The following is a 144,179-nucleotide window of genomic DNA, read 5'->3' as shown; positions in this document are numbered from 1 at the left end:
TATGAGTGAGAACAGCAGCATGGCATTTCTTTCTTTCTTTCTTTTGAGACGGAGTCTCACTCTGTCGCCCAGGCTGGAGCGCAGTGGTGCCATCTGGGCTCACTGCAACCTCCGCCTCCCGCGTTCAAGTGATTCTCCTGCCTCAGGCTCCTGAGTAGCTGGGATTACAGGTACCCGCCACCACACCAGGCTAATTTTTTCTGTTTTTAGTAGAGACGGGGTTTCTCCATATTGGCCAGGCTGGTCTCGAACTCCTGACCTCAGGTGATCCACTGGCCTCGGCCTCCCAAAGTGCTGGGATTACAGGCGTGAGCCACCACAACTGGCCGGCAGGGCATTTCTTACTGTATCTAGGATTGGTGAGATGGCCCCTGGATATGATCCTTCTGCTGAGGTAAAAAAAAAAAAGAAAAAGAAAAAAAAAAAAGTGGCTGGGCTTTGAAATAGTGGGTCTCACATAGGGTTTTAAGGTGCATAGTTACTGAATTGTGACAATTAACTCTCAGCAGGTGACACGGGTTAGATAAATCACAATGTTATATACTCTTTAACATTGTATTTTGGAATGATATATGTTTTGTACCACTACAGTGTTATAACGACATTTTATCAAACTTATTTCAAGTTTGTCAAAGGCCATCTTCAAACTTGAGCTTGACAAAACACCCTGAAGAAATTCTAAAGGGACAATCAACAGAAAATTCTGAAATTTTTTTTTTAATTTTTTGCCTTGAAATGGTAAAGTCCCATAACAACAGCTTGAATGGATTAACTTTATCCCAGTCACATATACAAGTCACTTATCTATAAATCACTTATGTAAAACATGTATACTTGGAATGACTTGAAAGAAACATGAAATCCGTCTCCATTATCTCACCTGTAAAGTGGAGATGATAACACCAGCTCTAACTCCTTCGGATGAGGAAAATGTATGTGGAAGTTAGAGCTCAGAAGAAAAAGCTGTTAGACCACGCTTGATTCAAATACTTCTCTTTAAAAAAAATTTTTTTTAAATTTATTTAGAGACAGGGTTTTGCTCTGTTAGCCAGGCTGGAGTGCAGTGGAGTGATCAAAGCTCACAGCAGCCTTAACTCTTGGGGTCATGTGAGGCTCCCACCTCAGCCTACCCAGTGGCTGGGGCTAGAGGTGTGCACCACTACACCCGGCTAGTTTTTTCTACTTTTTGTAGAGACAGGGTCTCTCTGTATTGCCCAGGCTGGTCTGGAACTCCTGGTCTGAAGCCATTCTCCCACCTTGACCTCCCAAAGTGCTGGGATTATAGGTGTGAGCCACTGCCCACAGGTGTGAGCTACAGGTGTGAACCACTGCACCCAGCCTTTTTTTTTTTTTTTTTTTTTTTTTTTTTTTTTTTGATTTGGTGAAGCTATCATCGTCAAGCTAAGCTAAGATACAGTTTCTGGAGGAATATACTGAGTAACGAGAGAGAAGGAAGAGACATATGCATAGGGTTAGGGTTAGAGCTAGGGTTAGGGTTAGGATTAGAGTTAGGGTTAGAGCCAGGGTTAGGGTTAGGGTTAGAGCTAGGGTTAGGGTTATAGCTAGGGTTAAGGTATCAACACAGAGAGTCAGCCTGAAATCAGACTGCCCTCTGCACCTCAGAGTCCTATCACTCTGAGAAACATTGAAGTATCGCACAAATTCAAAGCAGAAATTCCCATTCTGAAAACTTCAAGTTGAATCTGCAGAAGAGGGACACTTAATGCTCCACCCATTTTGGATGTCCCCCCCTTCTCTGCTGAAATGCTAACGGACCAGGGAATAGTCTCACATTCTCTCATTGTTCTCTAATCCACCAATCCAGTGGAATAAGCACATTCCTCCCTCGGGATCTTTTCTTTTTTTTTTATACTTTAACTTTTAGGGTGCATGTGCACAACGTGCAGGTTAGTTACATATGTATACATGTGCCATGTTGGTGTGCTGCACCTATTAACTTGTCATTTAACATTAAGTATATCACCTAATGCTATCTCTCCCCCCGCCCCCCACCCCACAACAGGCCTGCCTGGGGACATTTTCATTTGCTTTTTTTTTTTTTTTTTTTGAGATGAAGTCTTGCTTTGTCACCCAGGCTGGAGTTCAGTGGCAAAATCTCAGCTCACTGCAACCTCCACCTCTCGGGTTCAAGTGATTGTCATGCCTTAGCCTCCTGTGTATCTGGGATTACATGCACCCACCACATAATTTTTGTATTTGTGGTAGAGGGGGGTTTTCACCATGCTGGCCAGTCTGGTCTCAAACTGCTGACCTCAAGTGATCTGCCCACCTCAGCCTCCCAAAGTGCTGGGATTACAGGTGTAAGCCACCATGCCTTGCCACATCTTTGCTTTCTTCTGGTCTCTTCTTAGGTGAAACTACCATGGAGGCCTCTCTTGACCACTACCTTAATGTAACAGACTCCACTTTCCCCACCCTGCACAGCATGTCATGCCCACTTTCCCTGACTTCCTCAGATGCTTCTGGCTTATTTAACAACCAGCAGTCACTTATCAGATGATTCCTGTGTGCCAGGATGTGCTAAACAATTCATACACCATGATTCTAAATCCTCTCCATGGCACTAGAAGATAAATATCTCCATAGTACAGAGAATGGCACTAATTTTAGAGAGATTAAGGAACGAGCCCCAAATCACGGGGCACAACCACCAGGTAATCCACCACCAACCAACATCAATTAACTGAGCATCTACTATGTGGAAGGCATTTTGCTGAGTAAGAATACAAAATTGGCCGTGCTTCATCTCTGCTTCTGAAGGAGCTTCCAATCTTAGTTGAGAAGAAAAGCCAGAACAAAGCTTATCACTATATGTGACAAGTGAATGCAACAGACAAGAACTGCAAGAATTCAAAAGAGGGAAGAATCTGTGTAGAACAGAGGCAGGGAGACTTCACAGACAAGATGAGACTTGAACAACTGAAAAGGAAAAGTATCATCTTAATAAATGGAGGGGCAACCCAGGCAGGGGAGAGTTCACTTTTAAAAATGCATTGGTTCGTAGATAGATAGTATATTAAACAGGCTCTAGGTAAAAGTAGATTTTTTAAAAAGCAACTTAAGTAAACCAGATATCTGTATTGCTTTTTAAAGATATTCAGAATAAATCTAAAACACATATAGATGGAGGATGTTGTGAAATGATGCATCTGTGTAAACTAGAAAAAATGAATGGGTGAGATAGCACCTGTTGTAATCCTCTTTCTGTTGTCTTGGGGGAGAACTCCTGTAAAATTCCAGATTTTTGTGTAGTAAACTGGAGTTGCTGACTATGATTTGTATATGTGTACATTTCGTCTTGTCACAGAGTTCTAAGAAGAGTTTTTCCCCAGACAAGCACTGGTAAATGACATTTATTGTCTCCATGATTTGAGTTCAAAATTGGTTCAGTTTTACAAGTTAAAACACCATCCTTCTAACTGCCAACAATACACACTCAACCTGGGATTTGAAAATCCTAGTGGTGTTTTTCTGCTTCTTACCTCATTATGACCTGCAAGAAAGATCCTGTGATGAAAAGTTAGCTGACAATTCAGTTTGTTATGCCTGTAGCAAAAATATCCAGTGCCTTCTCCCATAGCTGTGCTGCTTTTGCCTTTCAAAACAAGTGTTTCACTTGTTTCAGATAGCAAAGTTGCAAAGTGTTTCTTGAGACAACCAAAGACTAGATCAGTGGTTCTCAACCTTGGCTGCTCAACAGACTGTCTGCGGGGTGAGACTTGGGTATCTACAGATTTTTAAAGCTCCCAAGGTGAATCTGACGTAGAGCTAAGGTTCAGAATCACTGTTTCCATTTTTCTGGTGGTTTCAACCCTGCATCACCTGAGAGATCTTACAAAAACATCAACATCTAGATGCCACCCGGCAGAGATACTGATTCCATTGGTCTGAGAACAGCAATATTATAAAACTCCTGATGTCTTTCTAATAGGCAACCAGTGTTAACTCTTATTGATACTAATTTCATATTGTCGTTTTCATCCTGCAGTTCTTTATTATAAAAGTGTTGGTCAATTATAGTCAGGCCCTCAGTAATATGAAAACCCAAAAGCAAAGGGCTAACGCTGGCCCCAAGGTTGGGAAGGAGAAGGGGACTCCATCTTTTGACCCTGGAGTCCTTGTCAAAATGTGTTTTTCAACCAATTAGACAAATTATAATACCTAGACCAAGGCTAACCACAGGTCAGATATTTATGGTGAACATTTGGCAAGGGTAAGTTCTTTGTTTTTCAGAACTTTCAGGTTCAGAAATATCAAGCCTGCAAAAAATTTTCCCTAAACTCTTGTTTGGGCCAGAAGAGAAGGGAGATGGGATTTTTGGATTCTCCTTATTTTGCAACCTTATTTTTAAAAATAGAAAATAAAAAACCTTTCTTTTAGGTTCTAGGGTATATGTGAAGATTCATTACATAGGCCAATTTGTGTCACCAGCGTTTGTGGTACATATTATTTCATCACCCAGGTATTAAGCCAGTACCCAACAGTTATATTTTCTGCTCCTCTCCCTCCTCCCACCCCTACCCTCAAACAGAACCCCCAGTGTCTGTGGTTCCCTTCTTTGTGTTCTTGAGTTCTCATTGTTTTGCTCCCACTTATAAATGAGAACATGGAGAACACGCAGTATTTGGATCTGTTTCTGCATTAGTTTGCTAAGGATAATGACCTCCAGCTCCATCCATGTTCCCACAAAAGACATGATCTCATGCTTTTTTTATGGCTGTAAAGCCTTCTTTTTCTCCTCTCTGCTAATGGCACCGGACTATCCAACAGCCTGCTGATACTTACATTCTGATATCAACTCCTAATACTCAGCATGTCCAAAACCAAGAGTATCTTCTACTCCCACTAGATCAAGTCCACCTTGTAATTTCATTATCCCTAGAAGTGGCACCACATGGCACCACAATATTTTTTCTGCCCAGACTCAAAGCTCGGTGCCACTTAGTGTGGCTTTTCTTGTTTTCCCGGTCAAATCAGAAAACGCATAGTGTAAGTTATTCACCTTACAGATCTAATGTCCATTTGTTCCTTTCCAGCTCTACGATCTACACCACGCTAAAGTCTCTTTCTTTTCCAAATGTGAATTATTGAACCTTATCATCTGATTTCTCCCTCACTTCCCATGTTTAGTGTCTTTCGTACGTCACCGGCACACTACACTTGCTTAAGTATACTTTTCGCCTTGTCACTTTCCTGCGTATAAACCTCCCCTGTCGGGTGCGGTGGCTCACATATGTAATCCCAGCACTTTGGGAGGCCGAGGATGTGGATCAAAAGGTCAGGAGTTCGAGACCAGCCTGACCAAGATGGTGAAACCCCATCTCCACTAAAAATACAAGAAAGAAATCACCGGGTGTGGTGGCAGATGCCTGTGATTCTAGATACTCAGGAGGCTGAGGCAGGAGAATCTCTTGAATCTGGGAGGCGGAGGTTGTGGTGAGCTGAGATCGCGCCACTGTACACCAGCCTGGGTGACAAAGCAAGACTCTGTCTCAAAAAAAAATACCTCCATTTTCCACCACTCCTAAAGGAAGCCTTCTTTTTTTCAAGATACATCATCCATGGATTTTACGATACTCTTCATATCTTATATTCCCAACCAGTCCCATAATCATTTCTTTCCTTATTTCTCCATTATCCCTAGACTGGCCTCCACACTCCCTTCTCTGCCCCCAGATCCTCTCTATGCTTACCTTCCTGAGAAGGTAAATATAAAAGCCACTGTCTCAAGGGGCATTGTCTTAAAGATCAGGGCAAGGATTTACCCAGGCTGAAGTTAATGCTTAGATGACTAACCCTATCAAGCTTATTATAAACTACATTTTACATTTGGGACAGAATCAAGAACACCCATGGGAGCCGGCTGGAGTTGACACCCGTTTCCACTGGAACCACCTACGTGTTTTCAGTTCTGCTGACCCAGATTCTGGGACTCTCATCAACTTCAAAAGCTGCTTATTCCAGGGAAATTCAGAGGAACAAGAATCAGAAGAGAGTCATGCTCCAGAACCATGGAGCCCTGAAAAGTAGGGCCTCCCAAAAATACGGTAAATAAAGATTAAAAATCAAAGGGAAGTACAGCTTGCGTCACATGAGTGGGCCTGCGATCTCAGTGAAAGACAGTCGAGACCCACGAAGCATATACAATATCATGAAGCACACGACACGAGCGTTTGTAATTTGAACATTTATAGGGGACACAGAAAGTATCCGTTGTTTGGAATTAATTTTACAGGTCACTGCTGTTACATGAAATCATTCTGGATGGCTCCTCTTAGGATGAAAAAGTTTGAGTGGCAGTTTCCATGGGGTTTCTGCGGAAAGCCAAAAGCCTCTCTGGAAAAGAAGCACTGCACAGCACATGATGGCTAGCAATGTGAAATTGCCCTGTGGCCCCGCACCTTGTGAGAAGGTCCCCAGATCATTCCTACAAGGGTTGTGTGTTTGTGTTTCCATTTTCAATTTGGACCTGTCAGGGTATGCCAGCCAGGGCCAATTTTTATCTCCCTGTGATGTCAGATCTTTGTAGGATTTGTGTTTCTTTTTGATATTGAATCACCCGGTGTTGTATATGGCTGTTCCTATTAATAAAATGTGTTCTGCTGACTTTGGGGATCTATTTCTTTTCATTATTTTCAAAAGAAACATTGAATTGCTTTTCCGGAGCACAGTTTTCAATCCCTTCTGCCTTTTTCTTGCATGTACGCTATTGTCATTGAGGTTACGGAGCTTGGGAAGAAAAGAAATTTCAAGAATAGAAGTGGAAGTCATGTTATGAATAAAATGTATGTGATGAGTTTTTTCACCGACAGAAAGCAGCTTTCCTGATGCCTCCCACAGTTGAGAACATTCTCTGGGCTCCCTTTACAGCATGCTTGGTTCAATCGGAGCACCTATTATCCTGCATAAAATTTCCCTCCTTGCCTCACTCTGTGTTTCCCACTGGGCAGGAATGTCCTTTAGGATGAGAACTGGGTCATTTATCTGCATTTTCATTGCCTGGAACAGCACTCTATAACTGTTTGTGGAATGAATCAGAGATATAATTATGTGCTTTTACACGTACAGAAATTGGAACACATATTTATATAAGGATATAATGAAAAAAGAAAAAAAATGGAACTATGGTAAAATGAAAAGGAGATGCTAGAACAGAAACCAGTCCCTGAGGTGGGTAAAATATTAGAAAAGGCTATAGGAAAATTTGAGGCAGTTGGCTTTTACTTCTCAGAAGCACGGACGAGTTCATACAAGAAAAACTAACATGACAGGGACTTTCTTCTGTAAGGCTAGCTCAGATCATACACCTAGTGCCCCTCCTGTAGTGACAAGTAAAGGGACCTGAAGTTTTTCAGTCAAGGGAGGAAACTGTCACGGGGAGTGAACCAACGAAAATAGTTGAAAAGGTTGAAAGTGAAAGGGTTAGGGTTTTTATTGGAATGTAGTATGTGCACTAAAGTTTATCTGTGGACTAACTTTGGATTTTACGAAAATCAAATAAAGCAGACTAAATCGAATGAACTTTTTGGCACCAGCTATAAATACTGTGGTGGTATTTGAAAATAGGTATCTTAGGACCTCTCCATAAGGAAGCAGAGATCTTTGCAGGAGCTCCTTTGAAATACCCCCTCAGAATGCAGGGTTTGAAGTGTTCTGAGGAGAAGTTGTACATAGTTTTTAGTGGGTGCAGACTCTGGAGTCAGACGACCTACATTCCCATCTTAGATCTGCTGCTACTGGCTGTGTGACTGCAGAAGGTTTTTAATCTCTCTGAACCCAGTTACTTCACATGAAAGATGTGGTACCCATCTCATTTGGCTTTTGTGAAGATTCAACAGATTGACATGTAGCAAGCAGTCCACAGATACTGGTTGTTTTTGTAATAATCATTCTTTCTAGTACTGTTTCAACTTATGTTCTACAGAAGACCATTAGCTGCTATTCAGTAGCTCCCTAATGAGGCTACCGATGCTGAGAGACTGCTGGTATATCTGTAGGTCTTTACTTCTGACACCAGGGGAAAAGAGTCTTGTCTTCCCAAAAATGTTCTTGCATGGTCCAAAGGTGATGGGTCAGTAAAAAAAAAAGGAAAAAAAAAAGGTGATGGGTTTGATAGAGCATGAATCAGAATTAATCTGATTAGTCTGATGATGAATTGATTTGATCAATAATTCATATTTTGATGCAAAATATAAAATATAAAATTTCAAAACAATGGAGGGAATTAAAGGGTTAAAAGACAATAAACCAAATTGTTAACTGATTTTATCTCTGGGCGAAGAAATCACATGTGATTTTTCTCTTTCTTGTTTATACTTTTTTATTTTTTGAGATGGTGTTTTGCCCTTGTCACCCAGGCATGAGTGCGATGGTACAATCTTGGCTCACAGCAACGTCCACCTCCTGGGTTCAAGAAATTCTCAGCCTCCCAAGTAGCTGGGATTACAGCCACATGCCACCATGCCTGGCTAATTTTTTTTTGTTTGTTTGTTTTGTTTTTTTAGTAGAGACAGGGTTTCACCATGTTGGTCAGGCTGATCTCGAACTCCTTACCTCAGGTGATCCACCCACCTCGGCCTCCCAAAGTGCTGGGGTTACAGGTGTGAGCCACTGCACCCCGGCTGTATTTTGTATATATTCCACACTTCAGTCAACATGAAATCCTAGGGGACAGGAGGATGAATTAATTTCAAATCATCAAGCTTATCTCAACAGAAGTTTGATTTTTTTTTCTCCATTTACTGTTTTTTTTCTTTTTTTTTTTTCCATTATCTAGTGTTTTAAGACTGTTATCACTCCAGGAATGAATCCTCATACTTTATGTGTCAGACATAAAAATTCCCCAACAATGAGATTGCCAATTTGAGAGCCCAGGCATACTTAGAACACTCCTAGGGAACGTCCCCTAACATGTTTGACTTACCTGGAAAAATCATTGACTTTCTCTATACAGGCTTAGAGCAGGCTGTGATATTCTTTGTAGTATCTAGACATGACCACAATCACATTTTGTTGGTGCCTTGCAGGAAGGAACATATCTGAGATAGGCAGTTAGAAAGAAATTCAGGCCAGGCATAGTGGCGCAGGCCTGTAATCCCAGCACTTTGCGAGGCCGAGGGGGGAAGATTGCTTGAACTCACAAGTTTGAGACCAGCCTGTACAAAAAAATAAAAAATTAGGCAGGCATGGTGGCACATGCCCATAGTACCATTTACTTTGGAGGCTGAGATGGGAGGATCAATTGAGCCAGAGGAGGACAATGCTACATTGAGCCATGATCGTGCTACTGCACTCTAGCCTGGGCAGCAGAGTGAGACCCTATTTCCCCCAAAATAAAAAATAAAATTAAAGTCCAGGTGCAGTGGCTCACGCCTGTAATCCCAGCACTTTGGGGGACCGAGGTGGGTGGATCACAAGGTCAGGAGATTGAGACCATCCTGGCTAACAGGGTGAAACCCCATCACCACTAAAAATACAAAAGAATTAGCTGGGCGTGGTGGGAGGTGCCGGTAGTCCCAGCTACTTGGGAGGCTGAGGCAGGTGATGGGCGTGAACCCAGGAGGCGGAGCTGGCAGTGAGCCGAGATCGCACCACTGCGCTCCAGCCTGGGCGACAGAACGAGACTCCGTCTCAAAAAATAAAATAAAATTAAATTAAATTAAAAATAAAAAAAGAAAGAGAGAAATTCAGATTAGAGGCTCAAAAGTATCACTGGGAAATTTTAAAAGCCTGGTAAAGCCCATCACATCCTTTAATAAAGCTATGTGTCAAGTAAGAAAGACTTCTTTCTGGCAGCATCCTTTCAGGTCCCAATAATCTAGATATTAAAGACCATTCCCATAGTCCTGATAACCATATAATTTGATCCATGTAGCTGACAACTTTACTATTAGATGACCTTGAATGTCCTCCAAGGGTCCTTAGTCTCATCCCTTAGAGGATTTGTGTTTAAAGAACATGTCTAGATTGTTTTACTGATAGGAATTCATAACACACCATCATGCTTTATTTTAAAATAAGACATATTTTGCTTATAAATCAATATCATTCATTCCATTAATTCTAGGCACATTTTCCCCATGGAAAGTACGAAACATATGGCTCCAAGATGAACTATGGTCAGAAAAAGAACCAGCATGGAGACTACTTACAGAGATAGAATCCCAATTTGAAGAGTTCATTTTTCCGTGACTGTGTGGCTCAAAAGAGCAGCAAAAGATGCACATTGTTGTCTGAGCTAACCGTGTATCTACATTATGGGCAGCAAGTACCAGCACTGACGTGGTGCATGTCTCCTCCAAGCTCTGCCATTGAAGCCTCAGGGCCCAGCCCAGCATGGAGCGGGGATCTTAGCATTTGAGGTGAGACTCATTTGCCCTCCCTTGTCTTCATCATTATGATTAACCACGTAGTCATGAAGTTTATATTTTTACTCTTGAACAATAAATACATTGAAGCATGGAAAAAACTAAACATCTAAAATACCCAGTGCTTAACTTTAGCTCACAAATCCCAGTAAAGGGATTTGTGATCCTAAAGGGAATTCCCTTTAGGATTATGGAATCTTCTGACTAGCTGACCATTTACCACGCCCCCCCACCACTGCCCCAGGTAGCTAGAGTGAAGAGCATTCCAGCATCATATTTATTAATGCCACCCGATGGCTTAGAGCAGGGAATATTATATATACAAGGCATAGTTAATAAGAGATGCAAAGGAAAGAAGGATAGGTTTGTGAATAGACCATGTTCTGTATGCCCATAAAATGACAGAAAAATGCCAAAATGGAGCCAAAGGTCAGCAAAAAGGACAAGATGAAGGGTTCAGAATTCAAAGAGAGGCACACTCAAATGAAACACGACATTTATCCAAAGGAAGCTGGGTGACAAAACACACTGAGTGTGGATGGCTACCAAAAAAGGAAAAAAATCAGTGAGGTCGGGAGTGGTGGGTCACGCCTGTAATCCCAGCACTTAGAGCGAATCACTTGAGGTCAGGAGTGGTGGGTCACGCCTGTAATCCCAGCACTTAGAGCGAATCACTTGAGGTCAGGAGTTTGAGACCATCCTGGTCAACATGGTGAAACCCCATCTCTACTAAAAATACAAAAAATAGCCAGGCGTCTGGTGCACACCTGTAATCCCAGCTACTCAGAAGGCTGAGGCAGGAGAATTGCTTAAATCTGGGAAGCAGAGGTTGCAGTGAGCCAAGATCATGCCACTGCACTCCAGCCTGGGCAACAGAGCAAGACTCCATCTCAAAAAATAAAAATAAATAAAAATCTGTGAGATCCCAGGCAATTAGGAGTGCAGGGGTAATTCAGGTACCTGGACCTGAGTCCCAGCCTGACCTTAAATGGCTGTGTCTCCTTGTCCAACTCACATAGCTCTGTTCCTACACTGTTTCATGCTATGTAGGAAGGAAAACCTCGAAGTCAGTAAGATAAGGACGACTGGGCAAGGTAGCTCATGCCTGTAATCCCAACGCTTTTGGAAGCCAAGGCAGGATGATCACTTGAGCCCAGGAATTTGAGACCAGCCTGGGCACAAGAACCAGCAAGACCCCTGTATCTACTTTAGAAATACACATATAGGAGGGAGCCCACAGGTGTTAGTGAATCTAGCAACGCCCTAATGAGTAAATCCTCTGCAATTGAAACTCCTCCACAATGGAGTTAGCCACATAAAATGAAACATCACAAGTTGCAGGAGAGACTGAACGCCAGCTCAGTGGAAATGCTCTACAATCTTTATGTACGTGCAGCTGGCCGGCAATGCGCTGCCACGAGAGGCTTCCAGGTGAAGTAGGTGAACCGACTACAGAGAAAGATGTTAAGCTGTTACCTGGCCTTTCCAGCCTCACTGCCATGGCCATGTTTTCTTCTTCTTACACTTTATATTAACTACTAATGCAATAAAAATAGGAAAAAGACACTGATCATTTCCACGTGTAATGAATTCATTCATTCATGACATTTCATCATCAATGGTGTCAAAGAACCCCCTCAGCCAGACATCTGCCTTTAATTTCTAGCCATGGAATTCAAAGATTTTAAGCTTCATTGGAGGCATTTCTGACAATAAGCAGATAGACAACAGGAGTAGGTTTGAGGAATTTTCAGTGCAATAGTAGTTATGAGCTTAACTTTTTTTTTTTTTTTTTTGACAGGGTCTCGCTCTGTCACCCAAGCTGGAATGCAGTGGTGCAATCACAGCTCACTACAGCCTCAACATTCTGGACTCAAACAGTACTCCCACCTCAGCCTCCCAATTAGCTGGGACTACAGGTGCACACCACCACACCTGGCTATTTTATTTTATTTTATGTATTTACTTTTTGAGATGGAGTCTCGCTCTGTCACCCAGGCTGGAATGCAGTGGTGTGATCTCGGCTAATTGCAAACTCCACCTCTCAGGTTCAAGTGATTCTCCTGCCTCAGCCTCCTGAGTAGCTGGGATTACAGGTGCCCACCACCATACCTGGCTAATTTTTATATTTTTCTGTAGAGACAGGGTTTTGCCATGTTGTCCAGGCTGGCCTCAAACTCCTGGACTCAAGCAATCCTTCCACCTCAGCCTCCCAAAGTGCCAGGACTGCAGGCAAGAGCCATTGCGTCTGGCACAAGCCTAGCTTTTAAGGGAACTGATTTGTTTTTTGCTGGGGAGTACAGGGGAGAAGGACACTCTGAAAGAAGATCCCACAGTGTCTTTGCTTTCTCCTTGTGAGGACACCCTGGCACCTGACTGGCTCCAGATAGCCTCATCCCAAAAATTGTTCCAAGCAGAAAGTGTGTGGTCTGGCTTGGTATCCTAGAGGGGAACACCCAGCACTCCCTCCAGAAGAGCCTTCTCAACTCTGCTCCTTTTACCATCTGCTTTCTTGACTTTTAAGCTTTTCTTTGTCATTAGCTTTCCAGAAATATATTCTATGTCTTCTAACATAACTGGCCTATTTTAGCCTATGTTAAATTGTAATTTTCACCACAATGCCCCTCTAAGAACCCTATGACATTTGTATTTTTCCCACTCCTATAATCAAAACTCTTAGGCATCACAGAGAAACATTAAAACACATCCTGTATATTATTAGAGGCATTCCCATTTTTAGCTTTGCTACCTGAGTGTCCATTGAGAAACATTTTGTCCTCATTAGTGTGGAGAATACAAATAATTATGTCATCAGCGTCTATGTTCAAGGAGCTGAAACACTAACTGACTAAGCCTTAGAATGAACCAAAACAAACAAAACACTATTCATTGCCACTCATCTCTTCCTTAGAGTTGAAACCTAAGCTAATTAATTATCGACAAGTTACAGGTCTCAAACATAGCTTATGTCATGACGTTAGCCCAATAGCCCATGTGTAAAATAATGTAACGTTCTAAGAAGAGAGTTAGGAAAATCTCCCACAGCCAAAATAGAAAATATATCAACTTTAGGCTTTGTTTTAATAAGACTTACTCAGTATTTTGTTTTGGTACTTTGTAACCATTTTCATCTAAACAACTTATTGTTATGTTTCTGTATTTATCGCAGTAATCATCAAAGGTCTGGATACATTTTTGGTTGGTTGGTTGCTTGGCTGGTTGGTTGGTTTAAAGGGGGAGAGGTCTAGGAGTAGAGGAAGTAATTATTTTAAAATTACTCTGGAAATTATTCCTTAGAATAAATATTCTTAGTAAGGTAAGTGTTACCAGTAAGGTGTTAAAACATAAAACCCAACAACTTGTACACCTTTGGTGGCTGAGCTGTTCCTCCAGAAGTGAGAGCACTGTTAAGAATACTCCAGGTGGCCGGGCACGGTGGCTCACGCCTGTAATCCCAGCACTTTGGGAGGCTGAGATGGGCAGATCACGAGGCCAGGAGATTGAGACCATCCTGGCTAACATGGTGAAACCCCATCTCTACTAAAAATACAAAAAATTAGCTGGGCATGGTGGTGGGCGTCTGTAGTCCCAGTTACTCGGGAGGCTGAGGCAGGAGAATGGCTTGAACCCAGGAGGCGGAGCTTGCAGTGAGCCGAGATTGTGCCTCTGCACTCCAGCCTGGGCGACAGAGCGAGACTCCGTCCCAAAAAATAATAATAAAATAATAAAAATTAAAAAAGAATACTCCAGGCCTCTAAGAGTCAGTCCAGATGTGTAGGTATAAAGTATCTTTTTATAGATATAGGTCTCAAGTATATTTTGGTCTGCAAGTATTGAATAAATTATAAGAAGGCTATAACAAAATCAGAGAAAATGGGATGGAAAGGGACATCCAAAATGCACTTTTTCTCTTCTGCTGCCTTGAGGAATACTGCTCTTAAACTATTTCAGAGAGCTGGGCCTCTACATTGTGCATATGCCGTCTGAGGAAGCTAAGCTGTTTCCAGTCCACCAGCAACATATGCAAGTTATTATCATCACTTCCTGCTAATATTTGGCTTTATAATTAACTTTAATTCCTCCTTCTGTAATTTAAGCAAACTTCTCTACTTGTCTTCAATAAATATAGTGGCTTTTGTCCAAAGTTCTCTATATTGCAACACTTTTTGAGTTCAGCAGAGCTAACTTACTTCTCAATAGTCTTTTCTTTTTATGTAAACAATTCCAATTCCTTTCACTTTTATTTAATAATCCTATTTCCCAACACTTGAACCATCACTGCTTCACTCCTTTATTTTTTTTTCCATCTTTGGCTTAGTGTTAAATTGAGGAGTTCAAAGTGTGACAGTTTCAGTAGAGAATTATTACAACCTTAGTTTTGATACATACCAAAATTCAATAGGCAGATTCTCGGGGTCACGTTGAAAGTCAACAATGAATATTTGGGCTCCAGATTGATTACAAAAGCCGTAGGATATTATGCTGGCCCACAAAGTCAAACATTCCCAGAAAGGAAGGTTTAAATATGTCATATAATTTCTGGTATCCACAATATTTGAGATATTTAGAGGAACATTGAATTTAAGACAAAGTCTGCGCCCTCATGAAATTTATAATCTATGCAGAAAGGATTGGCAAATAACTAATACAAGAATAAGTGCTAAGGAAAGGGATTTGCCAAGTGATTAACCAAAGATTCAGAGAAGGAATAAATAATTTTGTATGGAAAGGAGTGGCAGGAGAGGGAGTGGGTAACACTGTGTCTTACATACCACCAATCATGGCTCAGTTCCATACCGCATGGCAGGGCAGCCCAGGAGAGGCCACCACTCAGAGCTGGACACGTCACCTGGGGTGGAGCAGTCATGGTGAAACAGAGCCAGCACCAGGTGCTGGGGAAAAAAAAGTCTGGTCCAACAGGCAGAACATGATACATAGAGAGAACTGGAAATAACAATCGATGGTAATCCAGACTGCCATTCTCAGGGATAAGGAAATAGAGGAACGAGACAGCACATTAAAAGAATGCAGAGGGAGAAAAGGATTCACCAAAAGGAAAGGAGGATTCTGACTCACAGATGGAGAACAGCAGGAAGGCGAAAAGGAGAAATAACCAGGCACAGTGGCTCACGCCTATAATCCCAGCACTTTGGGAAGCCAAGGCAGGAGGATTGCTTGAGGCCAGGAGTTCCTGGCCTCAAGAGACTGAGGTGGGAAGATGAGCCCAGGAATTTGAGAATGCAGTGAGCTATGATGTGCCACTGCACTCTAGCCTGGGCTACAGAGCGAGACCCTATCTAAAAAAAAAGAAAAAAAATAGAAAAGAAAGAATTGAAAAGAGGAGAAATTATATTTGGAACTAGAAAGAAGTAGCAAAGCCATGGAGGACCACAGGTGCGACGTTGGGGCAGAAACGTAGTGGAATGATAGTTGTGCATGTTCCCCACAAGGTGTGTCTGGCACAGGGACATCACATGTATTAACTCAACCTTCACGGCAATGTCATTTAGTAGGTACTATCACTGCCGTTTTACAGGTTAGAAAGCTGAGGCACACAGAGAGGGCAAGTAACAGGCCTGAAGTTACACTGCTGGTGAGTCGCAGAGCCATGCTTCAAACCTAGCCTCCTGGCTTCCGAGCCCAGCACTTGGCCACGGCGCTGTGTAGGCTGGCTGGGGCTTGACTGCTTCCTGGATGTTTATGGAATACTTTCAAGAGAAATATTTTCCTGAGAGCCGACGCCTCCTCTGAAACCCTGCAGCCTTCTCAGCAGGAAACAATAAGGTTTTCCCTTATTCAGCCTTAGTGAAAGGCACGTCACAGGCCCAGAACTGCATTTTGTTTCCAATATTTCAGACACATATAGGAAGGATAGAAGCATAAGAAAAGGAAGGGGTTGGGAGAAACATCATCTCACTTTAAATATTTCCTTTATGAATGAGATATTTTGTCTGAATAAAAAGAAAACAGACAGAAGACAATGAAAACAATATGTGATATTGAAAGGCCAGTTTTCTAAGCCAAGCTAAAATTAAAATTTTAAAGCCAAGTTAATCCAAAGAAAGAAAAGGCAGTTAAGAGCCATAAGAATACATCCACCACCTACCCAGCACTTTAACCACTGAATTTCTTTTCAGTCCCCTTTCCTGCAGGGGAAAACTGTCAAAACCAAGAAGTTAGAGAAGGAAACAAAAAAAAGGAAAACTGAGAGGTGGTCTTTGACTAAGTGAGGTTAAAGTGGAAGGCAGTCTCGCACTGACTTCAAGAAAAGTTAGAACAAGAAAAAGATGTTAAACTGGTGATAATATTTCAAATCCACCACTTAGTCATCATTTTACTACAGAAAAACACAGTTAGGTTCAAATGTGTTGACACAAATTTCAGTTTTGCCACGCTGAGAAAAATGTAACTATTCTCTCTAAATCATGTTTACTTTTTTCTTTTTCTTATATTTTTTTCTTTCTTTTTCTTTTTTTTTTTTTTTTTTTTTTTTTTGCTGGTGAAGGTTTTACTTCCTATAAAGAAATTGGAGCTGGGCACGGTGGCTCATGCCTATAATCCTAGTACTTTGGGAGGCCCAGGCAGGAGGATTACTTGAGTCTAAGAATCCAAGACCAATCTGGGCAACAAAAAGAGACCTGGTCTCTAGAAAAAATACAAAAATTAGCTGGGTGTGGCTAGCAGTCCCAGCTACTCAGGAGGCTAAGGTGGGAGGATCACTTAAGCCCAGAAGGTCAGAGGCTGCAGTGAGACATGAGTACCCCACTGCACTCCAGCCTAGGTGACATTGCAGAGAAAGAGAGAGAGAGAAAGAGGGAAGGAAGGAAGGAAGGAAGGAAGGAAGGAAGGAAGGAACTGGGATTGACATGTGGAATGACTTTCTAATTTTTTCAGTTGCTTTCCTTTTTATTAAATTTAATTTTCCTGGTGGAAATGTAGTAAGCGTCAAATATAATTTTTTTTCAGAGACTTGAAACTCTAACTGAATTTTTAGAAATGGCTGAGGCTGTGTCCATCTGGGCCAACAATTTCAGCCATTTGGGGGATCCGTGCAGCACGACAGGTCAATTCTACAGTGGTAATCAGTGTCACTCATCAAGACAGACAAGTGATCGATTGTTATCTGGCAATCTGCCATGGAAGTGGGAGATACTAACCAGATATTGCCCAAAGAACTGTAAACTGGTTCACTCATAATTTAGAAACATGAAGCATGAAATGAAACATAGAGTTCACAAGAAAGTACAAAACATCATATTGAATCAGCCTATGGACCCATCCAACCCAGGATCCAGTGCTTGCCCCTGTTCTAAAATATGCCAGAGCAGGCCAGGCTTGGTCACTCACACCTGTAACCCCAGCACTTTGGGAGGTCAAGGTGCGTGGATCATCAGGTCAGGAGTTCGAGACCAGCCTAACTAACATGGTGAAACCCCGTCTCTACTAAAAATACAAAAAAAAAATTAGATGGGCATGGTGGTGCACACCTGTAATCCCAGCTACTCAGGAGGCTGAGGCAGAAGAATCGCTTGAATCCAGGAGGCAGAAGTTGCAGTAAGCCAATATTGCACCACTGTACTCCAGTCTGGGCGACAGAGTGAGACTCTGTTAAAAAAAAAAAAAAAAAAGAAAAAAGAAAAAGCCAAAGCAGATGTTCCTTCCTTCCAAACCCCACCTGTAATGAGATCACATCAACACCACCATCTCAGACCCAACCAGAAGAACCAAGCTCACCCCTAACCTTGGCCCCACCATTCCAGGCTTGCCTGCCAGGGTGGCGGGTTAGCACAATGCCCCTTGACTGCAGCCTGGGCTTCCACACCTCCAGTAGCTAACTGTTTTGGCTGGGAACGTAGCTGTTAGCCTTCAGCAGAGCTATTCATTTGCTGGACATAGAAAGTTAAAACTATGCTCTATGTCAAGCCTTTAATGGACATTATCCTGGACAATTGTGTGAGTCTCCTAAGGTGTCCTCAGCCTCCACTTTTCCACTCTTCCCCAAGCACCATCGGGCCATCAATCCCTGACACATAACTTCACAGTGACCTTGTGAATTTAAATCAGATTGCCTCACTTGCTCCCAATACTTGTCAGAGACCAGTTAAGTGGTATAGAGAAAAGTTAAGTCTCTAAAGGAGACAAGGTAGAATGGGAGCATTGTGACTTAAATTAGGCTGATCAGGGAAGACTTCATTAAGAGGTGAGATTGAAGCCAGGCACAGTGACTCATGCCTGTAATCCTAGCACTTTGGGAGGCCAAGGCGGGCAGATCACCTGAGGTCAGGAGTTCGAGACCAGCCTGACCAACATGGAGAAACCCCATCTGTACTAAAAATACAAAATTAGCTGGGTGTGGTGGTGCATGCCTGTAATCCCAGCTACTTGAGAGGCTGAGGCAGGAGAATCTCGTGAACCCGCGAGGCGGAAGTTGCCGTGAGCCGAGATCATGCCATTGCATTCCAGCCTGGGCAACAAAAGCGAAGCTCCATCTCAAAAAAAAAAAAAAAAAAAAAAAAAAAAAAAAAATTGTGAGATTGAGCAGAAACATGGAGCAAGTGACAGAGTGAATCGTGCAAGATGTCTGGTAAAGAACATTCAGGGCGGAGGAAACACTACGTGCAACGGCGCATCTTTCTCTGGAGGTGAGAACTCACTTGACATGAGGGCAGTGAACAGAGTGGAGTGAACAATGGAGAGATTGGCAGGAGATGAGGTGAGGAGGGAAATGGGGGTGAGGGACTGCAGATATGAGAGAGACTTGCAGAACAGACAACAGACTTTGGCTTTTGGCTTTTTTTTTTTTTTTTTGGAGTGAAATGAGAGCTTTTTGGAGTGCTTTGAGCAGAAGAGTAACATGATCAGATTTATGTAAGAGAATTACTCTATGGAGAACAGTTGGAAGAGGGGGCAACAGTGGACATGCAGTTGCCAGTTAAGAAGGAAGTTACTTCAATGCTACAGAAATGTTGTTGGCTTAAATAGAGAGAAGGGTAGCGATGATGAAAAGTGTCAGAATACAGATATGCTGATAAAGATAAAGCTGAGAGATTTTTGCTAATACAGGTTCTACTCGATTATTATAGGGTGGTTATGTCCAGATTGTCAAATCAAGTTTAGCCTAAAGCTGCCTCCTTACATATTTTAAGTTCAGCCTAAAGGTTTCTCTGTACATCATGAACTATAGCAAGCGGAGGTGTAAACAGACTGTAGCCTACTCTTGTGCCAATCGCTCAGTTTTGGCCAATCAAATGTAGCCAACTGTTCGAGCCATGTTCAAATAAGGCAAACGCAGAGCTGTAACCAATCCAGCTGTTTCTGCACCTCACTTCTGTTTTCTATTGGTCACTTTCCTTTCTCTGTCCATAAATCTTCTTCCACCACGTGGCTGCACTGGAGTCTCAGAGCTACTCTGGCTTGGGAGCCTGCCTGATTCATGAATCGTTCGTTTCTCAATTAAGCTCCTTTAAATTTAATATGGCTAAAGCTTTTCTTTTATCAAGATAAACCCATGGTAAGCTGAAAATATTGGAAGTCAAAAATGCATTTAAGACACCTAACATAGCGAGCATCATAGCATAGCTTAGCCCACCTGAAACGTGCTCAGAACACTCACATGGAGCACGTTCACCTACAAAATCATCTGGCAACACAATCCACCGTCAGTTGTTGGTAATCACGTGGCTGACTGGAAGCTGCGGTTCACTGTTGCTGCTCAGGATCATGACAGGTTATTGTACCACATATTACTAGCCTGGGAAAATATCAAAATTCACAGTCTTGCACCACCATAAAGTCAGAAAATTATAAGTCAAATCATTGTAAGCTAGGGACCATCGGTGGATGTAGGGTGAAATAAAAGAGTAAATGACAAAACATGTGAATGTAACGAGTTACCACATGTACCCTAAAAATATGTACATCTAATTATACACCAAGTTTTAGAGTAATTAATCATTTTTTAATTTTTTTTTTTTTGAGACAGGGTCTTGCTCTGTCTCTTGGGCTGGAATGCAGTGGTGTGATCTCGGCTCACTGAAACCTTCACCTCTGGGGCTCAAGTGATCCTCCCGTCTTGGCCTCCCAAGTAGTTGGGACTACAGGCATGTGCCACCATGCCCAGCTCATTTTTTTTTTAAATTTTTTATAGAGACAGGGTCTCATTATGTTGTCCAGGCTGGTCTCAAACTCCTAGGCTCAAGCGACCTTCCCACCTCGGCCTCCCAAAGTGCTGGGATTATATGCATGAGCCGCAATGCCTGACCTAATTAATTAATTTTTTTTTTCTTTTTTGAGACGGGTCTCGCTCTGTCGCCCAGGCTGGAGTGCAGTGGTGCAATCTCGGCTCACTGCAAGCTCCGTCTCCTGGGTTCACGCCATTCTCCTGCCTCAGCCTCCCGAGTAGCTGGGACTACAGGCGCCTGCCCCTATGCCCGGCTAATTTTTTGTATTTTTAGTAGAGACGGGGTTTCACCGTGTTAGCCAGGATAGTCTCTATCTCCTGACCTCGTGATCCGCCCACCTCGGCCTCCCGAAGTGCTGAGATTACAGGCATGAGCCACTGCACCCAGCCCTAATTAATTCATTTTAAAAAATTAGGAGTAAAGGATGACTCCAAACCTCTTTGTTAGATTAACATGGAGAATGAAGGTATCATTGACTGAAAAGAAGACTGGGAGGAGCAGGTTGAGGTGGGAGAAAGGAGAATCAGTCCATTTTTTTTGCATGACATATTTGAGGTATCTATTAGACATCCTAGTGGACATAAGGACTGGGCAGTTAGATATGAAGTCTGAAGTTTAGAAGAGAGGTCTAGTTTAGAGTTATAAAAATGAGAAGTTGTCAGGTTCTACAGGTATTTAAAGCCATAAGATTGGATGAAATCCCTCAGGGAGTGAATATACTTAAAACAGAGATCAAAGGACTGAGACCCAGGAGACTCCAATATTTAAGGGTGGGGTTAATAAAGAGAAACTGAAGGTGGTCTCATAGACCAATGTGAAGCAAATGTTTCAAGAAGAGGTTCAACTGTGTAAAATGGGCTGATAGGTTTGTTAAGTCAGGTCTCATAGACCAATGTGAAGCAAATGTTTCAAGAAGAGGTTCAACTGTGTAAAATGGGCTGATAGGTTTGTTAAGTCAGGTCTCATAGACCAATGTGAAGCAAATGTTTCAAGAAGAGGTTCAACTGTGTAAAATGGGCTGATAGGTTTGTTAAGTCAGGTCTCATAGACCAATGTGAAGCAAATGTTTCAAGAAGAGGTTAAACTGTGTAAAATGGGCTGATAGGTTTGTTAAGTCAGGTCTCATAGACCAATGTGAAGCAAATGTTTCAAGAAGAGGTTCAACTGTGTAAAATGGGCTGATAGGTTTGTTAAGTCAGGTCTCATAGACCAATGTGAAGCAAATGTTTCAAGAAGAGGTTCAACTGTGTAAAATGGGCTGATTGATAGGTTTGTTAAGTCAGAAGAGAACAAAGAATTGACCATTGAATTTAGCAGCATGAAGGTCCTTAATAACCTTGGCAAAAGCTGTGTTTTTCTTTTCAGTGTGTCTTTTTATTTATTTATATTTTTTAAACAGTGTTAGTGTAATATAATTTACATATCATAACATTCATCCGCCTAAAGCATATAATCCAATGGTTCCTCGTATGTTCAGTGTTGTACAACTGCCACCACAATCAATTTTAGAACATTTTCATCACATTAAAAAGAGAATCCATAACCATTGATAGTCATTCTCACTCCTCTCCACTGACCCACCCATCCTCATCCCTCTAGCCCCCAGCCCCAGGCAATCACTCATCTATTGCCTCTCTCTAGATATTGGCCTATTCTGGACATATTATTTTATTCCTTCTACCTAACTGTAATTAGATATCCTTTGACCAACATCTCCCTATATTCCCTCCCCACTAACCAAACATGCTTCTGATAAGCGTCATTTTCCTCTTCACTTTTAAGAGATCTACTTTTTTAAGTTCCACATATGAGTGAGATCATGTGGTATTTGCCTTTGCGTGCCTGCCTTATTTCACTTAATGTCCTCCAGGTTCATCCACATTGTTGCAAATGACAAGATTTCATTCTTTTTTATGGCTGAATAGTATTCCATTGTATTCGTATATCACATTTTCTTTATCCATTTATCCGTAGATAGACACTTAGGTTGATTCCATATTAACTATTGTGAATAATGCTGAAATAAACATAACAGTACAGATAACTTTTCGGCATGCTGATTTCATTTCCTTTGGATGTATACCCAAGCACTTCTTGGTTGAGTAGTGGAGACAAATCCTGATAGAATTAGTTCAAGAAAAAAAATGAGATGGTAGAAAGTAAAGGCAGTGAATGTAAAAGATGCTTTCAAAGAGTTTTGCTACAAAGAAATGCAGGGAAGCGGAGTGGGGTCAATGGAAGGAATTTTTTAGACAAGAGCTATTTCAGCAGGTTTGGTAATAATGGGCATCATCCATTAGAAGGGAGAGAAACGTGCCAGTGCTGGAGAGAGGTGCGGAAGTGACATTCGTGTGCAGATCAGAGGGAATGGGACCTAGTGCACAGTGGGGATTGACCTCAGGCTGAAAGAGGAACAGGTGAGCCTTTTGTCTACACAGAGTGTACTTGTGGGAGGGTAGTAGTTTCAGGGGAGACACTGGAAAGTTCCTTTTGAATTGTTTTTATTTTCTTAATGGATTAGGAGCCGAGGTCACCAGAGCTAACGTGTTGGGTGAAAGAGGAGATACTGTAAAATAGTGGTTTAAGGCCAGGCGCGGTGGCTCACGCCTGTATTCCCAGCACTTTGGGAGGCGGAGGCCGGTGGATCACGAGGTCAGGAGATGGAAACCATCCTGGCCAACAAAGTGAAACCCCGTCTCTACTAAAAATACAAAAGTTAGCTCGGTGTGGTGGCACGTGCCTGTAATCCCAGATACTCGGGAGGCTGAGGCAGGAGAATCGCTTGAACCAGGGAGTGGAGGTTGCAGTGAGCTGAGATCATGCCACAGCACTCCAGCCTGGCGATAGAGCAAGACTCTGTTAAAAAAAAAAAAAAAAAAAAAAAAAGATAGTGGTTTAAGAGACTGGGCGAGTAGATGGACTAAAGAAATGGGGAAGGGCACCCGGGAGCGCCCCCTTGAGGTTGTGGACTTAGTGACCATTGCGCTTGGTTCGTGTTCCTGTCTCAGAGGTCACCACATTTGGTGTTCGGCTTAGGTGTCCTTCTTGTCCCCCTGACCAAATCTTAAGCTCTTCGAATAGAGATCCCTTAGTCATTTCTGAACTTCCAGTGCCTAGCAAAATGCCTGATAAAACATTTGTTGCATTACGATCTGATGAAGTCTCATCACACATCCACAAGTCACGTTTCTGCCCCTCCCATCTTGAGGCTGCATAAATCAGGCTAGGAGCCTCTCCAGGTTATGGCAGTGTTGCACAGAGGCTGGCATTTAGCAATGCTCAATAGACGCTCGGTTAGTAAATAAGGGAAGGGTGGGGGAGACACTTCTTAGGCTCTTGCTATTGCGTATTCTTGTGTATCAGGAGACTCAAGTTCCTAAGGCTTTCTCCAGCCTAGTCAGGAAAATAGCCTGTCCTCCGTCTTCAAAATAACAATAGATCTTTTCATCTTGAGATCCACAAGCACACTGACACAAGCTTCAAACAAAGAACCATTTCCCACAACCCATGATCATCCCCCACCACAGTTTGTGGACAGGTAATCTGAAGCACACAGAGGTCAAATGAGCCTAAAGGTCACAGATCCAAGCTCCTGCCCTGGAGCTGCCAAATAGAATCTATTATATGCTGATCATCAGTTTGCATTTGAACACAGGATAAATAAAGTCAGTCTATAAAATATAACATTACTATAATCAGACCTCCCCAAAATAATATTTTTTCAAGTTTTCTCTCTATGTAATATATATACTTATGTATACTCTTTTTTGTTCCACAAAGAATTTGAGGAGGCTTATAGTTTGACATTTTTCCCCAAATAGAAAGAGCAAAACAAAGAGCAAAATTTTGCAAGCATCGAAGATTCTCCCAGGATCCTGATGCCATGCCTATTTGTCCAGCTTGCTGTAGTCATTTTGTATAACTCTGTTTACAATGACCAATCCCTCTTCTTAACTTTTCTCTGCAGAAGTAAAGTTTCCACTGTAATTCTCCCTAAACAGGTGAAGAAAGGGGGGTTGGAGGAACTTCCATAGCCTTCCGATGAGGCATAATCAGAGCCAGATGCCAAACTTTCTGAATCAAGAATGGACTCACATGCGATAAAAACTAGTGATTTATTTATTATAGGGCTCTAATTAATAAAATATGCTTTTAACCTATAGCCAACAGGGTGTATTCCACTAGTATGCCCATAAAATATGGCTGGCAAATTGAAAGTAGCATAATGGCTAAATCACTGTAATTTTCACCACATTAAGAAGCCCCAACTTGAGTTTTACATTACATCTACCTAATATCAACCCTACTGGGAGCAAAAGCAAATATATAGTCAGCCCAACAAGTGATCTGTCTCAAATTTTGGCTCAAATAACCACTCTGTAAATTAATTTACCAAAATGCCTATTTTGGGGACAGACAAGATCATCCAGGGACATGCTATTCCTCAATTGCCCCTTAGGGAATCCATTTAATTATAACAAAACGAGGCCAGTTAAATGTGGCTTCAGTGCTTGTCAACAGTTCCTTAATATTATTGTCATTATATTAACACTTAATAATAATGGTGGTCAAATTTTAAAAAAGGATTTTAAAAATAAGAAGGGTGGTGATCATGATAATGACAGGCATCATAAAAGATACCTTTGCAAGGTATTTTGAGAACTGATGTATTGAGGTGCATTCAGGCTATTTAGTTTTTCACAATTGTTAGATGTATCTTTTGTAAAACCTCAGATCGAGAGAGAGAGAGAAAGATCTTAACTGACCTTGGTGATCCACCACCCCTCATATATAGCTTTAGCAGGATATCTGCGGACCTGTGCTAAGCTCTCTCCTGCTCTGTTCCTTAGGGGGGCAGCAGCTGCACCGCCTACAAGCACAGCGTCACCCTCGGCAAAAGGCTGCCTGCTTCCACCAGCCAGTGCTAAACTGTGCTAAGGGAGAATTAAAAATCATTGCCTTTTGGTGCAATGATTGCTGTGCAGAGAGCAGCCAAGATGGTCTCACTTCCCAGCACTAGAGATGCCCGCAGCCAGAGGAGAATTGAGAATGATTAACAGGCCAAGTAAAATTGTGTTTCCAGGGTTACACTTGGTTTTGAAAGCTGAAGATGCCCTGATTGTATCCCATTAACCAAATGTGAGTTTGCTATGTTTTCTCTGCTGTGAAAATACAGGTGTTACCATCCTAGGAAGTCATCAGCATCAGAAAGTTGCCCTCTGAAGCCCTGCTTTCAGGGACTGAGATCCAAAAACACTTATTTGTAGTCCCATTCCTCCAGCATCCCCTCTCACAGTCTCACAAGCCCTATGTGAAGTATAGACTTGAATAAACAAGACTTGATCCAGGAGACAATAAAGTCCTTCTTATGCATATTCATTCCTGAACTGTAATGAGCATCTTTCCTGAGTTGGACACTAAGAATGCCTGTGAAAACCCAATGTGCCTGAGAGCAAGGAGGAAGCTTTCTGATGCTAGAAGAAATAAGAGTATGATCTCTAGTAAACTGGGAAAAGGCATCCATTCAAAGCAGACAGGCAGGTGCATAAACAAGCTCATTAGGGTGTGCTAGTGCCACAGTCCTATGTGCTTAGCCACTGTCTTTGAGGTTCCAACCAACAACAAGTATCAATCAATAATCAATAGTCAACAAGTATAAATTGACCAACACTTGTTAGGTATCTATTTTGTGCCCAGAATATTACTTGGTTCTAGAAAAGGATACAAGATAAATATGAGACATTTCTCCCACCCTTTCCATATTTAAAGTGTACATAATTCACATAAAAACTTCTGAGTATATACTGTAAGCAAAACTAACATGCAGAGTCATTGGAAATAAAAGCTGTGCTCCATCTGTAGCCCAAGTTTCAGACACATTTAAATCAGCTATTGGATTAATCAAATCAGAGCCACCTTCATGGTGACCTGATGAGCTGACTCCTTAGACATCACGACCATTGTAATCTTTCTTAGTGTGTGGACCAAAGTAAATACCATCTATCCTGTGGCGCTACTGGGATCATAGAATTGTAACGTTTAAAGGGACTTCAGAGCCCAAGTCTTTACCCGACATAAGATTCCACTCTTGAACAAGCCATTCTTAAACATTTCTAGCAAGTATCACCTAACCAAAAAGTTCACTGCCTTTAAACTTCAAAACGCCTCCTTTCTGATGTGAAAGGAATTCTGTCTTCTTACAACTTTTTTTTTTTTTTTTCGAGATAGGGTCTCTCATTCTGTCACCCAGGCTGCAGCACAGGGCATGATCACAGCTCACTGCAGCTTCAAGCTCCTGGGCTCGAGCAATCCTCCTGCCTCAGTCTCCCAAGTAGCTGAGACTACACGTGCACACCACTATGCCTGGCTAACTTCTGTACTTTTTGTAAACGTGGGTTTTCCCCGTGTTGTCCAAGCTGATCTCGAACTTCTGGGCTCAAACAATCCACCAGCCTCAGCCTCCTAAAGTGCTGGTGCGTGAGCCACCATGCACAGCTTCTAACAACTTTGATCACCTTTTTCTACACAGCTTCGTCAAATAAATTTAATCTTTTTTTAAAATATGAGCACATGTAAATATCTTAAAATGATATCCACTTGTCTTTTTTTTTCCCAGGCTGAATTCCTTCAACCACTTCTTCTATGACAAGATTTTTCAATCATTCACCAATTGAATTGCCTCCTTCTAAATATTCTCCTGTTTTAAACATGTCTGTTAATGTAACATGGCTCTATGCATTCACACTATGAAACTCCATCTTACCTGTGAAATGGCAGAGTTAGGCTAGATCAATATGATCGTATCCTTCCATCACTAAAGGAACTGATTTAAACAAATTTCCTCTCCCACAGCTGTAGGCATCTAAGAGATCTCCAGGGAATATCCATAGAAAACAGTGTCTTTGGACCAAACATGTTGAAAAGAGACTAGAATTGTGTGGTAATCACTGTGAAGAATATGTTTTTTGGCAGGGCGTGGTGGCTGACTCCTGTAATCCTAGCACTTTGGGAGGCCAAGGCAGGCAGATCACTTGAGGCCAGGAGTTTGAGACCAGCCTGGCCAACATGGTGAAACCCTGTCTCTACTAAGAATACAAAAATTTGTCGTGCGTGGTGGTGTGTGCCTGTAGTACCAGCTACTCAGGAGGCTGAGGGACAAGAATCGCTTGAACCCGGGAGGTAGAGGCTGCAGTGAGCCAGGGTTGCACCACTGCCCTCCAGCCTGGGCAAGAGAGTGAGACTCCATTTCAAAAAAAAAAAAAACAGAATGTAAATAACAGATATAAAATCTTGACACCTATTACCTAGTACTTGGTAAGCAATGTCCTTGGGACTAACATCAGTGTAGCTGATCTGTATTGTTGAAATAACTTTAATTCATTTCCAATAATGAAATAAGAGTACGACAAAAAAAATTGAACTGAACATAATCTCTGCACACTGAGTCCATGATCTTAGTGGGAAGGGCAGGTAGAGTCATAATTTGGTGTTTATAGCAAAAAAAGTTATAATTTAAAGAAATTAGCCTATGTAGTCCTTTAAAACAAAATTAAATCTAGGGTTCCTGGAGAAACAAATATTCAGGACTGCACAACTAGAAATTTTATAGATTTGATTAAAAAATAACCTTGTCAACCTATTTTATACTTGAGCCTAGGTGAAATCAAGCAAAAGGTCTGAAGGAACTTGACCAAAAATAATGTGCTGGAGGTTTTTCAATCATTTTTATTAGATTTTCCGGGAATTATTTTTAGTAAGGAGAGTGAGATGGGCTATTGGTTGCAGGTAAAATATTAGCTTAGCAACCCAAGCAGATGCTGATAGCTGTGCATGGCGGTCTAAGAACAGAGGAAGAGGTTAGAAAATGAAAATGTAGTCTCTGGAGAAAATTACTATAGCCCTGACATTTTCAATGCAGAAATGCCTAGAGAGGAAGGGTTACAAAAAAAAATGAAATCCTGTTTTCCCTGTTCTGGGAAAACAGGATCCTAACAATGGAACTTATTAAAAGTTATTTTTTTAACTGATGACTGTTCCATTCTGTGCTAGAAAATTGGGTGAGGCTATTTCTGATTTAATAAGATGGATGGATATCCTTGCCCTCGAAACTCTGGCATTAAGAAGATAATATTCTGAGGAGTAGTGGTGCTTCTGGGGATAGAAAATAGAGTCCTTCAAAAGCAGCCAGATGACACAGTCCCTCTCTTAAAAGAATGGCTTGGAGTTTTCATGCATGTCTGCGCCCAGGGTAATGAGCACCAGGGACTTACCAGTGGAATTCTTAGCTGGCTACAGGGCACTTCAGTGTTCCGTCTCTCAGCTGGAGAAAGACTGAGACTATGGGGGAAAGAAAAAATCAGGAGACATAGTGTTAGTCTGTGCCCTGTTTGACTGTGAGCTTCTTATTCTCAGATTCCTCATCTGAAAATGTCCTCCTTAGGCTCAAAGACTTTTCTAGTGAAACCCGGCTCTGGGACAACTGCTCTCATGATCTGCCTTCAAGATGCCTTTCCTTATTCTTTTAGCATTAGGTTTTCTTAAATGTACAATTAGATTAGGAGCACTTGAATCTCTAAAAGGAAAATCCCTTGTAAAAGTAAATGGAGTACCTGGTAGCTGCATTCTTTGGAGAACACACAGGATCTGCAGGCAGCGGATACCCCGTGACCATGAAGGATGCCGTGGGTTTGGGCAGGTGGGCTGCCTCTGTGTGCAGTGTCATCTACCCACAGCACAGCTACCCTGGTCCTCACCCCACGGCAGGCCATGCAGGACAGCAGCCAGCTGAAGGTCTTCCTCAGGGCTGGGGCTCCCTAGGAGACTGGAGAGTTCAATCACTCCTGAAGAGGTGACTCTTCCCAACATGAAACCGCACACAAGTCCTTGGAGTTCCCAGAACAACACTGAGCTCCCGGTCAGAGAAGGAAGGGTGGTGGGAAGCTAAAGGGAGTTGGTTTGTATTATTGTGATCACTTTCATTCACGTCCAACAATAAAATAAGAGGATAACAAAGAATGGAGCTGAACATACATCTCTCCATATTGAACTGAGCTCCTGATCTTCTACTGAGCGAGAACAGAAAAATGGTTACGATGGTGTTTTCTAAAGGATGCAGAGGGTACCTTAGTGTAGCGAGGAGCGGGGTGGGAAGGAGGCAGCTGGAAAGAAAATGCATGATAGAGGGGCAGAAAATCAGGAGAGTAAAGAAGTGACACAACTCAGGGAATGAACCTAAAATATTAGAATGAGGAGAGGGAGAGGGAGACCAAAGGAGAGGTCCCAGGAGGGGCAGAGGGGAAGAACATGATAAGGACAGAGTCAGAGGGGGTGAGAGTTCTCTGGGGTCAGCTCTGTGTAAGTCACCGTCGTTTTATGGGTCAGCCTGGCTAGGCTATAATGCCTAGTTGTTTGGTCAAATACCAGCTTAGCTGTTGCTGTGAAGGTGTTTTTCAGACGTAATGAACATCTCCATCGGTGGACTTTGAGTAAAGCAGGTTGTCCTCAGGCTTTGTCCAATCACTTGAAGGTCTTAAGACTAAATATTGAGTTTCCTCCAAAAGAAGAAGTTCTGCCTCCAGAGGGCAACATGAAAACCCTTAGTTGAGTGTCCTCTTCCAGCCTGATGGCGTGCCCTGCAGATTTCAGACTTGCCAACACCCACAATTGTATAAGCCAATTCCTTAAAATCAATCTTTTTATTTTTATTTATTTTTATTTATTTTTGAGACCGAGTCTCACTCTGTCACTCATGCTGGAGTGCAGTGGCATGATCTTGGCTCACTGCAATCTCCGCCTCCTGCGTTCAAGCGATTCTCCTGAGTAGCTGGGATTACGGGCTGCCGCCACTACACCCAGCTAATTTTTTGTGTTTTTAGTAGAGATTGGGTTTTACCGTGTTAGCTAGGCTGGTCTCCAACTCCTGACCTCGTGATTCGCCCACCTCGGCCTCCCAAAATGCTGGGATTATAGGTGTGAGCCACCGCACCTAGCCCAAAATCAATCTCTTTACATATGTGTGTAAATACACACACCACACACACACAGAGCTACACAACACATCTGTTGCTTCTGCTACTCTGGAAAACCCTAATACATTATATAAAGTACTGTTCATAACTGCGCAGTGACTGCTGATCCTATCTTAGAGACAGGAAAGTTTCAGAGAGTTTCTCTCCCCAGTTAGCCCCCTGGTAACTACTCACTAATCTCTCCCCAGTCCTTTATATGGAAAGAAAGGAGCAGTTATGAAAATCTAGGTCTTTCTCACTTCCAAATCTATTGTACCCTAAGATGGGCAGGGGTTTCTACAAGTCATTTAGTCCCATTTGAGGCATTTGAGAATTTTCAGAATGTCCTTTGGCAACACTTGAGCAGACAGGCAAACAGAATTCCTTTCCATGACTTGATGGCCTCTGGCAATTACGTGGCCCCAAAGTGGCCTGGCCCATGGGGTTTGGGAGGGAGCATTGGATACCAAGGATGTCAACCACTTCTGAAATGTCAATACCTAGGAAAAAATGCAGTGGCTCACTCACACAGGCAGTACAGCACCTGGAAGCCTGAGCTCATCTTCCCATCTGCTTCATTTACTGTTCCTTACCCTGATTGGCATGAATTCCTACACTGGTTACATCTTCAGTATTTCATATGCAGGGGCAGGCCATAGTCATGTCCATAATTGAGTTCTGAAGTGTACAAGAGTGCAAGACCCACTTACAGTGAATTTTGTTTTTTCTCAACTCATCTGTGTGTCCCAGAGTGTACACACCCTATCCAACATCACTGAGCTTCAACAGGTTGGTAGCACCTAGTAGCCCCTGGTAACTACCTCACCAACTTCCCCCAAGGTCTTTTATCTGGAAAGGGAAGTGCCAGTCAGGTATCTCACAGGAACCTGAAGAAGGCAGAGGGTTAACCACCAACGGAAGCTCAATTTCAACAGCCTTTATTAACCCTGCAAGTGACTCTAACCACTACCTTCAGGACACAGCAAAGGAACCCGGTTCCCCTCACTTCTGTCATACCATAGAGCTGATATTTAACAAGGAAAAACTGTTGGTACACCTGTATACGTTTCATGTGGCTTTTGCTATCTACCAATGTAATCAATGTAATCACTTTTCTTCTTGATCTTTTTTTTCTGCCAGAGGTAAGTGATTTCTCCTACACAAAGATTTTTTTTAATGCTTTCAAGAGCCAACATTGAATCTTTTAATGATCAAATATCAACTAGCATTTTCTTAGACCTCTAGAATAAGGATTGTAGAAATTTGATAAGGCAAACCAGCCTGGTATCTTGAAAACATCATGGCCCTGGGAATCAGAAGAGGCAAAGCACTAACTCAGTCACTTAACCTCCTTAGAGTCCATTCCATTTAGTCAATATTTATTGAGCATTTCCTGTGTCCTGGGCATTTTCTTGAGCACCAGAGACATAAAGACAAATGAATCCTAGCCTTGCCTGCAGAGAGCTTATAATTTACTGTTAGAGACAGCCGTGTAAAAAAAAACAACTGCAATACTGAGTGAGCCATACCTCAACAGAAGTACACACAACGTGCTAGATGCACTAATGGAACCGAATGATTCATTCCATCCTGGATGAGCTTTAGGGCATGTTTCTCAAAGAAGGTGACACCGCAGTACAGTCTCTGTTTTTCTCATCTAAGGAATGAAGAGGCCCAAGTGAAAAATTCCTATGTCTCTCCCAGCCTTACAGCCCTGAAATTCAGTAACTGTGCAGATAAATCCAAGAAATCCTGAAAACCAGAATGCTCAGAGTCGGGCAGTCTCGGAGGGGACTGGTGGTTCATGGAATTGGATAGCTACAGATATTGGCCCCTGCTCAGAGAGCCAGGCTGCTAGGCAGAGCCCCAAGGATGGGGTGCTCTTCTACCCAGTCCTCCCAAGCCACCAGGATTCATGTCACCCTTTTGATGAGTGAACAAATCAATTCAAAAAATACTCCATTGCAAGACTCTGTGGGCTAGCAGAAGAAGACAAGTTAATGGCCGGGCGTAGTGGGTCACACTTTAATCCCAGCACTTCAGGAGGCCGAGTCAGACAGATCACTTTGAGGCCAGGAGTTTGAGGCCAGCCTGACCAGCATGGTGAAACCCTGTCTCTACTAAAAATACAAAAATTAGCCGAGTGTGGTGGCATGCACCTGTAATCCCAGCTACTCGAGAGGCTGAGGAGGGAGAACTGCTTGAACCCAGGAGGTGGAAGTTGCAGTGAGCCAAGATCACACCACTGCACTCCAGCCTGGGCAACAAAGCAAGACTCCGTCTCAAAAAAAAAAAAAAAAAAAAAAAAGACAAGTTAATATGCAATCTCTGCCATTGAGAAGCCCACAGCCTGACAAAGAATTAGGATATGGTACAGGAAGAATTAGGGAAACCCGGGGTACAAATCAAGGCCCAATATAGAGTACAAAAGGAGGTGCAGGCAAGGAGTTAATTAAAGGAAGGAAAATGTTTGTCTTCTACAGGAACCAAAGAAGGCTTCAGGACATGCCCAACTGGAAGTTCTCAAAGGGCACAGAGATAACAGGAAGAAAGGAAGAACATTCTACACAGAGCAAACTACTTGAGCAAAAGCGGAAAGATAGAGACACTTTAGGAGACTGTAAGCAGAATTAGACTGGAGCTATAGAATATAATAATAATAATTAACATTACTATTAATATTACTTACTGAGTGCCTACTGAGTGTGCCAGGAATTTCAAATGTCCTTCCTCACCCTTCACTGCCACCTGTGATATGGGTATCACCCCCATTTTTCAGATGAGCAAACTGAGGTTTCGTGGGCCAAACTGAGATTTTAACAAGATGCTCCTGATCCCAGAGTCCACACTCTTAACAATCATGTTTGTTTATTTGATGTGCTGCTGGGAAATAAATGCCTCTCTCAAAAGGCCCTGTAAAATAGTGTTTTGAAGGACAGGAATAGTAGAATACAGCAGATAAATCTGGCAGCATTATGGAAAATGGCTTGGAGCAGGAAAAGACTAGAGATAAGGAGATCTTTGACCTGCGTGTTATAGTAATGAGAGATATGCAAGAGCAATAAACACTTCTTCACTGAAGCAATAGGAGTCAAAAAACGGAGAGGAAAGCAGGGATATATGAAAAAAAACCAGGTCATGGGGTAGAATCCCTAGAACCTCCCTAGTGGTTGGATATGGTGGAAAAGGGAAGAATAGGGAGTTTGGAGAATGTGTGTTCGGTTCCTGAGGTCCCCTTCCAAGCCAGAGTCATTTCCTTCCATCCAGTCTCTTGGATCCATAGGCAGGAAGAGGGAGTTTTCTGAAATGTTTTCTTTCCTATAAAGTATGCATCTTACAAATACATATTTCTCTTGGACTTCGGTAGCTGCATAATAATCAATTGTTATCCCTGTAAGTTCCAGGAAATTTAGTTTAAGGTTTCTTATAGGAAATACAGATAGGCAAAAGTTCCTCTATAAAAACTCTGCCCAAATCACCTATTTCTGGGGCACATTGCTTATAATAGGTACTGAATGAATATGTTCTAAATGAATAAGTAGATAAACCACAAACACTTTCAACCCCTTGACCCTTGTGAGACTTTTACCCCTACCTTACTTTCAAAACAGAACTCCAGAGGCAAGAGTTAAACAAAGGCCACCAGGACACAGAATGTAGCAATGCTGGGATGTGCGGTGAGAGAACAGGGAAGAGAGACCTTAGCTGGGTCTGTCCTCTGATGTTTGGTGTGACTGCTGACACATGGCAGGACCTCAGTAAGCATTGGTTGGATGGATAGATGAATGAGTGAGTCAGATCATCTAGCTTTGAAGATCTCAGTAGTTCCTGTTTAAGTAGAGGAGTTTGGGCAGCCACCAGCCCCATTAACCTAACATGCCAATGTGATTAATGTTGCTTTTTCCAGAAGTCTTGGCCTTGCCTGCAAAACTCAACACTGAACACCTGAAGGAAAAAAAAAAAAAATCCCATTGGCAAAGCTTGCTTTTAACCGTGGGAGACACCAAGCAACGTTGCCAGTTTCCCGGGGGCCCAATACCTTTCTGACTTTGCAATAACTCCCAAGTTAAACAAATTGCCAAAGAGTTATAAGCCTCTTATTAGTTGGATGGCTTCCCCCAATTGCTCTGCTGGCTGCATTTTCCCTGCACACACATTGGTGAGTTCTGCCGACTATTCGTGTGCCTGCAAGTTGAGGAGCTCTGGCATTTCTGTGATCTACAGTCTCCAATCTCCACTCCCTCTTGCCTTCACTTTGAACTGAAGTGCTGTCTTAAGCAACCCCACTACCCACCACCTAACAAGCCAGGACGTGAGTCTTCATGACTGTTACAACACTTGAACCTTATCCCAGGCTAACCAGTAACACCAGTATTCAAACTGCAGTGTGAGGAACACCGCAACAAGCCAAAGAAATGGCCTGTACCGATTTCCTAATGGTCAGAGGATGAAGTGCGGCACAGCAACAGCTGGAAACACAGGTTACAGAAGGCTTAGACAAGAGAGGCATTGGAGAATACCGTGAAAATCTAAAATAGAGAGCTAGCATTCGTTTATGGCCTTCAGTTTACATGGCAGAAGCCAAAATGGAGAGCTGGGAGAGATCAGTTTCACCTGGGTAAAGACCAATCGGATGCTTTGGGATAAAAATCCACTTTAGAAATTAAATTATCCATTTCAGTTTACCGCCCTAATTCATAAGTCAATGTCCAACTCTATTTCATTTTGTATTGAACAAAATTTAGCTATTATACCAACTTCTGTTTCTGCATGAATTTACATATAACGTAAGATCTCTGTGGACTGGGTGTGGTGACTTGCGTCTGTAATCCCAGCATTTTGGGAGGCTGAGGTTGCAGGGTCACTTCAGCCAGGGAGTTTAAGACCAGACTAGGCAATATAGTGAGACCTCGTCTCTACAAAAAATTTAAAAAACAAACCAAAAGCAACCAAATGTGGTGGTGCACGTCTATAGTCCCAGCTACTCTGGAGGCTGAGGTGAGAGGATTGCTTGAGCCCAGGGGGTCGGAAGCTGCAGTGAGCTGGGATCACACCACTGCACACCAGCCTGGGAAACAGAGGAAGATTCTGTCAAAAAAAAAAAAAAACTGTATGATGATTATACAACGTGAAATGAAGCAATTCCTTCAAAATTTATTCCTCAATAAAAGCTCCTTGAAAAGAATTATAAGCTAAGTTTTCTGTCTTGTTTTTCTTTGAAAAGTGCAAATTTCTATAGTACACTGGTTCCACTATTTTCTTGGAGTATGATAAGGTTTATGCCAAGAGATCACATTAGTTTCTGTACACTGTTTCTATTGATTCAAGGCTCCTACCTAAGATTAGAAGAAACAATCATTTTATTAACTGCAGTCAAAGGGTTATGGAGAAAATCTGTGTCTGCCGGATATCCATAATTCCATCTTTCCTTCTTAGCACTCTTATCTTATTTCATCTAGAGATTTTCCCTAGATGAAATAAGGTGGAAAATCAACAAGATCTTCAGAGGGTGGGGAGAGGAGTGGAAGGACAGAAGAGGAGGAGAGAAAGGGGAGGGGCCAGGCTCCCACAAAAGTGTGCAAAAGCAACCAATTCCCCATGAGCTTCTCTGACGTGCAGAACCTCAATCTGAAATAGAGAGTGGAGTCAGATGGAAATTGAACACGTTCATGACTCAGATTCTTCCTGAGCACCTCTCTGTCCTTGTCCTAAAAAGCACTACAATTTGGTGAAAGAGGGCAGTTCCTCTAGGATGGCCATCTATCTTCTGAGTCCTTATTTCTGCTACTTCGAGAAGACAAAAATGAATGAATGGTCTGCTTGGAGTCTATCCATAGCAGAGAGGCCTTTTCCAGTTTGCTCTTTTCTAATTCTTTTTAGTCACTTGATTTTGTTAGGAAATCAAATCTACAGGTTCATTTCAACCTGCAGATTCAAGGTCTTCTGGAGGCTTCATGCATTTATACTTCCAAATCCAAAAAGAGATCTTGATAAAGCAGGGTTTTTTTCTTTTCTTTCTTTCTTTCTTTCTTTTTTTTTTTTTTTTAGACAGAATTTCACTCTTGTCTCCCAGGCTGGAGTGCAGTGGTGGGATCCAGCTCACTGCAACCTCTGTCTCCCGGGTTCAAGCGATTCTCCTCCCTCAGCCCCCCAAGGATTACAGGTTCGTGCCACCACGCCAGGCTAATTTTTGTATTTTTTTAGTAGAGATGGGGTTTCACCATGTTGGCCAGGCTGCCCTCGAACTCCTGAGCTCAGGTGATCCAGCCACCTCAGCCTCCCAAAGTTCTGGGATCACAGGCACCCCACACCATGCCCACCTTTATATATCTATATCTATAAATTAGTACAGATGGGGTTTCACCATGTTGGCCAGGCTGGTCTCAAACTCCTGACCTCAGGAGATCCACCTACCTCGGCCTCCCTAAGTGCTGGGATTACAGGCGTGAGCCACCGCGCCTGGCCAAAGCAGTATTATTTATAACTGCTATGTACCAGACATTACTAAAAGCCTTACTCACCTCTGACTGCTTCTTTGTCTAACACATCTTCCAAATCATTGTGTGGAAAAGAGCTCAATTAGTTCCATCCAGTGATATATTATTCTTAACCACACACATAAGGCAACCTGATATAAACTGGCCAGGTTCACACCAAAGAAAACTGCTAAAATTTTCAGATTGTGGAGATGGCCTGATCCACAAAGATTGCCCTAAATCTGAAGTAGGAGAAGTGACTTTGGTTTGGCCTAATCCCCACTTACACATGTCATGAAGAAAGTCATCTCCCTCTTGCACATCTCAATTTAAGAATAAATTTGAATACAAAGTTTTATTTCTTAAAGAATGGAACAAAGTCCAATTAAAGATTGTTAACCACTGGCAAAATACTCAGCATCTTCTTTATCCTAAGTATTACTGCTATCAGCAAGGCAATTCTATGGTTTCATCAGAAGGAAAAGAAAAAGGAACTTTTTAAATGGGGTGGGAGCTTGAAGGTAAGGTAAGACATTAACACTAGAGAAACTGGGTGTAGTGTACCAGGAGTCTGCATTCTCTTTTCAACTTTAAAATGTTTTCAAAACATAAAGTTTATTTAAAAGAAATGGGGTGAGGCTGGGAGGTGAGCAGAATAAACTCAGGGCTACAGGAGCATTGAAGAGCTGGTTTCATTTTTTAAAATCTTATTTATTTATTTATTTAAGAGACAGGGTCTCACTCTGTTGCCCAGGCTTCAGGGCAGTGATGCAATCAGAGCTCACTGCAGCCTCAAACTCCTGGGCTCAAGTGATTCTTCCACCTCAGCCTCCTGAATAGCTGGGACTACAGGCATGCACCACCACACTCAGCTAATTTTTTTTTTTTTTTTTTTTTTGTAGAGATAAGGTCTTATTGTGTTGGCCCTGTTGTTGGTCGCAAACTCCTGGGCTCAGCCTCCCAAAGCCCTGGGATTACAGGCATAAGCCACTGTGCCTAGCCTGAAGAGCTGATTTCAAAGTTGTGGTCATCTATGCCAGATAATAACCCAAGGAAGCCTGACATGAAATCCACAGAGGACCTGTCATTTTGGTAACATAGATGAAAACCTTGAGATTTTTCTTATCTCTAGAGAACAGAGATTCCCCACACCTCTGCTGGCCAAGGAAGACTTTAATGGTTTGTCTTTCCAGGCCCCTGAAGGCTGTCCTCCTCTGAGAGCTACTTCATTCATTCATCAGGTGCTTCCTTGGGCTCTTTCTCTCCATTTATACGTGGTGCTTTGATAAACCATTCTCTTCGTTCCACAGACGTAGCTTGGGTGTGGAATCAAATCCCAGAAGTTACAGTGAGCAAAGATACATGGTATCTAAGAATCTGTGTGTGTGTGTGTGTGTTTAACCTGTTATTTAAATTTTAAGGCTCAATGGGGAGATGAAAAACAGACCAGAAGAGCTTAAGGCAGTTATATCAGTTCTGTGCAAACAAAGTTGATGCGGCTTGGTACAAGCCAAGATTAAAAGTGATTGAGTGCTTCTGTATGAGCAAAGAACCCCAGACTGAAAAATAGAAAAGCCCCGTGGTTCTTTGCCAGCCTTCTTAAAATAACTACCATTGTGCTGGATTAAAAGGCATTTGCTGAAGATTTGGTGAAGAATTAAGCTTATTTGTTATTCTTTTGAAACAGAAATGTGAATAAAAGAAAAGCTGTTAGTCAACATTGTCTTAGAAGATAAAGCTTTCGAGATAGCAGAATATCTGGGTCAATGGGAGGCTTCAGCAACTCGTGCCCTGGATTGACAGTTCCCTTCACAGTTGCAGCTGAACACTTAATGCTTCCTTCCCTACCCCATCCCCATTCAGGGGCTCATGGGACATGGCCACAGAGAAGTGATGTGTCCTGGTGTCCTGTGCATAGGGTGGTTTCATCCCACCTAGAGTTCAATGGTCACCTCAACAGCATACAATTGCATAGACAGAGAGGAAAAAAACAAAGTAGAATTTGGCAGGCAGAGAGAAAGGAACTCTAGAATATCCAAGTGCTCTTGATTGCTTTGATGTTTGATCCATTGGTTCTTCTTCCATACTTCCAAGACAAAGCAAAAGGATTCCAAAACGTCTTCCCATAGAAGAGTCCCTAGACCAAAAACCCAGTGTTGGCTGTAGAGAAAGTAGCCTATTTAAACAGAAATGGGAGCTTCTGCAGCCGACGGAAGCCCTGGGAAGTCACTTTCCCAAGCAAGTCTCAGTGCTCAGCACTGAGTCCTTAACAGAGGGAGGTGGGAAGAGGAGACACAGCTACATTTCACTCAGTTCTACCCCATGATTAGGATCCAGATAGCCTGGAAGTGCTTCCTTCAACAGCCAGAAAGATTTAATCCAGACAGCAGGAATCTCTATGTTTTCTACAGGGCCACTGAGGCCATTTTCTGAAATACAGAATCTGGAAGAGAAGAAAAGCAGCTGGCTGGATGCTTCCAGCCCCCAGGTCTCCTCCCAGCAGCAGGAGATCCTTCCCATTCTTTGGTTAGGGAAAGCCTCTATCTACAGAACTGTAGAAAGCAGTCAGGTAGTTGGCTGTTTACATCAAAACGATTCCAGCATAGCTGAGCTCACTTCTGTAATCTCAGCACTTAGGAAGGTCGAGGTAGAATAGCTGGAGCCCAAGAGACCAGCCAGGTCAATACTGGGAGACCCTGTCTCTACCAAAAAATTTTAAAAATTAGCCAAGTATGGTGGTACACGCCTGTAGTCCCAGCTACTCTGGAGGCTGAAGTAGGAGGTTCTCTTGAACCCTGGAGGCAGAGGTTGCAGTAAGCCAAGATTGCGCCACTGCACTCCAGGCTGGGTGACAGAGTGAGACACTGCCTCAAAAAAAAAAAAAAAAAAAAAGACTCCAGTGTAGATACAGCTCTAGAATGGTGATTCTCAAGTGGAGTGACTTTGCCCCCCACCAGGGGACACTTGGCAATGTCTGGAGACATTTTTTGTTGTTACAACAGCTATTGTCATCTAGCGGATAGATTCTAAGGATGCTACTAAATGGACTAAATGCCTACAGTGCACAGACAGCCCTCCACAATGGGAAATTATCTCCCCAAGTGGCGATATGGCCAAGGTTGATAAACCTGATCCTAGAGGGTGGAATGAAAATTAAAGTTTCTACTTTTTCCTATAAAAACATTTTTTTTGGAAGTTTTAAAAACTCCACAGGAGAATGTCCCAGTGTTAAAACTACTCTGTTTCTGTCATCCTACCCTGCATATCAGGACCTTCTTAGCTGTTCAAACAAAAAGATGAACAAATAACAACCCATGACAGAAAACAAAGATTCTGAAAATATCCCCCAACTCGCTAATGTAGATATTAATACTTTCCTCAATAAGCCCAGTGACAAACACATTGGGTGTCCCATGTGGCTGGCCCTGAGCTTCCTACAAGAGCGAATTCAAAGAAATATAAGAAACATCAGCATCAAAATAGAAAGAGGAACACACTCGTGAAAAAATTAAAATACAATATTAGAAAACTAGCAAGAAAAATAAAGCACACATTTAGCTAAATATTAAAATTAGCAAGTTAATATTTATGTTATATGTAACCATTCTAAGGTAATTATAAGTTTAATTACAAGTAACAAGTTTAATAACTACTGATTAATTTGCTTCGGGGGGAACATTAAACTAGGGAATGCCTATCAGTATTATTTTTAATTTTCAAATTCAATAAATGGGATTCTTCTTCAAAGCCACTAGAAGGCCACTGAGAAATTAGATTGACCCAACTCTTCCTGAAAACAAAGTGAGAGTTCCAAGACGATATTCAGAAAAGGAACTTATCAAACTTGGGTTACATCAACGTAAGCAGTTCTTCACAAAATCAAAGATTTCTAATTATGCTATAACAAAACAGAAAATTAGGTGACAAAAGGAGGCTCTTTTCAAAGTAGGCACACAGACCCTCTTTTTAGCTTAATTTGGCTCAAAAATAAAAATGAAACCTTAAATCCTCTGAATGTGAAATATGAAAAAAACTCAAAACTTAACATGAGATTAAAGTAAGAAAATCCATTGAGTAAAAGAATTTTCTATGGCCCAGCAAACTTATTGAACATAGTTACTGAACATCGAGCTAGAACAGCATTGAGAGGTTTGCAGCTAACTCTTCACTCCTGGTATTGCTAAGCCTAGACCCTATAACTGGGCTACACAGGTAGATGCAAGAACTCTGCAGGAAATAGAGCCTTCCGTCAAGTGAAACAAAGCTGTTCGCTTCCCTTGGAAAAGCCCCTGACCAGGTAGAGCCAAGCTGGGCTGCTCAGATGCAAGGCAGGACCCCTGCAGGGGAGATGCCTCTGCCTGGACACTCAGTAGGTAAGCGAATGACTAGAAGCCAAATCCAGGAAGTCCTGGGATCCATGCAATGGTGTTGCATTAATGAAAGGTGAGGTTTTTGTTTGTTTCTTTTTGTTTGTTTGTTTGTTTGTTTCCCCATGACTCATGTTTCCCCATCTATCAGGCGGGAGAAAAATAAGAACTTACTGTGCCTGGCACAAACTTGTTTCTTGTTTGCATACTTATGCTTGGCTGGACAATGGGAACGACAGCCTGTTTACAACCAAACACTTGGAGTAGCCACACTAGGTGGCTGGTACCTCTCAGCTAGACTTGAGAAAGGAAAACCTACAAGAAAAGATGGACATGTAGTCTGCTGTGAGCCTTCTGAGGACTCTCCCAGACAACACCAACATCCTTCCAAGGAGCATGGATGTCGCGAGAGATCAGAACCTCAGGAATGTGTCCATTTTAACAGCCCGTATCTCATAGGAGTGAGCGACCTCGAATACAAGAGCTCTGGTTTTTTTTTTTTTTTTTTTTTGGAGACCGAGACTCGCTCTGTCACCCAGGCTGGAGTGCAGTGGCACAATCTCGGTTCACTGCAACCTCCACCCCCAGGGTTCAAGCAATTCCCCTGCCTCAGCCTCCCAAGTAGCTGGGATTACAGGCACGTACCACCACGCCTGGCTAATTTTTTCTGTTTTTAGTAGAGACAGGGTTTCACCATGTTAGCCAGGATGGTCTCGATCTCCTGAGCTCATGATCCACCAGTCTCGGCCTCCGAAAGTGCTGGGATTACAGGCATGAGTCACCACGCCCCGCAGAGCTCTGGTTTTAAAGATTATATATATATACAGAAGGCTAGAAGGCATTACTCTGACTTTAAATATATATATATATCTTTATATGTAAATATAACACACATATATAATATGTTTTATAATTTGACAATTACAAAAATAATGGCAAAAAATTAGGTGTCGATTTTTTAAAGGTATTTACAGCCAGCTGACTTCTAAGACAGCAAGAGTTTAATGGTAATAAAATAAATAATTATGACGAAAATTGAGGTTCCTTCGACTATCTGAACTCAAAGAAGAACCCAACTTTACAAAGTCATAGCCTGGGGAGATTTCGTGGAAAAAGTTGGGCTTGAGCTGAGTTTCAAACATTGACAGCAAAAAGTGCACTTCTCATTGTTTTTTTTTTACTGATTGTGATCCTCTCAAAAGTCACTAACATTTCTGCCCCAAAACAGAGAGTTTAGCAAAGTGTTTGCCCTCAGATTCCCCATATCCACCAAGTCCCCCTGCATATACCACCTCCTACCCTGAACTCTCAGCAGCCTGCCTGCCTGGATTTGCTTTTTTTTTTTTTTTTTTTTTTTTGGATATAGGAATGCATTTGTACTATTGATGCTCCTATCTGGTCCATTTTGAGACCAATATCACCCTTTTGCAAAATCACCCTTCAAGCAGAAGGGTGCAAGCCATGGCTTTAGTAACAATCCTTTTAATTACTATAACTTTCCACTTGCCAACATTTTATATTGTGTAGATCAGTTCAATGCAAAAAGAAGAAGGAGACATGTTGACCCACATAGAGAATCAGATATGTGACCTCCATCTCCCAAAGTTGAACCTCTAACCCTCAAAGCCAACGAGCTACAACCTCCAGACAACCATTACCCCTTAAGACTGATATATATCATGACATTCCTTGTAACATATCAAAACATATTGAATAGAATGTGCACTGCATTTCACCCTTGAAGAACACTAGGTGAATGATCCTATGGTCAATATTATTTCACAACCACAGAGACGTATTCAGACACTTCAACCCACATAGAAACATGGAATCTTAGAAAGGGAAGCCACTATAGAGGCCAGTGAATGCCACCCTGGTATTTGATGAATTCAATGAATATCTGAATTTCCTTCAGAGCACCCCCAAGTCAGTGGCTTGGCCATCTTCTAGAACACTTGCAAATAATGGGATCTTCACAACCTCACAGGGTAGCCTGTCTTATACTCAGACAGTCTTAATATTTGTAAAGTTATCCTATTATCAAGGTAAAATAGGCTTCCCTAATAGTTCTTCCTATTAAACATAGTTTTTTCCTCTGGAAACTCTTAGAGCTCTGGGTTTGAGACAAAAGGTCTGGCAATTAAATCCCCAGGTGCTGCTGTGGCTGTTATCAGTACATGTTCACTGAGAACAACGAATTTCTTTGGATCCCAGTCCTACCAGGGGCAAATTCTTGTTGAAACTTGCAAAGAGTCACTCTCCAAAGCAAATCAGAGTCTCCTACAACTTCTAAACAATAGTTTGTTTAGTGATAAGTACAAAGTTGCATATCAGCAACAGGGTTTTTAAAAAAGCAGAAAAAAAATACACCGATTACATATAATCACATATGTTGAACTATTTCTAGCCTAGATATAATCTTAATATAATGAGTATTGTTACAAGAGATAAAGATAATAATAACAATAATTTTATTTATAAACCATTTTCCAGCCAATGCGCTTGGGGCATTGCATGATCATAAGCAATGATTAAAACACTATTAAAAAACATCAAACAAATAAAACACAAGCTAGTCTTCAGGTAGAAAACGAAGTAGTGCTAAAACAAATCAGAGGCTGGACGGGTACAGTGGCTCACGCCTGTAATTCCAGCACTTTGGGAGGCCAAGGAGGGCAGATCACTTGAGGTCAGGAGTTCGAGACCAGCCTGGCCAATATGATAAAACCCTGTCTCTACCAGAAATACAAAAATTATCTGGGCGTGGTGGTGCACGCTTGTAATCCCAGCTACTCCAGAGGCTAAGGGGGGAGGATCGCTTGAATCTAGGAGTCAGAAGCTGCAGTGAACAGAGACTGTGCCACTGCACTACAGCCTGAACAGCAGAGTGAGATTCTGTCTCAGAAAAAAAGAAGAAAAGAAACCAGACATTACTATTAGAAGCACAGAAAAATAGCTGGGCGCAGTGGCTCACACCTGTAATCCCAGCACTTTGGGAGGCCGAGGTGGGTGGATCACGAGGTCAGGAGCTTGAGGCCAGCCTGCCCAACATAGTGAAACCCTGTCTCTACTAAAAATACAAAAATTAGCCAGGCATGGTGGCACGCGCCTGTAGTCCCAGCTACTCAGGAGGTTGAGGCAGGAGAACAACTTGAACCTTGGAAGTGGAGGTTGTGGTGAGCTGAGATTGCGCCAGCACCACTGCACTCCAGCCTAGGCAACAGAGCAAGACTCCATCTCAAAAACAAAAGCAAAAAAGTACAGAAAAATGGCACCAGGTATCAGGAGACATCACCGATACTTTTCTTTGTGTTTTTTCCACTCTAGTTACTCCAAAAAAAAAAATCTTAAATCCTCCTTGTCATGATTTCTAACACCTTTATTTCGTATGTACCAACTTCTTCTTTAGTCACTGTTCTTTAGATTAAATTTTCTCCCCTCCTTAGATCAAGATCTCATTTTTCTGTCTATTCAATCAAATTCATACCACAAATAGGTTAGTTCATAAAACCATGAAAAACAAAAAAGAAGAGTGATTAACCCATTTCTTCAATACTCGAATTTTGATGTGTTTGTTATGTATTTTGGCTCTATAACCAATGACACTTAAAAAAAGGAAAACAGTCAATGCCCAAACTATAAGCCCACATGACTGTCATTTCCAACTTTTCAGCCATCATGACATCCTTTTGTTTTGAGTTTTGCAATAACCACCAACTCCCTCCTCCCTTCAAAAAAGATGAGGATGGTGTAGAAAGCACTGTTGGTTACCTACGCCACAGCCATTTCCTCCCCCTCCCCTCCTCTCTTCCTGGCTAACAGAACACTATTTTTATTCAAGGATCAGAGGGTCATATGCTCATAGAAAGTGGGGCCCTCCCTCCCCAGCAAGAAAATGTTAAATCTGAGACATGAAGGGTAATTCCACTCCCCCTTGCTAGTAGAGTGTTGGTTCCAGATATGTAATCCAACTCCAGCCAAGGACACATGGCAGGAAGTCTGATAGAACTTCCCAGGAGAGGTCTGCCTCCCTGGCCTGCCTCAGACTGTGCAGATGTGTTCTTTAGAACCAGACTGGCTCTCTTGAAGTCATGAGATACAGAACCATAGAACGAAGTAAGCACACTGGGTTCAGTGGAGTGAAAGATGGAAAGACATGGGGTCCCTGAGGACAGTATCAAGCCAAGCCTGCAACCACCCACATTGCATTTCCTATTGGATGAGAGGATGTCTCCTCCTTGTTCCAATCAATTAAATTGAACATTCTTGACCTCACAACTAAAAACATCCTAGACCACTCAAAAGCGTTTCTTAGTGCATAAAGTGAATTACACACTTTTGGGATTCGTATTTTTAGAAAATACTTACATACAACTAAAAATACTTGAAATCTTTTAAACCAGTTTGAATGTCAGTTGGATAACTTTTCAGTGCCTAACATCTACCAAGCATGTTAGCCTACATCATATTTTTTAATTCCTATAATTACATGTAAAATGGGATTATTCCATTTTATAGAAAAGGAGAATCAGAGAAATTAAGTGATTTGCTTAATATCACATAGTTTGGAAGTGTTAGAACCCGCATTTGAAGACAATTTTCTTTGAGTCAAAGTTTATTTTTCTTTTTACTTCATCAAGGTGCATTTACTGGATTCTTATTCTGGGCTATGCTCCCAGACTTTTTTTTAAATTTTTAATATTTCAATAGTTTGGGGGGTCCAGGTGGTTTCAGGTTACATGAAAAGGTTCTTTAGTGGTGCCTTCTGAGATTTTAGGGCACCCGTCACCAGAGCAGTATACACTGGACCCAGTATAGGGTCTTGTATCCCTCACCCTCCTCCCAACCTTCCCGCTGAGTCCCCAAAGTCCATTATATCTCTCTTTTTTTTTTTAGACGGAGTTTTATTCTTGTTTCCCAGGCTGGAGTGCAAGGCATGATCTCAGCTCACTGCAACCTCCATCTCCTGGGTTCAAGCGATTCTACTGCCTCAGACTCCTGAGTAGCTGGGATTACAGGCCTGTGACACCACGCCTGGCTAATTTTGTATTTTTAGTAGAGACGGGGTTTCACCATGTTAGTCAGGCTGGTCTCTAGCTCCTGACCTCAGGTAATCCACCCGCCTCAGCCTCCCAAAGTGCTGGGATTACAGGCGTGAGCCACTGTGCCTGGCCCCCATTATATCATTCTTATGCCTTAACGTCATCATGGCTTAGCTCTCACTTATAAGTAAGAACATACAGTATTTGGTTTTCCATTCCTGAGTTGCCTCACTTAGAATAATAGCCTCCAGCTCTATCCAAGTTGCGGCAAAAGACATTATTTTGTTCTTTTTCATAACTGAGTAGTATTTCATCATGTATATAAACCATATTTTCTTTATCCATTCATTGGTGTTTGGGCACTTAAGTTGGTTTCATATTTTTGCAGCCTTTACCTCCCAGGCTCAAGTGATCCTCTTGTCTCAGCCTCCTGAGTAGCTGAGACCACAGGCATGAGCCACCATGCCCGGCCCAAAGACTTAATATTGACAATTATCTTAACCCCACAGGTTAACCCTTAAACCTCAAGGCCTGATAAGATTGTTGTCAATATTAAGTCTCCGGGCCTGGCACAGTGGCTCACACCAGTAGTGGAATATTATAGTAGGTTCCAATATGACTCCACAAATTGCCAACAGGGTCTTAAGTTTTGTATTGGAACCTCAGTTGAAATATTCCATTACTGTGAAGATTTTTACTTAGTAGGATCTCAAAAAAATCGAGTTCAAGATCATATTTGATGAACTGCATGGTCCTATAAAAACTTGGGTTCGATGTGTAATGAAAAGCTGAAAATATGCTTCCCACAGTTGACATATTTTTCATTAACCAATATGACAAAAGGACAACTTAAAAATGTGGGAGCTGTTCAATTGTTTCTCCCTTTCCTGACGGGTGACTTCCAGACACGTAACTTGGTCTTTATCTTATGGCGTAACCCTACCAAAAAGAAATCTCTGGCCGGGCGCGGTGGCTCGTGCCTGTAATCCCAGCACTTTGGGAGGCCAAGGCAGGTGGATCACTTGAGACCAGGAGTTCAAGACCGGCCCGGCCAACAGAGTGAAACCCCATCTCTACTAAAAGTACAAAAATTAGCCGGGTGCGGTGGTACGGTACCTGTAATTCCAGCTACTCGGGGGCCCGAGGCAGGAGAATTGCTTGAGCCCAGGAGGCGGAGTTGCAATGAGCCAAGGTTGCACCACTGCACTCCAGCCCGGGTGGACTCCATCTAAAAAAAAAGTACCTAATGTAGATGACAGGTTGATGGGTGCAGCAAACCACCATTGCACATGTATACCTATGTAACAAACATGCATGTTCTGCACATGTACCCCAAAACTTAGAGTAAAAGAATAATAATAATAGGCCGGGTGCGGTGGCTCATGCCTGTAATCCCAGCACTTTGGGAGGCCGAGGCGGGCGGATTACGAGGTCAAGAGATCGACACTATTCTGGCTAACACAGTGAAACCCCGTCTCTACTAAAAATATTTTTTTAAAATTAGCAGGGCGTGGTGGCGGGCGCCTGTAGTCCCAGCTACTCGGGAAGCTGAAGCAGGAGAATGGCGTGAACCCAGGAGGCAGAGCTTGCAGTGAGCCGAGATCGCGCCACTGCCCTCCAGCCTGGGTGACAGAGCGAGACTCCGTCTCAAAAAAAAAAAAAAGAAAAAAAAAGAATAGTAATAATAAAAAAAAATCCCTGGATCACCATGAAAAGCAAATGTTCAGCGCTGCTCAACAAAGAAAAACATTTTAATATTTCTTATTAGTCAAGAATTTATTGGATTTTTGCCTTTGGGGTGGCATAGATTGATGTAAATTCATTCACTCACTCAACAAAGCTGTCCTGAGTATGCAGCACTCTGCTTGGTACTGAGGATGCCCTGGTAAGCCAGGCACACACCTCCTGGCTCCCGTGAAATTGCTGTTATTCTAAGGCAAGCAGATAATAAATGAGCAAGTAAATAGATGAATAAGGTCTCAGATTGTAATGGCACAACGAAGAGAACAAAATGGGAGAAAAGAAGGGCCAACATTTGATAGAGCATGAGAAAGGCTCCTTACTTCAAAAAAGCTGACATTTCATTCATGACCACATTGGATGGAACCGAACGGCAGTGTTTGAAATGAAATAATCCAGGAACAGAAAGTTAAACACTGCTTAGTATCACTCATATGTGGAAGCTAGAAAGAAAGTTGATCTCATAGAAAAAAAAAATAGAACAGAGGATATTAGAGGTTGGGAAGGATAGGGAGAAGGGGTGGATAGGGAGAGATTCTTTAAAGGATACAAAATTACCACGAGATAGAAGGAATAAGTTCTAGTGTTCTGTAGCACTGTAGGATGATTACAGTAACAATAGCAGGTCAGGCTGTTTCTCATACCTGTAAACCCAGCACATTGGGAGGCTGAGGCAGGCAGATTGCTTGAGCCCAAGAGTTCAAGACCAAAAAATTAGTGGGGCACGGTGGCGCACACCTGAATTCCCAGCTATTTGGGAGGCTAGGGCAGGCAGATTGCTTGAGCCCAAGAGTTCAAGACCAAAAAATTAGTGGGGCACGGTGGCGCACATCTGAAGTCCCAGCTATTTGGGAGGCTAAGGCGGGAGGATTGATTGAGCCCGGGAGGTAGAGGCTGCAGTGAGCTATGATCACACCACTGCACTCCAGCCTGGGTGACAGAGAGAGACCCTGTCTCAAAAACAAAACAAAACTAAACAATAATATATTACATAGTTTCAAATAGCTAGATGGGGGATACTGAATGTTCCCAGCCAAAGAAATGATAAAAGTCATTTTCATTGAGATGATGGATATGCAAATTACCCTGATCTGATCACTGTACCTCATATGTATTGCAACATCACTATGATCCCCATGAATACGTACAATTATTATTTGTCAATTCAAAAATAAACTTTTAAACTGACTTTAGAATGGTAACATGAATGAAAGAGGTGCCTGCGAAGATGCAGAAGAAAAGTGTTGGACTCAGAGGAAACAAGAAGGGCCAATGTTCTGAGGCAGGGGTAAGAAGTGCATGTTCCAGGAGCAGCATGGCCATCATCAGTCCATAACTCCAGCCTCCCACATCTTGCTGCCCTGCAAAACTCCACTTCATGGCTAAGAATTTCCAGCTTCACATCTCAAACCCTCAGCTCCTCCCTTCCTCCCTTCAGGATCGGCTCCCTGAAGCCATCCCCATCCCAGCTGCTGGCAACTCCATTCCTGCCTGGTGTCATCTTTGTGCCTCTCTTTCTCTCTCTGCTCCCCATTGAATCTGGTGGGAAACCATGACTCCACTTTCCCAGAAAATACAGAATTTGATCTCATGTCACCACTTCCATTGCTGCTGCCCAGGGCAGACAGCTATTATCTCTAACCGAGATTATTACACAGGGATAGGACCAGGGTGAGGCAAGGTTGGCCCCCGGGGTACAAAATTGAAAGAGACGCTCCCTCTCCAGATGCTTTGCACAGCCCTGGGAGTGAGGACCTCCTCACATTTCATACCCTAGGGGCCTAAATTTACTTCACTTTAGCTCTGGCCCAACTATTGCAATCAACTGCAAACTCTCTCCTATATGAGTCCTTGCCTACAGGCTACTGTCAACGCAGCAGCCACAGAGATGCTTTTTATTATTTTTTATTTTACTTATTTATTTTTTCTTATTATACTTTAAGCTCTGGGGTACATGTGCAGAACGTGCAGGTTTGTTACATAGGTATACATGTGCCATGGTGGTTTGCTGCACCCATCAACCCATTACCTACATTAGGTATTTCTCCTAATGCTGTCCCTCCCCTAGCCCACTAACCCCCGACAGGCCCCAATGTGTGATGTTCCCCTCCCTGTGTCCATGTGTTCTTATTATTTAACTCCCACTTATGAGTGAGAATATGCAGTTTTTGGTTTTCTGTTCTTGCGTACAAATGCAAAAACATTCCGTGCTCCTTGGATAGGAAGAATCGATATTGTGAAAATGGCCATACTTCCCAAAGTAATTTATAGATTCAATGCTATCCCTATCAAGCTACCACTGACTTTCTTCACAGAATTGTGATGCTTTTTAAACATAAACAAATAATGCTCTTCCCCTGCTAAAGACCCTGAGACAGCTGCCCATCTCACAAAGAGCGAAAGCTAACATCCGTGGAGAGCCGACACTGACTCCTCGGCTGGCCTCCTCACTGAATCTTGAATGCAACAAACGTATTCCCACCTCAGGACTTTTACTCTAGACACTGTCCCTCCCAGATCACTCTCTCCCTCCTACCAGCCTTGGCTAATTCTTTTTCCTGTTTCAACTCTTTGCTCAAATTTCACCTTTGACCTGTGGCCTGCCCTGACCAGCACTGCAGCCTGCCTCAAGACCCTCCCATTGGTACCCCTGTCCCTAACCCAACTCAACTTTTTTCTGTAGCACTGACCACTTCCTAACCCACCAAGGAACTAAATTCCTCTCTCCCTGTGCTAAAAGGTAAACTCTGTGAGTGTAGGAATTTTGTGTTCTTTGTTCTCTGCTCTATCTCTGGAGCCCAGAAAAGTGCTAGGCACATAGAAAGCACTGTAATAAGGCTGGGTGCACTGGCTCATGCCTGTAATCCCAGCACTTTAGGAGAACAAGGCCAGCAGATCACTTAAGGTCAGGAGTTCGAGACCAGCCTGGCCAACATGGTGAAGCCCAATCTCTACTAAAAATACAAAACAATAGCTGGCTGTGGTGGCAGGTGCCTGTAATCCCAGCTACTTGGGAGGCTGAGACAGCAGAATCACTTGAACCAGGGAGGTAGATGTTCCAGTGAGCTGAGATTCCACCCCACTCTAGCCTGGGGGACAGAGCGAGACTCCGTCACCAAAAAAAGAAAAAAGAGAGCACTGTAATAAATAGTTGTGCAATGAGCCAATTAATGCATGAGTCTAAGAAGTGACCAGTTGTGCTGGGAAATGCAGATGAAGAAGAAGAAAAGAGCCAGATCATTGTAGGAACCTGTAGGCTACGAGAAGCGTTTGGAATTTATTCTGACCACAAGCATTGTGTTTGGAATCATTGGTGGGTTTACAACAGATTTCTGTTTTAAAGTAATCTGCTTGTTACGTGGAAATGGATGAGAGAGAAAAGCAGATGTGATGGGTTTGGGGTTGAGACAATGGCAGAAAAAATGAGAAGAAATGAATGGCTATTTCAGAAGTCGAGCCAACAGGAATTACTGATGAATTAGCAGGGTGAACTGCCTTTAGAAGAGGAATCCTGATATAGTGAAAATAGTAGAAGGTTTGTCAGGGACAGAGGTAGACAAATTTTCAAGACAGGTGGAATCAAAAGATCTGTATTTAAAGATGTTAGGCTGGGCATGATGGCTTATGCCTGTAACCCCAGCACTTTGAAAGGCCGAGGCAGGCAGATCACTTGAGGTCAGGAGTTTGAAACCAGACTATCCAACATGATGAAACCCTTTCCCTACTAAAAATACAAAAATAGCCAGGCATAGTGGTGCATGGTTGTAATCCCAACTACTTGGGAGGCTAAGTCGGGAGAATCGCTTGAACCTAGAAGGCTGAGGTTGCAGTGAGCAGAGATTGCATCACTGCACTCCAGCCTGGGTGACAGAGCAAGACTCTAAGACTCTGTCTCAAACAAACAAACAAACAAAGAAGAACAAAAAGGTGTTAGCCTGGGCAGCACAGTGAGACCAAGTCTCCACATAAATTTTTTAAAAAAATTAGCAGGGCATGGTGGTGCACTCCTGTACTCAGGAGGCTGAGTCTGGAGGATTGCTTGCACCAGGAGGTCAGGGCTGCAGTAAGCCATGATTGTGACATGGCACTCTAGCCTGGGCAACAGAGCAAGACCATGTTTTGAAAAATAAATAAATAAATAAATAAGTAAAGACGTTAATTTTGAGATGCCTGTTAGATATCCAAGTAGAAATATAAGAAGGTGATTGAAGAAGCCTGCTGTACAGGGGAGAGGTCAAAGGGGAGATAAAAATAGACTCACCAGCACATGGTTGGTGTGTACAGTCATGTGTCTAGATGAGGTCACCTAAATGTACACAACAAGGAAAAGAGAAGCAGAGGGAGCCCAGAACTGAAGACATGAAAGGGAACGACATTATCCAGAAGGCTTCCCTCCTCCCCACTCCTCAAACTCTTGGAGTTTCCCTTGTGTTCAGAAATCTGCCTTTCTCAGCCTCCTTTTGGATACTCACAGGCACTGTGCATTTCTGTCCCTCACCATTATTTCCTCCAAAGCATTTGCAGATCCTTGGCCTTGGCTTTCCAAACCTGAAGCTATTTCCAGCAGTCCTTCAACTCAGTCAATTTGTCAGTTAACTCACTGTTAAAACACATACACAAAAGCAATTATGTAAACTAAAAGAAGTTTTATTTCCAACTCTAATTTATTTTTTAATCTCCTTTTCTCTCCAAAATGCATACAATGGTCTTTGTGCAGGTGAGAGACAAGAAAAAAATCGTTCCCAGTTAACATTTTTCAGAAATGTTCTGGGTGCTTGATATTTCTCTGTCACCCTACTTTAGTCTCATTTCAGGGAGTGGGTCCAAAATCCTATCCCTAGAACAAGCAAGTAGTGTTGTGGTGACCTCCAAGTAGCTTGTTTTACATCAAGGAAAGGAAGATGAAGGTGGATGAGAAGGTAAATGACTCCAGGAGAAATATGGAATTATTAACTGAGGATACTTCTGAAGATTTTTTTTTCTAAGACAGGGTCTTGCTCTGTCACCCAGGCTGGAGAGCAGTGGTGCCACCTTGGCTCATTGCAGCCTCAACCTCACAAGCTCAAGCAATCCTCCCACCTCAGCTTCCTGAGTAGGTGGGACCAGAGGCATGTGCCATCACGCCTGGGTAATTTTTGTATTTTTTGTAGAGATGAGGGTTTCACCATGTTGGCCAGACTGGTCTCAGGCAATCCTCCCTCTTAAGCCTCCCAAAATGCTGAGATTACAAGCGTGAGCAACTGTGCCTGGCCTGAAGATACCTTATAATGACTTGACCGATGTAGCTGAGGTCATTTGATCCTAGAAAGAACATAGAAATTATGGTTTGAAACTGACTCACAAGCTAAGGCATTGCATCTCATCTTAAATGTCCATTAAACATCACACAATGGCAAACTGTAGTCAGAATCAAGCCTAGAACTCTGCTCCAAAGTTCTAAACCCAAACACCATATCCTCCCTACTGATGACAAGCCCAGGGTGGACGTCGTCAGCCTCCCACAGCTAATAGTAGGTCATCCACTTCTGAAGGGTCTTTCCACTGTTTGTTTTCTCTTGCTCTTATCACTAAGGTGGATGGTATTAGATATGTTTCTTTTTAGCAAGTATGAGGTAAGCAGAGGTCAAACTAGTGTCAAACAGAGATGTAGAAAAGCAGATATGGTTACAGTGCAAACCCACGAGCCTAAAGTAAAAACAAAAGAATTCTTTCAGCGACACTTCAAAACCAATTGAAACCAAAGTGATGATCTCGGGGCCACTTTCCAGATAGAAGTCAAGCCCCGACCTTCATGCTTAAGGGCTCTTGTGTACTGAGCTGACAGAGGTAAACATTGATCTGAAGCGACCACTTCATTTTTCCTCTCTCAAAGCCAGTTGTGGGTGCCATTCTAGTACCTCCTTCAGCAGGCAATTAAATTTGAGAGAGGTTGGAAACAAAAGCTAGAAAACCCTATGATATCCAGCCCTTAATCCTCTCTGCTGAATCTATTCCAATCCCTTAGGTGGAAGGAGGTAGCACACTTCTTCAGAGCTACTATTTACTCAAGGCAAGAGAGCAATAAACAAGGTCAGGGTATTACTATGCATTTATCTCTTCCACTGTATGTGCCAAGGGGATAATGACCACACCTTTATTTTCATCATTATTCAATTTCCAGGGTTTGGCACATAATCCAAACTCAATACCTATTTCTGGAATGGATTCTCTGTCTCTTAAATTTTCAGTGTCTCAATGTCCTCGTACCTTTCAAATCAGTTAACAAGAAGAATAGACCCAGAGGAATCTCTTATTTTATTCTCATCTTTACTTGCCACATTATTTCATTTTGGCTAAACCTAGTCTCTCTAGTTCCACTTTTCTTCCCCAACGCCATCATCTTTTTTTTTTTTCACAAGCCCTCAGTCCTTTCAGTTAGACATTTTCCCTCTTCAAGCCCCACCATGCTCTTCCCTGGTGACGCTTCCTTCTCTGCCTTGTATTTTATATCACTCTCACCTGCCTTGCCTCTTTTCACACTCCCACATCTTTGTCTTCCAAGGCGACCTGTGTAGAAATAAGGCTGTGGAGAAATAGGAATGCTTTTGCACTGTTGGTGGGAGTGTAAATTAGTTCAACCATTGTGGAAGGCAGTGTGGCGATTCCTTAGTGACCTAGAACCAGAAATACCATTCGACCCAGCAATCCCATTACTGGGTATATACCCAAGGGAATAAAAATAATTCTATTATAAAGATAAATGTACACATATGCTCATTCCAGCACTATTCACAATAGCAAAGACATGGAATCAATCCAAATGCCCATCAACGATAGACTGGGTAAAGAAAGTGTGATACATAGACACTGTGGAATACTATGCAGCCATAAAAAAGAATAAGATTGTGTCCTTTGCAGGGACATGGATGGAGCTGGAAGCCATTGTCCTCAGCAAACTAACACGGGAACAGAAAACCAAACACCACATGTTCTCATTTGTAAGAGGGGGGCTGAACAATGAGAACACACGGACACAGGGAAGGGAACAACACACACTGGGGCCTGTCAGGGGGTGGGGTCACGGGAGAGCATCAGGATAAAAAGCTAATGCATGTGGGGTTTAATACCTAGGTGATGGGTTGATAGGTGCAGCAAACCACCATGGCACAGGATTACCTGTGTAACAAACCTGCACTTTCTGCACATGCACCCCAGAACTTAAAATAAAATAAAATCTTCAATCAGCCTTTCAGTCATGATATAATGCGAAGTGCTATGTGGAGGTACGCTAAGAAGCAATGTAAACCCAACCCTGGTTCAGGGGCTTGATTCCAGTTTGTGTTAGATTTTAGCTGGTCAACAACACTTTACTATCAAAAGCACTTACTTCCTATGCTCTAATAATTTAATAAATTCAGTCTTGATAGATTGAGTTACAGCTTCAGTTTCAGTTGATGTAATCAATATGATTTATTCTTAACTCCTCCATTACAATAAACAAATAAAAATACATAAGTAAAAATATTATTTGAACTACTTCATAACTACATTTTTGTTTTGTTTTGTTTTTTGTTTTTTGTTTTTTTTTGACATGGAGTCTCACTCTGTTGCCCAGGCTGGAGTGTATTGGCATGATCTCGGCTCACTGCAACCTCCACCTCCCAGGTTCAAGTGATTCTCCTGCCTCAGCCTCCCAAGTAGCTGGGATTATAGGCACCCACCACCAAGCCTGGCTTTGTATTTTTAGTAGAGATGGGGTTTTGTCATGTTGGTCAGGCTGGTCTCAAACTCCTGATGTAAGGTGATTCGCCTGCCTCAGCTTCCCAAAGTGCTGGGATTACATGTTAGATATTTTGCTGTTTGAGTTGAGTAGCACTGGTCAATGAATAGCACATTAACCAGCTGTGCAGGCCAGATGTGGTGGCTCACACCTGGAATCCCAGCACTTTTGGGGGCCAATGCAGGAGGATCACTTGAAGACAGGAGTTCAAGACCAGCCTGAACAACATAGGGAGACCACGTCTCTACAAAAAAAAAAAAAAAAATTTAATAAAAAACTACCTGCACAACCTTGGACCCATCATTTGCTGTCCCAGATCCTAGACAGTAAATGCACAAAAATCATGATGGCAATATCTCACCAGAGACTTCTACTCATCTTCATAATTGGTCCTAAAGTGAAATCGCTTCCAAAACAAAGGCTCAGTTTGATAAGTGTCCTGCAAACACAGGCCAGTCCAGGGCACATAATGGGTGTACAATAAACCTTGACCAGATAAATGAATCTGAACATCTCGTTATTTTTGTGAAGATTAGGTGCAATAAGAAATGTAAAGACACTATGCAAACTATAAAACAACATGCAAATAGAATGCTGTTGTAACAAAAATCTAAAATGTATGTCATTGAGTCTGAGGGTGGCATAACAGATACTGCAGTTCAGAAAGCATTGTTCTGGAAGATTAAGCTTTTCTGTGAAAGAACACATGTTCTAGTCCCAGTTTTAATCATATTTGCCTCTTCTGAACTTCTATAGAACTTTTTGTTTGTTTGTTTGTTTTGCTTTTTATTATTCTTTTTTTTTTTTTTTTTTTTTTTGAGACAAAGTCTCACTCTGTCGCCCAAGCTGGAGTGCAATGGTGTGATCTTGGCTCATTACAACCTCTGCCTCCTGGGCTCAAGTAATCCTCCTACCTCAGCTTCCCCAGTAGCTGGGACTACAAATGTGTGTCTCCATGCCCAGCTACTTTTTGTTTTGTTTTTTAGGTTTTTTGGGTTTTTTGTGTGGTGGGAGTCTCACTTGTTGCCCAAGCTGGTCTCAAATTTTTGGACTCAAATGATCCTCCTTCCTCAGCCTCCCAAAATGCTGGGATTACAGGTGTGAGCCACTGTGCCTGGTCTAATTTTTGTTTGAATCTTACTTCGTCCTTTATCTGATTAGTCAGGATGTTGAAGGAGTTCTTAGTATCCCCTAATAATAATTCATGACACTTGTGTATTGTTTTTACAGACTGCATATCTGTTATACCATTCCCAGACTCAATGACATATATTTTAGATTTTTATTACAACAGCATTTTGCTTCAGGTACCAACTTTTATAACAAGAAAATAAAAGCCTTAGCTACTCTAAAAGACAACCAATAATACAGTGGCTTAAATAACAGACAGGCATATGTCCTCCTCATGTCACAGCCCAGAGCAGAGAGGCGAAGTTGTTCTACTAAATGTGATCACTAATGGTCCAAGCCCTTTTCAATCATTTGCATTCTGGAGGGTGTTGTCTTCACCTGTGTGGTCAAAGCTAGTTATCAGCTTATCAACGTTCCAGTTCACGGGAAAAAGAGCAAGAAAGGGACATGTGTAATATTTTAAGGCCTGGGCCTGAGAGTTCCGCACATCATTTCCAGTTAACTTCCACTGACTGGAACTTAGTCACATGGCCCAAACCTACCTTCAGTGGCATCTGGGACATGCACACTAGGCAGCCACAACCCCAGACACACAGCTCTATAGCTCAGCAAATGTTAGTGAACTATAAGCCAAAGAAGGCTTTGTGAAAAACGCAGGACTTCATATAGGCATTGAGGGATGTCTAAGATCAGAATAGAAAGCTAGAAAGACTCAAAAGTATAAACACTGAATTCCCGGCTTCTGCCTTGACTGCTACCAAAGATCCTACTTCTTAGTTTAATCCGTGCATTCTTTTTAAAAAAATTCTGAAGAAAAAAATGATAGAACATTGTTCCCCCCTCAAAATCATATTGTAGACCTTTAAAATAAAGATACATAGGCACAGAACAATAATTTCCCTTGGAATAATCATGGATATATGAAGGAAATTTAACAATAGTTCAAGCGCTTGTAACATAATCATTAATATATAGAAATAAATTTGTAAGACTTTTTCATTGCAACAACTTCTAAACAATGCTCTCTGTGGAGTAAATACAATTTGGGTTACAAAATTAGCAAACAAAAAATCAACAAAGCAAGTTTTTTTTAATTCTTTCATTTTTCTCAGCGCTGGGAATGACTTGGTGACACCTCTAAATATCAGGGACTGTAATGCAGAATATGAAGAGCTAACTATGAAGGACAGTTAGGAGTTTTGTCATGTGGAAAAGAGCAGAAAGATACCCTAAGGAAACATGTGCTCCGGGCTGGATGCGGTGACTCATGCCTGTAATCTCAGCACTTTCAGAGGCTGAGGGAGGCGAATTGCTTGAGGCCACAATTTCGAGATCAGCCTGGGCAACATAGCAAGACCCTGTTTCTATAAGTATTTTTTGAAAAGGAAAAAAGAAAGAAAAGACATACCTGCTCTGACAGGCACCATACGAAACAGAATACACACATTTTTGCAATTAAATCTCCATGCAAACCATGATTGTTTTTATTATTCTAAAATGGAGTTCTAGTCAAGTTGCTAGTGTAGGCAATGTGCCTTGGCATCTAAAAAGAACCAAGAGTAAATCATTTCCAATGTGTGTCCTTGTCACGCTGTTCACTGCCACTCACACTTGGCCCCACATTGATTCATTGCTCATATGAGCAGCCTGGGAGCAGGTACCCTGCCACAGCCTCCTCTGCAGCTCCTATTCTTGCTCATCTCCAATTCTTCCTCCACACAGCAGCCATGAAATGCATTTAACTTTTTTTTTTTTTTTGAGACAAGGTTTCACTCTGTGGCCCAGGCTGGAGTGCAGTGGTGCAATCACAGCTCACTGCAGCCTCAACACCCCAGGCTCAATCGATCCTCCTACCTTAGCCTCCCAAGTACCTGTGGTGCATGCTACCACACTCAGCTAATTTTTGTATTTTTTGTAGAGACACGGTCTCATTATATTGCCCAGGCTGGTCTCAAGCTCCTGGGCTCAAGCGATTGACTTGCCTCGGCTTCCCAAGGTGCTGGGATTACAGGTGTGAGCAGTGGCACCCAGCTAACATTTGAATATGAATTGTATCACATGGCTCAGAGCCCTCCACTGACTTCCCATTGTGCCCTCATTCACCTGGCTCACAGGACCCCACCTGGGTGCTCTGGTTTGCTATTCCTGCGTCATTTTGCACTACCTCCCCCCACCCCTTATTTTTGTTGGAGCTCAGAAAACGATACCCTAAAGTATGATGCTTTGGCAAGCTGAGAGCTTTGAACTAAAGAGATTGGAAGGTCTCAGGAGTAACGTCTCTCTCTGACCTTCTCCTGCCCTCCTGTCTCTCACTCCTCTTTCCTCTCCAGAGTGGGCCCCAGAAACTGGAACCCCTTTACCCCAAGCTAGCCATAAGACCTAGAAATATGAATCTAAACTTTCCTGCCTTTCAGTGTAGGAGCTGGCCGTAAAGAAAGTCTCTGACCTACCTTGTCAGATTGTGGGTCATGGGACCCTCATTCCAGAGGGGTCCTGCCCTGTACTCAGGAGGAAGGAATGCTGCTCAGAGAGGCCAGGAAGAATCTGAACAGACGGGCCTTGCTGGGTGTCCCCCTCAGTCTATGACATCAGGTCATTCCCTTTGGTCTAGTCATATTTCTATACAGCTGTTCATTCTTCATCGAATCCAAGCATAAAAATGGACAGTTTTCCCTGGGTCTTTGGGGGTCTTCATTTTTGAGGTCCCCTGTGTCTTGTAAAACTCTGATTAAATAAATCTGTTATGTTTTCTCTTGCTAACCTGTCTTTTGTTTCAGGAGTGCTGGCTGTGACCTTTATGATGGGTGAGGGAAAGGATCACACTGTTCCGCCCCTATATTTCCCACCACCCAGCCACACTTGTGCTCAGCTCCCCAAAAAGCCCAAGCCCTCTCCTCCTCCCTTGGGCCTCCTGTGCACTATGCCTGATCCTATCCTATCCCCGGGATGCCCCTTCTCCTCTCGCTGCACTCCTGGAGGCCTCAGCTGAAACGTCGCTTCCCCAGAGAATTCCTCTGGCGTCTCATCTGAACATGCTCCTTCCCTCCCCAACCCTATTCTCTTCTCTACTAACACCCTGCTCTTTTTCTTCATGGGAGATTCCACAGTTTTTAATGATATATTCAGATACAGCTTAATGCCAATTTCCGTCACTCAACTGTAGCAATATGAAGGTCAAGGGACCCATCTACCAGGTTCTCCACCAGAAACCCAGTGCCAGCCACAGAACGCAGCATGCAGCACATGCTTAAAGAAATGTTGTTGAGTAAGGTTAAAAGTCGTTTAAATTTAAAAATAAATTTTAAATAAAATATTTAATGTTTAATTATTAAGGAGTCTAGATGAGCTGTGATAAGCCCACTGAAAGGACTTACCTAAAATTGTATTATTGATTTATGCAAAAGGCATAAATAAAGTGGCTCTTGTTGTAATCCTAGCACTTTGGGAGGCCAGGGCAGAAGGATCACTTGAAACCAGGAATTCAAGACTAGCCTGGGCAGCAAAGTGAAACCCTGTCTCTTAAAAAAGGAAAAAAAAAAAAAAAAACCTTATTTTAAAAAACCGAGTACCTATCGTGGGTCTGATTCCTGTTCTCTAAAAGCTTTCATTTACTTTCTCATGAGATTCTCTTTCTGTTTTTATTTTTATTTTTGAGACAGAGTCACCCAGGCTGGAGTGCAGTGGTGCAATCTCGGCTCACTGCAACTTCTGCCTCCTGGGTTCAAGCGATTCTGTGCTTCAGCCTCCCAAGTACCTGGGATTACAGGTGTGCACAATGTCCAGCTAATTTTTTGTATTTTTAGTAGAGACGGGGTTTCACCATGTTGGCCAGGCTGGTCTGGAACCCCTGATCTCAAGTAATCCACCTGCCTCGGCCTCCCAAAGTGCTGGGATATTGCAGGCAGGAGACACCGCGCCCAGCCATGAGATTCTCTTTCAATACATATATATAACTTGAGCACACAATCCTATCCAGAAGACGTTTTTCTTTCTTTCTTGGTGTCTTTCACGCTGTAGGGGTGACATGAGCAATTTCCTAATTGAAATGAAGATTTCAAGACAGACATGAAATGAAATATTACTCCCTACTGCTCTGGTGATTGGTTGACCACTCTTATTTTGAAGAATAATTGGAATCACAGTAAGAGAATCTAGGTGTAAAGAAGAAATTTTTGAGTTCCACGATGACAGAATTCACTGAATCATATGGCCAGGGGTAACTTTCCCTACCTAGGGAAAGTCAAAACAGAAAGGCTAAGAGAAATAAAATATGACCCATGAGTATCTCTTCTGTCCCATTCTGGTTCATGTTTTACAAGCATTATTTTGATAATTGGGAAAAATAAGAAGGAAATGCTTGAGTCCTCTCAGTGATTATGGGAGGTTAAACTACTCCAAATCAACAGTGTGAATGGGCTGGGCACAGTGGCTCACACCTTTGATCTCAGCACTTAGGGATGCAAGGCAGGAGGATTCCTTGAGTCCAGGAGCTCAAGACCAGCTGGGCAACGTAGAAAGACCCCATCTCTACAAAAAAAATAAAAATTGTTATTTAATTAGCCCAATGTGGTGGCACATGCCTGTAATCCTAGCTACTTGGGAAGCTGAAGTGGGAGGATCATTTGAGCCCAGGAGTTTGAGATTACATTGCGCTATGATTGCGCCACTGCACTCCAGCCTGAGTGACAGAGTGAGACCCTGTCTCAATGAAAATAATAATAGTAATAATAATGCTAACAGAGTAGAAATGGGTCAAATGCTATGTTGAAGAGATTCTGGGCAAAATCAACCCTTCAAGACTTGGGGTTCTGGAATACCTTTTGCAAGGCTGATCTCATGCATAGGTATTCATTTATTAATCTCTTTTTGTCATCAATTCCTTTATTCATAGATTCATTCAACAACTGTTTCATTTTTTTCTAAACCCTATTTTTTTCTGAGGAATATGACAAAATATATTTGGCTTTTCTAATGGGAATGACTTTCTTAAAGTCTTGGAAAGCATGGTTTCCAAAAAAAAAAAGTCAGACTCACTGCCACTGTTCTTCAAGTAAATCTCCATTCACCCCAGCTCAGCTGTGAGTCTCTCCTTTAGGACTGTCTCTCAAAGGAGAGTAGTTGCACCCAGGCTTTGGGAAGTAGAATATTTAACTCAATTATGTCTGTTTGACCAGAGATAAGAAATCTCTGGCTTCTTGCATTAAAAGATAAACCCTGCAGGCATTAACTCCTAGGTCCCAAGGTGCTCTCAGGTGGAATTCACAGGCACCCTCCCATCATGGCTCCAGAATGCTGGTTTTGTCTTAAGGATTCTGTTTGTAAACTCCCTTGGAGGAACTCACAGTCTCTATTTACATGAGCCTTTGCCCAGCATTTATTTGCAAGACTGCAGGACAAACAAAACATCACACAGGGAAAGAAGGGGGGTTAAAAAAAAGAAAGCTCCTCATATTATCTCTCAAGGTCCTCCCCATTTTGACAAAAGGTTGCATCCTCTTACCCTGTCTCCTACAGTCAGAGGCAAACACAAGCTCTGTTCTAACACAGGGATTGGGTTTAGATAGTAGATCTAATCTGACCTGTGTCTGCCTCTAGGGCAGCTTAGAAAAAATACCTGGTGAGTTGTTAAATTTTTGACATTTTTACTACTAACTCTGCTATTGACTAAACAAGGAGTAATTACTGTGGCAACTTCCAGTATAAATTGTTAAAAATCATCCAATCAGCCAGTTGCACCTATCATAGTGAGGGGTGGAGCTGTGAGCTTTTAATTAATACATGCCATTCTGAAAATTAAAAATCACCTCAGAGAAAATAGCAAAGACTTAACAAGTCATAACCTTTCCTCCAAGTGAATGAACTGAAAATAGAGTAAATAATCTAATGCTTTGCACCAAGTCACACAGAACCCAAATCTTTGTTCTGGAAGAGAACATAGAAATTATCATTTTCAAGTGCTCATTTTATAAACAAATAAACTGATTTTCAGAGAGAAAAATAAGCTGGGCGTGGTAGCTCACGCCTGTAACCCCAGCACTTTGGGAGGCCAAGGCAGGAGGATCCCTTAAGCCCAGGAGTTTAAGACTAGACTGGGCAACACAGTGAGACCCCTACTCTACAAAAATATATTTATATATTAGCCAGGCATGGTGGCACACACCTGTAGTCCTGGCTACTTGGGAGGTTGAGATGGGAGGATCGCTTGAGCCTAGGAGTTTGAGGCTGCAGTGAGCAGTGAGCTATGGTTGTACCACTGCACTCCAGCCTGGGTGACAGAGTGACACCCCATCTAAAAAAAAAAAAAAGAAAGAAAAAGAAATGTGACATGCCATGCACAGTAGGTGAGTGGGTTTCCTGGCTCCTTCCTAGGGGTCGTGAGTGATGATGACCTTAACTTAAGATCAGAGCGTGATTCTAGTACATTCAAGAGTCCAGAGATAGTGACACACAACATTTGAAATCAGGACTGTCCCAGAAATCCTAGGTCACCAAAATTAGACCATACTCTGCTGTTGGCTAACTGGAGCCAAGCCTGGAGCAGAAATCACCTTGAGGAATCTCATTCTCTTGGCTAACTGGAGCCAAGCCTGGAGCAGAAATCACCTTGAGGAATCTCATTCTCTCACCAATCAAGGATGATGGCATCCTGGGCTAGGTTTCTCGCCCTTCAGACCACCCAACTCCTCTGCTACACAGCCATCCAAAATCTCACCTTGGTTCAGAGCCGATGAGCCTTCATGGCTTGCCTTTCTCCTGAGGTCACAGTTTTGTCCCAAACCTTTCCAGATGAAGCAGTTAGTAGTTTTCTAACTGCAGGATTACAAAGGTGCTTCCAGTGTTTCTGCGAATGTCTGTCTTATTATTGAACCCATTTTCCCCAAGAACAAGGAGAAAAAAGCTATTAGCAAGGAAGACCCTACTGCACATGTGTGTCTATAAATTCTACTTACCACATTGGATGCTTGACTCAGAGCAGACAATGGTTCCATCATTATAACTGTAATGCTTTGTAGCATTTTCACCTGATTCGTACACAGCATTCATAAAGAGGTCTACATATTTTATTAGCTCACTAGCTATCTACATACCTCTGTATCTTCTATGAAAGGCACCTCATTTCTACATTTTGCATTTTTATTTCTGGAGTACAAAATGTGGTAATAGGTTATATCAACGCACAAAAACTGGATGAGAATGAGAATTGAATATTCACTTTAGACATGTCTGGTTTGAAATAAACTACTTAATTTTACAAGGAAGAGGAGGAAAAAAGAGGTTAAAGCATTTCAGACCAATGAACACATCATATTACCAGGTGGTCTTGAATGCGTGTTCCCTTGTGTTTCTCGGGTTGACATGTTTTTGTTTAAATTATGGAATGTATCTATTACACACTTATGTCATCAATCCCTCAGAGGATCAGTGCAGATTTCTGTAACTATTGGGGGAAGTGCAGGGGGCTTAAATAGCACACTGGTTCAGCCTCCCTCCAAGTGTGTCCCAAGGAACACAGGCAAAGAGAAGAGAGGGACTCCTTAGCCAAATAACTTGGGAAATAACTAGATTAAATAACATAGATTTCGTAAGTACTCGAAGAGCCTTATTATGTTAAGGTCATTATGAATCACCACGAAGTAGCTCTATGTACACCCTTTCTCTAACTTTGTTGGTCATGGGTTTCTTTTTTAAGGAGTATCTCATGGGCCTAATGCTCTTCAGATTGAAAGTAATAATAATGATGATGATGACCACGTCTGAGCTCTTACTCTAAACCAGGCACTATACAAAGCACTTCACATTGTATCCCATTTAACCTTTCCGATGACCCTCATCCGTAGGTCCTACTATATCCTCATTTTACAGAAGAGGAAGCAGAGGCTCCGAGAGGCTAAATAGCAAGTCTAAAGTCACACAGCCAGTGAGTCACAGAATCAGAATTCAAGTCATTTTGACTCCACAATTCATATTCTTGACTCTTGGCCACCCTATTATACTATTGTATGTAGTATATATATCCTCACTAATCAAATCAGGAAAATAACCCATTCCTTTGCCAGTTCTGGCTGAGTTTGGATGAAAACAATTGCTTTGAGAGGGGGGAAAAGAGGGAAAAGCAGAGATGAAGGTAAGAAGGAGGCATTGTTTGGCTCAGATTAGAAAAAAGTGATTAAAGCAGTCGTTACTGCTATTTTGAGAGAGTAAAAGCCTGCACAGAACAATTCCCCATTGACAGGATGGGAAAAAGAATCAGTCTCTGTTTTTGACAGGTACCTAGTAGATTAGTATTTTTTCTAAGAAGGTGCAAAAGGAAAGTAAGAAGGTTGTTTATTTTGTGCAAATATTTCACATTGCCAAGGTGACCAGAGAGACTTCCCAGCCACAAAACCACAAGAAACCAAGGGAAACGAATGTAGCCCAAAAGGTAGATTTCAAAGTGAAACTAAAATGTTTAAAAAGTACACTAGAAAGGGGGAAGGCTGTAGCACAGATAAAAAAAGAATGTCATTTTTTTAAGAAAGTTTTTAACTTCAAATGAAGCCAAAGTTTCTTCTAGAATCTATATTACCTATAGGGCCAATCCCTCGACTACAAACCCAGGAATGAAATTGTCGACAAAATAGAGGAGGAAGAAAAAAAACTGCCTAGTACAATTTAATTGAGTTTCCTGGAGGGACAACCTGAAACCAACCAACTTCTCCATACCCTGTGAAGGAATCTGAATCTCACATGTCCAGTTGAGGGAAAAAAAAAAAAAATGGCAAGCAAGTCCTTCTGCTGCTGCATTTTAATATCACTGGAGTTTCTTTAAAGCTTCGGAAGTCTCTTCAGGAAGCCAGGAGCACTCAGAAATTTTAAAACAGGGAGTACTTCTCCTGTCACTCTTTTTCTTTTTTTCACCTATTTAAATTAATTCTATTGCTCACCCAAAGTTCAGGATTCCTGGCCTAGAAAGTAAATTGAGTTTGCGTGTCCTTTGAAGGATTGGGAGAGACAAGGAAAGAGGTAGCCACCCAAGGCTGAAGCCCCAGGGATCCTGGAGAGTGAGTGCGGCCCCCTCCCCACCTCCCACTCTCTGATGGAGTGCAGGTGCCTCCTGTCCTCCTGCCCCCTGCAGGCTCCTGAAGGTCTCACCAGGCCAAGGGTCATCTGTGATCTGAGCAGAAGTACTTATAAGGGATTTTTCAGCCTGCTGATTTGGTAGTAAAAAGCCCACTTTTTTTCTCATCACTGCCTTGGAGCCAGTGTTTTAGAGAAAAACCAAAGTTTTTAGCCATTCACATTCAGGAAAAAAAAAAAAAAAAAAAAAAAAACAAGGAAAGCTAACTCCAGAGTGACAGCGTCCCAGGGGCAGGCTGTCAGCTGGCAGTAACTGGTGAATTGCAGCTTGGTGCTGGCTGAATTAGACAGCCTGATGGTGGACTGGGGAGGCTGGGGAAGTGGTTGCTGGGGATTCCAGAAAAGTTTGCATGCTCTATCTGATCAAATATTTATTACAGGACCAATTTGGTGAAGCCTAAGATACCTCAGTTGAAATCAGAAATTAAACCTGTTTTCAAAGAGGCCCAAGCCTCCAGCTCTTTAAACCTTTAAGTATAGGCCTCCAAAAACTCACCTAAGCTATAACAGCATCAACAGGGCAATATCTTTTTCTAGACCTATGTCCCCAAGCCTTTGCTGGGACAGAATTAAAGAGAGAAGTTAGATAAAACTAGCTTAGGGGTTTCTGCAGCTGTGCCCACCGTGTTGGCAAACACCCCCTCAGGCATCCAACTAATATTAACTGCTACTTTAGGAAAGACAATGCTGGGTGCTAGGAGATAGAAAAGTAAAACCCCACAATTTCTGCAGCCCCTGGAGCTTACAATATAGTCAAGAAGAGAGACAGGGGCATAATGGGAAGAAAGGACCCTCGATGGAAATGTGAAATCTAGATGCAGAAACTCAGAAAAAGATTAGATCACGAACACTGGAGTTTCAGAATGATATCGATGATTTTTGAAGGGTACAGATTTTCTATTCAAGTGTTCAAGTACAAAGTAAGCCCAAAGCTGAAAACCTAAGAAGATCATAATCTGTCAAAAAAAAATGTGTCTTTTCCTTTTCTTTTCGGTGTTTCAGACATCTGATCAAAGGGACAGAAGAAGAAGATGAGAAATCATCATGAAGGTTCTAGAAATTGACTCAAAAAACTTGGGTTGCTTTCTTGAAACAGCCAAATTTCATAATCGTTTTTATAAAAACTCACTTCATCCCACGTCTAAATCCATAAAGTGATCGCAAATTACACTTGGCACCACGTCCCTCACTAGGATGTCGACAGAATTAATGAGATAGTGTCTATACAATGCTTTGAGCTGGTTGGAAGGTGTCACAGAAGCTAAGTCAGAAATACTATTATCATTGAAGCTCATCTAATCCAGTGAGCTTCAGTGGAGCTGTTAAGTACCTCCGTTCTCTCTTCAAATCTTTTTCTCCCTAACTTTTAAAGGTTGGCATGACTGATTCATCTAACATTACTGAAAGCAACCAACAAAATGGAAAAGAAAAGCTTAATGCAAATCCTTCTGTGTTTCTGCACATGAGTTTATGCTGAGCAAAGTGTACAACCTACTTCCTGCCCTCCCTGCAGCTCAGGGCCCTATCTGGTTATGTGGCTGTAACTTATCCTCACTCATACAAAAATTATTCATTTTCCACTCTGAGTCAGAACCTTTTGGTCTCCAAATGTACCGACAAAAATATATCGACTCTAGCCGTTTATGTTTGGGATGTTTTCCCCGTGAACACACGTTTATCCCTTTCGCCCTGTGTCCCTTCAGAAATGAAGCACTTCATTTGCATCTCATTGATTTCTACGTATTTGAATATTGCTTCATTAGGAATATGGATATTTTTCCCCTTGTGTAAGAGTTATACTGGATTCCCAATTAATTATAAGCTCCTTGGAAGCAGGAATTGACTTGGGACTTGCCCTTGATCCTGATTTTTTTCTCCTTTTTTCTCTGAGACAGGATCTTGCTCTGTCACCCAGGCTAGAGTGCATTGGCATAATCACAGCTCACTGCAGCCTTGATCTCCCAGTCTTAGGTGATCCTCCCACCTCAGCCTCCCAAATAGCTGGGATTACAGGCATGCACCACCATACCGGGCTAATTTTTTGTAGAGACAGGTTTCACTATGTTTCCCAGGCTGGTTTCAAACTCCTGGACTCAAGCAATCCTCCTGCCTTGGCCTCCCAAAGTGCTGGGATTACAAGCATGAGCTGCTGTGCCCTGATTTTTGGTTTATCATTTGTATCTGTCTATTTTATTGTATTCTTCTTAAAAGATTCTCTCTCTTTTTGGAGATTTAGGTCTGGGATGATGAGACTCACCAACGATGCTTTTTGGACATACATGAGCACCTGGTGTCAACCCTAGGGTTACAGTGGGCACCAGGGAGGGCACTAGGTTTGTCCTTTATGTCACCTCCCTCTGTGTTGCAAATTTGTACATTTTACACAGGAGGCGAATGCTGCTCCAAGATGGTTTTACAAGTTAAGGATGTGGAAAATACCCACATCCTATTGCAATTACTGACCAAATGAACTCTTCAACTGAGTCAACCATTCAACAGGAAAAAAATAAAAGAAAAAAACAAGAAGTCAAGCAGAAGAGAATAGGCTTAAATATTCAGTAAAGCACTTCAAAGGAATAAGTGTACCATCCTTCAAAGCAAAGACATTGCCATTCATACCCCCAGTGGTTCGTGGGCTGCTCTTCTCCCTGGAAATGGCCATGACCTGCATTAAATCATGCATGACCTCTATACCCTCCAGACTAGAGGTAAGAGTTCAACCAGACCTAGAGTCATACCAGCTCCATATCGTAAATAACAACAGCAGCGTTCGTTGATCTCACCCCACTGTTGACCTGCAACAAAAAGAAAAATCATAATTACAATGCTCCTGACCTACGTGACCCTCTTCAGGGTGTTTTCTGATTTTTATTAATCCTCCCCCTGCCCTTACTTCCAGCATAAACTCTTTCAAGCTCAGACTAGTAGATTCTCAATTTACCCACTATTTTCTAGCTCCAAGGAACATGCCCTCATTCACTCCTTTTATTTATTCTCTTTGCAAGAGCTAGCTCAAATATTCTAAGCAGCCTTCTCTGATCACTCCACAGGGACTGCTTCTGTCTTCTAGAGCATCTCTGGGAGTCATCCATCACTTGGCACTTAGCATAGACTTATTCTCCTACTAAGTATGCTATTTATTCACTCAATCCCTGTATACTGAAATGCATAGCAGGTGCCTGGCCTTGTGAGGTGCTGGCAATACAAAGACACATCAACACATACCCTGTCTTGGAGTCTGTAGACAGCATAGCTCCTCAGTCTGAAAACTCTTCGAGGGTAAAAGTCTCCCTGATGTTTTTTGTTCCCCATACTCAGGTAAGAAAGCATGCTGGTCAATAACAAGTGATTCAACTATGCAATCAGAAAATCCCAAAGAGGCTTTCCCAAGCGCTGATTCATGAAAACGCCTCGTTTTTAACTCTAAAATAATCACATATCCCATGATTTTGTTCTCTGGGTGAGATTAATACAGGTCGATTGCTTTAGGCGTTTTCTAACTACTGTTTACCTGCTCTCTAATTTAGGAATTTGGAGGGGATTCTAAGAGGTGTGTGGGGAGGTGGGGGCTGATGATGCATTTACATAACAAAATATGTTTATAGTAACAGATTCCAGTCATTCAAAATTCAGTAGAAACCAAAACAAATTTGCAAGAATGAGGGGCAGTTGTTCACCTTCCTCTTACCTCCAGCCACCGGCTGGGTCATTCGGAATGTCTTTAGACTCCGTCCTTTTTTTCCACCAGAGGGTACATTAGCTAAGTAAGTTATTTACCTCTAACCGAAGCCCTTAGGGAGCACAAAAGAGGGAAGCTGGTCATTGCCCCGAAGATGACAGAGCAGAGGGCATATGTTTTCCTGAGGAGCCAGGATGGCTCTGCAGCTGGGTAATTCATCCCAGGAACTCTGGTATTTATCTTCTCCACAGTCCCAGACAAAGGAGGTCCAGGCACAACAAAGTGACCCACCCCAAATGCCTTTGTCTCAGAGCCTCTCCTTTCCCCATTCCTGCCCACTCCCAAGCCCTTCCTATACCTTCCTGCCTAACTTCACACACCCAGCAGAACCAAACAGGGGACCCACGCTCATAGTTTTTGACCAATTTGTATTCCCACCAAGCAGATTTCCATCAGATAGTCTCATCAAGATAAACAGAATAAGAAAACAGGAATAGAAATGACGCCAGGGGTGACAGCCCGGGGGCTAGGAAGAAGGAAATAGAGAAGATGGCGAGGGTAATTTCAACTGTGGCTTAATGGCATAAAAGTCTTACAGAGAGTCAATATTTGTTCATTGGGTTTGATTCAGAGCAAAAAATGAAATAAAATAGAATACCTGGTTTGTGTTCCCATGGCGTTTATTGATGAGAGTCAGTCCATCTGTACTCAGCTTCCTGATATGAAGTCTAGCAAAATATCGATTTCTTCTGTGTAACACATCCTGCTGATGGTCGGTTCTACTATCCTACTATCTCCATTTACAGGTAAAAGGAAGAAAGAAGAAAAAAAATATCATTCCATGAAGCAGATTTTCTTTCTTTCTTTTCTTTGCTTTTTTTGATTTGTTTTTTTATTCTTGTTTTGTTTTTTGTTTTGTTTTGTTTTGTTTTGTTTGAGTCAGGGTCTCGCTCTGTTACTCAGGCTTTGGTGCCATCACAGCTCATTGCAGCCTCCACCTCCTGGGTTCAGGTGACCCTACCACCTCAGCCTTCCGAGTAGCTAGGACCACAGGGACGCATCACCACCCACACCTGGCTAATGTTTTTGATTTTTTGTAGAGATAAGATCTCATTATATTGCCCAGATTGGTCTCAAACTGCAGGCCTCAAACAATCCTCCTGCCTCAGCCTCCCAAAGTGCATGATCATATTGCCCGGCCAATTATTTTCAAGGTGGATTTTTGCAAGCAGTTTTATCTAAAACCTCATACTGGGATAGCAGTTACAAAGACTTGGGTAGAGTCAGAAGGACCTGAGTTTCAACCCAGCTCTGCAATTTACTAGCTATATGACCATGAAAACTACTTCTGTATTCTAAACCTTAATCTAAAACTTTTGCTGGGATTAAATATTTGTGATAAATATGGTTAAACAGTGTATGTACAGTAATATAATGCATATTAAGGACACACACACACACACCCTAAATCTGAAACCTACAAGGACTTCCTTGAGATTGACAGCTGAATAGACCCTGCCCTGGGTTTATCACGAGGAGCCCTAAAGGAAGTGAGTTATATCAGAATAAAGTTGAGAAACAGAATTCAGCCCAGAATGAACCCCAAGAATCCCAGAGATAACCGGACCTAAGTTCATCTAGAGTTCAGCGAGAAAGTTAAAATGTTCATTTAGTTAGAAAGTTAATTCCTTAGAACTTCAAATTCCCATCAAAAACTTGATTTTTATTCTTCTTTCTCCTACTATGTTCTGTCTTCTCACCAAAAACAAAGGAAGAATCCATGCATTTATTTCCTGCCTGGGCGGGGTCTAGACCTTCAGAAGAATTTGGGTGCTTAAGATCTAACTAGTCACAAATGATGGACTTCTTTTCCCATAGCATTTCTGAATAGGGATACCATGTAAAAAGAAATAAAATTGTGTATTAGGTTTCTTGAGCTTTCTTAATGAATAAATAATTAAATGGATGGATTACTTATTTCCAACACCATGATAAATTAGATATGGGGACTAATGCATGTGTCAACTTCATTTCTTTTAATTGACAAAGTAATTTGTTATTTATCAAATATAAAGGTCACAAAAGAAATGTATTAATTTCTAGCCAGTATCTGGAACATAGAGAATTAATTAGAATGCAGTTATCAACCAACTCCTCCACATGAAAAGACAGAGCTCATCCGTCACTTTCTCCAACATCTGTGGTTCCAGGTGTAATTACTAAAACAGCAATGATTATTTAATTCTTCCATTTCCCTTTTTGACATTGTGATGTTGTTGCTTTTCTTATTCTGTGTTGTTTCAACAAATGTTGGTAAGAGAGGTTTAATACATAATTAAGACATTATTTTATGTCAATTTCATTTTAAAAATGCATCAGACAAACTGAATTATCTTACATGGCTTCGAAGTATTTAAAGCAACTGTGGGTGTGACTCATAGTTACATGAGTTTTTACCTCTCATATAAGCACACTCTAAAAGACCATTCTAATAATAAAAAAGAAAATTTTTCAGCATGGTCTATAGCAGTGCTACCCAATGGAAATATAATGTGAGCCTTATATGCAAATTTTAATTTTCTAATAGCCACATGAAAAAAGCAAACTAGTAAAACTTATGTCAGTAATATACTTCATTTAAGCCAATACATCTAAAATATTATTTCAATCTGTAGTCCATATAAAAGATTGTCAAGATATTTTACATCCTTTTTCATACTAGTCTTCAAAATTAGATGTGTACGTTATACTTGCAGCACAAACAAATTCAGAAGCTAAATTTCCAATGGTTAAAATAAAATATAGCCCTGCCAAAACAAAAACGGTGTGTTTATCATAAAAATATTTTACACTGCTCTAGGTTTGAAATCTAAATTTAAAGTCATTAAAATCAAATGCAATGAAAAAGTTAGTTTCTCAATCACACTAGTCATTTTTCAAGTGCTCAAATGCCACATGTGGTTACTGGTACCATATTGGACAGCACAAGTCTGGAAGTTGAAGCCATTCCATCCAGTGAAGCGAAGCATAATGCTGTCAGTCTTCTCTTAGCAGTGTTTACGAGGTAGAGTCCCCAGAAGATAAGATTGTTGGTTAGGTATCTGAGATGTGTCAGGCACAGTACCTGGCCCACATCAGTTATAACTGCAGAGTGCAAACTCTCTGAGGGTAGGCACTTCATCTGCTTTGTTCCCTATTAGCGTCTTCAATGTTAGAATATTCCTGGCTCACCGTAAGCATGCAATGAATATTTGTTGATAAGCAAATTTGTTGAATTTTCTGTAATGACTTTAGCAACATTATGAGTTAAAAGGACTCAGATAAGCTAAGTACCTTACCCAGGGTTACACAGCTAATAGTGACAGAGTCACGATTCAATCTCAGAATTGTGTGACTCCAAAATCAGTGATCTCTTTATGGTTCCACACTACAATCAAATGTCAACAAAAATTTTGTCTTACTTTGGAATTCATCATATAATGTGTGGATAGTAGATGAGCCACTCTGCATATATGTAGTTATACTTGTATTGAAATCAGTTTTCATCCTCCAAATACATACCAACTTATGCAGAGAGCATGAGAGAGGCAGTTGGAATGTGTGTTGGGTGGAGCAAGAAAGTCAGTCTTGCTTTGAACGTCAGTTGAGGGCAGGATGTGTAACAGATAGTTGAAATACAGCAGATTTTGCTCAATCTCAGAGGAATCTGTTCCATGTATATGTTTTTGGAATCCGTTCATAATGCTGACAGATGTTACTTTGCCAATCAAAACTCAGCCATTCCTTTCCTGAAAAAGCAGTGGGGAAATAAGGACACAAACCACTCTCTTACTTTCTACTTCCCTTTCTCTCTCCACTCCACTCTAGCCTAAATCTCTTGCTTAAATCCCTTTACCTTTCGCATTTGTACCTACTCATCACTCACTGTGACATTTCTCCTTCTTCTTCCTTGCAAGTCAATAGATCAGAGTTCACAGTTTGTATAAATACTGGTAAGCCTGAGAGAGCCATGTAACCTCTCAAATAGCTTTTTCATCTGTAAAATGGGAATAATACCTCTCTTATCTACCTCTAGGCAGCCATCAATTAAACAATGGAAGCATAATTGTTCACTATATAAAGATTAGCTATTACTGTTATTACCAAATTCAACTTAAGCTTCAACTGGCATGTCTTGTTATTATTTTTATTAGTAGTATTATTATTTTGAGACAGAGTCTCAATCCAAGCAGGATTGCAGTGGCACAATCACGACTCACTGCAGTCTCGAACTCGGGTTCAAGCGATCCTCCTGCAACTGGCATTTCTTGAGAGCCTGTTATTTTGCAAGCATTTTCAGGGACTTTCATTCCCTTCATCCCTAACCACCCCAACCTCAGCACGGTGTCTCTTCTCCCATAAAGACATCTACATCTGCCTAGTATTTTGTTGTTGTTGTTGTTGTCATCATCCAGAGCATTGACTACCTTGACCAATGATTTTCAAATGCCAGTACACTAATGAATGTCAAGTTGTGAAAAAGTTTGCCCAGGGCCAAGACTAAATAATGATAAAACAACAATGTAGTTTTTCTTCACAAAGCCAAACTAATTAAATTTAAATAATACATTATGCTGAGATTGTCTTTCCTTGGTTTCATTTTTGTTTAAATGTCTTTTTTTTAAAAAAAATGAAAAGATGATAATGGTGTTGATGATGATAGACTTTTTTTTTGTTTTAGTTAATGCCCTTTTGTGGCAAAATGAAAAATTTGCAATATTATGTTTACCTCTTCAATTCAAAAAATTGTGTTAGGTCCATGAAGTTCACAGTTCTCTGAGCCTCAGTCAACCTCTTTGATGTCAGTGAGTTGAGAATAGGGTTGTGCTATGTTGTCATTTAGCCAGTTCCCTGCTAAAACACTTCATTGACTTCCCATTGTTATTGGGTTAAGATTAGTCTTTAAAATACCTTTCAAGCAGCTTCTGTTCTGGTTTCTGTCTCCCTTGTCTACTTCCCTCTTGCCTGGTCTCCCACCCCCAGAGCCCACCTGAGCTCTGGCCACGTGGCTGTCCTTTCCTCCCTTGACTGCTCAGAAATTCTATCTGTTCAGAGCTTTTGCCTGTGCCATGGAGTCTGTCTGGAGCACCCTCTTCTTGTCCTCATCTCTCATCCTACCCACTTCCCTTGGCTAATATTGACTCCACCTTCAGGGCCAACTTAAATGGCACTCTCTGCTTTCCAGTAACAATCTAAGGTTCCCTGATAGACTTTTTCCTACTTCTCACATGGAAGATAGTGCTGCGTACAGAGAGAAGTTTAAGGTTTCCCCAAAGTTGGTGACAGAGAGAGGACCAAAACCCGGATTTCCTGATATGGAATAGAAAGTTCTTTATAGAATCTCTATGCCCAAATAAAGTTTTTATGTTGGTGGAGGGGTTGTGGGGTGGGATGTGGTATGGGGATAAGGAAGGGTTTTAAAATGGGAATCCCCCAAGCCAGAGCTATCTGCTCCCACCTCTTCTGAACTCTAGCTCAAAGCTCAATCCCATCAGGAGACAAGGTCTTTAGCCATTTATCCTTACCATTGATGGGTGGTTACACGTAAACCTGGGTGATAAATCTTTTGTACCCTTGAAAAACAAAAATGAAAAACTATGCCTTTTTTTTTTAGTGGGGTCTCACTCACTCTGTCACCCAGGCTGGAGTGCAGTGGTGCGATCTTGGCTCACTGCAACCTCTGCCTCCTGGGTTCAAGTGATCCTCCCACCCCAGCCTCCCCAGTAGCTGGGACCACAGGCACATGTCTGGCTAATTTTTTGCATTTTTGGTAGAGATGAGATTTCACTATGTTGCCCAGGCTGGTCTCAAACTCCTGAGCTCAGGAGATCCACCTGCCTCAGCCTCCCAAAGTACTGGGATTACAGGCATGAGCCACTGCACCTGGCCATGAAAAACTATGGGTTTCTGAAAGTGAAATATATCTCCTATTTTTACAGATTACAATGCCTATAAAATGTGCATTTTCTCATTTCCTTCCACCTGCATGGAAGAATCCCTCCTTAATCAATGAAGTAGACGAGCTTCTAGGACAGCCAGAGGTCATCTCCCAGCCAACAGGTGTGAGCTGGCTCTCCCTCGTGTAGCACCAGCAGCACAACCTCTTGGACCTCCAGTCACTCTGTCTGCAGGGTCTTTGTTCAACCCCCGCTGCCTCTCAGGAATGGGGACATTGGGGAGTCACACACTCTGGGAGAAGCTTCCTAAACAACACCCCCACCCTGCCTTCCTGGCTGTTTACAGCCCTTACCTAAAGGATGGGAAGGGCCATTTTTGATAATGAATGTTGTGTTAGGAAAATCCCCCCAGCATGTAAACTAATGATCAGCTAATGATACCCCAAACCTGAAGCTTAGTGTCCTGAAGCCAAGAGGGGATTCGCTTCAGTGGTTCTCAGAAGTTTGCTATCAAAGAAGTAAAAAAGGCTCTTGGAGGCCTTTCCTTCAGACACTCTCCTCTATGAAATGATAACACCATGCCCAGCTTGTAGGGAAAACCCAAAACAAAACTCCTTCCCCAGCAACCACTCCAATCTCTGATGGGGCTTGTTCTAAAACGAACCTGAGGAGGGAAGTTGCTTGGACTCAGAAGTAAGTAGCATGACTCATTGGTTTATGAAACTGGAATAAACAGAAGGAAGCAAGTGCCTGAAGAAACAATAGGAAATATGAAGGGTCTGTCTTCTGGGGAGCTTGAGAAGGCATCCTCATTTGGCAGTTGTGGAATCCTGCTGGCCAGCAGGGCATTGTTTTCAGGGAGCTCATGCTTTCCAGGGACTTGGCATGACATCACACACCTCCAGGTTCCGCTCTACTGGGGGAGGCCCCTGCATTTCTCCATCTTTCCTCCAGTGAACCAACATAATGATAACTATGAAAATGACCAGAAGAAAGGCCAAAGAAAGACCAGGTTGGCCAGATTAGGAGTCATTTATCCAGGGTTAAAACAGAGAGAAATCTAACACCAAAATGGCATCGGCGGTGCTACCCCTGCCGTTAACTGTGCAATGCTGCCTTCACAACTGGTAACAAAATTCAATGAGGATGAGGGATTAATTGTTATGGCAGTGAGCAGAAGAAAAACAAAAACAGGAAAAAAAATGGGCGTTGTGAAAACAGGCCACTGATTGACTAATTATATAGTATTTTACTACTAGTAAAGATTAGGAATGTCAGTAGAGAGAATAAAGTAGTTTAATTAGAAGTTAAAGGTAGCCTCGCTAGTCCACCAAAAAAGAATAGCCACATTGGGGTGATAAACCCTTTGAACTGTGTCTAAGTACCAGTACTGTTTACCTTGAGGAAGGAAACTGTCAGTTGTGTTTGTTCACAATGAGCCAACCACAATGTGCCTGATGGATTTGGGACTAGTAAAAGAGGGGCACGTCAAGTGTAGGAAGCCAGAGGTTTATCACGGGATTAGATTTAGAAAGACAAAAGTCATCAGGAGACTGGTTGGCAGTCATTGTTTGCTGTGAAACTCTAGTCATGGAGTTGTTTTTCTTGAGGGTTAGCCCCACATCATAAGGGGAGCCAAATGCCCCTAAAATAATAGAAGAGTAGAATAATAATTCTATTAGCCACTATTTTTAAGAAATGTAGATTTCCCCCATCCCAATATTTTAGATGGTGATTTATTTCTCCTTGGAACAAATCTTACTTATTATTAACCAAGAGTATCATCAAAACTGCATGTTCATAGAGTTACTAGTAATCAGTGTCAAGAGAGTTCCATTTAATCCAGGAATTTCATTTAAAATGTTTTAAATGTTGATCAGAAGCAGTTTTTGAAAGCATACCCTTTTGGTTCCTGAAAGCAAATGTAAAGTAAAACAAATAAACAGGCAAGGGGATAAAACAAAGAATGCTCTCTTTGTTCTAAACATGAGTGGACTGAAAAGCTAGTACAGTTCTTTCCAGAACTTTCTATGACACAAGCATAGGCAATTTGAAAAATGAAATGTTTCATTTCAGGTTAAACACACTTGAATCACTGGTGAGTACTGCAACAAAAAATACAGAATTCAAGGAAAAGGCAGAAATGTGTTACTCATTTGAAAATTTTTTTCCCTACTGGCCTGTGGATCAAATCTCATGATTCAGAAGAGTTCCGTGGCTTCAAAGCTGTTGACAAACTGACAAAGTATGTCAGATGCAATAACTTATTTTACTTAAGAAAATGCTTGGACATAGATACTGTGATTTTCTGCATACTACAAACTGATCTGCTCCTACTTCACCTTGTTAATAAGCAAGACAAGCTGCTGTTATTTTTTAAAAAACAGATTCTTAAATATTCTGTTGGGCAACTTTGTTATGCCTTAGATCCATTTTATTCAACTCTTTTTTTTTTTTAACACTACCCTCTTTCTATAAGGATAAAAATCCCATGCTTTCATCTGCTAAGATCCCCATACAGATTCCTTTGCTCTGTTGAGATTATGTCTTTAAGGGGGAGAATCACTTATTCAGGACAAGCCAACTTTGTAAAAAATTATTTTGTGTTATTTTTACAATGAAAATAATATTTATTTATTTATTTTTGAGCCAGAGTCTTGCTCTGTCGTCCAGGCTAGAGTGCAGTGGCACAATCTTGGCTCACTGCAACCTCCGCCTTCCGAGTTCAAGTGATTCTCCTGCCTCAGCCTCCTGAGTAGCTGGGACTAAAGGCACCCACTACCATGCCTGGCTAATTTTTGTATTTTTAGTAGAGATGGGGTTTCACCATGTTGGCCAGGACGGTCTTGATCTGATATCATGATCCACCTGCCTCAGCCTCCTAAAGTGCTGGGATTACAGGTGTGAGCCACCACGCAAAATTCTTTTTTTCAAATAAGGTATTGTACATTCAGAATAGATGTTTCTCCAAAATGTAACAAGTACTGGTGAGGACATGGAGAAATCAGGATGCTTGTTCACTGATGCTGGGTATGTAAAATGATGCAGCTGCTACAGAAAATGGTATAAGGGTTCCTCAAAAAATTCAAAATAGAACTACCATATGATCCAGCAATCTCACTTCTGGGTATATATCCAAAGGAATTAAAATCACCATCTCAAAGAGATATCTGCACTCCCATGCTTACTGCAGCATTTTTCACAATAGCCAAGATGTGGAAACAACCCAAATGTCTACCAACAAATGAATGGATAAAGAACATGTGGTATGTACATGCAGTGGAATAGTATCTCGTCTCAAAAAAGAAGAAACTCCTACCTTTTGTGACAACATGGATGAACCTGGAAGATATGCTAAGTGAAATAAGCCTGATTCTGCTTGCATGAGGTCTCTAAAATAGTCAAACTCATAGAAGTACAGAATAGAATGGTGGTTGTCAGAGGCTGGGGGAAGGTGGGGAGTTATTCAATGGATATAAGTTTTAGTTATAAGAAATGAATGAGTTCTATAGAGCTGCTGTACAACACAGAGCCTATAGTTAATACAGTGCTAAGAGTTTTTTTTAAAGAGAGTAGTGCTCATATTAAACATTCCTACCACAAATAAAATAAAATAAAATAAAACAAAACACCAGGAACTTTTGGAGGTGATGGATATGTTTATTAACTTGATTGTTGGAATAGTATTCTCAGTGTATGCATATGTCCAAACTCATCAAACTGTGTATGTTAAACATGCGCTGTTTTTAAAACTATCAATGAAGATGGTTTTTAAAAAAGAGTAAACAGTTCGCTCCAATACCCAATCCAGTGCCCACTCCAATACCCAATCCAAGTTGGGAAATTCTCCTTGGGTTACTGCTATTCCAAAGACACCCATACTTGATCAGGATGATCTTGGAGACTCCAGTCATACTTCCTAAATATTCAAATTCATGGCTGGTTGCTAGGAAGCAAAAACTGTGATTTTGGTGACAATCTGCGGGAAATTGAGCTTTTTTTCTGTTGGTTGCTTTGTTAGTTTTTCCAGGCCTACACAAAAAAAGCTTTACTCAGCAACAGAAGAAAGTGGGTGAATTTTGTTCATGTCTTAGCTTTTAGTAGTTGATCTCCTTAGCAGAGCTCTTATCGCAGTAGCCTATCATCTTAAGCCTGTCCTTAACTAATGTTCTCATGATGTTCCTTTCTCTTCCAATTCCCCAAATATGCATAACTCTGCATCTTTGTTAAACCTCAAGTTCCCTAAACCCTTAAGGGCAGCTAAGAATCTGAGGATATAATCTTTGGTAATAGGAGAAAGCCTGGGGGCATTTATTTATACGTTTTAATTATGCCACAGGGAACCTCTAGCTGGGGTCTTTGAATCCCCAAATCTTAATGGGAATCTGATGACTCTCTTCAGTAGTTCAAAGAGCCTCTAAGAACTTAGTGTTGCTTTTGAAGAAGACACATGATGTAACTAAAGCCATTCACCATATTATTAAATGAATTAGTTTACTATTTCTTACTGTCATTTGCTGTTTGCCAAATGCTGTTTGGACTCATTATTGCACATTCCATTTTATTTGCTTTGAATAATAAAAATGAGGAAATGAATGATTACTTCCTGAAAATGGATTTTAAGAGCTTACATGATGATTCAGCCACTTAGATATCCTTGAACAAAGAATGGTCCTCTTGTCCCTGGGAACTTGGTTCTCTATAGCCAAGCCTTAGGGGCAATACCATTGAGGAGGTAAGGGAGGAAAGTGATTCCTCACACCCTAACCCAGTCTCCAGTCTGTCAGGTCAGATGATTCAGCTCTGGAGTTCAATGGGGCAAAAAATGTTGTCTATTTAATTGGATAATAAAATTCTTTCAAAAATTGGAGCTGTGTTGGAAGTTTGCATTAAGAGGTCAATCATCTAAACAATGCTTGTCATGAAAAGGTAGAAAAACTCGTCTGCAGCCATTTGTGATACTAATGGTGGGAACTGGCCAGGAACCGGCTAACCTTCTTTGTCTTAGTACATCCAGTACCCAGTTGCACCTTGGAGCCTGGTGAAGGCTCAAATTTGAAGGGATGACTGACCTATGGCAGGCTTATGGATGCCTCTACCCTGAAAGTGCAAGCATTTGCCCAGAAGATGAGAGTAACAGAATCCCAAGGCAGGCCACTGTTGGCCGGAGCCAAGAGAGAGCTCTCAACCTAAGGCCAAGACTATCTTCAGGATTCCAGGTCTCCCATCTGAAGGAATCAAGGGGAGCCTCAGATGGCTCCATGCTCCTGGAAACTCTCCCTTCACTCTCCCTGACCTCCACACCCACATGTCTTCCCTATCTGACTTGGGACCACCAAGGCTATCCTTACCACACCCTTGACCCCAGGTCATGTAGGAAGTTCAGCACTGCCAAGCTCTCCCTTATTCCTAGACTCTAATTCCCTTTCCACTCATGCATGGCCGCATGGCCTTCTCTAAGCCCATCCATTTCCTTTCCCCTCCCCTCCCATTTTTATTTTTTTTTATTTTTTATTTATTTATTTATTTATTTATTTATTTATTTATTTATTTTTTTATTTATTTATTTGAGACAGAGTCTCACTTTATCACTCAGGCTGGAGTGCAGTGGCATGATCTCGGCTCACTGCAACCTCCACCTCCCGGGGTCAAGCAATTCTCCTGCCTCAGCCTCCCGAGTAGCTGGGACTATAGGCATATGCCACCTTACCCAGCTAATTTTTGTATTTTTAGTAGAGATGAGGTTTCACCTTGTTGGCCAGGATGGTCTCAATCTTCTGACCTCGTGATCCACCCGCCTCGGACTCCCAAAGTGCTGGGATTACAGGCATGAGCCACCACACCCAGCCCCCTCCCCATCCTTTGAAACCCTTTCCCTGTGCCTTCTGGGATTCACATTCAACTATCTGGAAACTCCCTCATATCCCCAAGCTCCTGATCCAGTGGGAACCTGGTTCTCCTGGACATCTTGCTGAAGCTGCAGCCAACTCACTTCTTTCTAGCCCTGGGCTTGGAGATGCGGTGGGCCACATCTCCCTCCCCTCTTCAATGTTGTTTCTAGGCTATTCTCCTGCCCTCCTGCCTAAAAATCCAAGCTTCGAATCCTATATCATTGAACCTTACCACCAATTACCCCTCTTTGTTGCAAACAATACTCAATCCTGCTCCCTCTCCCCAGTCATCCCTTAATTCCTTAAAGAGTTTCCCTTCTGGTCAAAAGCCACTCTCTCCAACAAACTCCCATTATAATTCTTCATGATTTCAATATCCACTCTCAGTTCCATGACACCCTCTATGCCAGGCAGCTTGTGCTCTCACCCCTTAACCACAGGCACTCCCTAAATCACATGATAACCAATAACTGAAATCCCTTCACCAGTATTTTCATTGCAAATACCCAATTCTTTAGCCACCACTCTCTTTCTTTCCAATCTGCCCCTTCTAATAACTCAGGCTGGGCATGGTGACTCATGCCTGTAATACTAGCACTTAGGGAGGCCTAGGTGGATGGGCTCCTTGCTTGAGCTCAGGAGTTGGAGACCAACCTGAGCAATACAGAGAAACTCCATCTCTACAAAAAAATACAAAAATTTAGCCAGGCAAGGTGACCTGCACCTGTTGTCCCAGCTGCTTGGGGGACCGAAGTGGAAGAATATCTTGAGGCTAGGAAGTCAAGGCTGCAGTGAGCCAAGATCATGCCACTGCACTCTAGCCTGGGTGACAAAGTGAGGCCCTGTCTCAAAAAAAAAAAAAAAAAAAAAAAAAAAAGGCCAAGTGCGATGGCTCACACCTGTAATCCCAGCACTTTGGGAGGCCGAGGCTGGCGGATCACCTGAGGTCGGGAGTTCGAGACCAGCCTGACCAACACGGAGAAACCCCATCTCTACTACAAATCCAAAATTAGCCAGGTGTGATGGCACACGCCTGTAATCTCAGCTACTCAGGAGGCTGAGGCAGGAGAATCGCTTGAACCCCAGAGGCAGAGGTTGCAGTGAGTCGAGATCGCGCCATTGCCCTCCAGCCTGGGCAACAAGAGCGAAACTCAAAAAAAAGGGGGAAAAAAAGCCACTTTGAATCTCACAGGAACCTCCATGTTGTTGACTCTGTTTATCCCTATTTATTTATTTCGTGTATCCCCTTCTCATTCTAATTACCTTCCTTACCCATTTTAATTCTATAGACACTCACTAAAATCACTCCCTTCCATACGCCTCAACTCCCTCACCTCCGGCTCACCTGGCAAAATCCCAGCCCTAGTGAGACCCAGCTCTCTCACCACTGCACCCAGGCATTCCAGTACAGCTAGAGAAAGGCACACAGTTAAACGAACTGTTCTCTCATTGATTTAAAATCAATGATGAATAATATTGGATGCGACCTAATGCTGCCCCTGGCACAGCCTCTTGTCCTGTGTATCTATCGAGATGGGCACCTAACTCCTCTCAAATCCACCTTCTCCGCTGTGGCGAGAGCTGAACCCTCCATCCTCCTAACAAAGAAAACCCTCCACCTGGGCAGTAGATTCCAGCCCCTCACTGCTCAAGAATGTTGCTGCATCAGATCTCCCCTCTTTTCCTTGCATCATTAAAATTCCCTGCATAGGCCAGTCATGGTGGCTCACGGCTATAATCCCAGCATTTCAGGAAGCTGTGGCAGGCAGGTGGCTTGAGGCCAGGAGTTCGAGACCAGCCTGGCCAGCATGGGGAAACCCTGTCTCTACTAAAAATATTTAAAAAATTAGCCAGGTGTGGTGGCACACACCTATAGTCCCAGCTACTCAGGAGGCTGAGGCAGGAGAATTGGTTGAACCTGGGAGGTGGAGGTTGCAGTGAGCCGAGATCACACCACTGCACTCCAGCCTGGGCAACAGATTGAGACTCTGTCTCAAAAAAAAAAAAAAAAAAAAATCCCTGCATAATTAAATCAGTATTCAAACATACTATCTCTCTTGCCTTCATAAAGAAAGACAATAGCAACAACATAAAAGTGCTTCTGACCCAACTTCTACCTCCAGCCCTCTCCCCATTTTTATTTTTCCCTTTGTGAAAAAAAACTCCTTGGAATTCTGTGCTTGCTGTCTACGATTTCCCTCTACCATTTTCCTCTTGAAGCACTTCAGGTCCATCTTCACCTCATCACTCTCCACTGAGATTACTTTATCAAAGTCACCAATGACTTCCATTTTGCTAATCCTATCACCAATCTTCAGTCCTCATTCTTTTTGACTTATCAGTAGCATTTGGCACAGTTGATCACTCTCCTCTGGAACCAGTTTTCTTCACTTAGCAGCCACTGATGTGTGTTTTGCCCTTGTTTCTCAAGCTTCTTTGTCCCCCATCCCATTTTCCTAACTTCTAAATAGTGGAGGACCTCAGGGCTCAGTCCTTGGACTTTTCCTCTTGTCTATTTATATCCATTCCCCATGTGAATTTAACTTAAGTTGTATGACTTTAAATGAAATCTATATTCTGGTACCTACAACTTTATAACTCCAGTCCAGACCTCTCCTCTGAATCCAGACTCACACATCCAACTTCCTGGTTGATATTCCCACTCATAGGTCGAATAGCCTGATTTTTTGTTTCTTGCGGTTTTTTTTTGTTTTGGTTTGGTTTTTTTGACAGGGTCTCGCTCTGTTGCCCAGGCTCAAGTGATCCTCCATCATCAGCCTCCTGAGTAGCTGGGACTAGAGGTGCGTGTTACCACACCCAGCTAATTTCTGTATTTTTTTTGTAGAGATGGGAGTCTCACTATGTTGCTTAGGCTGGTCTCAAACTCCTCACCTCAAGCAATTCTCCTGCCTCAGCCTCCCAAAGTGTTGGGAATATAGGTGTGAACCACCAGGACTGGCCTTTGAATAGGCTTTTCAAACTTAACATGTTCAGAACTGAGCTCTTGACATCATCCCCTGAAACCTGTTTCTTTGACAGTCTTGCCTTCTGCAGCCCCACTCTTACAATTACTCAGACCCCAAACTTGTCATGCACATTGCCTCCTCCCTTTCTCTTCCACCTGCTTCTAATCCCTCCAAGTCCGGCCTGGCCACCTCTCACCACCTCCATGTTCCCACCCTGCTGCAAGCCACCATGGTTTTGGCCTGGATTATTAGACAGTCATTTTCCAATGGTTCCCCTGCTCTATCCTTGCCCCTTTCTCAGTCATGTTATGTTACTTCCCTGCTTAGAGGCATCTAGGGACTCCCCATGTCACTCAGAGTAAAGCCCAGAGTCCTTGCCATAATCAAGGCCCTACAGGATCTGGTTTCCAGCTGTTCCTCTGATTTCTTCTCTTCTTATTCCCTCCCTCACCCACCCCAGCTACATCGGCCTCTGTCTTCCTCCTCAGTTCATCTGAAGAGCTCTCTCTGTGGCCACTGCACTGACTGTTCCTCTGCCTGAAATGCTCTTTGCTTGGTTGCTGTGTAACTCACTCCTCACTTCCTTTGGGTCTTTACTCAAATGACTGTTAAATGAGGCTTGTCTAAGAAATCCTAATTAAATTTTTAACCACTGCAAACCTCAGCAGCTACTATCCTCTCCTGCTTTGTTAATTTCTTTAGTTGTGCTTTTCAATAATATATGTTTACTTATTTGTTAATTGTCTTTTTGTTTGTTTGTTTGTTTTTGACAGAGTCTTACTCTTTTGCCCAGGCTGGAGTGCAGTGGCACGATCTCGGCTCACTGCAACCTCTGCCTCCCGGGTTCAAGCAATTCTCCTGCTTCAGCCTCCCAAGTAGCTGGGACTACAGGTGGGTGCCACCATACCCAGCTAATTTTTATATTTTTAGTAGAGATGGGGTTTCACCCTGTTGGCCAGGCTGGTCTTGAGCGCCTGACCTCAGGTGATCAGCTCATCTCAGCCTCCCAAAGTACTCAGATTACAGGCACAAGCCACCGTGGCTGGACAACTTATTTGTTTATTGTCTTTCTTCCCATCTAGAACACCAGTGCTAAGCAAGCAGGATTTTTGTCTCTTTTGTTCACTCTTGAATTCCTAGCCCTTGGAATAATGCCTGGAATATAGTAAATGCTGAAAAGATTTGTTAAATATATGGCATTTATTAGTCACTTGCCTTATATGTTTTATTTTATTCATCATCTTTTGAAGACTAGATGTGTTGCCTTTATTTTCTAACTATACCATAAGCTCCTTGGAGGCAGGGACTGTTTATTCTTTACTTTTTGATCCTCCATAGTACTTTATGTCACATTAATAAAGAACATTAAATAAATATGTGCTGAACTAACGGATTGACAAAACCACTGATACTATTCTAGTTAAATAGGTAATAGAAACTTATGGGTAGCTTAACTGCTATAAAGTCTCATATGCCCTTCCCAAACCTGTGGAAATAAAACAGAATCATAATCTGTAAAAAGGAATATTTATAGCAATATGGTTTGGCTCTGTGTCCCCACTCAAATCTCATGTCAAATTGTAATTACCAGTTTCAGGGAAGGACCTGGTGGGAGGTGATTTGATCATGGGGTGGATTTCCACCTTGCTGTTCTCATGATGGTGAGTGAGTTCTCATGAGATCTGGTTGTTTAGAAGCATGTGACTCTTCCCCCCTCACTCTTTCTCTCCTGCTCCACCATAGTAAGATGTGCTTGCTTCCCCTTCACCTTCTGCCATGATTGTAAGTTTCCTGAGGCTTCCCAGCCATGCTTCTGGTTAAGCTTTGGAACCGAGTCAATTAAAACTCTTTTCCTCATGAGTTACCCAATCTCAGATGGTTCCTGATAGCAGTGTGAGGATGGACTAATACACATAGCTACCTCATTGAATTGTTTTGTGCATCCAAGCAGATATCGAACTTCAAAGCTCTACAGAAGTATTAATTGTTCATGTTGGGTCAACGTGTAAGATGAATCAAGTAGTTTTTATTTGGATGTTCTATTTGACTACCACAGTTCAGGTGATACGTGTGCAGAGAACTCACCTTGTGCATGGCCTCAAGCTAGATGTTGAAGAGCTTACACATTGAAGCCAATCTTAGAAGGAGCCCACACTTCCAGGATGCTCAATGAGGTGGAATCTGAGCAGATGAAGGAAGGACTTTTCCAAAATTTTGCTCCTGGCTAAAATCCTAGAATTTTATGTTCTTCTATGAGTCTCAGTGTTTGAGTAGCTCCTAACTCTGGGGTTCAAACAAAACAAAAAGCGTGGCAAAGCTTCCTACATCTCTACTCTACTCAAAACATAAAGAGGAAAGAAAAGAAAGAAAAAGGTCAAGAGTTGAGGGGTTTGTATATTTGGACATGCAAAACAAAGGAAGTCAATACAATGATGTACAAATCCAGACAGAACCCAGAGACAAAGCTCTTCCAGCTTACATAAACCATGGACTGGGCATGTTCTAAGAGAAAAGTGAAGGATTGTCTCCTGGGACTCCAGGCAGATTTTTAAGCAGTTAATAGCATTTTTTTCAATGAACTTGCATTTTTCCAGTTTAGCCATCACTCTTCTCTCAATCTCTCTTTCTCTCTTCACACACACACAAAGAATATTGCAAAAATGATGCACACTGACTTGATTTGAAATGCAAGTTTTGACAAAACACTTTTAATCCTAGTTCAGGTCTTTGGAGATCTATTCTGTCTTTTTTTTTTTCTAAGGGTGATGTTAGTTTGACTCTTCCCAGCTTTGGCTGGAAGATGCTGAAACCATCCACCTGAAGGAACCACACTCTGCTCTAAGTGTATGTCCCACTTCCTTTCTACTCAATCACTTCTGAACACAGGTCCCCTCCCTGGTTCTAAATTGGGGCTTCCGACTAAGGTAAATTCTAGAATTTGATCCAATAAACACAACATTTGCTCTTTAGTTGCCTGTACGTGTAAGGATAGAGAAGTATGATATAGAAGGTAAAAGCAAAACTCAGACGTCAGATCGTTGGGATTTTGAATCCCAACTCCAAGAGTGTGGGCGTTGTAGGACCTTGGGTAGCTTACCTGTCTATGGCTTAGAGAAAGAATGTGTATCAGGGCCGGGCACAGCAACTCACACCTGTAATCCCAACATTTTGGGAGGCCGAGGCAGGAGGATCACTTGAGGCCAGCAGTTCAAGACCAGCCTGGGCAACATAGCAAGACCCCATCTCTAAAAGCAAAGCAAAACAAAACAAAAAGAATGTATATTATACTCATACATACTAAGCTCTTAACGGAGGACCAGTATATAGCAATATGCTTATAGCATATAGTGTAAGTGTTTGCTATTCTTATTTAATCTATTAGTAATGTCAAATAACGAAGGAATTAACTAATTTTCTATATAGAAACCCAGTGATTTCATTATTCTTTCAGCCATCGTCTGCATGACAAATGCTTAAATAGATGTGTGCATATACACACATACATAAACATATATTTATATATGTGTATGTGTACACACACACACTTTTTTCTAAGTTTCAGACATCATTGTACTTCAACCTAATTTTAGCATGCATTGGCTAAGAATAAAGATAATCTTCTACTTAACAACAATAATATAATGATACCCAGGAAAATTTATAATTCCATAATATAATCTATTAAAATATACACTAGATATTTAAATGTCTCTGAAGGTACCAGAATTTTATATATCTATAAATTTATTATATAATATATTTAATATATAAATATAAAAATATATTTCATTAATATTAAACATATAATTATTATAAATTATTATAAATATATAATATATAATTATATATGAAATATACATATATAATTATGTATATAATTATATATTAATTTAATATTTATATATAAATATATGTTTATACATTAGATTTATATATTATATATATTTATATATTATATACATTATATTTTATATGTATAAAATATTTATATTTTATATGTATAAAATATTTATATTTTATATATGTGTATATTTTATATATATATATGGCTGTTATTTTCCAGACAGGATTTAGTCAAGGTTCATACAGTGAATTTGGTTATTATGACGCTGACAACAACTGCTAAGGATGCCCTCTCCAGCAAAAAATTTTTTTGCATGTACCTTCCCAAGTAGAATTCCTTATTCAGAGAAATTAGGAAACTCTGGCTCAGCTCTCCTTCTGTTTACTGCTGCTGCACTTCAGGCAGCTTGGAGGGACATCTGCTGTGGTTTCTAATGGTTGTGCTTCCATTAAATGAAACCTCAATTGAAAACAGTCATCACTGGAGAGCAGTTGTACCTTTCTCGGGGCTGAAGCTTTCCTGGGAGTTGTAGATTCCTTTGTGCCCTCGTTATTTCTGCTTTTTATTATTATTATTACTGTTATTTTAGAACTCCTTGCTGCATCCTCCTAGTCCCTGCCCTCCTTTCCAGGTTCTCTGCCTCCTTTTCCTGAGGGACTGCCCTAGCCATCTGCACAGCAACCTTCTCTTTTTTGAGGAGGGGTGGGTGCAGTGACAGTCTCACTTTGTTGCACAGGCTGGAGTGCTGTGGTACAATCTCAACTCACTGCAGCCTCTGCCTCCCAGGCTGAAGTGATTTTCCTGCCTCAGCCTCTTGAGTAGCTGGGACCACAGGCATGCACCATCACACCTGGTTAATTTTTGTATTTGTAGTGGAGACGGAGTTTCACCACGTTGCCCAAGCTGATCTCGAACTCCTGACCTGAAGTGATCCGCCCACCTAGGCCTTCCAAAGTGCTGGGATTACAGGCATGAATCACCACGCCCAGCCTACAGTTCCCTGCCTGATCAAGGCACTCCCTTGACGCTCCTGAGGACATCGGGTCCCTCGCACAGCATCCCCAGGGACAACTGAAATCTCACCAGGGCAAAAGTCCTGTGTTCCTACATTGATTCCTGACTCTTCTGAACCCGGGGCCGAGGAGACAGGGAGAGGAGGCCTTTATTTTCAGCTTCCAGGTGATTGGAAACTGTGCAGTTCAGTTATCTGACTTTTCCACTCTTCTGAATTTGAGCAGTTCCCTTTGGAGCCTCGTGTTCTCCAAGCTCTTCTGAACCATTTTGAAAGTAAATTTTGAATTTCCTCTTGTGCCTGCAAATTTTCAGCAGCACAGTGGAGGAGGACTCCCAGAGGAAAGAGTTTGGTTTGCTCCCTCCTCGGGGTCACAGTGTTATCTATTGACACATTCCAAAGCCTCATAAAAGCTGTCAGAACATCAAATACAGAGACTGTCCAAGAGAAACACCCACTAACTGTCAGGGCTTGATTTTTACAGCTACTAATAACTTCTCCCTTTGAGTTTGCCCAGAGCTCTGCACAGAATTGAAACAAACAAACAAACAAAGCTTAGTTCTGCCTTGCCTACAAGTTTGCTGTGTGACCTTAGGAAAGTTGCTTAGCCTTTCTGATCCATATTTTCTTCCCTTGTTAGTCCAAAAATATAGCAAGATCATAGAAATCACTAGAAAATAAGCCCCCCTCATAACAATTAAATTCATTTAAAAATATTTAATTCTTCACTTCAAATAGATCTTTAAAATCAGAGACAACTTACAGTTACTGCTAATGAGTAAATTTTTAAGAACTGACTTTGTAAAAAGGAATCAGTCATCTAACCATGTAAAACTTGCCTTCAGGACCAAAGATCACATGAAGGGCTTCAGCTTTTTGCAGGTGGCAAGCTAAAATAACCAAGAAGACATTTGAAAGGAAAAGGAAATTTTTCTTTTAAAAGTCCTATGCTTGCCATTTTGTGGGGTAAAAGTAAATGTTTTAATGTCTTATTGCATCAAGTATATCAATAACACTTAAGCTCTGATTTAAAAATTTCTATCATTTTCCTTCAGGGACTTCATTTTCTCAGCATGAATTTATTTATCTAGCTTTTGTCATATATATGTATATATCATATATATATCTATGTATCTCTATCTATCTATCTATCTATCTATCTATCTATCTATCTATCTATCTATCTATCAGCTAAAACGTTTTAGTCCTGGGCTTCTCACGTTGCAAAGCTCTGTCTCAACTGAGCGTGCATTTATTTCACACCCACACCCCCATTTTTCTGAGCTTTCTGGCAGATGCTTTTCTGCTTTTCTTCATTAGCAAAATATGAATTTTTTGCCTTGGTTTGCAGAGACAGAGTTCTGCCTTTCCTGTGTTCTTGGTTCAGGCGTAACAGTAAAATAGCCCAATGTCCTGTGTCATTTTGGGGGTGATACCATGGGGTAATTATACTCCTAGCTAAGCTCCTTGTCCTGTTGGTATTCCTTCCCCCACCCCCAACCTTAATCCCTATTTCTACTGTCTGAGAAAACCTGGGAGGATCCAAACAAACTCTCAGTCTAGCAAGTTTAAAAATACGAACGAGGAATATTTTCTAAATAAAGAACTGGAAACCCTAAATGCTAAGTGACTAGGTTACTTCCATCTATTTTCAAAAGCGAAGAACAATATTTTATCTTGGACTTACAGTAACATAAATAACAATGTTTAGAGAAAACTTTCTGCAAATGTCTAAAAGACAGAGGGACAGGCTGGGTCATGGCTGAGGCCTAAAAGAGAATTAGGGGAAAGTCAGAGATTTCCTGCCTTTGTAATGAGTTTACTAATTAAATCTTAATTGTAAAGCAAGCTGAGCGAAATTTAAATGAATTTCTGGTGCCAGAAGCCAGGTTATTATGGTGGGACTGTTTATAAGGACAGGAAAGTGACTTTCTAAACATCAAATTCCTGTGCGTTAGCCAAGACCCAGAGGAAGTCCCCACGTGGAGAAGCACAGAATGTAGCAGAATAAGGGGCTTGGGTCTTGAGATAATTAAATGACACCAAGATGTCCTGAGTCCCCTGAATTCAGTCATTGCCAGAGGCTGCAGTCTTCCTGTTCGGATGGGCTGGAAACAGCCACTTCTGTAATAACCAATGTGTTTTTCCCCCTTTTACAACAAACAAATGATCTAGCCGTTTCAGCTGTGATTTAACAGCGCTGGAGATGGAAATTCCTTGACTTTGTAAACCCTGCCCACTCTATTGAAAAATAAGCCTTGCAAATACACAGAAGCCCAAATACTCAAGAGAAACAAAGCCGCCATAGTGGAAGAGTGAAAAAGAAAGTGGATTTTATTTCCTCCTGGTACTACCCAGAGGGGGAAAGGCAGGCTGTAAAATAAGTAAAACCAGAACTCCTGTGGCAATATACATGGTTTAACACTATTTATTTACCATGAGATCAGGAGAGTGAATTATCTAAATGCTCCCGTTCTGTTTTGTTTGGTTGATTTTTTCACACTCACGTATTTAAAGTGGATAACTTCCTTCATAGCCTTTTCAGAGGCGTTCATCTACAGCCAGCCTTTTTCTTGCCCGTACCTATGTTTTGCCACTAAAAACCTCCATTTGTCACATTTGCCGTTGGAAATGGGTCTTTGTCCTGGGTTCCCTGCAGCATAACCTCACAAACTAGTGACATGTCACAGAGCTGGGACCATGTGGGAAATATCCCATCTGAATCCTACAAGGAATTAGGTTAATAAAGGAAGTGATGGCTGCTGCCTGTGGTCTAAAAATTGGAGAGCTAGCAGATCTGTTCCTTGGCATAATTTCTTCCTTGATCCTCCAATCCTCTCCAAGGAGATCACTCACATCAATGCTGGGAAGGATAACCCATAGAATAAGGGATTCAGATAAAAGACAGATAGGATAAGCACAATGGCTCACACTTGTAATCCCAGCACTTTGGGAGGCCAAGGTGGGTGGATCACTTGAGGCCAGGAGTTCAAGACCAGCCTGGCCAACATAGGGAAACCCCGTCTCTACTAAAAATACAAAATAAGTTAGCCGAGTATTGTGGCACATGCCTGTAATCCCAGCTACACGGGAGGCTGAGGCATGACAATCATTTGAACCCAGGAGGCGGAGATTGCAGTAAGCCGAGATCACATCACCGCACTCTAGCCCGAGCGACACAGCAAGACTCTATCTATCTAAAAAAAGATAGATACATGGATAGATAGATAGATATCATACATATATAATATACAATTTTATAGTAGATAATATATAATTATAATTTATTCCATTCAACTACGTAATTTCCAAAATGCAAAATGACTTTGCTATTTCCCTCCCCACCTTCCCCTCAAAAATGTGATTTTCCCTTCAAGCCTCCTCTTGGGCCAGAGTAAGAGAACCTGCTTTCTGGACAAATCATGGGACTACACTCTCTCTACTCAGTGAAATGTCATAGTCTACATCTTGAGTTTCCCCATCAGATATATCTGGTGGCTCTGAGGAATCATAATAGCAATAGGAGCCACATTCAACATGAACACTACATGACTCCATAGCTCACGGGGCTATTAGAAAGCTTCAAAGAAGGCGTTGAGCTATAGAATGTATTATTAGTGTTATTGTCATTTGACCTTTTAATCCAGAAGGAAAGAACCCAAGAAATGCATTCCCTGGAGAGATGTAATCAAACAATTCTTTTTCATATCTAATTTCTTTGAGTCTCTTTCTCAATTATCCCTACAGAGAATTTTGAACTGTCTAGTCTTTATTTACTCAGTAAATGCAAATCGTTTTTATGGGTCTCCTCCAAAGCTCCCAGTTGTTGTTCGTGTCATTTTGTTTTGTTGTTTTTAATAAGAGCCAGAGCTGAAATGCAGATTTACGTAAGAAAAACTCATTTCATCTTCAAAATCTTTTGAGGCTATTTTGAAAGATGGTGCAGCACATATTTCATAAATGCCACTTCGCTTAGCTTTTTCTATCTTTTGGGTAAATGCTATGCTAATCAGGAGATACAAGTGGGAGTGTTTTCAGACTGTCTGCTCTATGTGCTGGGGACCATTGCTGGTGCCCAGGGATTGGTTTGACTCGATTCCACTGACTTCCATAAGACTGCTCTGCGAAAGAGAAAAAGTACGCATCATTTTAATTTTAGTTATGGATCAGAACTTTAGGGATGTGTGATGATATTTTGGTTTGGAAGTTGTTGAGTGTCTTGTTTGTTCATCCTTTTAAACCATCAAGCAGCAAAATATTTTCCCGTGCCTCTCCACCATTACCAATGCCATGCAACCACTAAGCTGACTGACCTCAGGGAGGCTTACTGGGGATTCAGCTGGTCCACAAAACCCTTAGGACTGTAGGGTCACAGATTGTTGGTGATAAGGGCAGAAGTTAAGGGGACTTTAAAGAGCTTAGTCTCCCCATCACTTTGCAAAACATGAAAAAGGGTCTAACTATACCCTAATGGCATAATCTTACCTAGACTCCAAGCCTTGGTATTCTTCCACCAAAAGTCTAGTTTGGGGGCCTCTGCTCACTGGGTAACTTTCCCAGGCTAAAGATAACTTGGCAGGACTTATTGGTACTATGACAGCTGTCAGAAGGCCTGTGGGGCAGAATCCAATTTTGAAAGTATATAAATTATCAGCACTGAAGTACCTAGAGATATAAACATATATCCTGTCTGGCACTGGGGCCCACAGCCTGTAGTCTTAACTACATGGGAGACTGAGGCAGGGGGATCACTTGAGCCCAGGTGTTTGAGGCTACAGTGAGCTGTGATTGCATCATTGCACTCCAGCCTCAGTGACAGAGTAAGACCGTATCTCAAAAAAAAAAAAAAAAAAAAAAAAAGGTTGGGGGCAGGGGGCTTCCTTCAGTTTGGGGTTAATACAGAAATTATTGAGTTTTTAGAGAGCTTATTTATTATCTAGCTTAATGCCTCAACTTTATAGGTTAAAAAAGTAGAGGTCAAAAGAAATCACAAGTATATAGCAGAGCCCTTTTTTTACTCCTTCCACTATTCTTTATTCAATTATCTCTAGAGAACTCAAAATAGAGAAGCCATATACATTTTTTATTTCATTGAAGTGGCTTAGCCCCAGTGTTAACAGGTGAATGGGGATGGCATAGTAAAATCTGACAACTGTTTTTTTTTCTTTTTTGAAGACTTCTTTCATTAAAAATTGATTTTTCCAATTAGACTTCCATTTTACCTTAGAAATGGATTTCAGGGATGTCAAGTGATAACGCAAGCTGTGCTCAGAAGTGCTATTAGTCTAGTGGAGGTGAGATGTGAAGCAACTCCGGCTTACCTGCTAAAGGTCAGATACGTTCCAGTGACAAGTTTCACAGCTGAGTGTAACACTCCATTGCTGAATGGCAGCAAGCCACAAGATGTTGTCATCGGCCCCTACATCCCAGACCAAGCCTAGGCGTTCAGTTGGGCCAAAATGTCTAATTTGATGTCAGAGAAAATACCGAAGTTTTAGGAAGCCCAAAACTTTTCTTGCTCTCTCTTTTTATTTAAACTTTTAATAAGGAAATCTTTGCTTTGAAAAACCGGATTTGCAGCAACATGGATGGAGCTGGAGGTTATTAACCTTAGCAAACTAACGCAGGAACAGAAAACCAAATAGCACATGTTCTCACTCATAAGTGGGAGTTAAATGATGAGAACTTGTGGACACAACGAAAGGAACAGACACTGGGTCCTACTTGAGGGTGGAGGCCAGGAGGAAGGAGAGGAGCAGAAAAATATCTACTGGTTACTAGGCTTAGTACCTGGATGGTGAAATAATCTCTGCAACAAACACAACCTCCATGACATGAGTTTACCTATATAACAAACCTGCACATGTACCCCTGAACCTAAAAGGTTTTTTGAAAATGAATAAATAAAAATAAAATTATTTTAAAAAATCAGATTTGGTTAGGTTTGGGACTTTTTGTTTTTCCTAAGGACTATTGGCGCTCACATTTTCCACCAAAGACTCAGTTTTGTAGCGTGTGGATTTCAGTGCCATTCAGATAGATACGGTATCTGTGCAAGAGAGAAATGCGAGGGAACGAAGCCGCCCTGCTGTACAGCAATGAAAGGGAGGGAATGACAGAGGGTGAGTAGACCTGGAGGAACTTTCCAGGTGATATAAAAAGAGCTTCTGGAAATGACTGGTCTTCAGGTGCAGCTCCTGAGGCACTGAGCTGGCTGCCATTCAGCTGAGCCTCTGCCACCATGAGAGCGCAGGATCAGGCCAGGGCAAGCTGTACAGTTGGTCTAAAGCTGTTGAAAGATATAAAACCACTTCTCGACTAGTAAACTCTGCAAGAGCAGGAATGTTGTTTGTTTGCTGTATCTCTAGAGCCTAGAACAAAGCCTGGTCTATAGTTGATGCTTACAGTCTGTTTGTCCACAGAAAGGTTACCATATTGGGAGAAGCACCAAGCTAGAGATTTATTCAAGAAATACTCCCTGAAGATGTGGAGAAAAGGTAACCCTTGTGTACTGTTGGTGGGAATGCAAATTGGTACAGCCATTATGCAAAACAGTATAGAGGTTCCTCAAAAAATTAAAAATAGAATGACCATACGATCCAGCCATCCCATTGCTGTCTGCATATCCAAAGCAGATAAAATCAGAATCTCAAAGAGATGTCTGTTCTCCCATGGTTATTGCAGCATTATTCACAATAGCTAAGACAGGGAAATAACCTAAGTGTCCATCAGTTGAATAAGGACACTTGTGACATGAATGATTGAATAAGGAAAATGTGACATTTATATCTATAATAGAATATTATTCAGCCATAAAAAGAAGGAAATCCTGCCATTTGTGATCATGTGGATGAACCTGGAGAATATTATGCTAGATGGAATAAGCCAGGCACAGAAAAATGAACACTGCATGATCCTACTTATATGCAGAATTTAAAAAACAGTTGAACTTAGAGGAACAGATTAGAATAGTAGTTGCCAGGGGCTCAGGGGTAGGGAAAATGGGGACATATTGGTCAAGGGGTATAAAATTTCAGTTATAATATAAGTAAGTCATAGACATCTAATATACTCCTAGCTATGGTTAATCATAATATACTGCATGCTTGAAACTTGCTAAGGGAGTAGATCTTAAGTGTTCTCATGATAAAAAGAAAGATTATCTGAATATCTATTAGTGGTGAGGTACTAAAAATTGCAAGAGACACAAATACAAAAAATACCTAAATTGCAAGTAGCATGGCATGATGACAAGAGCAAGGACTTTGAAGCTAGAGCTGGTCACTTTCTCTGCCTTGACCTTTACAGGCTCTGTGACCTGACAAATCATTTCATTTCATGCAGCAGTCTTGTTTCCTTAATCTGGAAAGTGTGGATAGAAATTATCCACTTCACAAAGTTGTCATAAGGATCAATTGAGAGCAGGTGCATATACAATTCTTGGCATACAGCAGGTGCTCAGAAAACAGCATTTTTCTGTAAATTATGTGGTCCTCACTCTCCAAAGATTGGCCTCTAACTTGGGAGATGGAAGCATAAAAATAAAATATACTTGGCCGGGTGCGGTGGCTCATGCCTGTAATCCCAGCACTTTGGGAGGCTGAGATGGGCAAATCACAAGATCAGGAGATCAAGACCATCCTGGCCAACATGGTGAAACCCTGTCTCTACTAAAATTACAAGTTAGCTGGGTATGGCAATGCATGCCTGTATTCCCAGCTACTCGGGAGGCTGAGGCAGGAGAATGGCATGAACCCAGGAGGCAGAGGCTGCAGTGAGCCAAGATTGCAATACTGCACTCCAGCCTGGGCGACAGAGCGAGACTCCATCTCAAAATAAAAATAAAAATAGAAAATAAAATAAAATACATTTATATTACCTTCCTACAACTACTATTTATTCATAGAATAGCTCTGGGATGCTTCAGAGTGGTGGTCAGAAAAGTTTTTTTCTTTAGGCTTTGCTAGGCAGGTGGACTCTCTTGCAAATTCTCAACTCTGCCACTGGTTCAAAAGCAGCCATAGTATTTGACCAGATGGGGCTGTGTTCCAATGTTGTAGACTGCTTGGGCTGCCATAACAGAATGCCACCGACTGGGTGGCTTTAACAACAAAATGTATTGTTTCACAGTTCTAGTGGCTGAAGTCGAAGATCAAGGTGTTGGCACGGCTGGTTCCTCCAAGGCCTCTCTCTTTGGCTTGCAGGCGGCCACCTTCTTGCTCAGTGTCCTCACGTGGTCTTTTCTCTGTGCATAGGTGCCCCTGGTGTCGCTTTTTTTTTTTTTTTTTTTTTTAAGATGGAGTCTCACTCGTCACCCAGGCTGGAGTGCAGTGGCACAATCTCGGCTCACTGCAAGCTCTAACTCCCGGTGTCGCTTTTTGTGTTCCAACTTCCTCTTCTTATAAAGACACCAGTTATATTGGATTAGGGCTCACCCTAGGGGTCTCAATTTAACTTAATCCTCTTTTTATTTTATTTTATTTTTTTTGAGACAGAGTCTCACTCTGTCGCCCAGGCTGGAGTCCAGTGGCATGTTCTCAGCTCACTGCAGCCTCTACCTCCACTTGAACTGGGGAGCCAGTTCAAGTGATTCTCATGCTTCAGCCTCCCAGGTACCTGGGGCTATAATACTGCACCACCACTTCTGGCTAATTTTTGTATTTTCGGTAGAGACAGGATTTTGTCATGTTGGCCAGGCTGGTCTCAAATTCCTGGTCTCAGGTGACCCGTCCACTTCGGTCTCCCAAAGTGCTGGGATTACAGGTGTGAGCCACCGTGTCTGGCCTTAATCCCCTCTTTAAAAGCCCGATCTCCTGGCGTTCTTCCTTCCTCCTGGCCCCTCTTTCCCAGTTCCCCTGCCTCCTGCCCTGGCATGTGAGCCCCATGAGGTCAGGAACCTTTCCCATTGTGTTTGCCACTGTACCACCAGCACCAGCAGTGGCCCCTGACCCACTGTCAGACGCACTTAATAATTAGTTCCTCATTTCCCAGGTGGAGTCCCAAAATTCTGTTCCTGGCCCTCTTTCCTCCACTCTGTACAATGATACAGGCAATCGTGTTCCTTCTCACGGTTGTCATTGCTTCTTGGAAGCCGATCTCTATCCTAGAACTGTCTCTTGATTTCCTGTGTCCAACCACATGGATGTCCAACTCACATTCATCTCCTGTCAAATATATTCAACCACTCCCACTGCTTATGGGATAAACTGCTGTGGTATGGGTTGAGCTGTGTTCCCCCAAAAGATATGTTGACATCCTAACTGCTGGTACCTATGAAAATGACCTTATTTAGAAACAGGTCTTTGCAAATGCAATCAAGTTAAGATGAGGTCATTAGGGTGGGCCCAAATCCAATATGGCGGGTGTCCCTGTAAGAAGAATTGGACACAGACACACAGGGAGAATGTCATGTGAAGACACAACACAGAGGGAAGAAGGCCATTTGAACACAGACGTAGAGACTGGAGTGAGGCAGCCACCAGCCAAGGCACTCCTGGGTCTACCAGAAACCAGAACAGGCAAGGAAGTGTTCTCCCCTGGAGGCTTCAGAAGGAACCAACTCTGACAGTATCTCAATTTTAGTCTTTTAGGTTCAAGCACCATGAGAGAATAGGCTGGGAATAGTGGCTCACTCCTGCAATCCCAGCACTGTGGGAGGCCAAGGCAGGTGAATCACTTGAGGCCAGCAGTTCAAGACTAGCCTGGCCAACATGGTGAAACCCCATCTCCACTAAAAATAAAAATAAATAAATAAATAAATAAATAAATAAATAAATAAATAAATAAAATAGCCATGGTGGTGCGAACCTGTAATCCCAGCTACTCAGAAGGCTAAGGCACGAGAATCACTTGAACCCAGGAGGCGGGGGTTGCAGTGAGCTGAGATCATGCCACTGCACTCCAGCCTGAGCCACAGTGAGAAAATAAATTCCTGTTGTTTTAAGCCACCCAGTTCGTAGTAATTTGTTATAGCAGCCCTGGGACACTAATACACCCCTCTTCTGGAAGTTGAAGTCACTAGAAATATAACATTAAAAAGACTGCTTATCTAAACTTTATTTTTCACTATTTCCCAACTATTCATCTTCACTCCAGTCCGGTGAGAGTGTCAGTGCCCCACACACATGCCCATCTTCCACTTGCCCTTGCAGTGTTACTCACATTTGGTTCCATCAGTCAAGACCCAGTTCAAATCCCACCTACAATAATGCACTTACCAATGCATCCAGCATTTATAGAACGGACCTGCTGGGCATCCAGTTTCTCTCCATGGCGCTGCTAACTCCAGTTCCTCTGAGCTCTGCCTTCTCACTGGGTTCACCTCCCAAGGCTTCCAGTCTCCTGAAAAGCAGCGTAAGACCAAATTATTTCTCCTTTTGCATCTCCCGTGTCACATTAGACATTTAGCAAACCAGGGATATACACAGTGTGGGGATCTGAGATGTGGCAGTAGCAGTAGCTGGGTCTGCTTTTCCCCTTTGAACCACCATTTATTGAGCACGTACTGTATACCATGTATGTTAAATTTGTTATCTCAGTTAATCCTCACAACCACTGTGATGGACGGATCACTGTTATTTTTATCCCTATAGAACAGAGGAGGAAGCACTGGTTTGGGGAGATGTGCCATAGTCCAAGTAAATATCAGAAATAAGAATCAAAACCTCGACTGGCTCCGACTCCTGGGCCGTGATGATTTGCTGCTTTCCTTGGTGGTTTCTGGTCTGTCTGAGGAAAGAAGCTGAATAAAGGTTTTCCTCTTCCCCTTCCCTCACCCTCTTTAGAGGACACAAGTCAATAGCTGTTAAGGAAGTGAGGTCACTTTTAACGTGATTTTTGGCTCATGCCATCTCTGAACTATTGTTGAAAAGCATTCTCAAGAGAATGGACTTGGTTTAGTAATCAAACTGAAACGCTGGTGACTCAGAAGGCTCCTGGGAACATGAGGGGAGAAGGAGCTACAGGGGTCGCCTCACTGAACACCTGGCCCCAGGCAGGACCACACTCACCAAGGTGACCATCAATTCCATTTTCAAGATTTCCAAGCACGAGATCCCACAGCCTGCTTTGGGAGTTTTTGTTTGTTTGTTATTTTTATTTTTAGAGATGAGGTCTCACTGTGTTGCCCAGGCTAGGCTTGAACTGCTGAGCTCCAGTGATCCTCCTGCCTCAGCCTCCCAAAGTGCTGGGATTACAGACTGTGAGCCACCATGGCCAGCCCTCACAGCCTGCTTTGGGAACCATATCCAAGGCTACATTTCATTCACTGCAAGGAACTTCTTTTTATTATGCCCAGAATAATGAACATGCAGTGTGTTGCCTTTGGTAGCTGTGGTTTATATTTGGGCTAGAAGATCAGCAATGAAGGACAAATAGATGGCATTCTGACCTCCTCAAAATCAGAAATTCTGCCATTGCAACCAAGGATGCATATGCAATAGATAAAATATTGAATGTTAACTTGGGGATTTTTTTTTTTTTTTTTTTGAGATGGAGTCTCGCTCTGTCGCCCAGGCTGGAGTGCAATGGTGCGATCTCGGCTCACTGCAAGCTCCACCTCCTGGGTTCATGCCATTCTCCTGCCTCAGCCTCCCGAGTAGCTGGGACTACAGGCGCCCACTACCACACCCGGCTAATTTTTTGTATTTTTAGTAGAGACGGGGTTTCACCATGTTAGGCAGGATGGTCTCGATCTCCTGACCTCGTGATCCGCCCACCTTGGCCTCCCAAAGTGCTGGGATTACAGGCATGAGCCACCGCGCCCGGCTGGGGATTTTCTTTTTAATTTCCAAGTATGTGCTTTATGACAGACCTTGGGGTACAGACTTGAGCTCACTTTGTGTTTTTGACATAGCCCTAGGCCTATTGATTCAAACACACTTAGTAATTAGCAACTTCTCTATTCTCTATTCTATAGATTCCTTTTTAAGTGGATAACCCAATGTGAGGTAGCTTTTGAACAACAACTTTGTGATATGGTCAAAGATGGCTGGCTATCTTTAATCCCTGTTGAAGACTAAGGAGAAAAAAATAAAAAATTAGGTTGTAAACATAAAGAATGATCTCATGGTGATGTCATTTAATACAGGAGAATGATGTTTGATGGTAGAAAGGAAGAGCATTTTGCTCTAGACATCAATTGCTAGTCAAAATTCTTTTTTAAAACAATGTTTAGTGTAAGTTCGGGGGTGTACGTGCAGGTTGTGCAGGTTTGTTACACAGGTAAATGTGTGTCATGAGGGTTTGTTGTACAGATTATTTCATCACCCAGGTATTAAGCCTAGTACCCATTAGTTATTTTTCCTGATCCTCTCTCTCCTCCCACCTTCCACCTTCCAATAGGCCCTAGTGTGTGTTGTTCCCCTCTGTGTGTCCATGTGTTCTCATCATTTAGCTCCCACTTATAAGTGAGAACATGTGATGTTTGGTTTTCTGTTCCTGCAACAGTTTGCTAAAAATAATGGCTTCCAGCTCCATGCATGTCCCTGCAAAGGACATGCTCTTGTTCTTTTTTATGGCTGCATAGTATTCCATGGTATCTATGTACCACATTTTCTTTATCCAGTCTATCACTGATGGGCATTTGCATTGATTTCATGTCTTTGCTATTGTGAATAGTGCTGCAATGAACATACACATGCATGTGTCTTTACAACAGACTGATTTACATTCATTTGGGCATATACTCAGTAATGGGATTGCTGTGTTGAATGTGCTTCTGTCTTTAGGTCTGTGAAGAATTGCCACACTGTCTTACACAGTGGTTGAACTAATTTACACTCTGGCCAACAGTGTATAGTGTTCCTTTTTCTCCAATACTTCACCAGCATCTGTTATCTTTTTGACTTTGTAGCAATAGCCAATTCTGACTGGTGTGAGATGGTATCTCACTGTGGTTTTGATTTTCATTTCTCTAATCATCAGTGGTGTTGAGCTTTTTTTCATATGCTTGTTGGCCACATATATGTTTTCTTTTGAGAAGTATCTGTTCATGTTCTTTGCCCACTTTTTAATGGGGTTTTTTCTTATAAATTTGTTTAAGTTTATTATAGATCCTGGATATTAGACCTTTGTCAGAAGCATAGTTTGCAAAAATTTTCTCCCATTCTGTAGACTCTCTGTTTACTCTGGTTGATAGTTTCTTTTGCTGTGCAGAAGCTCTTTAGTTTAATCAGATCCCATTTGTCAATTTTTGCTTTTGTTGCAATTGCTTTTGGTGTCTTTGTCATGAAATCTTTGCCCATGCCTATGTCCTGAATGGTATTGCCTAGATTGTCTTCCAGGGTTTTTATAGTTTGAGGTTTTACATGTAAGTCTTTAATCCATCTCTAGTTACTTTTTGTGTATGGTGTAAGGAAGGGCCCAGTTTCAATTTTCTGCATATGGCTAGCAAAAATTCTTAAGATGGTGACGCCATTAAATTCACCTAGCTGTCTCCTCTCCTCACACTCTGTGCTTTAGTGACACTTTCTGTTTTCTCAGAAAACTTGAAAAACCAGGTCACTGATTCTCTGACAGTGAAGCTCTGGACATCCTCCAAGTACCAGCTCAAAGATCACCGCCTCCATGAAGCCTTCTCTCATTCCTCACTCTCAGCCTTCTTAACCAAGTACACCTCCTCTCACTCCCACAGCGCCTTACCTATGTTACTTTTATGACACACAATTTTCAGCCTTGTCTTCATGGTTTTGAGCAGTTTTGTTTTCTAGGCTAAGCTATGAACAGCTGGAGAGTAGATGTTGTTTTCCCACCTTGGTATCGGCAGTGACCACCACATTCCTGACGCGGAACAGATGTTCAATATTTCTACAGTGAATCACAAAATGCATTTCAGTCTCATTCCTTGGCTGCGCAGAGGAGATATCTCAGTGAATGTGGACAGATCGCGTCAATGTTACTTTCCCAACTGAGAAGAGATAAGGCCTGGCTTTCCCTTCATGGGTTAAGGAAGAAAGATTTGACCAGTTTAAACCTGGGACAAAAGTATTCAAGGGTCACAGAGGAAAGCAGTGAGCCATCCTCAAGGAATCCCACCCTCTGCTCTTTCCCAACCACACAGAAACAGGTTTCTGAAGCCTATGGCTAAATGGGTGGGCCGGGAGGAGTTTGGCTTTCAGGCCTGCGTCAGGGCCTGAAGCATGCAAGGACAGTCTCCCCGCCCTCAGTCTGTGGAAAGTACCCGGTCCTCCGGTGAATCATGCCTCTACTGCAGCTGGAAGGGGCTGCAGCCTCTCACCCAGTTTTTTAAAGACTTCTCATGAAACCTATAACTCTGATGAGGTGCATTAATGCCAATGCAGTTTCGTGGCCACAAACAAGAAACTGCAACAACAAAAAAAAGAAAAAGTAAAATGGAACAGGCCTGGGAAGTTGGGCCTTGTAAGACTTGTGGTTAGAACTTAACCACATGTTAATGTACCTGTTTCTAGGGCAATGAAGACTGGATTTTATTAAATAAATAAATAAACATATATATATATATATATATACACACACACACACACATACAGCTGCCGTTTTAAATCATGTCAACAACCAGACTAACTTTTTTAAACACTTTGCTTTAAGTCCATGCTACAGATATTTCACTGTAGCATGAAAAACTGATATATTTTCAGATGGAAATGGATCAACTTGTAATTTCTGCTTCTAAAGTTGAAGGCCCCAAAGGATCTTCCATTAGATGAGCCTAGACAGTGAATAAATATCGAAAGCTAACTTTAAAATAATTCCCCAAGCCTTGATTTATAGAGAAACCATAAATTATCCACTGTTAAAATTATGGCAGTAATGAATATATAATAGTAAATCAAATAAACCAATGTTTCTACATTTTTAAGAGTTAATTAAGTAAATGTCTATGGTTGACAGATTAGCTATCTCCATTATGCTTTTAAAATTTTAAGTATGGAAATCAAAACTTTTCCTAGGCCCAAATTTATTTGTTTCTCTTCCCAAATGAAAAAAAAAAAAAGTTGAAAGGAAAGGGAAAAAATATTATTTTATTTTGCTTATGAAACCACTTTGCCTTTTTTTCTAAATAGTTTACTTATATAAATTCGTTCCTTTTTTTTTTCGGAAACAGGGTCTCCCTTTGTTGCCCAGGCTGAGTGCGGTAGAACAATCACAGCTCACTGCAGCCTTGACCTCCAGGGCTCAGGTGATCCTCCAGCCTCAGCCTCCCAAGTAGCTGGAACTACAGGTACATGCCACCATGCCCAGCTAATTTTTTTTTTATTTTGTAGAGATCGGGGGATCTCACTATGTTGCCCAGGCTTGTGGTCTTGAACTCCTGTGCTCAAGTGATTCTCCCACCTCGGCCTCCCAGAGTGCTGGGATTTAGAGATGTGAGCCCCCTCACCCAGCCTAAATTAGTTTCAATAAGCACAATTTTGTGATTTTCCTGCTGCACTCCTAACAGCCCGCAGTTAAAGCATGTTTTGGGATCCAGTTTCATGTTACCTGCAAATGCTCTCACCTCCTAAGTTTTTACCAACTGGTGGAAATTATGAGACCATAATTTTGGTTGATGGCATATATCAAAGTTTCAAGAAAGGCCAAGAAAATGGGATAAAACTACCTGAGAATCAGGTGTTTCCAAGAGCAGCCTTTGTTCTTTCCTTTGTTTTCCTCATGGCTCATGAAAATGGAGCAGTTACGACGGATGTACCTTGCGGCTGGAGAAGGCCAAACTGGAGGAGAACCAATGAATGGGAGTTATAAGGCAGACGGATTTGGGGGTTCCATTAATAAGAGCTTCATGGAAACTGCTGCCTGAGAGACTGGGGGCAACCAGCTTCTGCTCAGGCCTGGGCTGCTGAAGGGATGTTCCCAGGCTGGCTAAGGATAGAGGGTAGGAGCCAAGTGACCTGTTGAGGATGCCTCTGTTGAACACTAATAACCTCTGTAACTTACAGGGTACTAACCACATGCTGGCGGCGAGTGTCTCTTTTCCCCCTCACTGCTTAACTTCATAGAAAAGTAATGGAGCAACTCACTGCCACCCCGTTTTACCTGCTGCTCACCCCTCAACTCCCTGCATTCCACCATGGCTTTCCCCACGGTCACGAATGACCCACTGATTGCCGGATCTACTGGACCCTTCTCAGTCTTAATTAACCTTTGACTGCAAGTGACACTGTGACCACACCCTCTTCCTTGAAACCGTTTTCCTGCTTTTGGTTTCCCCATCAGGCCACTGTTGCTTCGCGGGGCCCTCTTTCATCCAGTAAGTGCATGATTGGGCACCTACTGTGTGCAGGAAACGGTGCTAGATGTTGTGATACAAAGATGAAGAAGACAGAGCCTCACCCTGATGGGAATTATGGCGTTGGGGTTTGTGATTTTTTGAGAGCTCACGAACTGTCAGACATGAGTGCTGATGTTCTGATTGCAAAGCCTATATCCTCTCCACTCCCCCACGCTGCACACCTCAGGATTTCTTTCACATGTCCTATATTCTCTCTACTCTTCCTTGACCCTCCCATCAACACTGAGATTCCCAAATCTCTATCCCCAACACAAATCTTCTTTCTGAGTGTCGGAGCCTTATAGCCCTTTTGACCTATTAGCTCCACCAGAAGGTTACATGGGCTCCTCAAAGTCCACATACTCCAAATTGAACTTTCCCTCTTTCCCCACAGCCTCATGCTCCTGGGTGTCCCTTCTCACCAATGCCTCCACCATCCTTTTGGGCCTAGCTAGACCACCAATCCATGAGTCATCTTTATTATTCCTGTTTTTCAATACCCACATCCAATCACTCATCCATCCATTTATATCTGAAATTAATCTACATATCTTCCAATTTTTCCTTTCCTTCTTATCACAGCCTGGGTCAACCCCTCATTGTTTTTCTTACCTAGATGATTTCAAAAACTTCCCCAACAGTCTGCCTGTCTCTGGTGTTAGGTGCCCCCACCCAGCCATCTTGCACAAAGCCATCAGACTGATGAGGTCAGGGCATGTCTCTGCTAAACCCTTCCATGATTCTTCATGGACTTTAGGAAAAGTTTACATTTCATGGTTTGCCAATTCTTTGTTTGTATTTGTCTGCTCATTTGTCTCCCTAACTTGACTGTGAAAAATGTGGAAACATAAGTCTTGTTCCATTCATCTCTATATTTCAGTGCTTAGCATGCTACCTTATATTAAATACACAGTAGGTGATTTTTATTTCCACCAGTCTAAGGTTACCGAAATCTCCTACTATTTAATCATTCCTTAGAAGCATTCTGAATATATATATATATATATATATATATATATATATATATATATATGACTAGAGTAGGCATTGAGATTATATCACTATATTAGGCATTGAGAAACCTGCTGCAGAGGCATTATTTAATTAATCTAATCTCCCTTTACTGAAAACATTCTGTTAGTATACCCTGCTCCCTCTCAAAGAGCGAGGATCCCTAGCAAATGAGACCGGTGAGTTTCAATACAGGCAAATAGAAAGGGAATGGTTTGGACTAGAGGATGTGCACTTGCTGGGGGAAGATGAACTCTAAACCGAAGACCCTGGCCAACCAGGGACAAATGCAAGCCTGCATACTAAATGCTTTAATGCTTCTGTAGATGACAGGAACATAGCCTACAGGGGGCACGAAGGACAAAACCTTCCCAGGGCAACTCTGTATGCTCTCTGTATGCTATCTGACTATCCCACTGCAAAGAGGCATCCTTTTATGTAATGAATTAACTTCTCTCCAATACATATAGAAAGGTCTTAATTACATACCATCTTCAGGAAAATTTAGAGAGTATTCACTCAAACTATACTTCTGCAGGTCAGATGAGAAACCTTAGCTGAGAAAGGCTGGTTTAAGATGGACAGAACGAAGAATAAGAATTAAATCTACAAGACTATTCAGCCCTTACTTTATGGAAGAAAGTGGAAAAAGGAAGAGGATACTAGCAGTTTAGACAGCACAATATCTCTTCTCTTTTTCTGTCCAAGAATAACTGGGAAAATGCTGTATAGTGTCTACCTTTGTTCTGAGAATAGTATTTCATGTAACATAACATCAGGGTTGAAAGCAAGAGTATGCGTGTTGCAGCACATGGCATCACCACTTTCATCAACTTTTGAGTAAGACCAATCAGCAGCCAAACCAGGAAACAATGAAACAGCCCTTCCCAGCACAAAGAACAAGATAGAAATCTGCCTGCATGCTCAGAATGTGCAGAGGAACAGTGGGTCCTCAGGCTAGAATCAGACTGTCCCATGCAAGTATTCCTGCTCCAGGCAAGACCTTAGAGGCTTCCAGATGCCTTCAGGAACTCAGCATCACGTTGTTCTGCTGGGAGGGAGAAATTCCTTCCTGACTCCTGCAAGTGATCAACATATGCCCTAAAGCATGAAATGTGATTACCCCTTTTCATTATCTCAGTTTACCAAGCTACACTCGTTATCAGTGATGAGTCAGCAATTTTTTTCATGCTCTCAAAATATTACATGCCCTGGTTAACCACACAGAAAAGGCTTGTGCCAATAATTCAGGTTTGATTCAGCAATAGAATATTTTTCTTGAGACCTCATTTACAGTCAGATATCTCTGACCTCTATGGCAAGGCACCTCTCATAGCTACCTCATGGGAAACCTATTTGTCTGCTATAAGAGAACGGTTAAAAAAGATTTCAATTATTAAATACATATAAAAATTGTATTTTGAGCTTTACAGATAGCTTCTCAAATTTAAAAAAAACTGCAATCATACAAATGTGTGGGCCGTACCAGAAAGTTTACATTCCAATGCTTTGGATATTTTGGTGTTTATATGGTTTTGTGTGGGGGTTGTGTGGTGTCTGTGTGTGTGTGTGAGTGTGTGTGTGTGTGTGAGTGTGTGTGTGTGTGTGTCGGGGAAGTGGGAAGAGAAAATTAATTTTGCAAATTAATACTGTCAATACCTAAAAGAGGTCCAGGTCAGCCACAAAATAGGCCTACTAGTAATTGTCTTAAATTAAAGTAAATCCAGCAAAACTACCCCCTCCCTGCTGCCATTGATACTACCCTGCAAGAATGAAATTATTCATAAAGAATTTGGCAAATGCATTCAAACTCAGATCATTCTACGTATATAAAGACCTCACATCCCTTAACATACAATGTAAGAATAATGCCCCTCTGTTTTCTTAAAAGTGCTTATACAAGTATCAGCTCATTTGTGGTTCACTGAGTGTGAAACAATTACTCCCACAAACAGACCAACAGAAGGCAAAAATAGACTAGTGTGTATTTTTCAGTTTGTGGTCTCCTCTGGGTTGAAATACAAACAGAGAGTTAACAAAATGAATGACTACATTACACCTGAGGAAGATGGGGAAGCCAGATAACCTGCTAGCGTGCTTCTCTTTGACAGCCATTACGACACATGTACCTAGAAATATAATTTAGTCGGTTTTCAGGACACTCGCATTGTCGTTTGAATGAGAACCGTTAGCTTCAGGGCTCTGGAGGAAACCAGCTTCTGCCAGGGATAAATGAAGATGGCAGGCTTGTGCTGGGTGGTCCATCTTTGCAGCTCACCACTGAGAAAATAATGAGAATAGCTTTATTTGGAACACACTGTGATCACCAAAGAGCTGCTATGACAACACATTGAAGAAGATGGATATTACATTTATTGCTACTTAAAACTTTGGCGTTCGGGATGCCAAAGAGGGAGAAAGAAGCTTATCTATTCAGCTGTTCTGGATTCTAGAGTTATTTACCATTCTGATTGTTGTGTAACAAGAAAGTGGCATATTCAACGGCTGTCATTTATTTCACTAATGGAATTAAAAAGGAATGTGGCCAGAGCAATAATCAATGCCTCACCCTTTGTGATGAATTATGGTTTGGCTAAATAGTAGGACCTTTAATTGTCTGGGAAAAAGTTGCAACTTTCCAATATCTTTGCTGTGTTCTCTGAGATTTCCCTTACAAATGCAACCTGTCCTGTGCTATTTTTATTTAGCTTAAATAAATTTCATACTTATGAAAGGTGCTGGATTAACAACCATGGAGTAAAATTCTTTATCCCATTTGTTTTTTGGTATTAAACCTTTTTTAGAATACTATGTTCTTTCTTAAGTTCCATGCAGTCAATTCATTTGGTCATTTTTAGTAATACGTTTTCATAGCGGGTAAGTATTATTTATTTATTTATTTATCTATTTTCAGACAGAGTCTCCCTCTCTCACCCAGGCTGGAGTGCAATGGCATGATTTTGGCCCACTGCCACCACACCCAGCAAATTTTTGTATTTTTAGTAGAGACAGAGTTTCACCATATTGGTTAGGCTGGTCTCGAACTCCTGACCTCGTGATCTGGCCGCCTCAGCCTCCCAAAGTGCTGGGATTACAGGCGTGAGCCACTGCACCTGGCCTATTATTCTTATTTTTTAGATAAGAATCCTGAAACATAAAAAGTAAGAGATGGGGTCTTGGTCACAGAAAAAGTTAAGGACTGAGTTGTTCTCTGAAGTAAGCCATTCTCACATTGCTATAAAGAAATATCTGAGACAGGGTAATTTATAAAGAAATGAGGTTTAATGGGCTCATGATTCTGCAGGCTTTATGGGCAGCATAGTGCTGGCATCTGCTGGGCTTCTGGTGAAGCCTCAGGGAGCTTTCAATCATGGCGGAAGGTGAAGGGGAAACAGGCATTTCACATGGTGAAGGCAGGAGCAAGCTGGAGAATGGTGGGGAAGAGGCCACCCTTTACAACAACCAGACCTAATAAAAACTCACTCAACTATGGCAAGGATAGCATCAAGCCATTAGGGATGGTGCCAAACCATTCACAAGAAATCTAACCCCATGATCCTTTCACCTCCCACTGGGCCCTATCTCCCATACTGGGGATTACAATTCAACATGAGATTTGGCAGGGACATATATTCAAACCACATCATTCTCCCAGCTCTGGATGTGGCCCCCTGACATACACTGAAGCTACTGGGATAGGGTGGTCGATGAATGCCTGTATAGAATCTAAAAATATTCCATTACAGCTTCACAGATGAAACCAATCAGCTTCTATCCAATAAACACTAAGAGAAGCTAATGTTCAATGTTGGATGAAAACCAAACATTCACATGCAAATCACTCAAAAATGTATACTTGAGACTGATATTGGAGAAAAAGAAGCAAATAATGATTTTTTAAAAAAGAAAGGGACTTCTGATTTTGCTGCTTTTTTTAAAAATATAACTGTTGACTCCAAAATGTAGGCATATAAAGGGGAGGAAATTAAACCCTTGCATCCAAGTACACTTTACTCTAACAACCAAAGAGAAACAAACTATTTCTCCCTGGAGATATCTCTGGTCCCAGATATTGTCTCAACAATATCCCTTATCACAAAAATGTGTTTTCCTTTTATCTAGATAACGTGCAGATTCAGCAACAATAGCGTAAGAAGTTTAAGTTGACTTTCCAATACAAGGTAAAGTTTTTAAGATTCCATCTACAAATATTCTACTAGAATATTTTCTTAATCATTAACAATTATAAAGAAACAAGGGAGGAGGGTATTTCCTTCTTCTTTTAGTTTACATTTTTATTAAGGTCTTCATGTTTATAAACTATTGCCATTTTTAAATTTATATCACTTACCCGTTTATCTATAAGAACTGTAAGTTCTCCAAATCAATTTGTGCATGGAATATTATATATTAGGATGCAAACTATTTGACTATGGAGCTGGGTGTAAATATTTTTACAGTTTGTTGTTTATCCTTTAATTTTGTTTATCTAAAGAGATTGTGATAATCAGAATCTTATTTACTTAAATCTTCCTTGGTCAAAGCCTTTTTCTCTGCAGCAAGTTTTTTTTTTTCAACTTTTAAGCATGAAAAGTTTCCTTCCATTTAGGAAGTCCATAGTTAGTCACATTTTCCCCTTGACTTTTTGATAGACTGCTTATGAAAAGCTCCAGAAGTAAAGCTTACTTCTGTCATTAGGTGCAGGTTAGTCTCCACAGCAATAGTCTCCACACTCAACACCCAAGTGAAACACAGAAAGATGAAGCATTTTAAATTTACCTTAAATCATTAAAAACTTCTCACACAAAGCACAGACCCATGTATACACATGTATACACACACACACACACACACACACACACACACACACTCATTTAAATGGGATCCTCAAAAAAAGTACTGTCAAAGAGATGAGCAAGTGGAACAACACTAATTCAACTGTAATCCTTTCCCACTCACCTTTGAAAACGTTCCTGGACTACTACTAGGTAAAAGATATTCTCCTTGATATATAAGATTCTTTCCAAGGGGTATTTTACAATTAAATTTAGAGCCCCCCTGCCCCGTGGCAAAATTGGTCCCCTGACCTATAATTCTCAAATGGGAGATTCTCCAGTGGAGAGGTCCCAAGCCCCATTTCTACTCGTACACTCTAATTCGGGAACTCCTGGGATGGTGTTCTACTTATAGTCCCCTTACCCTGTGGGATGCCAAGGGCCTTAACCCCATCTCTTACTTGGTCCTCAAAGTCAATTTTTCATTCTGACTCATTGCCCATGTCCTATGTCTGATGTTTCTCACTTGATGAGCTAGTTAATGTTTCTAGGGAGCATATAAAGAATGCTTCAACACATCTCTTCCAAAATATCCCCCCTTGGTCTATGACCTCACCAGCCCCCAAAAGAAAGGCAGGATCCAGTCCCACTAGCCCTTCACCTGGATATCCTCTAAGACAATCGGAGAGTGAATGAAAATTATGTGAGCATCATGAAAGTTTTTCCTTTCCTTTGAAAAACTCAGGATAAAGCAATGCATGAAAAATATTTACAATTTCTGACTGATTTTCCAAATATGAAAAAAATGATTTCCCCTCCATGCCTAGGCAAATGCCAGCCAATTCAGATTATTGTTTGCCTCTGAAACTTAAACGTGCAGTTGCATTAGGGGGAAAGAGTGTAACTTCAGAGAAAACCACAGAGAAACACACTTAGATGGAGTAAGTGGAGTCCAGTGAGCTGTTGACACACAGATGGAATGACGGCTTGATAAGAATATTTTAGAGGAGATTGATTAGAAGACTAGAATAGTAACTGACCCATGGTAGGTAGAAATAAATACTCGAAGTTTGAATGAAAGAGTGTTGAATGGTAAAGGAAAAGGAGTTAGGAAGAAGAGGTGGAGACAGTGAAGGAAGGAAAGCAAGGGAGAGAGAGAGGACAGGAAAGGAGGGAGGGAGGGGAAGATGGGAAAAAGAAGAAAAAGGATGTCAAATATTGAGGAAGGGAGGGAGAAAATAAATTAAGGAAGGAAGGAAGGGAGAGAGGGAGGAAGGAAGGAAGGAAGGGAGAGAGGGAGGAAGGAAGGAAGGAAGGAAGGAAGGAAGGAAGGAAGGAAGGAAGGAAGGAAAGAAGGAAGGACGGAAGGAAGAAAGGAAGGAAGGAAAGAAGGAAGGGAGGGAGGCAGGGAGGGAAGGAGGAAAGAAGGGATGTAAGGAAGAAGGCAGGGAAGGAAGGAGGGAGGGAAGGAAGAAAGGAGGTAAGGAAGGAAGCAGGGAAGGAAGGAGAGAAGGAAGGAAGGAGGGAGGGAAGGAGGGAAAGAATGAAGGAGGGAAGGAAGGTAGAAGGGAGGGAGGGAGGAAGGGAGGCAAAGACAGAGACACAGACAGATTCTGCCTGTGTCTATCTGAGCAGAAATTGACTCTAGATTTACAAATCTGTTTTTCCTTCTTTAAAGGAGTAACAAGGTGGAAAATCCACATATTTTATTTCTAGGACCCCTTGATTTCATCAACAAATCCCCACAAATTACAAAATCCAGACCAAATCTATGGTTTACTGGTTTACCTTTATAAGCTATATAATAAAACAATAAAGAAAATCAACTGGTTTCTAATTACCTCTCAAAATACTCTCAACAATCATAATAGAAACAAATGTGTTTCTTTCCCTGCTAAGACATGGCCCCTGCTTATTTTATGATCCCCTGCTTAAATTAAATATTAGGCACCTCTGGCATGGGACACTAGCGAGGAGAGAGAAGCATCCTGAGGCAGGCTCTGCTGATGCTGTTTCTCAGTAGATACATCAGGAGGGGCCTTTCCTTAGCTTTCTTTTTCGTCCATTTATTTTTAGAAGTGCGTCTGGGAAACCGAATGAGGATCTAAGTAGACCTTTGGACTGTAAGGCAGAGAAAATGATAAAAGCATTTGAGTGGCTATTGGGTTAAGATCCCACAGTTCAAGAAGGAAAGTTCTAGCAGAGGTGCACTTGGGTATACGTCTTAAAACTCTCAATCTATACGTAATTTTTATTGATCACTTAAAATAAGCTATATGAAGAAATGGTTCAATTCGAACAATCCCTATTAATAAGGAAATGTACTCAGTTAACTTTTAGGATTGCAGTCAAGAGTCTTAGAAAACCTGCTAATATCTTTAACTCATATTTATTGATTTGGAATTGAGTGTTGGACATTTTCCTGTATTTCTAATATCTTTTTGTTACATGAGATTTTGCATCTAATAGTTCTGTCTAAACAGTGAAGATCTATATGGTATTATTTATTCAATCATTCATTAAACATTTTCTAATGCCTGCTAGGCAAGAAGCTAGCCCATTGGATATACAAAGTTGAATAAGAAATGGCCAACCACAGTAGCTCACACCTATAATCCCAGACTTTTGGAGGCCAAGGTGGGCAGATTGCTGGAGCCCAGGAGTTCAAGACCAGCCTGGGCAACAAGGCAAGGCACTGTCTCTACTAAAAATAGAAAAATTAGCTAGGTGTGGTGCCCCATACCTGTAGTCCCAGCCACTTGGGAGGCTGAGATGGGAGGATCGTTTGAGCCTAGGAGGTCAAGGCTGCAATGAGCTGAGATTACACTATTGCCATCCAGCCTGGGCGACAGAGCAAGACACTGTTAAGAGAGAGAGAGAGAGAAAGAGAGAAAAAGAAAAAAGAAAGAGAGAGGGAAAGAAAGAAAGAGAGAAAGGTAAGTCATTGAATTTCTTACAGCTTAATATGTTACAATATGGCTAGCACCTCATTTGTGACATATCAGATACTAAGCATATTACATTTATCATACATTATTTAATTCTCACAACCATCAGGAGCTAGGCATTTTATGATTTCTACTTTGTAGATGAGAAGATTAAAGCTCAGAGAAGTTAAATAACTTATCTAAGTCCTTCTGCTGAGAAAGAGCAGAACTAGGATTTAAATTTAAGATTTTCTGACTCCAAAATTTATCCTTCTATTTTCTTTGCTGTACTCTCAATCAGTCAGCACCATCTGGAATCATAGTGTCATATATTTGTTCTATTAAGAGTATTTATTAAGTTATTTGCCCTAGTGTTAATAATAAAAGACTAAAAAATTCAAGATAAACATTATGTGGGTTAAGAAAGTAGCAAATCAACAGAAATAGCATTAAAATAATGTATTATACAAAGGAATGAGTAAAATATGCACCATTTCTGGTATTCTCAGATATGAGGTAATTTTACATTAATTGTAGCATGTATTACTATGTATTTCCAAGACGCAAAAGAAAGTTCTGGCAATGGTTGCATAGAGCAATTTTTGGAACTGTTTGATCTTTGCACATAGCTCTTTTGTGAGCCTCAATGTCCCATAAACTTTAAAAAGATTCTTTTCTTATCAACAGAGATGATTCTCATTCTTGGGTTGAACAAAACTTCACTTTATTTCCCTACTTACTATAGACCTGGTTTTCTGGGAAGGAATTAGGTTAACTGTCTTAGTATTATACTCAACCACCTGCTTGACAGTGGAAACCCAGTGCAAGGCATGGTTCAAAGGGATGTGTAATATCTCAGAAGCCACCTGAACAAAGATTTTCCATGTTCATGAGCTTTTAATGTCAAATGAATGTCCCTAAGAAACCCACATGATGACACTGAAAAAGCGCTCCTGAAGTTTTGACTGAAAAAGAGGTGTGTTTTGGTAAGTAAATACCTTGCAATTATTTAGAATCTTCTCAGGGGAAAAGAGACTAAGAATAGCAGGTTCTAAAAATTGTCTTCTGTTTATCTCTTCATATTATTCAACATTGATTTTAACTATTAAGTCTTCCCTCATAAGGTGGAGATCACGTTTGCATTAAAGATCCCCTGACTTTCTGGAAAATTGAGCTGGAAACAGTGTTACTAGAAGTAGATCTTTGATTTCAATATTTACAAATATATAAACTGAATGTTTTTCAATTGATAAATGGTGGACTGGCCATCAGGAGTGGTAGGATGGCCTTCAGAAATGGCGTGAGGATAGACTTACTAGTTTAAATGTATAACACATCGTGTTAGGAAAATGTCTCCCAAAATTTACTGTTCAATGTGTTTTTGTTGTTGCTTTTTGTTTTTTTAGCATGGTGGTACTTAAAGGCAATGCATCTTTAAATTATTAAAGAATAACTCAGGAAATAATGAGTATTATTTTTATCCCAATAATTAAGCATCTAGATATATACTGGATCTACTTGGAAAGTTTCCAAATTTCCCATACATAGAGTGCATATCAGGAATCAAATCTAAATCATCTCTCTGTGGCAGTTGGGCTTCTAATTTCATGGGTCAGGAAAGGATGAGGTCAAGTGCCTCTTCAAGGGTCAACGATAAATCTGTGGGGGAATTGGATTCCAGAGTTTATGCAAAATCTGGACTAGCAGCATTGTGTCGGCTCCAGTTGAGACTCAATGTCTCACAAATAAAAAGATTATTTTCTTATATAATAATATAATAGTAATTCTGAAGTAAGAAAACTGAACTAGAAACCCTACCTCATATTATTATGGTGAACCAATTAAGTCGTTAATTGGTCTGAGTTGTATTGCTGGGAATAGTTTAATTTTCTTAAATTTGACCTGGCTAATTATAAACGGATGGTTCCAAAGCACCTTAAGCACCTTCTCACTCACACAAACTCATTATTGTGAAAATGGTGTTGATGATTTAAAGGCAGCTGGCTTGGCTTCACCATCCACCTCACTGTCTTCTCGGATGAGTCACCATTTTCTCAAGTGAAGAAGAGTTTTTCTGCGGCCACCGCTGTTGGCATGGCAGAAACTCCAGCCAACCACATGTGGGGGCCCTCTTTGGATTCTCCTCTGCCTCACAGATCATTAAGCAAATTGTCAGCTCAGTTTTAATTACAGCACTTTTATGACTGCAGGTGACGTAAGAGACACGGTGGGCACACCTTGTTTTTTTCTAAGCCGGGGTGTGTTTGTAGTGCTGGCTGTTATGGCCAAAGCATTTTTCATCTTGCACAAACTGAGCTAATTTATGTGGGAACCCAGACCCTCTCAATGTTGTTTGTACTGCATCAATTTGCAGAGTCTAATGAGCTCTTTTTAAAGAATGGAAAAACCCTCCTTCGTTGCCTTTACTGAATACCCTTTTAAAGCCTGCCACAGAAAACAAAGATGCTCAAACAGAAACACACACACACAAAAGAAAAAACAAAACAAAAAATAGGCCCACTTTGTCCTAATTTATGGCCTAACATAAGAGAATGGTGCTTAGACATCATAGCATCACAAATGAGCCTAACGGCCTGTGCTCTCTGGTTTGTCCTGTCTTTGGTGGCAAGAATCCCCATTAACTAAACTGGTAGAGAGTGCTTGAGGTCTGAAGGAGTCTGGTGTTTATCTTCCGATAATACAGATTTTATGTACCCAGTGGCTTATGCATGGCAACCCTCTGGAGATATGGTGTGTAGCATTTGTTGAAATGCATAACCAATTAAGCTACCTTCAATGACTTTATGAACTCCAGATTCAGCAAGGCAAGTGGAAAACCCTTTAGCCAATGTTACCCTGATGGTTTGCAAGGAAGGAATCAGCCATCAATAAGGATAGACAGAGGCCAGCACATCCTGACTCAACCAAAGCTATAAAACCAAAACTATAAAAATAAAATGGAGTTCCAACTACCAGAAATCAAGCAGTGGTACGGTGGGAATAGAAAATAATGGCTTAAAAATAATAATTTCATGTGCTGGACTCTATGTTAGGAGATTAATACGTGTGTTTATCCAAGAATTTCCTCAAACTTTTCTTTTTTCTTTTCTTTTTTTTTTTTTTTTGAGATGGAGTCTCGCTCTGTGGCCCAGGCTGGAGTGCAGTGGTATGGTCTCAGCTCACCGCCACCTCCTCCTCCTGGGTTCAAGAGATTCCCCTGCCTCAGCCTCCCAAGTAGCTGGGATTACAGGCACGCGCCACCACACCCAGCTAATTTTTGTATTTTTAGTAGAGACGGGGTTTTCCCATGTTGGCCAGGCTGGTCTCGAACTCCTGACCTCAGGTGATCCACCCGCCTCGACCTCCCAAAGTGCTGGAATTACAGGAGTGAGCCACTGCACCCAGCCTAAGCTTTTCTGTTGAGGTCACACGTATACCACTGGGCTTTAAGTTCATATCAATATTTGGATTTCAAGGGGACACTATGGCCTTTAAAAATTATTTTATCTATAAGCTTGCCAAAAGAGACTTCAAAAATATTGCTCAAAATAAAAGCAGCATAAATTTTCCCTGGGCTAAAAACAGATGTCTAACCAAGACAGGCTTCTTAGACTCACTGACACCAGAATTCAGTATAAGGCTAAAACTTCTCTAAGGTGATGGCAGCATTCCTAAGTCATTTTTTAAAAAATTGTTTAACTTTTTTTTTTTTTTTTTTGAGACGGAGTCTCACTCTGTCGCCCAGGCTGCAGTACAGTGGCGCCATCTCGGCTCACTGCAAGCTCCGCCTCCTGGGTTCATGCCATTCTCCTGCCTCAGCCTCCCGAGTAGCTGGGACTACACGTGCCCACCATCACGCCCAGCTAATTTTTTGTATTTTTAGTAGAGACGAGGTTTCACCATGTTAGCCAGGATGGTCTCGATCTCCTGACTTCGTGATCCGCTGGCCTCGGCCTCCCATAATGCTGGGATTACAGGCGTGAGCCACCGCGCCCAGGCAAAATTGTTTAACTTTTATTTTAAAGCATCATACTAGCATCTCAAGATGCAATATTTTCATTGCAAGGCTGTGATTTGCATGCAGAGGATCGAATGATACATGGCTCCTCATAGTTCTGTGCCAGATATTGACTCCAAAATCTTGCTTTCAGACAGGACCAAATAATCCCCATACTGCAGTAGCTGATAGTAGTCATTCCTCTAAGTCAATGGTAGATGACTTTGTATAACTAAAGTCCTGTCTCATTTCAAACCTTATGAAACAGAAGACAAGAGAAGGACAAAAAAGGTCATTCAGAGAAACGTAAAACTGGAAAAACCACCACTGATGCAATATACCTCCTAAACTAAACACAAAACACACACAGTGTTGAAAGTATTTTAATTATTTTTTTTAAGTACACAGCGTGCTGGCTTGCCCCAGCATACTGAAAGAAGTTTAAACGTTCACGCTTTTTCTAGGAAAAAAGACTTGTTTTCAAATAGGATTAATCTGAGTCATCTTCAGCAATTCCCCCCACCCCCTATCTTATGTCGGGGGAAATTGCTAGAAAACTTCTCAGCAGGAAACATTTTAAACAAGAATCCGGGCATGGAGGCAAAAGGTTTCCTAACACTCCAAGAAGAGAGCACTTCCCCTCCAACATAAAATATTTATCCAATTGTTTTTCCCACCTTAGGGACACTTTATTCAGCTCAGTTTGATACGGATGATGTTTCTTTTATCTTTTTATGTTTCCTTTCACTGTACTCAGCAGGCCAAGACTGAAAAATAGAGGTGCCGATATTGAGAAACAGAAGAACAGAATTGCTGAGTGAGGGCTCATGTCTTAGATAGATGGGGAGTTTTCCAGCTTGGACTTGCTAAACTCAAGGGGTAAACTTCAGATAAGGATCTGAGCTCTCGGGTGTTTAACTGAACCAAACCTCCCAGCCTTTTTGAGGTTTGCCGATGACTGGTAATTATATTGTCATTTAACAAAAGCATCTGCATTAAACCAGAGATGTTACATTAATGGTTAAGTTCACATCCATTAAAAACATTGCACGTCGACAGAGCACACAGGGTCTCCACACCGTGTGGAAAGGGATGGGAACTAATGCAGCTTAGAGGCCATAAATCGATGGCTAAATACCACCTGTCAGGTTTGGAAGTTATGCTAATGCAAGATATTTTACTTCTTTCCAGTGTACAGAGGTCAAAGGAGGAGGTACAGATATGTAACTTACATGGAAACACGGAGGAAAACCCCCAAAGAATAAGTTAATGTAAACATCTTCAATAAAGCGATTATATCTAAGTCAGGATTTTAATCACCCATCTAGAAGGTAAATGCCAAATTCTTGGGTTTCCAGACGTGGCAACGGAAGGAATGAGGGCTCATCCCTAGAATCTATAACCCTTTCTTCGAAGTGCTTTTATTTTAACTAATGCATAAATGGGGGGTAGAAAGTAATTTGTCCATTTTTTACTCATAAACTTCAGAAGTGAACATATAACCCTTTACGGTTTCCTAGGCAACTATGGTAATAAGCAAAATTTAATATATAAGGTCTTTTAAAATTTCTTGTATGTATATAATTATTTCCCCCCAGGATTATATGATGCCAACTGGCTATATGCTAAAAGTCAAAGTAAGCATTTTTAATGGATGTAGAATAAGTTTAAAGTTAACATAAATAATGTATCAGTAAAAAAAATCACCTGAGAAAACTCCCAATTCTCTTTTAAAGGAATATACTCTGTAAACAGTGGATGGCTTTTTGTCGGAGATCTTTTTCTCTGCACAAAAAAGAAAGAAAGAAATGCTCAAAAGGGAACCCAGAATAAAGAGCCGTAACCCAAAAGCAAGCAATGGCTCTCGGGATCTGAGACAGTGGAGTTTGAGCTTGAAGATGGGTTCCTAAATGCCATGAACCACAAACAGCCAAACTAGGACAAGAATTCAAAACCACAGTTAAAAACGTTTTAAAGGGTCACACTAAGAAGGCCAGGTAGAACTCAGGGGCAAGAGGGGAGCTAGGTTCTCTGATCTTTACACGAAGAGCTGACAGTAGCCTCAGCATAACATCTGCTTTAGGAGGTAAGGACCAGAGGTGAACAGACCAGGTCCTACTCTAGACAGGACCAGGAAGTTCTCTTACCCAGTTCACCTGGCATCCACCATTGACACCCAGGTCTCATCAGCCCAACCCTGACATTCCTCTCTAGTGTCCAAGACTAAAAGTAAGAATGCCAACCCCCTAGTGGTCCTAAGGTTTGTCTTTTTTTTTTTTTTTTTTTTTTAAATAGAGACAGAGTTTCACTATGCTGCCCAGGCTGGTCGCTAACTCCTGGGCTAAAGCAATCCTCCCACCTCGGCCTCCCAAAATATTGGGATTGTGTCATGGTGCCTGGCCAGGTTTGTCTTCACAAAAGTTAGTAAGGCTGTGTGCCAAAACCTGGATGATCCTAGTCTTCCTGAAGCCAAGTTCTGGTCATCTCACCCGCTTTTCATAACCCTCCAGTGTTCCCCTACTGCCTACCAAATCAAGTCTAGGTCATCTAGGAGCTAGCATCAGCCTGTGACCTCTGCCAGACATAGATTCTACTTTCTAATGTGCTTGCTCTCTGAACCCTGCATGTGCCCCATGGTGTCTGAGTCTGAGTCTATGCCAGTGCACGTGCTACCTCCTCTCCCTGGAGTGTCCTTGCCACCTCCCTTCAGAGCTCTACCCCTTCACATTCCAAATCTACCTGCCCTCCAAGGCTTTCTCGGATATCACCTCCTAGAAAAGCCCTCCCAGATTCTATCTCTCCACCAATACTCTATTCAATGGGCCACACTTTTTAAGAGCACAATCTGTTGGTTTGCCCAGCCTACTGACGGAAGTTTATGCACTGACACTGCATCTAAGAAAACCTTTGTCTTTACAGTGTGGCGATTCCTCAAGGATCTAGAACTAGAAATACCATTTGACCCAGCCATCCCATTACTGGGTATATACTCAAAGGATTATAAATCATGCTGCTATAAAGACACATGAACACGTATGTTTATTGTGGCACTATTCACAATAGTAAAGACTTGGAACCAATCCACATGTCCAACAATGACAGACTGGATTAAGAAAATGTGGCACATATACTCCGTGGAATACTATGCAGCCATAAAAAAGGATGAGTTTATGTCCTTTGTAGGGACATGGATGAACCTGGAAACCATCATTCTCAGCAAACTATTCCAAGGACAGAAAACCAAACACCACATGTTCTCACTCATAGGTGGGAACTGAACAATGAGAACACTTGGACACAGGAAGGGGAACATCACACACCGGGGCCTATCATGGGGTTGAGGGAGGGGGGAGGGATAGCATTAGGAGATATACCTAATGTAAATGACATGTTAATGGGTGCAGCACACCGTCATGGCACATGTATACATATGTAACAAACCTGCAAGTTGCGCACACGTACCCTAGAACTTAAAGTATAATTAAAAAGAAAAAAGAAAAAAAGAAAACCCTTGTCTTTAAATGAGATGAATTTGAGTTACATTCTGCTGTTCCTCTGGAAGAGTCTTCTCCAACAGACTAAATCCTTTGCATATATGTCCATCTCTATTTCATTTTTACATTCTTCTCTGTGTTATTTGCAGCTAAAAGGTCTGCTATCATGCCTTCAAAAAGTGGCTGAAATTTATTTTTTTATTTGGGGGTGCTAAAACTACTAATAGCAGGTGTTCTACATAACTATATGAGATGACCATCAGCTCATTTGCACTGAGTGACACTTGACTAATGATTGACTTTATGATGTTTGTACAGTGCTTTACAGACACCTGCAAGCCTGGAGGTGGGCAGGGAGGAGGCAGACTGGATTCAGGGAGAACACCCATGTCTTCAGAAACAGATCCGCAGAGGCTCCAGCCCTGGAATTAGTAGTCTGACACCCCAGCACACTTGACAATAAAACCTATTGTTATGCCAGTCAGCATGGGGTGGGAGAAATTTGAAAATCTGTCTAGAAATGCAGGAAGCAGTAAGCAATCTAACCAAAGCTCAAATTGCCCCAAAGAGTGTTTTTTTTTTCTAAACAGGAACAGTTCAGTTGATTCCAGTAATACTGTAGCAAACTGATTTTTAAGGCAAAAAAAAAAAAAAAAGATTCAATTCAACTCAGACATAATACCTTGTGTAACTAGTTAGAAAAACTCAATGTATAATGGAATTTGAGAAATACATCAAAACCAGACATTATCATGAGAAGGAATGGTAGAAGGGTAGATGGGAAAATTTCTTCACGCTCTTTTTTCCCCCTGAATCAAAGAGTATTTGACGAGTTATTCAAGGTTGTTGGTTTGAGTAGGTTTCTGTTGTTGCTGCTGCTGCTTTTCTCGTTACTGTTGTTATCATCGCTTTCTGATAATATATTTACTAAATGTTAGTGCCTAAATCAGAATTTGCTTGAATATCTTTATCGTGTTCCTTTAAAGTGATAAATATTTATAAATATTGAAATCATTGACCTGCTTTTGATTGGATCTATCAAGACAGACTAAATGTCTATTCCATTTTAAAAGAAGAGCAGAAGTTATTCAAAATTATAACTCAAAACAAACTAGAAAGGAACAATTAACCACCGGCCTCATCATTAGACACCTAGTATAGAAAAGAATGGATAGCCCAGAGGTGGGGTGGTCAGGAGGTTTTTTCCAGGCTCGGAATAAGAAAAGCTATGGCCAAGAAAGTGTTGATTTCTCAGTAACCTAAAAGGATTTCTTTTTCTTAACTTACAAGAAATGTAAAAATACTAGCAAATAACCAGGAAAAAATAATAAAGATAGCTCATAAGTTTAAATAATATTATCTTCAGTGGCAGCTAAACAGAGTACATCTTCAGCCTGAAGAAGAAATCATTAAGGCATATAGTATAATAGGACCACACTTTTTTCATGGAATCAGTGTGCATGAAGTGACACTGAGTAAGCTCAGAAGTGATTATCACAAAAAGAAGGAAATGTAAAGTAGAGAATGGCGAACGCTCCTCATTTTGGACAGAAGGAAATTAGAGGAAATGAGCATAAACTTCAGCAGGAAGAAACTAAATGGAGTAAAGGAAGTATTTATGGAAGAATTATTAGGTCCTGAAATAACTTCTTGAAGGAACTTTTGACATATTTTTCTCTGGGAGTCTTTTGAAACAATTATTCTAGTTTTGTCATATTCAGAGACTATGAGAGCTCTTCTTTTTCGGCCCCCAAAACTATATTTCAGTTTATGAAAAGATGTCAGCATCGGGCCGGGCATACTGGCTCATTCATGCCTGTAATCCCAGCACTTTGGGAGGCCAAGGCAGGTAGATGGCTTGAGGCCAGGGGTTTGAGACCAGCCTGGCCAACATAGTGAAACCCTTTCTCTACTAAAAATACAAAAATTAGCTGGGCGTGGTAGTGCATGCTGTAGTCCCAGCTACTCAGGAGGCTGAGGCAGGATAATCACTTGAACCTCGGAGGTGGAGGTTGCAGTCAGCTGAGATCACACCACTGCAATCCAGCCTGGACCACAGAGTGATACTCCATCTCAAAAAAAAAAAAAAAAAAAGAGAGAGAGAGAGAAAGAAAGACACCAGTATTGGTTATTAAAAATAAATAAAGTGGGAGTCAGAAATCTGGCTCTATGTATGTGATTATTTTTTTATTTTGGCTCTAACCATTTATGTGACTTTGGAAAACACTTAGTACCTTGAGTATTCATAACTGTGTCTACAAAATGTCTGCCTTTAAAAGAAATACCATAAAACCAACTTGTATAATACAAATAATACAAGATTGCTATTGCTATTGTTGTTACAGAAACAATTAGATCAGGTAGAGGCATACAGGCCAGCTCGAATTTCTAATATTCTAGTCTTGAGGTGAGTGAATGGTTAGAGGATGTTTGTTTTTGTCTTCATACTTGCATTTATGTTACTCTACAAACAAATAGCACGTAATCAGCATTTTTTAAAAATATAGCTACTCGTATATTTATTACACAGTATTAAATATTTTGTTCATAAAACATTCTAACACATATATGATTTCTAAATTTCAATCTTGATGTAAATTGAATATCATAAACTACAATACATTACAATACAATAAAATAGAATACAACAAAGTCAATGCAATAATTTAAAAAAAAAAGGTGATGGCCAGAAGTTTAGACAAAGATTCACAATTTATCAGCTCAAGGAATCTGATAAGTGATGTATTTCTCTTGCCTGCCACCTTGTAAGATGTGCTTCTTCCCCTTCCACCACGACTGTAAGTTTCCTGAGGCCTCCCTAGCCGTGCAGAACTGTGAGTCAATTAAACCTCTTTCCTTTATAAATTACCCAGTCTCAAGTATTTCCTTATAGCAGTGTCAAAACGGACTAATACAGCACTTGAACTGTAAAGGGAGTATAGAATTTAAATGTAGGATTTAAAATATGTACAAAGATCCTTCCTGGACATTTACAACAAACACATTTTGCAAAGCACGTCTGCTGCAAAGGCAAATCACTCATCTGTTTTAGGTTACTGAACAACATTTAGTTGTTTTGAACTGTAAGCCCAATCACTTTACCATTTACCCTGCCTAATTGTTCAAATATGTCCTATGTTTGTGTTTTAAAAATCATAGAATGGCTGTTTTCTCTTGGGTGGAGGATTTGACTATTCCACTCACATGTGCACCAGTCAATCAAGGTTGCTTGGTAAGTAGCAGATAGGTTTCTAAGCAGAATGGAGAATTCCAGGGAATAGAGAAATCATGATTTGGATGAAGAACCACTGGCTCGAGATAATTAACTCAAACTATGTGAGAATAAGATATCACATTTCTAATATAGATCTTGTAAAAGCTGCTCCAGACAGCAGGCTTAGTTAAATTGTACCTATAGAGTGAATACTTAGTTTTTAAAATGTAAGATCATTTTAATTATGACCTAGAGATCTCTGAAATGTAGGTATTCTGCAATTGCAAATTAACGAGAGTCACACCCGTCGCCAGCTTCCCTGTCTCCCTCCATCCGAATCTGATCAAGGTGAGAAAGAACCCTCATGGAAAGCCATACTGGTCAATGGTGTGGAATTTCTGTTTCCAATCTTCCTATATTCTCTTTCATTTTTAGTGATGTGAATATATTATTCTCTCTTCCTAGAACATTCACAGTCCATTCCGACCCCCACCTTTTGCAAGGTGAAAATTCCTGCTCAAAGTTGAGATTTAAGCTTAGATGTCACTTTCCCCATGGATTTATCCCAGAACACTTCCGGGGTAGCCTCAATGTGCACCATGCAGATGGCCCCTTCAGGATGGAAAAACTTACTTCCCAGCTGCTGAGAGTCCTGTTGTCAGCCTTCTCTTCAGGAAGAACACTCAACTAAACAGCAGCTCCTGACACAAAGTCTCACTCCTTCCTTGGAAAGGGCAGCCTGCAGCCAATGACTGCTTGATGCAGGAAGGTCCCAGCTCCTTGCTCCAACTCTGAAGGATCACTTCAGGCTCATGGCTCCCAATGGGTTTGGCTGAGGCTTTTGTTGTGAAGATATGGCTGCCCAACTTCTCCCTCTGCCTAATCCTGCTTTCGTCTCTTCCCCTGCAGGTTTTGGTCCCGAGAGCAATCTACCAGGAACCTCTTGCATACTAACCTCCATCTCAGTGTCTGCTTCTTAGGGTATTTGACCTGCAGCACCTACCTTTCCCAAGCCTGGGATAAGTACCCTTCCTGCATGTGTTATTAGCATCTAATATTTACTACCATTGTGCCACTATTTTAATTGCCAATAGATACACTGATCTCCCTATCAAAACTCTAAGTTTCTTAAAAGCAGGGACCATGTCTCGTTCACCTTAATATTCCCAATACCAAGAACATATTAAATGTTCAGTAAATACATGCTGAGAGAACACATCGATTAGTAAATGGATACAGCTAAGTATAATACTTATACTTAAGGAGGTATACTGGCTAGGGTAATGCTCATTACTACAACAATTAAGCCCCAATTATGCTAAGAATTACAGTTTTTGGCATAATAGACCAGGTGTTGACAAACTTTTTTTGGTAAAGGACAAGATAGTACATATTTTCATCACTGAAGGCTGTGCAGTCTCTGTTGCGACTACTCAACTCTGCTGTTACAGAACAAAATCAGCCACATATAACAAACTATTTATAAAAATAGGTGGGGGGCCATATTTGCCACCCCTTTCCCTGTAATTGCTGATCAACTCTTGTTCGTGTAATAGTCAATGTGAGAATCACTGGTTAGTGGTCATCTCTCTTCCTTGTGGTAATTCAGAGGTTTGCATTGCTTCCACTTTGTGCCTCCACCATCCTCTAGGGTCTCAGAGTCCTCTACTTCCAGCTGTTAACAGGGAAAAAGACACAGCTGCTTCCTAAAATCTTTGTCCTAGAAATTAAACATGTTAACTTCCACTCACACCTCATTGGCAACAGCTAATCACGTGGCATACTTCAGTGCTGGGGACTTGGGAGATGTGGTCTCTTGCAAGGCAACAGCTTCTCAGCAATCCCTCCAAATTATCAAAGAGGGACATGAATGTGTAGGAGACAGCTAGTTGTCTCTACCAACGGAGAGGAAAATGTCTGCATTTTGATCAAACAGTCCTAAGAAGTTGCTTCTAATCTCTTTTTTTCTGTCTTTCTCCTAAGAAAGTATATAGTTTTCATAAAATATGTTATTCATTCATTTATTTATTTTCTCATGGAGGGATTCAGTGATAAGCCAAAGACACATGAACCATGCTGGCAAGGAATGATGTCTTTCTAAATAAATCCGATAATCACACAGACATGAAATCACCTTAGTGATAAGAGCAGTTATTACCAACTTTGATTTGGGAAGTCCAGAGTGGCTCAGCAAAGTCGTATGTGAAGTCATACCTTAAAAGAATCCATTTAAAGTTGCCTAAAGAGACAAGAGCATTTCAGACATCAGAAACAGCATGATCCTGTATCCTAAGAGCAATGAAAAGCTATTGTGTTTTCAGCAAGAGGGCATCATGATGGAATTTATATTTCAGAAAGATCACTTTGGCTCCACTGTTGAGAGTAGCTTGGAGCGTACATGGAGATCAGTTAGGGAAACACTGCAATGGTCTGTGATAGAGAAGATTGGATAACAAGAAGGCTGTAGACATGGGAAGGAGTGGATGGATCCACGAGATATATGGAAGGTGAAATCAAGAGGATACAATATTGCACTATACATGGAAAGGTAGAAAGAGAGAAGAATTAAGAGCAACTGGTGCTGACGTAGTCTGGATATTTGTCCCCACCTAAATCTCATGTTGAGTTGTAATCCCCAATGTTGGAGAAGAAATCTAGCGGGAGGTGTTTGGGTTATAGGGGTGGATCCCTCATGGCTTGGTGATGTCTTTGCAATAGCGAGTGAGTTCTTATGAGATCTGGTTGTTTAAAAGAGTTCATATGAGATCTGGTTGTTTAAAAGTGTGTAGCACATCCCTGTCTCTCTCTCTTGTTCCTATTCTGGTCATGTGAAGTGTCTGCTTCCCCTTCACCTTCTGCCATGCTTGAAAGCTCCCTGAGGCCTCCCCAGAAGCCTAGCAGATGTCAGCGCCATCCTTCCTCTACATCCTGCAGAACCATGGGGCAATTAAACTTCCTTTCTTTATAAATTACCCAGTCACAGGTATTTCTTTATAGCAATGCAAGAACAGCCTAACAAAGGTGCCATATTCTAAGAACAAGAAGCAGTTTTGGGAAAAAGAAAATCAGGATTCTAGGAGAAGATTTAGGCTTCAGTTTTAGACATGTTGAGCCAGAAGTGTCTTTACAATATTCAAGAAGAGATAACAGGAAAAAAAAAAGACTATTGGCTTTAGCAACATGGAGATCTCTGGTAACTCTAAGAAAGCTAACTCAGCAGAGCCATGGGATTTGGTTGAGTGAGTAGGAGGTGAGGAAATGTGGACACTGAATATAAATAACACTTTAAAGACGGTAACTGGAAGAGAAGGAGAGAAATGAAGGAGGGAGTTTCAGGAGGAGGCCTTTGAAACCTTGAGAGAAGTAAGTATAATTAAATGCCAACAGGAAGATCTTGTTAAAGAGAGGGATGTTGAATATATAGGGAAAAGAAGGGATCATCAATAATGTAAGTTTCTTAAGAAAGTGGGAGTGGATGGGATGCAAACCAAAGATGAAGAGACTGGTTTTAGCTGGGAGAAAGGAAACCTCTATTGTCCAGAAGAGAAAGAAGAAATAATAGATGCAGATAAAAAAAAAAATTTCATGTTTGGATACTGAGAAGTTGAAGAAGTTCCCATCTGTTTGTTTTTATTTATCATATCAAGGTCATTTGTTGGGATAGAGTCAAGGTCATTCGTTGGCATAGAAGAACCTGGATGGGATGGGGCAGAGGGAGGAAGATTGATCAGAGGTTCTAAGAGTAGAAAGTATTTGAAATAGCATTATGAAAAGTGGGAGAATGAGCTGACCCAAGAAACATAAAGGGATGACGGAGCTGTAACAGCCCATTTGAGGCCAGTGACATTAATTTATAAATATTAGAATGATACCAATCTGCCTTCTTATCTGACTTTCTACTGCAACACTGGGGAATGGGGGTTTCAAATAAATTGATTAGCAAAGACAAAATTAGAATATCTAATTGCCAATTTGTAGTATATAGATCTTTACCCAATCCACCCACCCTCTTAAAAGGAGAGTGAAAGGTTATAACATATTTTGAGCAGCTACATACATTAATAATTTAATTCTGACAACACCTTGTATGGTAAACAGTATATTCATTTTACAAAGAGAGGATAGAAGATGGGATTCATTCATTATATCATAAAATCAGAGCAAGAGCCCACATTTTTTCCGCTATGCCATGTTGCTACACCTTTCAAACAGGGTTATATTATGTGAATCTAATCACATTTTCCCATCCCAAAGAAATGTCAAACCAGCGGCATCTAGAAGCCCTCTAAGCTTCCACTTTAAAAATGTGCTAACAGGCAGGCTCTGCTTAGGACTCAGGAATTAACCAAACTTCATTGTACCCCTTGACATTATCTACTTTTTAACAGAAGAGCCTATGAACTGAATTCTGGCCAATCATCTCCCAAATACTAACCTGACTCTACCCAATGCGTAACACCTGGCATTCACTTTCACAGATTATTAAACAATCAATATCATATTTTAATAAACTAAAACTTAATAACAAAAATGAATTGTCATCCTCCTCCCATTGCTACTCTCTCTCCCTCACCTCCAAGGAAAGGTGAACTACAGGTCTTCTGTGAGTTTTTAAGGAAAACAGCTGAGACTGTATTGATACAAGTCAAAAATTACCAACAATCATTTGAATTCCCCATTCTTACCATTGAAGAGTGACAATGGCCACTATGGGGCTCAGAAATTACGGGGGAACATCTCCAGATGGATATTAATAATTTGCCGTATCTGTGAGCACCTCCTAATTAAGGAGAGGAATTTCAAATGCTCTCTAACACTGAGGGATTTCTTCTTCAACATATTTTTGTACAGATCTAGAGTTGAACGAGATTGATTGCTACCTTTATAAAATTATAGCAATCGGCTGGGTGTGGTGGCTCATGCCTGTAATCCCAGCACTTTGGGAGACTGAGGTGGGCAGATCACGTGAGGTCGGGAGTTTGAGACCAGACTGACCGACATGGAGAAACCCTGTCTCTACTAAAAATACAAAATTAGCCAGGCATGGTGGCACATGCCTGTAATCCCAGCTACTCGGGAGGCTGAGGCAGGAGAATCACTTGAACCCGGGGGGCAGAGTTTGCAGTGAGCTGAGATCGTGCCATTGCACTCCAGCCTGGGCAACAAGAGCGAAATTCTATCTCAAATATATATGTATATATATATATTTTGCCATGTATATATATTTTTGTCATATATATATATATGTTTGCCATATATATGGAGAGCACTTGCCTTAAGCAACCATGTGAAAATACTGTCTACAACATTGGGTTAAAATTGAATTCTTCTCTTCTCTCAAGAAATGCATCCATCTCGCCCTCTCCCTTTTTCTCTAGCAAACTTACCCATGAGGTCCAGTTGTTGAAATAAAATCTTGTAATGCCGCGTCCGTGGTACCAGGGCCGGTCCCCAGCCTGCAATGGACAGCAGGCCTCACAACATCATAACAATTTTTAGATTTCAAAGGAACTTAGGCGTTGTCTTTCCAGCCTAACGCCTGTAGTTCAGAGATGAGAAAACAGAGACCCAGAAAGATGAAGTCACTTGTCTAAAGCCACACAGCTAGTTAGCAGGACTTGGACTAAAACTCAGGCCAGAAACTGTGATGTGCTACTGAGAAGATGTATGTCCCAAACAGAGGGTGGCAGATGAACATGAAAGGGTCGAATAGTAATTCATGACTCTGAAAATGACTCTAAGGAAATTAAAGAGAAAACTAACAAATGGAAAACACCAGTAAAAGTCAAGTCTCTCTTTCTGACACAACACCCCTAAGAAGCAAAGAAGTAAAAGCAATGAACATAAATGTGATGGTGGCCACACAGGTGTTTAGGTTAAGGTGTGTATTACGTTTTCATCTGAGAAAAACAGTCAAAGAAGGGAAAACAGAATGCCTTTCTCTTCTACTTTCACAAATGGAAGTCAGACCTTTTTCTCTTCAAAGGAAGAAGAAAAAGGAGTATTTGTTATTGTTGTTGCTGTTCTTAGATAAATTTTTAAAGCTGAGACGGGAGTGCACCTCTCATACCTTGCAGTGATCAAGTTGTGGACCGTTTACTCCTAAAAATAGATGTATTGTATTATTCTTAACATATTAATATTATCTCAGCTGGTATTTCTTTTTTCTTTTTTTTTTTTTTTTTTGAGACGGAGTCTCGCTCTGTCGCCCAGGCTGGAGTGCAGTGGCGCCATCTCCGCTCACCGAAAGCTCCGCCTCCTGGGTTCACGCCATTCTCCTGCCTCAGCCTCCCGAGTAGCTGGGACTACAAGCGCCCGTCACCATGCCTGGCTAATTTTTTGTATTTTTAGTAGAGACGGGGTTTCACTGTGTTAGCCAGGATGGTCTCGATCTCCTGACCTCGTGATCCGCTGACCTCGGCCTCCCAAAGTGCTGGGATTACAGGCGTGAGCCACCGCGCCCGGCACTCAGCTGGTATTTCTTATAAACCCATAGAGGGCCTATTGAAATCATTGTTGAATGGTACTGAAAATACTACAGGTCTATAAAATGTGATTTCTAGTTTATTTTTCCCAAGTGAGAACTCATGCCCCCACCATTGTTTCATTATTTTCCCCTCTTTAATTTGTTGAGTTTTAACGTGTTCATGTTGAAATAGCACTTTGCCTTTCCATTAAGGGAAAATGCTCATAAAATAATTTAAACGAGGTTTCACTTCTTAGAGTTCAAGCAGTGAGATTGTTCACCTCCCTGCAAATGGACTCTTGGCCCCGCCCAAAGGTCATTCCAAATCTGCTGAAAGTGAACAGGCTTTTTCAGGGGACTGTTAACACAGACGTTAAATTACTTGTGCTGGATAAATACGCAGAAGTGGGACTGCTGGATGATCTCGTGGTTCTATTTTTAATTTTTTGAGGAACCTCCGTATTGCTTTCCATGAGGTATCTAAAGCAGTCAAACTCATAGAAGCAGAGAATGGAGTGGTGGCTGCCAGGATTCGGGGGCGGGGGAAAGGGGAGTTGTTATTTAATGGGTGTAAAATTTCAGTTATGCAAGATGAGAAAGTTCTAGAGATCTGCTGTACAATGCAGTGCTTATTGTGAACAATACTGTAGTGTACATTTAAAAATCTATTAGGGGGTCGATCTCATGTTAGGTGTTTTTTTACCAACATTTTTTCAAAGTAAAAAATAATTACTTATGCTAGTAGCGAGTGCAATAAACAAAACAACAAAGGCTGTTTGAAGGTATCTGCGGGGCATTCATGCTTTGAGAACTCTGCTCAGATTCGTTAGAAGGGTACAGAAAGAAATCTGAGGTCATACCCGCTCAAGGAGAGGTTTGTTTAGTCCTGTTTATTTAATGTCAAAGGTCATAGCTCTTGTTGCTGTGAAGTGTTCTAGATGCTTCTCAAAGAGGTATGCTTTTCTGCCGCGAGATCACAGGTGGAACTATTGCTACACGTGCACTGTAAGTAAAAGTCAACACTGGGAAGCACCTTACAGAAATAACACAATACAGACCACATCAGCCTGGAGACCGAAGGTTTGTTTTTCCCTTGTGCCTCCCCTCCCCATTGCTGGAATGAGGTTATACGTCAGCTACACATCATTTCCGGAGCAGTTTCACCAATGATTAAAAAATAAAAATTTTTAAAAAGGCCCTCTCGGCCTCCCCAAACAGGCTGTGATATAATTTTAGCATAAAAGATTTGTGACTCCATTTTGTCATTTTTCATACATGCAAGAAACAGAAATAGTTCAGTGACCAAAAAGCTATTCAAATTTCTCAATTATATTTTCTTACTCAATAAAATAGTTACAAGGATCTATGTACATATATATATACACACTATATATATTCTACATATGTATATATACACACATATATACACACACATATATCATTGTAAATGTATAAGTATTTCATATATATTTACAATTTGTATCATATCTCATATATGCATATATATACATATATGAAAGAAGAAAAGAAGAGAGAGGGGGAGAGAGGGAAGGAGAGGGTAAAAGTTGTTCACACCTGGTTTTTACAGAAGCCAACAAACATGTTTCCAGGAGGCCGATGGCTGCCTATACCTTATCCTAATTGAGTGTTAGCTTGGAGCCAAATCTCATCACTTTCCTACCACATTGGTTTTTGGAGAGGTAGGCAGTCTGTCACCCAGGCTGGAGTGCAGTGGCACAATCACAGCTCACTGCAGTCTCCAACTCCTGGGATCAAGGGATCATCCCACCTCAGCCTCTCATGTAGCTGGGACCACAGGCATGCAACACCACACCCAGCTAATATTTTATACTTTTTTTTTTTTTTTGTAGAGACGGGGTCTTGCTGCATTGCCCAGGGGCTGGTCTCGAACTCCTGGCCTCAAGTAATCCTCCTGCCTCAGCCACCTACCACATTTTTCCTGCAAATTTGCTTAATGTAGGATAGCACAATCAGACACACTCAATCATTTCTCTAAAGCTCTACTTCTGTGTAGGAACAAAGAATGAAGTAGGAGAATCAGACATTCCCTGAGAAGAATGCTTTATTTCATTCATGCCTCACATGGTCCAGTTACTATTACTAGTCAGGGAATCTTCCTGTTTCTCCAATTGGATACATTAAAAACATTAATGGGAATAAGAAAAAGCTTTGGGAAATCTGCTCTTAACTGGCACATGAGATAGTGATCCACTGTCCTTGCCCAGTTAAACCTTTGACAGCCTCCATCCAGGTCAGTAATACCTTGCTTTCATCCAGAAAGGGACAACTTGTTTCTCTTTGAATCAACTGATCCTCTGATCCTAACAGAAGGCGAGCCTCCAGCCTTGGGGACAGAGTACCAGGCATGAATTCCAGCTATGCTGAGTGACGTGGGGAAGCCACCTAACATTTCTGAGCCCCTAGATGTTCATCTGTGAAGCACAGGTCATGTTATTTGCTTCAAAGGATTGTGCTGAGGCTCAAGGAAAATAGATGAAAGTGCTTTCTAGAACTCTGATGATAGAACTGAAAGCTAGAATGCACCTGTTTAGTGAAAGATGTGGACTGCAGGAAGTAGATTTCTAATATGAGGTGACCACCAGAACACATCTACCCCTATCAAGGCTGATTGTCTTTTCCAAGGTAGTGTAACATAATATGAAGGGTCTGAGGGTTCAGTTTCAAGAGGACTGTATTAGAAGATCACTGTAAGAATAAATAAATACATATCTATATGCACATGCACATAGGCAATATTCATCATTAAGGGTGTGAGCCCCTGAGCCAGATTCTCACATTTGAATCCAAGCTTTGCCACTTCCTTCCTGGGCCCAATCTCCCCATTTGTAAAATGTGGATAGGGCTGTTGATAGGCGAAAATGCGTTAACACACATCAGCTACTTAGAACAGAGTCTGGCACATGATAAGCTATGTTAGGACAGGGATTTTGCCTGGATTTTCCACCACTGAGGACACAAGACATAGAACCATAGAATGACTGACACCATGTAGTAAGCGCTCAACGAACAGTCATTAACAGAAAGAATTTGGAAAGCAAGAAGATTCCCTTACAGTAGGAGTGAACTCGATTCTGTCCTTCTCGACTTTGTGTGGCGTCTCAGGGCCTCAGCAACCGTTTTTTATAAATTGAAGCAGTTTGGACTCAAGAGTCCCTAAGGCCCTCTTGAGTTTGAAAGACTCGAGTAATTTTAACTATATTTTAAAATCTCATGCCGGGTGCAGTGGCTTACATCTGTAATCCCAGCACTTTGGGAGGCCAAGGTGGGTGGATCACTTGAGGTTGGGAGTTCAAGACCAGCCTGGCCAACATGGCGAAACCCCATCTCTACTAAAAATACAAAAATTAGGCAGGCGTCATGGCATGTGCCTGCAGTTCCAGCTACTCCAGAGGCTGAGGTGGGAAAATCACCTGAGCCCGGAAGGTGGAGGTTGCAGTGAGGTGAGATCATGCCACTACACTCCAGTCTGGGTGACAGAGCGAGACTCTCTTTAAAAAAATAAAAAATTTTATGAAAGAATTCACATTCATACACCTTCAAACTTTGCTGGGTGTCTTTTTTCTCTTTTCAAAAAAAGGTTTAAAATCTCCCTACTTTACTTTCTGTATTCCTCTGTCCCCAGGGGATGAGGGTAGAAATAGACTCTCCCTTATTGAATAGCAGAGCTGTAATCTGCAAGAACAATTACTTCTTTACTTCTGCTGGCAAATCTTCAGGGCTGTGATCAAGGTGAGAACGGGAACGGAGGAGAGAAGTTCTGCTGCTTTTCTGAGCTCTAATGTGCTTCATAGTATAGTCAAAGACTGGAATAATAATAATAATTATTATTATTATTATTTCCTTCCCTGATACACAAGAGCAGGGCACACTGAAGTTGTTGACTCAACAAATGGCCAGGGTCTGAAAGTGACAAGATATTGACGGAAAGGCATACTCCCCGGCCATTCTGTTCACAAGGTACATGAAGTGGCTTCATTGAGACCCCATTAGGGAGCAAGTTCAAAATCTAAGGGAGGGGAAAACAGTTTGCAAAGCTAAATGATCCCAATTCGGGGAAGGGGTAGTAGTAAGAAGCACAGAACAAAGCTTAGAAAAATATACACCAGAATGATGTATATTCTACATAATGGTTATTTTCTAGTGGAATTATGTGCTTTCAAAAAAACCTAAACACTTTTTATTAACTTTTAATGGCAAAAACCACAATTATTTTGCATTAACCTAATATTTAAAAAGACATCCCTGCACAATGTGAATATACTTAATGCCACTGAGCCATACACTTAAAATGGGTTAAATGGTAAAACGTGTTATTTTCACAATTAAAAGATAAAATAGTAAGTAATAAAAATAATAAAAGACGTAAAAGCAGTGTGATACTAAGAAGGGCTTAGCCAACCCCCGAGGGCACTGAGGCATACCTCAGAACCAATAGGTAACAGGGGTTCTGGTCTCCCTAATTCTCAGCTGGACTCTGGAGAAAAATCAGAAATGCAGATTCCTGGAGGGGTAAATCAACTCCTGCCCCTTTCCCTGTGCCATCTTAATTCACTGGCACCTGCCACACCATCACCGGGAAGAGGCCATGTCCCCAGTGGACGTTATACTTCAATGTTTCAGAAACCCGAAGTTACAACCCAATGCCTTTACATCAGAAAAGAGAAGAGAAGAGAAGAGAAGAGAAGAGGAGAGGAGAGGAGAGGAGAGGAGAGGAGAGGAGAGGAGAGGAGAGGAGAAGAGAAGAGAAGAGAAGAGAAGAGAAGAGAAGAGAAGAGAAGAGAAGAGAAGAGAAGAGAAGAGAAGAGAAGAGAAGAGAAGAGGGGGAGGGGAGGGGAAGAGAGGGGAGGAGAGGAGAGGAGGAAAGAAAGAAAGAGAGAGAGAAAGGAAAAGAAAAGAAAAAAGAAAAGAAAAGAACGAAAGAAAAAGAAAGGAAGGAAGGAAAAAAAATCTAATGGAGATGGGGGTGGGTACAGCAGGAAGAGAAACAAGCATTGCCCAACCACCGGGGAACGGGCGAGGGGCTTCAGAAACAGATTTGCCCTTTTGCAAGCAGCTCCGCGGATGCAACATTTTGCACCTCATTTCTCTTGCTCATCGCACCCCCAGGCTGGACGCCCAGGGCCGGGGCTGCAGTGGCTACCAGCAAACTCCAAGCCGGCTGCAGCAGGCACGGGCTCGGGAGTGCAGAGCTCAGCATGTTTCTGCAACTGTTTTGATGATGCTTTTGAGTGTTCCCATCACTACCGAGATGCTGCCGCTCTCCTCATGACCACAATCTATTAGCTCCAGTAGCTTTTGAGCGACTCAGCTCGGCCGCAGCTTCCTGCTTACCGTGCGCGCTGCCTGGGGCGCTGCCAGCCCAGCCGCGCGCGGGGACCACGCGGTGTGGGCGCTATGCCACCGCCCCCAGCACCTCCCTCTGTCGCTGCCGCCCAGAGTCCTGACTCTTACGAGATGTTTCTTTTTACAAAGATCATCGTAAGCCCTTCTCAACAGTTCCTGACAGTTCATGATAAGCTGTCACTGCAGACATCCTGAAGAACACACAGCTTAGTGCCTGTGATTCTCATAAGAGAATTCTCAAGCAACATTTATAAGTCCAGATCCCGGGATCCAGGGAGGCTAGGAAGCACGTGGAGCTCAGAAAGGGGCTGGCTGCATCCTCTGCTAAACAATTAGATCTTGTGTATAAGACACGATTCTGGTACTAGTTTTGTTTTGTTTGTGGTCTTTGGGTGAAGATTTTGCAACCGTGTGTGTGTGTGTGTGTGTGTGTGTGTGTGTGTACCTTGCATACAATCCAGAGGAGGAAAAAAGAGATAAAAAGATCTGAAATATAAATGCTTTTCACAATACTTTGGTATAAATTTGGGATTAATTTGAAAGTTCTTGATTGTAAATAATAAACTTTCCCCAAGAAAAGGAGTACGATGAACTTTCTTTAAGAAAAAAAAGAAAATCCAATGCATTTCACATGACCAAGGATTGCACAGATGCATTTCTGGACCAAGGAGAAGACTGAACGTTGGAGGGGGGCTGCCCGTCTGACTTCCTCACCTGTTCGTGGGGGTCGGGAAGGGGGGTTGCCGCTAAGTCATCACTTTTTTATGTGTGTCGGTTAAAACTACAAAGGCAACCAAAAGGAGGTCTTATCCGTTTTTTGTGAGCTTCAGTTGGGAGCAGCAGGTAGAAGAAGCTGCACTCTGGTTTTACTTTTTCACCACCGGGACCTATAAATAGATGAGGCTGTGTGGCTTTCTCGCTGAGTTACCTCCACCTTCTTGCCTGGGACCTCACGATCCAGGCGGCTCTAACTCCCACATGAACATTCGCAGCTCACTGCCCCCGCAGTCATTTTCCACAACATGTGTGTGACATGAAGAAGTGCGTCTCAGCATGGTGTGTATGTGTGTGTTGTTGTTATTTTTGTTTTAGCGTTGAGTTCTAGATGTCTTCCGCCCACACTGCCAACTCTGGAAGCAAGGCTTTCTAAACGTCTCGAAGAGGTCCTCGATATTTGTTGAAGGAAGAAAACATTGTTCTTGGTTATTTTTGCTCCCCATGTATCCAAAAATACACTAACTTTTATGTTCCATAACTATTCAATACTAGTCCATCGGCCGCTCTTACATGATGATGTACAGTGTTTATTTGCCAGGCCGCGTTTTGTACAAACTGCCTTTACTCTCCCCAACTATTTGGTAAAGAAAATTATTTTCACTTTTTTTGTTGTTGTTGTTGTTTGTTTTTGTTTGTTTTGAGCGGGAATATTGCTCTGTTGCCAGGCTGGAGTGCAGTGGAGCGATCTCGGCTTACTGCAACCTCCACCTCCCGGGTTCAAGCGATTCTCCTGCCTCAGCCTCCTGAGTCACTGGGATTACAGGCGTGCGCCAACACACACAGCTAATTTTTGTATTTTTAGTAGAGCCGGGGTTTCACCATGTTGGCCAGGATGATCTCAATCTCCTGACCTCGTGATCTGCCCGCTTCAGCCTCCCAAAGTGCTGGGATTACAGGCGTGAGCCACCGCGCCCGGCCTATTTTCACTTTTAGTAAATGGAAATCTGGGTATCAAGAGAAGTCAGTTTCTATTTACAGCTAAGCCATTAGCCCACTGTGGGTATGAAGCCACCTAAAATCTCCAACTCCCAGGCCATCAAATGAAATGATCCCTCCAACCTAGTTCTTAGGGCATTGAGCAATGCAGCGACTGTGAACCACGCGAGGTCCTTGATTTTTTAACACATTAGAAAGAAGACAGATTTCTGGTCCATGCTTTCCTCCAATTTGTCCAAATGTGAGCAAAATAAATAAGCAAAGAGGACATGCCCCCACCAACACACACACACACACACACACACACACACACACCCAGTTTTTTCCTTCTCTTTTTTTCCTAATTCCACCAAACCTGTCTAAAAATCAGAAAGCAGTTGCTCTGGCAGTTCTATTATCCTACTCTCCTCCCTCCTTCCAGTATGTCTCCAGTTCGATGAATATTTAGGTGCTCAAATCTAAAACATACAGGGAACTCCCTGCTCTCTTCTAATAACGAGTTTCAATCATCAGGTTGGCTGACATTTTAGTCATTTATATCCACCTTCAATGCTTAATTATGTTTCACAGGTCCATTGTCAGTTGCAGTTGCTCACAACCTAAGACTAATATGGTCAGAACTGTTCACAGGTTTGAATCCCTAAGAACCAGTTTATGCCTCTTGGGTCCATGATCATACTCGTTACTAGCTATGACTTCCCTCTTGGAGTGATATAAATTGATCAGCAAGGAAATATAGCGAGAGGGGAGTCAGAGACCAGAAACCACCATTCACCATCTTTGTAAGTGAAGTTCCCAGAGGGAGTATATGAATTGCTCAAGAAGTGGTAGGTTTTATTGTCCCAAATTCCGCAAGCCTGCCAATCTTTGCTAGCCTTGCCAGAGGCAATCAGAGTCCCAAAGAAAACAATTTCATATTTCCCTTTGCATGAATATTGATTGAATAGATCCTTAAAGATATGGTAAAAAATGAAGCTCCTATTTGCCCAAAAAAGTCCTTCCAAAGTTTTCTGTACTTTCCTAGTTCAAAGATAATTACTGAACCAGGAGACTCTTCAAAGAATCCTACAGAACGAAGCAAAGCCAGAAATAGCCAACCTGAGGTCTAAATTTTTAGAGTGATCAAATTTGGGAAGTTTACCTGACAACTGCCCTAGAAATTTGAAGATGTTGAAAAAGTAGCAATTATTCCATAATCACTCCCGCTTCCTCCCTTGCCTGGTTTGTCCCATTTTTTTGACATTTCCTTGACACACCCCATGCACAGACATCTTGACAATTAATTAACTAACCTTCACAAAACTCCTCTGAGGTAGATGGATGAAAAGCTCTGCGGCTTTATCTCCACTTTTCAGGAAACTAAAAACAGAAAGGTTATGACTTACCCAAAAGTCACACAGCAAGCTTGCAAAAGAGCTGGGGTTGGTAGCAATGAACTCTGTCTCAAGCCAAACCATTGCAACTCTGGTTCTAAAGGAATATTCCTGATTAACCACAAATTCAGTCTGGTTGCCTAGACCAAGTTCAATTCTCTGCTACTTCCTATAGGGAGTAGACTTGGACAGGGTTGGCCAGAAAAAATAGAATTTAATTCAACTTAATAGGCAGAGAAAAAGGACAAGGAAGATCGTCAATAAAGAATCTTTCATTCACACAGCCAACCTGTCAACCAGTCAACGTAATGTGGCATTGCAAATACAATGAATACAGAAATATACGTGAGTAGGAAAATGTTAGGTTCCTGGTACTGTCAGAGGAAAACAAAGACTTACATAAACAAAGGCCAAAGTGGCTGGGGCCATTCAAGGCAACTTTACAGTCAGCTTCTAAGTTCAAGCTCTTGCAGTATTTTTGGCTGCAGCTTATAGCACTGTAGGAGTCCCTGCTAAGGACACCACATCATAATGTGACTTTGTGTGATGATGTATGGCTTCCTATCCTTTTGTATTTTGCATTCCATTCTCAGTCTTTTTCCATGTTATTCCCACATTGTGCTTACTCTTGCATTCCTTAAATAAAGCTGATGCACAGTCCTGTTCGAGACGCCTTATAGTACATTATAGTTGCTGTAGGAAGTAATTGCTCCGATGAAACAATAACAGAACAAATGATTGCTTAATACAATGTAGAAAGATACCTGTTCAGTAAAAGAATGCATTGTTCAATTTTATATGTTGCTTGTGAATATGCTTAGCCATAAGAAGCCTATGTCTTTTGTAGACATTATCCTAATCTTCTGGCAGATAAATGTCTTCCAAAATGGGGAGTCAAGCATAAGAGCCCAATCAGCCATCTCAACACAAACACAATGCAGAATTGTCCCGTGATGATAGCACATTATTCTCCTGCCTGTTGTTTGGAATCGTGCTTCAGGTAGCCTTCAAAAATTTATAGGCAAGTTCTCATTTTGCTTAGAAGCCATTTAGTACATGCGTAGGCCCATGAAGTCAATTGCAATATGTATCTCCTTATCGCTGAAAGATAAGGAGTGATTTTTTTTTTTTTAATGTGAGGACTGCTAGGATTCAACAGCAGCAAACAGAGAAGCCGAATGCACAAATAAGAAGAAAAAGACGTTGAGTCACCATTCAGGTGAACAGGCAGAATCATCCCAAGTACTAGTCACAGTCAGAAGTATAATAATGCTGCTTTGCACAATTTGATCAAAGTAAGAGAAAAGCATCTTAAAAATTAAAATCTTAAATGCTATGAAATGGATTTATCACAAAAGGTCCACGTCAAAAAACAAATTTTTTAACTAGTCTTCTTCTTGTTCTGTTTTTTTTTTATGGAAGTTGTCATTATTCATAAACTTTTGAGTTTTCCAGAAGGTTTAAATTGAGCGTTGTTGGTTCCATCTTTCTTAGTCTAACACCCTTCTGGAAAATGACACAGATTCATAATGAGAACATTAGACCAGAGTAGCCAACAGCTCCTACAGCGGTGCCTAACTGGGTTTTGAATACATTCTCTCAGTTGTGTGGGCACCTGCCTTTACTGCCTTTCCTATAAATTGAAATAGAACCAATAAGAATATGGCAAACACGGCCAGGCTCAGTGGCTCTCACCTGTAATACCAGCACTTTGGGAGGCCAAAGTGGGAGAATCACTTGAGCCCAGGATCTCAAGAACAGCCTGGACAATATGGGAAGGCCCCATCTATACCAAAAAATAACAAAATTAGCCGAGCATGGTGGCCAATGCCTGTGGTCCCAGCCACTTACTTGTAAGGCTGAGATGGAAGGATGGTTTGAGCCCAGGAGGTTGAGACTGTAGTGAGCTATAACCACACCACTGCACTCCAGCCTGGGTGACAGGGTGAGACCCCATCTCCAAAAAAAATAAAAAAGAAAAAGAGAAAGAAAGAAAAGAATACAGCAAACCTAAAAGATTGCCTTTGCAAAGACTGCTAGTTAGTAGGCATGGACCCGGGCCTCTTGGTTTGTAAACAAGTTTGCAGGGGCCAGACATAAGATGGAACAAGTAGAGCTATATATTGCTTTATAATAAATCATGATAAGATAAACATTATAACTTTTACAAGATGACTATGTCTTTTACAAGATACAGCATCTGAGAGACAGCCTCTGGTGGTATTGCCCTTAATCACATCTCATTTCGTTTATTTATTATGCAACTTTTGATGAAGTGAGTGACTGCATTTTCTATTATTTTTGCTGGCCTCTGTTATATTTTCATTTAACACTATCACAGCCTCTAATTGCTGTGCGGTGCTACTCACTCCAGCCTCCTGGCCTGTTTCCATCCCCTGTGTCTATCCACACAACTTAACAGGTGGGGAAATTCCATTGTAAATTCATTTGTTTGATTGCTTTTTAAATGACACCTAACAACGAAGCTGCTTTCAACGAGGAGGTATTGTCTGTTGGTTTTTTTCCTAATCACAATATCGCCCCTTTTCTGCTCTGCCCGAAAAGCTCCCTCCTGAATATGGAAAAATGGGAGACATCTGAGCAGTGTGACTTTCATCTGGCTTCCCTCCCCTCCCGGCTCCCACTTCTCTCCTCACTAGAGCACGGGGTTCTCATCTAGCCGTTTCTGGTTCTCGTTTTTCAAGATTGGCACCAATAGAAAAAGAGCTTATGAACACCAGGCTAGATTCTTATCCTCCGTGGGTTTCCTCTAAAGGGGGGTGGGGAGGGGAACGTGAAACACGGAGGGGACAAGAGAGGAGGGCGAGGGTGGGCACAGGTGAACAAATCGCAAGGCAGATTTAAGACAGGATCACAATAGCAATTAAATCAGACGTCTAAGAAAGTGGGCTATGTATTCTTTGCAGTACCTAGGAGGAAGGGTAGCCTGCTGGCTCCTGGAAGCACCGGTTTCTCCCCTTGGCAGTGCATTTTGTAGCAGTCTACACCCAAGAATGATTCAGAAACTGCTTGAAGCCATACTCTCAGCTTCTCCACAGTTACGACCATCACAGGCACACGCTGTTCTATGGACCTGAAATGAATTGCCCTTCAGGAACACTTGATGCCCGTACCTCATCCCTTTCCTGACTGGTCTTAGGAGCCACACTGCTCTCTCCCCTGCAAAACGCACCTCATGTCATCCACCAAGAACCCCTCAGAGTCTTCACGCCTGATCCTGTGTGTTAAGCAAACCTGCTCCTCCTACTCTAGGAGCAGCGGGGGTCAAGGGGAAAGTGAATGAAGGTCGCCAAGTGGGTCAGGGAGAGGGAATCTTGTTCACAGGTAAAACCTTAAAAAATAAGACTTTTTAAAAAAGCGTATGGAAACTATACCACCATAACTTCTGTTTCCAACTAGAAATAGACCCCTATTTTTGTGAGGTTATGAAAAGGTCAGTGTTTTGCACTAGACACTCTATACTTCCCTTCTTGATTACATCAAAAAAGTGTTATAATTTCATGCAAGAGCTATGCCTAGGGACATTTATATGGTCATGGATGTCACTTTAGTAAGAAATATACTATTAGAGGTTTTTCCATTCTGAGTTTGAAGGTGTTTGAAATGTCAGCATACTTCAATGATTTTCTCAGATAGTGTGTGAATCTCTTTGACTCATTTTATCTATTTTGAATCAATTTGGTGGTTCTTCCAAAAGCCCTAAGATACGATCAGGGTGATGCATCCTCCTCAACTACACGAAAGTTTTAGGCCTGCTTCCGAGGGTGGAACACCCAAGGTTCACAGGGAGGGACTGAAGTTAGTGTTTACATTCTAGGACTTGTGCAAGATGGAGAAACAGTGATTTCTCAGTTTTTTTTCATTCTAGAATATCTTACAATTTTTATAAATGTTCACAAATTGAAGAAATCAAATTCAAGCTGGAAATATGGTGTATGTGTATGTGTGTGTGTGTGGAAAGTAAGGTATTTTTGAGGGCATATCTAAAAGACAGCTAATTTAAAAGAAGAATTCAAGA

This window comes from Gorilla gorilla, chromosome 8 (genome assembly GCF_029281585.2).
Source record: "Gorilla gorilla gorilla isolate KB3781 chromosome 8, NHGRI_mGorGor1-v2.1_pri, whole genome shotgun sequence".
Classification (NCBI taxonomy): domain Eukaryota; kingdom Metazoa; phylum Chordata; class Mammalia; order Primates; family Hominidae; genus Gorilla; species Gorilla gorilla.
The sequence above is the reverse complement of the archived record's forward strand: the minus strand, read 5'-3'. Positions refer to the sequence as shown.